Here is a 121,810-nt window from a genome sequence, read left to right on the forward strand (position 1 = left end):
CTTCGGTACATGTTCTAGTTGCTGGCGTAACTGACGTTTTTTTTTTTATAAATTTTGGCACAAAGCATTCAATTTAAAAATAATTACAATGCATTAAAGGGGCAGTGAGGATTTTATGCACTTTGGCGTATTCGTGTTTTTAGTCTCCATCATAATTTTCTATTTGTTTGTTTCTTTTGGCTTTTATACAATTTTGTATGAAAATATTGGACCGTCAGTTTGTCTGTCCATCAGTTCATGATGATGAGTATGACGATGATCATTATCATGACGGCCGCAATCAGAATTGCATTCATTTGGCTGCGAGTCTTTGGTCTATGATGCATTCGATCCTTAAAAGGTGCGCTGTTTGATTTGGATTTGGGCGTTTCGTTCATTATTATTTTTACCTCAATTCTTAGCGATTTTTTATGTCCATTTAATAATTCTTGTTGTTATTGTACATTGTACCGAAAATAGACGCATTCTTCTTATATCATTTCGGATATTTAAGCAAAGATCATTCACATACATTTCTCTTCTGTGTGTCCGAGCACGGGGGTACGGGAAAGGGTATAGCTGCAAGCGCGCGAAAAATGGGAAAATTGACAGGAAGAGTGTTTTTATGATGCCTTCATGCTTACAGACAAGTACAAACCTAATATTGTTTGGCTAGCTTGCTGTCTAATTGTTGGTTTATGTTCAAAGCGGTTAATGTTTTGTGACAAATGCAAAAGGTTTGTATTATATCATTTAGGAACAGGGGCCAAACTAGATTCAACTTTAAGCTCTATGATAAGCGCCCTCATTATGTTTATAGGCAGGACGACACCTCTTTGAGGCAATTTTTCTCGGATATTCTCGCCAGGATTCGATAAGTATGACTTCTATGACGCTGAACGTCTGGGTTCGAATCCTGGCGAGAATATCCGCGCTTATCAATGGAAACAAATGTAATCGAAAAAAGTTTTCAGGATACCAACAAGAAAGTTCTGTAATATCTATTACTGAATAAAAACAATCAAAGATACATGAAAATACAGTTTTAAAAACATTCGGAAAAACCCGCTGATTATTGTGGTTCCTTAGCGATTTATTACAGCTTGGTGGGGCTCTACACGACATTGTTGACAATTGTCCGTGGTACCGCAAATAACAGGTGTAAACAAACAACGAGAGCAACAGAAATATCTGTCGTCGGATATACTCGTAGAGTGGTATCATTGTGGACAATGTATGCATCATCGGACAAATATTTATCCATCGTAGTGGGAAACTCTGCGAGCGATGAGTGTGGGTCGTTAAAAATAGAAAATCATAACCGAAATACCTTATTTTGGATTTAATGCAAAATTAAAAAAAAAAAAAATAGATGCTCGACGGATCGGCGAATGCCCCTCAATCGATGAAGAGACTGAGGTGGAAGGGGTTGGCATTTCGATTTTTGCGATTTGGATTCTCTTCTACGTGTAGAAATTGAAAATGGCTGCCTCTTTTATATTTCTCCACAAGATCATTATGTCAAAATGCAAAGAAATACCGTGAAGATGTGTAACAAGAAATGGTCAAGCGTATATGCGCGATGGTATTGGTTTGCATTGGCCGCTTCAGCTAAAATCCAACAGCAGCAGCTAGAACCAATCGGAACAACCACCTACTTTCAATGTTATTTTTAGATAATTATGTACAAGAAGTGTTGTTGTACTAACGAATACCCCCACCTCCCTCCTCTGGCATTAACAATCCATCCTCATGTTGCTTGTATTGATAAATTAATTGATCGATGAATAAAGAGCTGCAGCAGGGATGAAGACTTCTGTGAGTAATTTAATAATTATTTGATGAATACCCATTTCAGATTGATGAAACCACACACACACCCTGATTCAGACAGACACATACATATATGTACGTTGTAAAAATGCGAATTATTTCTTTCAATTCGAAAAAAAATTACATTGCCATGCATCTGTTGCTAATATTCAATTTATTTGATTTTTTGGTGTTGTTCCTTTTTTAGACTGTCCCTCAGAAAAATTACAATTAGCTTTGGTATGATTTCCTATAGAATTGTGTTTTCTTGCTGTTGATGAGGTTGTTTTAATTTTTTTTTTTTTTTTGCTTTCAAATGATGTTCCACCCAATCCATGTATGGGATGAGATTCCACCGTGGTGATACAGAAGAAATGTTCGGCGAATGTGTAATAATTTGTTTTTATTGGGAGAGAGACACGTTAGGATGTCTAATATGTATTTTCTTTGAATAAATATTGCAAAGATTCCTGCTGCTGCTAAACTTTCTTCTCCCATTTTCCCCGCTCTTGCTCTCGAATGGAGGAAACCCATGCCAACGCACAACAATTGTTCACAAGTGCATCGTTGTGTTTGCCCATCGCAAAGAAGATCACACATGGAGGATAAAACAAACATTGACACTTAAATAGTCGCATTTTAAAGAGATGGAGAGAGCGTCAGAGATCCAGAGAGTGCCAGGACCGCACAAACACCTACGACAGATGATCCCTTGCAAGAGTTCGAGAGAGAGAGAGAAAGAGAGAGCGGCCACCAGTATTGAAATGTTAAAATTTTTAAAAATTTCAAAACTGTGTGTATCGAAAATTTCCCCTTTGACTATGCAACGCCTGCGCGTTTTTCCATGTGTGTGAGTGACCGTCGCCCACTTGAGACTGTATGAGTGGTGTCTTGGCCATGTGTGAGTGATGAAACCCATATGAACCAATTATTCAGATACACAAATTCCAACGTCTGGTATAAATATTAGTACATTTAAATCCAGCGGCCACTCGCAGTTCTACAGCGAAAGTGTTGATTTAGTCTCTTAGTTTTCTTTTGTAAACGGTTAGTATTTGTGAAACACAAAAAAATTTAATTTGAATCGAATCGAATATTTCAAAGTGAATGAAGACGCTGTCATTTAAAGGATTACCCTGCTAAATTGGATATGATCTTACTGTCGGGATTATAACTATAAAAAAATCATACAGTGAAAAAATTAAGAATTTAAATTTTCCTTTAAAGAAAAAAAAATACTAGTTTGAAAAGAGATTTTTACTTTAAAATGTCATTCCAAAGTGAAATAATCTCGAATTAAACTTTGCATTTAACGAGATTGTTATTAAGGATAAACTCAATTATGGAAATTAAGTCGATAATTACCCGATTTCGCCTTAAGATTTTGTTGATGTATGTTCCATGAAATTAAATGAATTCGAATGACGGAATCCCTATTTGGCGAGCACTTCATAAGCACCACTAGATCCCGTTCTGTTCTGGAATATAGAGCCTAAAAATTGAACTTGTAAAATCCAAAGGCATTGTGATGTGCATTAAGGCGTTTTAGTACTCTCAGTGTTTTTGAAATTGCTCATTTGATACATAATTCAAAACTGAACTTTTTTGCAACGGAATAAAATGATGAAGAAAAAATTGTTTTCCAAACAATAATATCGAAAATATCGCTATTATCAACTGCTTAAATTTTTTCCTCTTAATTTCTCTTTCTTTCTAATTTCCAACAAAATTGTGTGCCTTAAAAAAATACAAAATTAACATCTCCGGGACAACTCTTAATGTTACACTTTTTTCACCATAGACGAATATTCAATATGTAAAGGATATGTAATTTTATAAAATAATTTTATCTTACAAGAGAATTGCCCGAACCTATGCCACACATTAAAATGTTTAAAATGAAATACGTACTAGAAGATTATTTTCCTCCGTTTCAATGTTCATTGAGTTACGTCAGTAGTTTTTGTTTTTCCTTAAATTAATTTGCAATTTTTTTGGTGTCAATATTTTTGCAGTAACAACACAAAAAATCCAAAATGTGTGATGATGAGGTTGCTGCTTTGGTCGTTGACAACGGCTCCGGTATGTGCAAGGCTGGCTTCGCTGGTGACGATGCTCCCCGCGCTGTCTTCCCATCCATTGTAGGTCGTCCCCGCCATCAAGGTGTCATGGTCGGTATGGGTCAAAAGGACTCCTATGTCGGCGATGAAGCTCAATCCAAGAGAGGTATCTTGACCCTCAAGTACCCCATTGAACACGGTATCATCACCAACTGGGATGATATGGAAAAGATCTGGCATCACACTTTCTACAATGAATTGCGTGTCGCCCCCGAAGAGCACCCAGTCTTGTTGACTGAAGCCCCCTTGAACCCCAAGGCTAACCGCGAGAAGATGACCCAAATCATGTTCGAAACCTTCAACTCCCCCGCCATGTATGTTGCCATTCAAGCTGTGCTCTCCTTGTACGCTTCCGGTCGTACCACCGGTATCGTTTTGGATTCCGGTGATGGTGTCTCCCACACCGTCCCCATCTATGAAGGTTATGCCTTGCCCCATGCCATCCTCCGTTTGGACTTGGCTGGTCGCGATTTGACCGACTACTTGATGAAGATCTTGACTGAACGTGGCTACTCCTTCACCACTACTGCCGAGCGTGAAATCGTTCGTGACATCAAGGAAAAGTTGTGCTATGTTGCCTTGGACTTCGAACAAGAAATGGCCACCGCTGCTGCCTCCACCTCCTTGGAAAAATCCTATGAACTTCCCGACGGTCAAGTCATCACCATTGGTAATGAACGTTTCCGTTGCCCAGAATCCCTCTTCCAACCCTCTTTCTTGGGTATGGAATCCTGCGGTATCCACGAAACCGTCTACAACTCCATCATGAAGTGCGACGTCGATATCCGCAAGGACTTGTATGCCAATATTGTCATGTCCGGTGGCACCACCATGTACCCCGGTATTGCCGATCGTATGCAAAAGGAAATCACTGCCTTGGCCCCATCCACCATCAAGATCAAGATCATCGCTCCACCAGAACGCAAATACTCCGTCTGGATTGGTGGTTCCATCTTGGCCTCCCTCTCCACCTTCCAACAGATGTGGATCTCCAAGCAAGAATACGACGAATCCGGCCCCGGCATTGTCCACCGCAAGTGCTTCTAAGCGACACGCACCCCTTCAGTTGCATCCAACAACAATAACAACACCACCACCAGCATCATTGGCGTGGATTTCATACAACGATACCCTCCCGGACGGCCCCAGCTCTGATGCTGTTGCTGTTGCTTCTCTGCACCAGCATCAGTACCACAGCCCCTTCAGGGACGACACTTACTACGTACAAGGTCACCACGCTTCAGCAACAAAATCTGCTATTTTCATTTTAACTTTAACGATTCTATTATAATTTCCCCCTTTATCACTATTATTACTATTATCATTTAATTATTATTATTATTTTTAAGTTTAATCAAGAAACATGAATGAATTTATTATTTGTACATGGACCTGAGAAAGAGGAGAACAAAAGATATTGTAAATTTTTTTAGAACTATGCGAGAAAATAAAACATTAATTGAGAGATAAAACACAATACAAACAAAAAAGTTCACAAGATTTAATGAATGACGGAGAGCAATCGCATCTGCCTGCCATCCCATGGTCATATTTCACCCTACGGCCGTGTGCGCATGCGCATTCCACGTACCAAAACTCTCATTGAATTTCGTTAGTAAGACGCCCAAGGGGGGACTCACTCACTCACACATGCCACCATTATTAACGCGAACATTGAAATTCTAAAAATATTGAACTGCCTACTTCCAACCTCAAGCGAGAATGTGGCTTGCAGATGTTCGGCATATGGTGGCTGAACGAACAAAATGTTCAAGTGCTTCCATTATATATATATATATATATATGTATATATAAATCTATGATTTTCCCTCTGCGAGCTCTTAAGACTTTTCTATCTCTGCTGGGGTGCAGCTAGGAAGGCAGATGTATGTGGCGATTGTCTCTCCCCGCATCTAACTAATAGAACTGCTCGCTTGTGTAAGATGATTTCAAAGGTTTCACCTTCCGCTTTCCGTTGAGCTCTTCTATGGGAGGCGAAACAAAACAATAAGTTTCTATGGATACACTCACACATGGACATTGCACCTCTGTATGCGTGTACGCGAGAGGCGCCTTTCTCCACTTTGAAAGTCTAATAATATATAATATCAGTATATTATTGCATATTTCTCGTTGCTCGATGCCGTCGTAGTCGCCCACCCACTCCCCGAACATACATCTACATCTACACACATCTGCCTACTATATGCAAATGGTTTTGGAATCGTCTGTTTGTCTCATGTGGCCATGTATCCATCCCATTAGGCTGTATAAATTGTTCAATAGTGAACTTTGAATAACAACTAAATTAGCGATGTTCTCATTGAAATTGTATCCAAGGCGTTAGCTGACCTCAGCCCAGCTAGAAAATCTTTTCACTCCAATGATAACGGCATTATATTGTACATAACTTTGTTTACCTAACCAACTCGCAGGGGTTTTGGCATCTTAAGGATAGAAGGTGCGGTAAAATTCGTGGGAAATATAAAAAATGTTTCCGCGTTTAAGCACAATCGGACATTAAATACGCCTTTGGCGAGCTGGAGAACTGAAATATGAAGCTGTCTATAAAGGGGCTTCGTCAAGCTATAGTCCTATATAGCCCATCTTCGAACATAAATTGCATATGGACAAAAAATACATCAGTGCCAAAATTCATGTTTTAAATTGTGGCGTACTACAACGGACAGGCAGAAGAACAAACATACTAGATCGCCTTATTTGTTTTCGAGATAACAAAAAATCGGGTGCAAATAAATAATGTGGTACCAGTCAGTGGAAGGACATGACGAAAGTGCATTATTAATGTTGTAATTCTGAATATAAACAATAAGGTGGGTGCATCCGCGAATTGCTACAACAAAACATCGTTTTTGGGAACTTGATATATAAAAATTTGTAAACGGGGCGAAGAAAATTCGATTCGCCCTGACATTTAAAATTTTCGGCAAATTCGCTTCGACCAATAAGAGCAAGAAGAAAAAAGATTATTAATTTTTGAGTGTCAAGCTAGAAAACACATATTTAAAAATGTTCAACATTCCAATTAGAGTCTCAATGAAAGGCCGGGCGAAACCGACTCTTGCACAAATTCTGAGTGCCTATGATGGTCGATATGATAATGATATGGCACCTTTTAATAACCAATGGCTACCCTGTTCTCGCGATGACCGATCCTTTGGACCGGAACGAGCTTGCTCACCAACAGTAGCCTGACGAGAATCGCCACCTCCACATAAAGATGTGGCTACAACAACAATCCACAAAACCACCAAGATGGCAGGTTTAAATAGTTTTCGTAGCCGTAGATACCTACCAAGTGATTGCTAACAAATGGCTCAAATAGGAAAATTGTGATTAGAGCTCAATCACCACAAGAAGGAGTACTCCTTTTTTGCTCTTGGTTATCTGACGGTTTTTAAGGTCATTTGAAAAGGACAGTCAAAGTTTGTTGGTGTGTGGCCGTTCAGAGTGCATAGTATGCTGTCTACAAAAAAAACCTATTTTTATACCCTCCAACATAGGATGGGGGTATACTAATTTCATCATTCTGTTTGCAATACCTCGAAATATGCGTCTGAGACCCCATAAAGTATATATATTCTTGATCGTCATGCAATTTTAAGTCTATCTAGCCATGTCCGTCCGTCTGTCTGTCGAAAGCACGCTAACTTTCGAAGGAGTAAAGCTGGCCGCTTAAAATTTTGCACAAATACTTTTTATTAGTGTAGGTCAGTTGGGATTGTAGAGGGCGCAATTCCCGGCGATTTGACTGAAATGTTCCACGTAGTGTTTTGGTATCACTTCCAACAATTGTGTTAAGATTGATTCAAATCGGTTCGTAATCTGGTATAGCTGTCATATAAACCGATCTTGGATCTTGCCTTCTTGAGCCAATAGAGCGCGCAATTCTCATCCGATTTGGCTGAAATTTTGCATGAGGTGTTTTGTTATGACTTCCAATAACTGTACCAAGTATGGTGCAAATCGGTACATATTCTGCTATAGCATATGGCAGCTATAGCCGGATATATACCGATCTGGAATCTTGACTTCTTGAGCCTCTAGAGGGCGCAATTGTCATCCGATTTGACAGAAATTTTGTACAACGGCTTCTCTCATGACCTTCAACATACATACGTGTCTATTATGGTCTGAATCGATCAATAGCTCCCATATAAACCTATCTCCCGATTTTGCTTCTTGAGCCCCTATAAGGCCTATAAGGCGCAATTCTTATCCGAGTGAACTGAAATATTACACAATGATTTCTACATTGTTCAGCATTCATTTATAGTCCGAATCGGTATTCTTTGTTTGTCTAAAAATAGATACCGCGCATAGAACTCGACAAATGCGATCCATGGTGGAGGTTATATAAGATTCGGCCCGGCCGAACTTAGCACGCCCTTACTTGTCCTGTCTAAATTATCTTCATGCAATAGTCCTTTCGCCATTCTTGACTACTATAGCTTTAAATGGCATATTGGAGGGAGCTTCTCTAGACCTCCTTCATTGTAATGTCTGGCATTGTACTGATGTAAATTTTATCAGTGTTCTTCTGGGCTCTATTCGGGGCGACACAATAGAGCTAACTTTCCTGAGTGAAACTGATAGTGAATGAGGTTGCTCGACGGTGCTATTATATACCCTTAGTTTGAAAACCATAACAGCAGCAAACAAAATTTTTAAAATATTTATTTTGAAGTTTATATTTTTGTACGGCGAATTCAAAAATGAGTTGACATATCAAATTCTCTCAGCTGGGTTGATGCGGCCACCTGGTAAATACGCCTTAAAATATCAGAAAAAATTAAATTTGGAAAAATCTGAATGAAAATCTTTTCTAAAAAGGTTGGTATTAACTTCAGTTTTCATAGTTAAACTCCATATAAAAGAAAAGTGAAACAATTTCATTTGTGGTACAAACTGCACAGAAAAAAATATAGACCTTAATTTGATCGATTAAACATGGTATTGACTTATAAAAATCTTTTCAAACAAGGTGTATACTGCTTTAATTATCATGGATATAGAAATTCCATATTTTTTGTATGACGACAAGTGATTGGTAAACATATTTTTAAGTGTACGAATTAAATTTTTATTTACTAGTATAAATCGGGTATTGACTAAGATTATATTGTGTTCCCCTTCACACATGTGCCATATATGTTATATGTATATTCTTGATCGTCATGAAATTTTAAGACGATCTAGCCATGTCCGCCCGTCTGTCTGTCGAAAGCACGCTAACTTTCGAAGGAGTAAAGCTATTTGCACAAATACTCCTTATTAGTGTAGGTCGGTTGGGATTGTAAATGGGACATATCGGTCCATGTTTTGATATTGCTGCCATATAAACCGATCTTGGGTCTTGACTTCTTGAGCCTTTAGAGTGCGCAATTCTTACCCGTTTGGAATGAAATTTTGCATGACGTGTTTCGTAATGACTCCCAATAACTTTCCCAAGTATGGTTTAAATCGGTCCATAACCTGATATAGCTGCCATATAAACTGATCTTGAATCTGGACTTCTTTACCCACTAGAGGGCGCAATTCCTATCCTATCCTAATTCTTATCTTGACTTCTTGAGCCTCTCTAATTAGGTCTAATTATTATCCGATTAGGCTGAAATTTGGTACAACGACTTCTTCCATGACCTCCAACATACGTGTCAAATATGGGTCTTGAGCGTGATACAGCTCAACCGATCCCCCTATTTTACTTCTTGAGCCCCTAAAAGGCCCAATTCTTATTCGATTTGGCTGAAATTTTATACATATACTTCTACTGTGGTCTCCAACATTTAATTCAATTAGCAAAGCAATTCTTTTCTTTTATCCTTTGTTTATCTAAAAAGAGATAGCGAGAAAGAACTCGACAAACGCGATCCATGGTGGAGGGTATATAAGATTCGGCCCGGCCGAACTTAGAACTCTTTTACTTGTTGGTTATAATTTTAAAGTTTAACAAATTTATTGTGAGAAAGTAGTGGAATGCATAAAAATACCGTATGTAAACAAATGCATAAAAATACCGTATGTAAACAAATGTAAAAACGTTATTTAAGATAAATGACAAATTTCAAATGAACGGTTGAATGGTATATTGAGTAACTAACCACTTTAATCGGATTTTTGAGCTTATCATAAATCCAAATAGCAAAATTGTTAATCAATAATACAAATTCCTTTATAGGTCCGATTTCAGCAAATTTTTTAATTGAGTGTACAAATTCTTTATTTGGACATAGTTGTTAATTTTTCTATGGAGAGCGGCCAAAACACCGTCGATACTATCGTCAATAGTTAGGTTTTCGCATCACCAAGTTAAATTTGCGTGTTAATTTGTGCCTCTTGCTAAAAAAAATATGTGTGAAAAATTTATTGAAAGAGTTATATGGAGAAATGGATCGCTTCCTTCAAAGAGGTATAATGTTTACTTTTAAAGTATTTAGGAAATATTTTGACGGTGTGTTGAATTTAAGGTAAACGTAGGAGCTCCATCAAACTCAGTATGTGGAGCGCTGAAAGGCAGGCATGAGATTGCAGCAGCACGGACTCGGAGAAAAATTTGGCGACCGAGAGGCGAACACCAAAAAAGAAAAGTAAAATCTTACAAATATGGAAATACTTGAAAAGGTCAGTACCGCAATACTGTAGCTTAAAACGAACATCATTTAGTTAAATGTGTCGACAAAAAAAAAACGTTTGGACTAACGACTATGTTATTCTGTAATTCCTCGTTAACAGAAATCGTTATCTATTTTTTCTCTCTGGCAGCTATACCCAAAAAAAAAAAAAAACAAAAAAAAGGAGGAATTGACAAAAATAATAACTAATTCCTCTCATAGCCTGTAATTCTTCTTTTATTTACTCAAAAACTTCACAAATCTAAATAAAAAGTACACAATTATTTAGGAAAATGCAATCAATACGAATTTATTCGAATAAAACTTGCGGACATTTTTTTTTAATTAAGAAACACACGCTACCACGCTTATTGATTGATTGTACACACACACATTCGAAATATTTAAAAAAAAAACCAGGGACAAATACTCTAAAGACATCGTAAATATTTATCTTTATTTATTTCGTAAAAGGAAATTGTCCGTCGGTTAGTTTACGAATTTCTATTCGTTAGTGAAAACTACTGATTTTGACGATGTCGATTATCGTTAAAAGTGGCTACTGAATATGTTTAATATGTTCAGCTAAATTAACAATAATACTAGATTTTTCTGATATATCGGTCACATGTGATTTGTGGACATCGAGAGCCAACCATAGTTTTGTGACTGTCACATGATTTGAAAATAGCGGCATTAGCCACAAGAAAACTATTGAATACAACTAACCACTCGGCTCAAAATGTTGCAGACACTTTGAAAGATATTTTAAACCATTGGAATGTGCTCAACAAAACGGTTTGTATTGTTACAGATAATGCCAGCTCAATGCTGAAAGCGGGCAAAATATTAAAAATTTGAAATCGTCCATGCTTTGCGCACAAGTTGAATCTTGTGGTTCCAGATGGGTTAAAATTCGACAACGACGATTTAGTTAAAGCCTTGGTTACAAAGTACAAGACGATAGGCAGATATTTTAAGCAAAGCACCATAGCAGGCGAAAAATTAAAAACTTGTCAAGAAGATTTCTCTTATATATTGCTACAAGAACCACCACCAACAAGGTGGTGCCATCGTTACAGTTCTGTTATCAACTAGTAAAGCACCGCTACGTTTGAAAGATAAAGAAAAAAATACATAATTTTTCCAACAAGCAACTGAAAACCTTTCTGGTGGAAAATATGTGACTCTTTAGCTGATAATACCCATGTGCAAAGTGGAAAATCTTTTACCACAACTTCAAACCTGTGAGGAAAAAATATGCAAAATTCTTTATAAGAGTCAATCAAAAAACTTCTATCAAAATATGGGCTACGGTCAGTAACTAGGATGGCTACAGTCAGTAATTAGGATGGCTATTAAAAAAGAATGGGTTTCAGTATATTTCAAATGCTGAACAAGCATTAGAAATTTTTGAAAATGAGCTTGTGGATTTGTCAGTCAAAGAAAATTCTGTCAATTTGAATTCGGCAGCGGACATCAATTCTCAGGCCGATATTTGATTTTTTAGATGATAGACGCATTAGCAAATACCCAAATGTGCGATCATATACCATTATTATTAAAAGTCTATATATCGAGGGTTTCTTCAATAAGGAAACAATGTTTTGTGAAAACTTTTCACAATGAACGATCTTAATATTTACCTCATTGTCAAAAATTTGCAAAATTTTCTAAATAAGCCAAAAACATTTGCAAAAAATTTTTGATGATTTCGTATTCTTTGCTGTTGTTGTTGTAGCAGTGTGTTATACGCTGAGACGGCAGCCCTTGCCGATGAAGAACTCCATCCATGTTCAGTTGTACATATCGTGTGGTACAAACGAAACTAACATATGAAAATCACTTTTCAAAATAGCACATGTCAATTGTTTCGATTAGAGCGTGTTCTATTCCTTCTGCCAAGAAATAAAGTAATCAGCTGTTTTTGTTGTCACTCGAATGAAAGTAACCCCAAATTAAATTGTTTTCAAAAATTTTGGATTAACCAGCTTTTTCACAACTTGAACAATTTTTACACATTAAAAAAATTAGCTTTTACTTAAATTTTTAGGTTATGTCATACGAAAATAACATACAGTTGTGATAGCAAAAATGATGAATCATATGGGAATTGACAATTTTGACAAACAATTTCAATTACATGTGAATACAAAAGGTGACATGTCATAAGACATCTACTGTGCCACACATAAGTATTGGCACAACCATCAATTTTTAACTTGACCGCTATTTTTCAATTCGGCAGGAAGGATTTTCTTATTCATGGGAATCAGTCCAGATTTACATATAGCTGTAATATATTTTTATATATATATATCACCCGATTTTCACTCATAGAGCCACTGCAAGCGCATTTATTGATCAATCTTCCCAAAACTTCGTACAACGCTTTCCTCGACGACTTCCACATCATCTATTGTAGATTAAGGTATTGGTCCCATATATCTTCGTTCGATTTTGAGAAATATTGCAATAAAGTGCTCATTTGTAACCGTTTCTCTCGAAATTCGGCAGGAAGGATTTTTCTTATTTCATAGAAATCGGGCCAAATTTAAATATAGCTGTCATTTATGTGTATCGCTTGATCTTCTCTTCTTAACCCACTACAAACGCATTTATTGACCATTCTTGCCAAAATTGTGCACTAAGCTTTCCTCGATGACTACCACAATATCTAAGAAGTTTGGTCAAAATCGATTTAGAATAAGATGTAGCTCATATATATATATATATATATATATATATATATATATATATATATGTATATATATATATATATATATATATATATATATATATATATATATATATATATATATATATATATATATATTTATATATACATACATATATATATATATATATATATATATATATATATATATATATATATATATATATATATATATATATATATATATATATATATACATATATATATATATATATACATATATATATATATATATACATATATATATATATATATCATATCATTTCATCATGAATAGACTTACTAACGAGCAACGCTTGCAAATCATTGAATTTTATTACCAAAATCAGTGTTCGGTTCGAAATGTGTTCAAATTTTGAAAAATTTTGTTCTGCGATGAGGCTCATTTCTGGTTGAATGGCTACGTAAATAAGCAAAATTGCCGCATTTGGAGTGAAGAGCAACCAGAAGCCGTTCAAGAACTGCCCATGCATCCCGAAAAATGCACTGTTTGGTGTGGTTTGTACGCTGGTGGAATCATTGGACCGTATTTTTTCAAAGATGCTGTTGGACGCAACGTTACGGTGAATGAACACATTTCGAACCGAACACTGATTTTGGTAATAAAATTCAATGATTTGCAAGCGTTGCTCGTTAGTAAGTCTATTCATGATGAAATGTCAAAGCATACTGAGCATCTTTCTCTTTGACACCATGTCTGAAATCCCACGTGATCTGTCAAATACTAATGCATGAAAATCCTAACCTCAAAAAAATCACCCTTTATATATATATATATATTTATAAATTACCCAAAATCGTCAGATTTTGGGTAATTTATTGTCCTTTGCAACCGTAGTTATTACATCTTGAACATATTGTCTTTGCTCGAAATTTGATACGGGGATTTTAATAACCCGTAGGAAAACATCCGCGGAGGTACATCCAAATTGGTTTAGAATCAGATAAAGCTCCCACTTTGTATTTACAGGGTAGATGTAGGGTATTATAAAGTCGGCACCGCCCGACTTTTGCCTTACATTACTGATTTTTTCTAATTTTTGCCAGTTGGCAACTCTTTTTGCAAAAATATTGGTTCCTAAAATTGTCTACCGTGTTGCTTTGTTCATTGTAAGTGGTTCCTAAAATTTTCAACCGTCTTGTTTTACCGTTAATTTAAGTTTTTTGTTAAAAGAATAAAATTAAATGCAGAAAATACAAAAAAAATGGGCCCAAATCAAAAAAAAAAACTACTGTATCTGAGCGAAAAATTATAATGCACCTTCACAGCCAAGGAAAATCGTTTGCTGAAATCGGCCAAATGATGGACAGAAGATGTTTCACAATTCGAGTTTTAAACGTCAACACAATTAACAGCTGAAGTTCAAGAGAAGACTGGAAAGAAAGCTCCTTCCATGAGGCACTTATAGAAGAATGGCAAAAAATAGGGGAGGAAACTACGAAAAAATCAGTGCATTCTATGCCAAACTGCTTGGACGCAGTGATCAAGCAAAAGGGCTTACCAATAAAGTATTAAATTAGACTAACATTTTAAGATCTTTAAGATATATATGCAAATCTTTAAGATATATATGCAAAAATCTCTATTTGCAAAATGTATCCTTATGTGCTAATGAGTTACTTTAAAATATTGGTCGATTTGTCTGTGGTTTGGAATAAACGTTTGTCATGCCGAGAAAATGTCACTTACTTAATTTGTAGACAGATTGGCACAAAAATATGGGTTTCAGACCAAAAATATCGAAAGGTGGGGTACATTAGTAAGGGACCCACTCTAAAACTTGGACCGATATGGTCCATGCGATGCGATTATTTCGCATTTTATAGCTTTATCAAAATATAACCATAACTTCAAAAGACAAAGTGGTTTTGTTTTACAATTTATCTTCTCCAATTGTATTTTATATTTGCGTTCCCATCATTATAACACTATTTGGTTGCTTTGGGCTGGTACTATTGGGTTGCCCAATAAGTAATTGTCGTTAATATAGTAGTAATATAGTCGGCGTTGACAAATTTTTTCAACGGCTTGTGACTCTGTAATTGCATTCTTTCTTCTGTCAGTTATCAGCTGTTTCTTTTAGCTTGCTTTAGAAAAAAAGTGCGCGAAATTTTGTTTACATTTGTTTGTTTGGCGTCAATTTTAATATGGGTACCACATGTATTGAAAGAAATTCATTTAACAAACCGAATCAACGCTTGTGATATGCACCTTAAACGCAATGAATTCGATCCGTTTTTAAAACGAATTATAACTGGAGATGAAAAATGGATTGTTTACAACAACGTTAGTCGAAAACGATCATGGTCCAAGCATGGTGAACCAGCTGAAGGGTTTGGTATATTTTGAGCTGCTTCCAAGGAACCAAACGATTAATTCGGATGTTTACTGTCAACAATTGGACAAATTGAATACAGCCATCAAGGAGAAGCGACCAGAATTGGTCAATCGTAAAGGTGTCATATTCCACCAGGACAACGCTAGACCGCACACATCTTTGGTCACTCGCCAAAAACTGAGTGAGCTTGGCTGGGAACTTTTGATGCATCCACCATATAGCCCTGACCTTGCACCATCAGACTACCATTTATTTCGATCTTTGCAGAACACCTTAAATGGTAAAACTTTCGGCAATGATGAGGCTATAAAATCGCACTTGGTTCAGTTTTTTGCAGATAAAGGCCAGAAGTTCTATGAGCGTGGAATACTAAATTTGCCAGGAAGATGGCAAAAGGTTATCCAACAAAACGGCAACAGCGTTCATCGCAATTCTACTACATGTTGCTTTTTTCTTCTTCTGTTCGCACGCTTTTACTGAAATACCATACTAATAATTGTACAAGAAAATTACAGACCTACAATCCGTACGGAAAGAAAACGCGGAGAGACAAGGTAAGACAAAAGGCTAAACCGGAAGCAGGGTCTTAGTTTCCGGGACGCTAACTATTATAGATGTGACCAAGATATACATATAACTTTGCCTCGGCTACAGGTTGGCTAAGCCGATGAAAAATTAAATTGTAAATGTCTTTTGCGTCAAAGAATTTCACCATCAAAGTCATAATCTCTGGACCCAAATGAGCTTATGCTTTAATGAACTATAATTTAAATAAATTCTGGTGAGTGTATAATAACCACTCTCAATTTAATGCCGAGTATAGTTAAGAAGAAGCATTAAATAGCGGTCTGTTTAAATTGTAAAATATTTATTTGTATGTAGCATTCTATATACGTTTATTCATCTTGTTGTTGTATACTATAATATATGGATATGTTGCATTTATTTGCTTATTTATAAAATGTCGTTGTTACTGTTTTGGACGTTTAAAAATGTAGGTATCTTTAGAATTGCCATTGATTACATTGATTGGTTGGTTCAAATAAAATTTTGTTTTGTTTTGATTGTTTTGCTGTATAATAATACTTGAAGAGACGAATCTGTTTTGTTAATAAAAAACAAACAGATTATAAGATTACACATATAAATATATATATATATAAAAAAAACATAACATACTTGTGGTGTAAGAGAGAAAACACACATATTGAAGAAAATATTAACTACTTAGAAAAATTAAAAGTAATTTTATGGAAGGAATCAAAAATACATTCGAAAAGAGGAATGCTGTTCATCATTAAACACAAAAACAAAAACACTACGCATAAAAATAAATGCCCCTCTAGCGATGGATGTGGACGTGGTGTTGGTGTTTTCACAATTTCAACTGTTTAATTTGCTTTCAAGTCTTTCAAGGTTGTCAACTCGATAGGTTTGGAATCATTTCAATTTAAGTACTTAATTATAATGTATTAGTAGCTGCATTTAAGGCACTTACAGTCTAATTTAACTTTTTCAAAGTTAGATTACAATTTTTAATTCATTGTCTTTCGATTTAAACCATTAGAGGTGTTTTGTTTTGTTTTCTGTTTGCCAAAGGGTGGTTACAGTGTGGTCAGCAGATCGCTTCGGATCAATTTTACGAACATAGAATAAATAAGTAGGTTCACATTATGATAGATGCGATAAAATATTGTGTAAACTATGCTGAAAGTACACGTACAACTAAATTCGGATTACAACTGTGTTGTAATAACAGATTTTCTTATAATCGTTGGTTCCTTTCCCTTAGGAGCCGACACGACTTCGGAGGAGACCAGCCAAGGGGAGACCATTGCATCGTTGTGTTGGTTGTGAATGTTGTGCTTTTGCACATAGGGCTAGAAGAGAGATAAGAAAATATATTAAAAGAACTGTTCAACACTACCGTTATTGTATATTACTTTAATCCGCCCATGTATGTTTGTGTGATCATTATGTTACAAAAAACGAAATACAATTTTGTTTATGACCAATTTTTAAATGATTACACAGAGGTGAGTGCAATAAGTAGACGGTTGAAATATGTATATATACTTCAGTACTTATTTAATATTCTTAAATTCGACAAAATAGTCGTGCATGTCCATTTTTACTATACAAATAGAATCTCAAGTAAGCACCATATCGCGAGCATTAATGACTTTGAAAGTGTTCAAATTCCTGCACTAATGTTTCCAAATTCTTCTTGGTTTATCATTTTGGGTTGCAGAGACCGAAAGTCTCAATTTCGATTAATGATTATTTCTTAAATTATGGTCTTATCACCTTGGAACAAACATTACATTCTTTGAAAAATTGCCGAATCAAAGCAACTATGGATTTTATTTAAATGAACGATATGAAACATACTGAATGCAACATATTGTTTATTTTTATTAAATACTAGCCGAAACGGGCCCGCTCCTCTGCGTCTTCTTTAACCCTCTAATGTATTTTAAGGATGGGGACACTTCATCCTGAATGCGGATATCGAATTCGTACCATTGTAGCCTATGACGCTGAACGCGTTTGAATCCTGGCGAGAACATCGGACAAAGCGGTGTTGTGTTTATCCCTTCTTAATGTTGGCAACATTTGCGAGGTGCAATGCCATGCATGGTCATTGCACTGCGGGACGCCGTTCGGACTCGGCTATAAAAAAAGTTCCCTTATTATTGTGTTTAAACTTGAATCGGAAAGCACTCATTGATGTGTGAGAATTTGCCACTTCTCGGTTCTTAGTGGTAATGATCTCATTAGGGGAGGGATGGCACCTCAGACATTTCGACTTAAATATGGATATCAAATTCGTGCTACACTTCCAAATCCTTTTAATTTGAGCCCCATATTGCCATGGCCGGCAAATATGTACCGTTTGGAGGGTGTTTTGGAGTTGGGGCGGCCACCGGCACTTTGCACTGAAATTAGATATCAAATTCGTTCCTTATTCCCAACGGAATAAAGTTCTGTTTAGGGGGTACCCAAAGGGCGTATCCCAAAAGACTTTAAAAGGCGTATCCCAAAAGACTTGGCTACAAAATTGGATATCAAACTCGTTTTCTACTCTCAAATACCTTTCATTTGAGTCCCATGTTAAAAACCCATTTGACGTATCTTTAAGAGGAAAAGCGCCACCTAGACCTGAACGCAAATTTTAATGTCATAATCGTAATCTACTTCTTGATACCTTTCACTGGGTACTTATGTTTTTGAGGGGTGGCGTGACTCCCTATACTTTGATCATTTCTTAACATCGAAAATAAGATTTGAACCAAGTGGAGTCGAGTGGACCAAGTTTTGAAAAACTTCTGTCGGTATTTCGGCCTATGCGATTCTTAGGACATGTTTTAGTGGGGAAGTAGATTCGTACTGCTTTCCATTGGTAAACACTTTTCGTTCTAAGACTCCCCATAGGACTTTGATGAGATTTATACTGGACTAAGTGCGATTTTGGCATAATCTTGCTGAATAATCCTACCAATTTGCGTAAACCACGCCAGCAATACTAGAAACCATCGGGTCCATCAATATAGAAAAATTTTTCATGTATTGCAACAACACCGTTTTCTCCTTCGAGAACCTTTTTCTCCTTCCCACAACTCCTTCTTCTACTATAAACTAAACCCAAAATTACAACATTTTCAAAAGCATTTAAGGACCTACCTATTTTCCTTGCAAATCTTCCGCTAATAAAGAGTTTTTACGAGTCATTTCCTTATTCGGGATTTTCTAAGAAAAGAAAATTGGTAATAATCCATATTTTCCCAATTATTACATTTATTGATCATCAAGAAATCGAAAACAATGTTTCTTTTTGTTTGTATTCATTAAAATTGCAGGTCCAATCTATATTTATTTCGCACCCGCTTTCCATATATTTGAAATATTATAGCAATATTTATTGAAAAACGTAAAAATTTACGATTTTGCCAGCAGAAGAGAGCCGGAAAGTGCGTAAGAGCAAGCAACATTTTGAGAGTGTGGTAAGTAAGGGCTGTAGGTTTTTTACCCCGCAAAAATTTGCAGCATCGAATAGCTGTTTTATGAAAACCAGCTGTTTAATTCAAATAAATAACAAATACTCGCCTGCAAATTTTTACTGTCAATTTTTTACAAGAAAAATACGCTAGCTGACCTTTTTCTAACGACATATGGTATTTTGGCAAAGAAAATATTAATTATTAAAGAAAATTACAGATGCACTTACTTTCACTTACACAACTTTTACATCATCATTATTAACATACAAAAAAAACAAGGAAAAACTAAAAATGACATAAGCTCGATCGGCCCAACAATTAGAAACCCACAGCCATAGATATATTTCTCATCTGGAGATCAGTATATATAAAAGCTATATTAATTATTAATAAAAAGGGTGATTTTTTTTAGCTATTTTCTTTTTGACAACACTGGTTAAAACAGCTCACGCACTGCCGCTGCAAGAGCTACCAATGCATCCAGAAAAAGTCACACTTTGGTGCGATTTATGGGCTGGTGGCATCATTGGACCGTACCTCTTCAAAGATGATGCGAATCGTAATGTGCCATGGCGAGAGTTCACGTTGCGTCTTGCGATTTAACGCCTTTAGACTATTTTTTGTGGAGCTATGATAAAGCTCATGTCTATACAGACAAGTCCGCTTCAATTGACGCACTGGAAGACAACATGCCGGCCGAAATGTTACAAAGAGTATGCCAAAACTTTAAATTATATGGACCGTACTATCGATTTATATAGAGATTGTATGTATTTTTCTGAATTTTGTTATTTTTTTTTGAAAAAACTTCCTATAGCTCTTAAAAAATAACCCTTTATTAGCTATTGGTGGTCACTGCACAGTTCCATAAAGAAAATCTGTCAAATAAACCTAAAAAGGTCATAACAAAGATTTGCTAATGACTGTTTAACTAAACAGTTTAAAATTTTGGATTTTTTTCTTAATCTGCGAGGATTCTTGTGAGCAACTTTGGGCCTTAGTGGTAATAAACTAAAGAGTTGAATAAAAGGTTTAATATAATTTTAAGTTAATAAGTGCTTGCTCCCCAGCCACAATTAAATAAAATATAATATATATTAAAAGAAAGAAAAAGTCCCAATTAGCACTATAACGTAAAAAAATATATCAAACAGAAATAAAAACAATAAATCTTACGCATTTTCAATAGCCGTAAAATGGTCACAAATTGTAAGTCTGAAAACTATGTTGGAATGGAAAAATATTCGAAGTTCCCAGGGTAAGGTATTCAAAAACCTAGCCGAAAAGGATCTTTCAAACACAGCTCTACGAAATAGAGGTATTCTCAACTGCGTATAGTGAAAAGTGAAATTAAGCGCAAAGTGGAAGTGGCATTCCACTCCTGATGGCTTTGTAAAAAAAACTATATAAAACCCTGCAAACCATAAAACTGTTGAAGGATGATCCCAAAAACTTAACAACAAAGTCAGATATATGTTCACGAATCCGAACATTATACACAAATCGAACATTACTGTTTAAAATTCACCTGATCTTCAGTAAATTATATTCAAATGCACCAGAAACAAACTCAAATGCAAATTTTGCCCATGAACATTCCACTAAGGAACAGGGGTAACAAACAAATTCCAGTCCATGCAATACCGGCATTAAAACTGCATGTGCAAGTCTGGCCTTAACCCAGGTTGGTAAATAAATATATGCTGCATACAATTTATGCAAAGTCGCTAAGGTCTTAGAACGAATAGACTCAATATGGGGTCCAAAGCAAAGAGTTTTGTCTAGAATATTGCCGAAACACTTATGTCGCTCTACAAAATCTATCCTAATCTGGCTAAAAAAGGTCTCCAATTCGGGCTCATGAGAACCAAAGAAAATAGCTTTGGCCTTCAGAAGATTGACCGTAAGGAAATTGTTATTCGACCATCGCAAAATATGATGAATATGGCCTATCTACAATATAGTGATAGCGGCAGTTCCACCCCATCCAATTCAGGCCCCCTGAGCGTACCAAGTTGCCACCCACCAAAATAGCTTCATTCTCGTAGACACAAATTTTCGCCCTCTGCTCGACAAAACCCCTGAAAATGGCAATGATAATCAAGGGCCTCAAAACAGAAGGCAAATCCTATCCTTTTGATGTTCTTCTAGTCATAATCTTCTTATTGAAGACCTTTGGTGTACTAATTACTGTGCCTTTCAACATAATGTAAACCCAATTCATTTGAACAGGAGGAATCGTCTTGACCAACCGAGATTCAAGATATGATACACATGTTGTGTAGTCCCTGGTCCCAACTCCATTGCAACTACTCTTGTCTGTCGTGGGAAGTTAACGGCTTTACCAATACGCTAACCTCGTGAAATAGAACTGATTCCCAACCATTTGATTTCCTATTACTTTCGTGGGCAGTTTTCGAGTTGCGTCAGCATATAATTTGTTTTATAGTCATCTTGTAGATGGCAACGAATTAAGCCTTTGGGAGCTGTTGGCTTTGGCGTACATATATATAGATTTGATTTTTCTTTAATTGACATTTAAATAAACATCTTGTTGACTGACTGACTGACTTTTAAATGTATTCTTTGAACAGAAAGGCATTAAACAAAATGGTCTGGAGAGGGACAATATCCTGCAATGGAATTACAATAAGATTTTAAAACCGAAAAAATAAAGCTCAAACACAAAATTTTAATTATCACGGCGAATTGAACTTTTTTCGCCATCTTCCTTATTAAAGAAAGAATAGCCTATTATTCGTTTGTGAATGCCAAAAAGACACATTTTGTCCATTTTCAGTACATACACCTATTTTAAGATTTCTTCATAACAGGCTTCATAACCGGACCCAAAGCCATTTATAAATATAAAAGTATTGGGTTGCCCATTTTTCATATAGTCGGCGTTGACAAATTTTTTCACAGCTTGTTACTGTACTTGCATTCTTTCTTCTGTCAGTTATCAGCTGTTACTTTTAGCTTGCTTTAGAAAAAACGTGTAAAAAAAGTATATTTGATATACTTTCTTTTAAAAAATCCGCAATTACTTTTTGGGCAATCCAATAATTATAGTCACTGGATCGAGGAGCAATATATCGGTATTTGCCGACTGTTGTCCAGAACAGGATACTTAAAGCTTATTAGCTTAGCAAATACACCCACGCACATGCACACATATATTTTTAAAGCGAAATGTTATTCCTTAAATACATACAAGTCCAGGGAATGGGAATGAAACATAAACACACAAACCTTTTTATCTGGAACAGATTCATTTTTTTCAATAGATTGCGGTGCATACTTGAAGTTTTGCTTAGTTAAGGCATCACGTTGTTTCTGCTGGCGTTCCTGTTCGCTCAGAGTGGAAAACAACAATGTGCCCACCGATGGAGTGGTAGGATTAGGTAGTCTCGATGAATCGACTTCGCTCTCGCCGTTTGTTTCCTTATCGGCGTTGTTCACCTCCGAGCTGCCTTTTGCATTGTTATTGATGATATTATTAATGAATATTTCATTTATTAACATCTCTGCCGTGGTCGACGTCAGTGTGGGTGTTGTCGGCTTATTTTGTGTTGGGGCTAAGGAGACGTCTTTCTTTTCACCATTGGCATTGGACGCCGATGTTAAAACAGAGCTGGTCGAGGACGAAGCAGTAGATAGCGATGGAGTTGATGTTGTCCCTAGATTTGCCTTAGTGCCACTACCAGATGAATAGGGACGACTACAGTTTGTTAAAGTGCTAGCGGATGGACCAGTGCTGCAGTTGTTGTGGCTATTACTTGAATTGTTATAAATGTTTGACGACGATGGAAAAGGTGATGTGGTTGTCATAATGGTTAAAGAATTTGGTGGGGATGTGGATACGTGGTGAGTGCTGGCGTTGGTGTTGTAATCTGATATGAATGTGGCATTAGCAAATGGAGATGTTGGGGTAGTGGACGAATTGTTGCCGTTATTATTTGAACTTGTGCTCGTGCCAGTTAAACCAATTAAATTATTACCAGAATTAACAGCAGAGGCAGGCTTCTGTTCCGTTATGCTCAAAGTTAACTTATCGCCCCCCTTTCAAATGGTAGCACAGACACAAACACAGCACACACATGCAGGCAACGATGTTAAAGCATATCGTAATAAAAATAAAACAAAGTAAAAGCAAAAAAAAATTAAAGAAAAGAACAAAACAAAATTTAAAATGCTATAGCGATAAAACAATGATAAACAAAATGCAAATGGCAATTAAGAAAAATAACAGATACGAAATATTGACATTACCCACCAATGGAACATAAAACAGAAAAGCTGCATAGCACAACTTAGTGTGTAAAGGTTTGGACTTCATACATCGATTTATTGTAAGAGTTATTTGTTTTTTATGTCTGTAAAAGAATGCAACGCTTACCACTGAAATGTAGGTGGCATTAAGTGAGTCCGGTCCCTCGCTGTGGCCCGCAATGCTGTTTGTTATGTTGCTGTTGTAACTGATGTTGTTGTTATTGCTATTCACTGCCGACGCTGCAGGCACAAACATTTGGTTTGTAAGCTTGGCATTGGTATTAGCCCCAAGCTCTTCTTCAACTCGTGCTAAAAAGAAATAATCTTTAAATATAGGAAAATGTTCAAAGTAACTGCATCTCTAATACTGTGTCAAACTTTTTGCCACGAAAAATAAGCATTCGTTTTATTCACCCCATGTTATGGGTTCTATTTTTTTACCAAAGTAGGTACGTTCCCATACCCATGTAAACATGTAGATTTGGACAGTTCATTAAATAACAGGAGGAGATTTATCGGATATAAATAAATTATGGAGACCACCGTCGCGCCGAATCGAATCCTTTCGAGAACATCAGAAACATTCTTCAGGAAATTCATTGCGCTCGCGGAAAAAATCAGTGGTTTATAATAGGTTAGAACTATGGGCTTAACCCGGGCGCGTCCACAGGTTGCGGATAGTGGGATGCTTCGTATATGGAGTAGGTGAAATTGCAGTCGCGGACAATCAGCGATATCGAGTGGAGAGTCTCAGTGAGAGGCCGTGCGGCATCGACACTTGCTTAAATGCTGAGTGTCTATGATACTCGATATCACAAGGCGAGTTATTGCGCCCTTAAATAACCAATTGCCACAACTTCCCTGCGGGGCTCGGTCCTATGGACCGGAACGAGCTTGCTGACCTATAGAGCTTAACGAGAATCGCCACCTCCACCTAAAAAAAATGTGGGAGTGTACGGGAATCTTGGCCACATGATACAATTATCCTCTAATGACTCTGAAAATAAGCTCAGAGTCGTGTATGACGGCTCCTTTAAGGACACAGAAGTTCATTTATTAAACAGAAAGATGCATATTGGTTCACCGATACAACGTAATCTTTTTGCAGTCTGCTTAAGATTTCGGTTCCATCGATTTGTTTTTACCGGATATAGTAAAAATATTCCGAAAAATTTGGGTTACAGAAGGACATCGCTATTTCCTGAGGATTCTGCGGCGAGAAGATTCAACGGAGCAGATACGGCATTTTTAACTGTGCACCGTTAAAAACACCGTAGCTATGGTACGGCATGATCACCTTTTTTGGCTGCCCGAATTCTGCATCAGTTTGCTAAAGACTACAAGGATACACATCTGAACGCATCGACTTTCTTATGGAAGATTTCTACGTCGACGACCTACTCACTGGCGCATCATCAGAAGCTACGCTGCCAGAATATCGAGATGAACTAGTGGATTTATTCTCGAAATGCGGTTTGAAGCTAATCAAATGGATCTCCAACTTATTATAAATTACAGAACAAGAAAATCATAGCAACACAGATTTTTTAAAACACTATTTGGATTGTAGAAAGGTTTTTGGAATTCATTGGAACTCGAAAGACTGTATACTCTATAAGGTTTAACTGGAAAGGTCCAATTGGCCATATTTAAAATCCTTTTTCAAGAATTATGGTTTCAGAATTTGGGATGGGTTGATGTCTTGCCTGATCGATTGGCTGAAGTATGGCGCACAAGTATCGAAATGATCTCTTAAATCTTGCCATTTTCGAAATGGTACGATTTATTGTGAACGGAAATGAAATAGAGATACATGGATTCTGCGACGCATCTATTAAGGCGTATGCAGCAGCGATCGTTTCCGTTTCATTGATGATGAAGGTAATATTCACATATCAGTTGTGGCTTCGAAGTCGCGCGTCGCTCCCTTGAAGCAGCTCTCATTGCCCAGACTGGAGTTGTGTGGGGCGCTGCTATTGACACGTTTGATGAAGATGTTTTTTCAAGTACGAATCTTTGCTTGGTGTGATTCCACTGCAGACATTTATCGCTAACAGGACATCGGAGATTTTGGATACGTTAAGGAGGAAGATTTGGCATCATGTTCGCTCGAAGGAAAAAACAACGGACTGCGTGTGGCGGGGAATTATGGCTGAACAGTTGTTGAAATTCGACTTTTGGTTGAAAGTACCCACATGGGTAAGAGAACCTTTAGAACTGCAAGGACATAACCCTAAGATCTGCGTTTCAGATAATGAACAAATTGGACTTGAGCTGAAACCTGAGCAGACAAAGTATTGTTCCCACCTAGTTGAGGTCTTTAATAATATGTTAGATACCAAAGTATACCCGGATATTTTAAAAATAATATAAAGTTATCCCAATCCCAAAAGGAAAGAGTTCCAATGATATATCAAACTTTCGTCCAATATCAGTACAGCCTGTAGTTAATAAAATTTCTGAAAGAATTATGGAACGTCAAATATCTGCTTTTTTGAAATGTTTACATCCTATTTACGTAATAAATGGCAGTTTGTGCAAGTTGAAGGCGAGAGAAGTGAATTGGCTCTAGTGAAACATGGCGTACCTCAAGGTAGTGTCATAGGTCCCTTAATAATCCTAACATATATAAATTACCTTAATAACTTATATATATAACCTGGCACGCTGTTTTTGTACGCTGACGACTTATGCTTGATTTACCCATGTAAATTCAAAGCTTCTGTAAAGTGTTATATAGAACGTGATGTTGCATTAATTTTTGAATGTATGCGTATTAACAGACGTTTCTAAACCGACCAAAATTATGGTACGCTGTTTCTGTACGCTGACGACTTATGCTTAATTAACCCATATAAATTTAAAGCTTCTGTAAAGTGTTATATAGAACGTGATGTTGCATTAATTTTTGAATGTATGCGTATTAACAGACGTTTCTAAACCGACCAAAAACGAAATTAATGCGGTTTCGGCCTCAACGTATTTTTGAATCAGATTTTACCATTCAAATCGACGGTCAGGAGTTGCTACAGGTCAATTCAGTTAAGTATTAGATATTTATTTGCAATCAAACCTTGCTTGGGATGAACATTTTAAACATTTACAATCAAAAAATATCATCTGCAATCGATATATTATATTGTATAAATAAAAATATGCTTTTTACCACAAAACAAAGCTGCTCTTTTATCAGGGTTTGGTTCACAGTCAACTTAATTATTTGTCAATTATATACGCATACAAGCAAACTACACAATTAAGACCTTTGAAGAGACTTCAGAATAAATCTTTGAAGTACATAGCAAATGTACAATTGAGTTATCCGACATATTCGTTATTTTGTAATATTTTTCCAAACGTATTACAGCTTCAAACAAATTTATACGTTTTTAAATGCGTTAGAATTATTGGTCAGCACACAATTACGTTTAGAATAAAACAGAATTCGTTTAATACAAGGAACAATCAGCACTTACGAGTAGCATTATGTTGCACCGAAACAACAAATCAACGTATAAATTCAATAATTTGCCACAGCAAATAAAATCTTGTAACAGTCTTTCCATTTTTAAGAAATTAAAAATAGAGAATATTTTAACAAACCATTTTCTATGATAAATTGCTCCTGGTACATGTTGAATCACTTTCTACATATATTTATATATTTTATTTTCATTATATTAGTTAAGCCAACTTGCCTCTACAATGCCTACCAGCGCTGAGACACTAACTTATTTCTGAAATTAATGTATACAATGAATTAATAAAAAAAAATGCATTAATGAGTCAATGCATTAAGGGTGTGCATGGTCACCGTGCCAACAATAGACAATGTCCAGAAATCCAACAACGTAAAGAAGTGCTAAAATGTAAAAATAAAAACAATTGCTCTTTCAAAGAAGCCATAAAAAATATACCCAAATCGAAAACACCAATGTAATAGCGTAAAAAAGGCTGAAAACCGTGAAACATATGAACAACAAGATACAGCCGGCCGTTAACGGTAGCAATAACTCCCCTCAAAACCCAAACCAAGAAAACACTCAAAATAAAGAAAACAGAGATAATGTTGAAGAAAAATCACACACTTATCCTATGTCTACTACCACAACAAACACAGAAGAGAATAATAACAACAACTTTGAAACAGAAAAACTCCTATCCAAATTTCATATAAAAATTGTTGACTTAAACTCTAAAAGAAACAACAATACAACACAAAGTATCGAAAATACACACATGCATCAACAATTCATCCAACAATTCCATGACACCCGGCTGTACGCCCCGGATTGACCCGATGGAACCCTCATCGACAAGGGCTGCCGCCTCAGTGTACGTGTTCGTCTTTTTTCGCCTTGGGAAAGGCACATCCCGAAGTGCCTTCTCCGCACACTTCTGGTCCGTGCCGAGATTGAAAAGAACCCCGGACCCTGGTTCTGTTCGGTTTGCCAGAACCGCCTCCATCATCGGTCGGTGTCGTTGAGGTGTAACCGGTGCATGGAGTGGGTACATTTCTAATCTTGCTCTGGCCTCACTTCACTACGGGAATATAGTCATACTGGATATGTAGCAAGGTGCTGTGCGAACATAGCCAGCAGTGGGTCACAAGCGTCGTCGTCGCCTTCTGCGTCCAACGGCAGCATCCCAGCCCAAAAATTGCCAGGCAAGCGCCGGGAAATGTATCATTTTTGCAACTAAACTGCAACGGACAACGTGACAAGATCGATGAGATTGAGGATTTTCTGAGTCGGAAAGATATATTGGTCGCATCGATCCAGGAGACAAAGCTGACCAACACCTGCAGCTTGCACAGTTGTCACGAATACAATGTGCTACGTAAGGATCGCTCAAGGAATGGAGGTGGGGGATTGGCCTTCGTGATACACCACTCCGTGCAAAATAGACGCGAGGGGTGCGCCTGCGCCTGGCGCTAGTGACCCTACATGGAATGCATGAGGATAGCAGTCAGGTCTGGTACTGCCGAGATAGAGCTACACAACGTACCGCCGGTTGGTAACTGTGTCCGGATCAATGGTCAAGCTTACAATCCCGACATAAGTGGGTTACTATCTGGCCATAATCGTCTGGTTCTGGGGGACTTTAATGCGCATCACACTTCATGACATTCTCCCCTAGGTAACGATCAGCGTTGCATAGCTTTGGCAGAGAAGATTAAAGGCTCCACGTTTTGCACGTTGAATGAGGATGGATTACGAGGGGGTGCAGCAGCTCTCCAGACATTTCCATTGCATCCCCTGATCTCCTGAGTGCCGTATCCTGACAAGCCGTCATATCATTGGGGTCAGACCACCTCCCCATAATTCTCACCATCGACCGACCACCCAACTTCATAACGTCTGAGCGCCGGACGTTTATCAATCATAAGAAGGCCGATTGGGCTGGCTTCAGAGAGTATACCAATCGTCGCTTCAGTGAACTCCCACCCCCCTCGGATGTGCTAGTTGACGAGAGGAAATTCCGAGACATCATTAACGCAGCAGCCGCTCGCTTTATACCAGCCGGTCGAATACCCCAAGTGCGGCCCACTTTCCCGGCGCAGGCAACGGTACTCGTAGACGAGCGTGACGGGATTCGTTATATGGACCCCACTAACCCTAGAATCAGCGAGCACTTGGAGCAATATAACTTAGGCACTGGTTTAGGAAAGCTATGGTCTACTGTTAAGTCACTCTCGAATCCCAGTAGACAGGGTGACAGGACCTCAGTCGCTTTTGGCGAAATAACCGTGACTGACCCGAAGAGATGCCCCAGGTTGTTCAACCGTCAATTTATTGTGCATCCCGAGAGTGACAGGGCAAGGAGGAAAGCCATTCGCCGTATTCGTGGTCTCCGCGCCGATGAACAGCCATCACAATTTATCGTGGGCGAAGTTACGAATGTCATCCGTGGCGCCAAATCATCCAAGGCGTTGGGTCCCGACGGAATCTCTACATTGATGTTGAAGAATCTGGATTCACCTGAAGTTGAGTATTTTACTACTATCCTCAACCTGTCTTTGAACACTCTAAGAGTTCCCGATGTCTGGAAAATGGGCAGAGTGATCCCGCTACTGAAGACTGGAAAGGACCCGAGTTTTAGGGAGTCGTATAAACCGATCTCCCCTCCTCCCAAGCCTCGTACGAGAATTTCCATTCGCCGAGTATCAACATGGATTTCGAAGACTGGTCCTCAAGTCACCTGCAGCCGGCACTTGGGTTGCAGACAAAGAAACCTTGTTGACCACGTACAAAGCAATTGGCCGGTCTGTGGTAAGTTATGCAGCGCCAGTGTGGTCTCGTCAACTTTGTGACACGTAGTGGAATAATATTCAGATCTGTCAAAATGCCGCCCTCCGAACTGCGTCGGCCTGTCTCCTCAGTTCTTATGTGGACCACCTCCATCAGGAGACAAAGATCCTACCAGTGCGAAGACATAACTACATGCAATACCTTTTGGGCTGCTGTGGCAGAGACCATCCAAATAATTATCTTGTGGATAGATATCCACCGCCCAGAAGCCTTAAGGTAGATCTAAATGATCTAGAGCGTGAGCTTCAGCGCTACAAGAGAGAACCTCTAGATCAAGCGGTCTAAACAACATTCATGGAGATACTGTAGCAGATGCGGTAAATGGCTACCGGTGAATGTCGTCCTTGGGGAACGACTGCCTCCCATTTCACCTGAAGAAATTGACCTCCCCCGTCAAACCAGAGTAGTTCTGGTTCTAACTGCCCAGCCAGATCCACTCTACCCAGACCCAGATCCCTGTGGACGCACTCCATCTTAGTCGCAGAGTTCCTGGGCTTTGACACGCAACATAATCAAGCAGACGAAAGATAGACCACAACAAACTGTACAACAACAATTCATCCAAATATATCCCATTACATCCAGAAGATTCGTTATTGATGACGATCCACGGATGGCAGATAATTGATATTTAAATATAAATGTATCTTCCTACCAAACCTATTTATGCCAAGCTTTGATGTCATCCAGTGGAACATTAAAGGTTTGTTTAATAACTACACAGATCTTCAACTATTAACAAAGCATCATTCACCTTCCTTCATATCTTTGCAAGAAACACACATACCTTTCAACCAACAACTTATTCCACAAGTTCCATACACAAGTTTTTCTCCAACAACCCGTTGAACATTAGTGCTAAGGCGGTATTGCCGTCGAAATTGTACCATAATTTCTATTTACATTGAAGTTTTTGACTGCAATGATGTGATTGCTCTTTATGAATATGTCCACACCCTTGTAATACTATTGTATTGGAGACGTCAATTCATGGAACACATTATGGGGTTTAAGCTAAACAAACCAGCACCAACACATCTATCCACATTCAGTACGCTATCTTATATGGATATTTCGTGCTGTTCACCCAAAATACTAACCAATGTATCTTGTCTCACATTATATGATGACCTTTACAGTTGTGACCACTTTCCAATAATTACTAAACTCACCACCGATGATTTCCAGCAGCCATTTAAATGTATTTCAAAATTCGAATATAGTAAAGCTAACTGAAAAACTTTTAAAACTCAAACTGATTTAGAACGTCGAGACAAACATTTTTAAAGGAATCCAAATAAAATGAATGCTGCTCTTATTAAGACCATACGAAAAGATGCTAATAATTGTATACCACAGTGTAGTAGATTTGAAAACAAAAACGCGAAAATTGCGTGTTTCTATGTAGGAACAGCCCTCTGTCTACAATTTGGTCTAAGGTCAATCGACCTTTTGGAAAAAAACAAAAGTTCTTTCTTAGCAACTATTGAAACCAACTCAGGAACTCTAACAAATCCTACTGACATCGCAAATTATTTCGGTAGAAAATGGTTTAATGATGCTCTTGATGAAAATTTTTCTCTTGAGTTTCAGTCCGCTAAGTCTTCGATTTCCATATTCTACAGTAATGGCGCATCCAACAAATCAGCTTCCTTCATTGAAATGGATATACCTAATCCTGAATTATTTTCAGCTTTAAGAAACGTAAAGGGAAACACGCCTGGTCATGACAGTATTTTATACGTCATAATATAAAATATGTACAGACCAAGTCTTAACAAACTACTAGCTTAATATAACATAATGTTCAACACTGGTCATATCTCTCATTCATGGAAACCGGAAATTATAGACTTAACCTATGTTTTGGATACCTGGTCACGTTGGGCTGCAAGGCAATGTTCTTGTTGGCTCTGCGACACAGAAACCATGTTCATCCCCACTCCTAACTGACTCATTGATTGAAATCGAAGACATTAAAAAATATATAATAGCAGATCACCATCAGAAGTCTCAACAAAGCCGAATGAATTATCACCATCCACATTATAAACAAACCTCTTTATCTAATAAATGTTAAAAAGAAGATAATTCTAGTTTTTTTTCTAATTAAAAATTTAACTAAAAATGTTTTCAATTAAATTTAATTGAAAAAACTGTTTTTAATTAAAAATTCAATAATTTTTTTAATGGAAACTGAACTTTTTTCAATTACGATCGTGATTGAAATTTTTGTCATTTTCAATTAAAAACTTAATTGATTCAATCATTTTTTAATTGAACCTGAACTTTTCACTTCAACTACGATTGAAATTTCTAAATTTTCAATGAAAAAATTAACTGATTCAATATTTTTTATTTAAATCTTAAACATTTTTATACAATTGAAAACTAAATTTTTTTTTCAATGAAACAATAACGACCAAGACCACTAACTTTTTTCTTTTTGTCACTCAATTCGTTCACCTATTCATTGAAAAAGGTGATTTTACAGACGGAAAACAACTCTTTTCATTGAATCGGCGAACAAATCGAGTGAAAAAACGTGGTCTAGGCAGAAATTTTTTTCAATAATATTTTGATTAAATCGGAAAGTTTTCTAGACCCGACAGCACTGTTAAGACTGTCCATTTTTAAAAAAGCCTAGTCGCTCAAATAGGAGATAAAACTCCCCAAACAGTTTTTCGACGACCATTATTTTAAGTTTTTAGACGCATTTCTAAACTTATTAATGGTCAACATATGCATATTAATGACATAACGGCTTCTTTAGCATCGATCTAATTATAACTTATTCTAGATAAATGTTTTTCTGTTGGGTTCACTTCCCCAATGCATGTAATTCATAAAGTTACTGCCTCGTTTTTCATTTTTGGAAATTTCCCTGGAGGTGTTTGTTTCTAAGGATTGATCATGGATCCAAACATAAACTTCGAATTCGTGTTTCCGGAGTTTTACATATGTGAACCATGTTGCATCGAAATCGAGGGTGCGCCCTATACAGCTCGCTTTTCGCAAAAATTTAAATATAAAATTTTAATTTTTTCAATTAAATTTTGTATTGATCCAAATTAAAAATTAATTGGATATTTCGAAAATTGAATCAATTAAAAATTTAATTGAAAATTTGAAAAAATTTAATCATTTGTAATGGGATGAATTAAAAATTAATTGGAAATTTCAAAAATGTTCAATCAAATTTTTAATTGAATATGCACTTATTTTAATTGAAAAATTGTTCAATCACCTTTTTTCAAAAACTGTGATTGATAATATCATTTTTGTGATTGCAGCTATTTCAATTAAAAAATTAATTGGATCAATTAATTTCGTGATTGAAACTGTTTTTTTTTTTTGTGCACGTTTGGGACATACTAGCATCACTCATCAACATCTATTAAACAGAAACGACACAAATACATGCCAAAATTGCAGAAACATAATTTCGTTGCCAGCAACGACTTTTGCAGAAGCTGTGAGTACATCGAAGACGAAGAGACTACAGAACACCTTCTGTGTGTGTGTCCCGCACTAGCAGTCAGAAGAAGTTCCACTTTAGGTTCTCATTTCTTTGAGAACCTATCTGATTTAGCGGATGTGAACATTCGCAAGTTATTGGGCTTTTTAAAGCGATCTGGATGGTTCAACGGTAGGAAATAGAAGGCATCTCCCTTCTTCTGTTCCTGCGGTATCACAATGGACGAAAATGTCTAAGTGATTTTGATGACAGACTGCCACTTAAACCTAACCTATTTCTGTAAAACACCTTCTCGAATCATGCAGCTTTTTATCACCGCAATATAAGATGCTGCTGCGCAATAAAGGAGTGGATATTCAAAAAACCCCTCGCGAAGAAAACATTAACATAGTATTTGAAAATATATCCCAAATTAATGCAATTATATAAGTAAATATACGATTACGGTAAGTCTATTAGCTGAAATATGCGATTACGCTAAGTCTATTAGCTGATGGCCATAGCAGCCAATGCTACGGTTTTTTTGAATACTTTACTATATCATACTATAAACAAGTAAAAGCGTGCTAAGTTCGACCGGGCCGAATTTTGGGAACCCGCCACCATGGACTCTGCTAAAAATTTATACAAAATAAATTTAGTTGAAGAGCATAATTTGATTCTACATACCAAACTTCTGTCAACCAGCAAAAATTAAAGTTTCTAGGAACTGAACAAGGGTGATGACTAGGTACAGTTATTGGAAATCATAACCGAACACTACATGCGAAATTTCAGCCAAATCGAAAAAAAATTGAGGCTTGTAACGGCTCTAGAAGTCAAATCGGGAGATTGGTTTATACGGGAGCTGTATCGATTATAGACCGATTTTGGCCGCACTAAGCACAGTGGTTGGAAGTCATAACAAAACACTACATGCAAAATTTCAGCCAAATCGGAAAAAAATTGGGGATTGTAAGAAGTGAAGAAGTCAAATCGGGAGATCGATTTTTATAGGAGCTACATCAGGTTGTAGACCGATTTGGACAGTACTAGTCACAGTTGTTGAAAGTCATAACAGACCAAAATTTCAAAATTGCAATTCCCACAAAAATTGCGGCTTGTAAGGGGTCAAGAAGACAAATCGAGAGACCGGTTTATACGGGAGCTATATCAGGTTATAGACCGATTTGGACCAACAGACAGAAAACCGCATGCAAACTTTCAGCCAAATCCGACAAAACTTGCAGCTTGTAAGGGCTCAAGAAATCAAATCTGGAGATCGGTTTATATGAGAGCTATATCAGGTAATAAACCGATTCGGACCGTACCTGGCACGATTGTTGGAAGTCTTAACAGAACACTACGTGCAACATTTCAGCCAAAAATTGCGGCTAACAGGGGCTCAAGAAGTCAAATTGGGAGATCGGTTTATATGGGAGCTATATCTAAATTTCAACCGATATGGCCCTTTTGCAATGCCCAACGACCTACATCAATCAAGCGGTTAGCTTTACGCGTTCGACCGCTAACGTGATTTCGACAGACGGACGGACGGACATGGCTAGATCGACTCAGAACGTCGAGACGACCAAGAATATATATACTTTATGGAGTCTAAGACGAATATTTCGAGGTGTTACAAACGGAATGACTAGATTCGTATACCCCCATCTTATGATGGTGAGTACAACAAATGCACGGATTTTGGTCGAAAAAACAAACATTTTTTGTCCTGAGAGACAAGATTTCAATAAAATTATTTAAAAGCTAAATTTTAATGAAATTTTATCCTTTAGAAAAATCTAAAGCATAACATTTTAATGAAATTTATCCCGAAAACAAAAATGCAAAAAAGTTTTTATTAAACAAAATTTTAATGCAATTTTTCTTAAGAAATTTTCAACGAAATCTTTTTAATAAAAATGTTCCTAACACTAAATTCATTTCAGTTCCTTTTTTTAAGACAATATTAAAAAAAAATCAAAGACAAATTTTTTCTTAAATGTTTTAAAAATTAAATTTCAATGAGAATTTTTTCTAAAGATAAAATTTGAATGCAAAATTCCAATTATAAATTAAATTTTTTCTTAAGACAAAAATTTAATGAAGTTTTTACTTAAAACAAAACTCCATTTCATTTTATTCAGATGGTGCAACTTAAAGCCATGACATTGAAATTTTTCCTTAGACAAAATTTTAATGAATTTTATTTTTAAGACAACATTTTTAATAAAACTTGTTAAATTACAATGACATTTTTGTGAAAAATAATTATTGAAAGTGTCTAAAAAGCCTCCTCATCAACAAATATATTTTCTCTAAAAACAATATTTCAATAAAAGTTTCTCTAAGAAATATTTTCCTGAAATTGTGACTGTTTTATTTTTTAATTTTGATGTTTCTTAATTTAAGCACGGGGTCTTTCTGCTTTTCTATTTAACTTATTAATCAATAGTTTGCATTTTAAGTGGAATGGATTTTCAAGGTATAATATATCCAAATGAGAAAAAAACGCGATTATCGTATAGATAGATAATGTGAACAAAGACCACTAGCTTGAATCAAAAAACAGCAAAACTTAGTGCAACAAACAGTGTAATAGACTACAGATATTATTTTTTATCCCAAAAAAATTTAAATTGCTCGACTACGCAGACCTGATTATGACAAGGCGAGTTATTGGCGCCTTTAAATAACCAACGGTCATCACGTTCCCGGATCGAGCTTGCTCACCTTGACACGCTTGACGGAGACCACTACCTCCACATTCAAATGTTTCTGTGGCCACATTTGAATGTGGAGGTAGCAACAACCATTTGGATTGGCTTCGATTGGAATACTAGTACAGTATATATTTTACTCACCTTTTAAAATGTTACATTTGATATGCCCCGGCGGCAGGGCTCCGGCTCCCACGTTAGCTAGCTTTACTTGATTGTTCGGTTTCTCCGAATTGGATAGACGCTTCAAGGTCTCCGTATTATGGTCCATGTCGTATGTTTTGTTAATCGTAACCCTGAAAGGACAAATGAGGTACAATTTGCGGTAAATTGTTGTTCGCAAAATGTGGCAATATCAACATTAATAAGGTAATGTCAATTCCATTACTCTACCTGATACTGTTAGCATCGTTAATAGCTTCGGTAGCTAACACTGATGGGGATGGGTCTTTAACTATAGATTTTAGCAATGAATCTAGCTCCTTGTCTTTATCCGACAAGCCACTCTTAATGCTGCACAGATACAAAACAAAAGAACAACAAACAAAATGAAAAATGAGCACAAAAACACACAAACAAAATAGTACATTAGTGTACAAAATAGTGTACAACATGTGATAAAAATAAGAAAAAATAAAATAGTTACAACAAATGCTATTTTAATACGTTGTTTGAATGTAATTTGATTTGTATTTATCTTCGAGATTGGTCTCGCTGCTGTTGCTGAGTTTTCAACATACCTAAGGCCAGAATGTATTGATGCTTTTCCAAACGAACCATTGTGTGAAATACTTGAACGGAATGGATTTGTTTCCTCGAAGTTTTTGATGTTATTTGGGGAGTATGGAGCGATGTTATTAGTACCAGCACTTTCGGAATCCAATCTACAAAAAGAAGTTTCAATAAAAATATTAAATGAAATGAAAAGTAAGAAATGATAAAGTCGAGGTTTGATCAAAATAAAGATCTCACTAATAATACTGAATCGTATAGAACAAACATCTTATAAAAAATTTAGTTAAGCTCGGGCTATCCCTGCAAAATAATAGGAAATTTATTCTAAAAAAAAACAGCATTATATGTACCGCCAAAGCAGTAACATATGCTACCGTGTCTGCATGAATGTTGTCTAAGTCCGCTTAATATTCCGCTTAATCTAGAGGTTCTCTCTTGAAGCGCTGAACCTCACGCTGGACCTGTAGATCTACCTTCTGGGCGGTGGATACCTACCCACAAGATGATGATTTGAATTGTCTCTGCGATAACGGCCCAGAAGGTATTGCTTTGACAGCATGTAGTTAGGATATTTGTCTCATGATGGAGGTGGTCAGCGGGAGAACTGAGAGACCAAGGGTTCTTTGTTGTTGTTGTAACCCCATTTGTATGTTGAGGTGGCAATCCTTGTCATGCTCCTGTAGATGAGCAAGCTCGTTCCGGTCCAAATGGTTGCGATTGGTTATTTAAAGGCGCCAATAACCCGCCTTGTCATATCGGGCATCATAAGCATTCAGTATTTGTGCAAGAGCCGGTGCCAGCCGGCCTCTCACTGAGACTCCTTGCTCGATGTGTACAATACACCATAGAAAAGCGTTTCTAGACAATAGAGGCTTGCATATTCTTGTAACCATAAAAAAATATCTTTATTTTATCTCACATATAAACACAATAATATACATTTTTTATTTGTAAAATTAACTGTTAGCTGATGGCCACAGAAGCCGATGCTATTGGGTTGCCCAAAAAGTAATTGCGGATTTTTCATATAGTCGGCGTTGACAAATTTTTTCACAGCTTGTGACTCTGTAATTGCATTCTTTCTTCTGTCAGTTATCAGCTTTTACTTTTAGCTTACTTTAAAAAAAAGTGTAAAAAAAGTATATTTGGTTAAAGTTTTATTAAAAATTATATTTACTTTCTTTTAAAAAATCCGCAATTACTTTTTGGGCAACCCAATATTTTTTGCCAAATCGAGCATCATAGGCACTCAGTATTTGTGCAAGAGCCGGTGCCGCCTGGCCTCTCACTGAGACTCTCCGCTCGATATCGGTGACTGTCCGCGACTGCCGTTGCAGCTAATCCGTATGGAGCATTCCACATTCAAAACCTGTGGACGCGCCCAGTAGGTCGCAGCTAATCTCTTGTAACAGCAATGAACACCACACAGATTGTACCTCAATGTTTCAGACTGTGTGGTGCTCACAGACATCCCGTGCCGGGGAGGGAAGGGTTCTTTGTCAGCGCCCCAAGTGCTGCCAGCAAGTGACATGAGGACATTGTCCTACTTTTGACTTTATCGCAAATTGTTGTAGCAATTTTGTAGCAAATTGTTGTGACACCAAGTATTTTGGCACACTTGATGGCCGGAATTTTCACTCCGTTGACCAGCTTCCTACGCACCTCATGCGTGTATGTAGTGAACAATGTGGCTGAAGACTTGGTGGCAGGTATTTTCAGATTTCTCGCAGAGAAAGAGGCAAGCATGTTGGCGGGCCTGATGCTGTGATCGTACAATCGGGGTAGCATGGAGGTGGTAGCATGGAGGTGGTAGCATGGAGGTGGTAGCATGGAGGTGGTAGCATGGAGGTGGTAGCATGGAGGTGGTAACATGGAGTGTGTGCATGTAAATAGTGCCGGAGATATCACCCCGCCTTGGCGAACTCCGTTCCACTCTACGGTGTTTCGATTTCTGACCGAATGCTGACAGTGTCGAATGCCTTCGACAGATTGGCTACTGGTGAGTGTAGGGGGATCATTCTGTACTACTTTCCCTTACACGGGTCCTTACCAGGCTTCCAGTTGTAAGGTACTCGACTCCAGGTGAATCCAGATTTTTCAGCATCATTGTAGAGATTCCGTTGGGGCCCAACGCCTTGGATGACTTGGCACCACGAGTGACATTCGTAACTTCGCCCACGGTAAATTGTGCTGGCTGTTCTTCGGCTCGGGGACAACGGGTACGACGAACGACCCACCTCCTGCATCTCGGGATGCACAATAAATGGACGGTTGAATAACCTGGATCAGTCACAGAAGTAACTGAGGTCCTGTCGTCCCGTCTACCGGGGTTCGAGAGTGACTTAACCGTAGACACAGCTTGCCTAAACCTGTACCTAAGTTACATTGCTCCAAGTGCTCCATCCAATTATTCCGCTTGTGTTCGTTGACTACCCTGTAAAATACTAGATTCAGCTCACTGATTCTGGGGTTAGTGGGGTCTGTGCAGCAAATCACATCACGCCCGTCTGCGATTACCACTGCCTGCGCCGGAAAATTGGGCCGCACTTGGGGTATTCGACCGGCTGGTATAAAGCAAGCGGCTACTGCGTTAATGATGTCTTGGAATTTCCTCACGGCAACTAGCACATTCGAGGGGGTGTCAGTTCACTGAAGCGGCGATTGGTGTACTCTCAGAAGCCGATTCAATCGGTCTTAATTTGATTGATAAACGCTTAGAGGTTATGAAGTTTTGTGTTTAATCGATTATGAGAATTATGGGGATGTGGTCTGAATGCCGGCTTGCCAGGTTACGTCACTCAGGAGATCAGGGGATGCATTGGAAATGTCTGGCGAGCTGCTGCACCTCCTCGTACTCCTAGTGTGGATATCGTCATTCCCCGTGCAAAACGTGGAGCCTTGAATCTGCTCTGCCAAAGCTATACCCAGCTGGTGGTTACCTAGGGGAGAATGCCATGAAACGTGATGCGCATTTAAGTCTCCTAGAATTAGGCGATTATGGCCAGAATGTAGCCCACTTATGTCGAGCTTTTAAGCTTGGTCATTAACTGGGTCACAACTACCAACCGGCGGTATGTACACATTGTATAGCTCTATCTCGGCAGAGGTCACTAGCGCCAGGCGCAGACGAGATGGTTCTTACTGCACGGTATGGTGTACCACGAAGGCAAATCCCCCACCTCCATTCCTTAAGCGATCCTTACGTAGCACATTGCATCCCTAACAAGTGTGCAAGCTGCAAATGTTGGCCAGTTTTGTCTCCTGGATCGTTGCAACCAATATATTCTTCCGACTCATAACATCCACCATCTAGTCGATTTTGCCTCTCAGACCATTGCAATTCAATTGCAAAACAGATACACTTCCCGGCATTGGTCTGGCAATATTAGGGCTGGAGTGCTGATGTTGCGCACGGGAGAGGTCGGGGGTCACAAGCGTCGCCATCGCCGTCGTCGCGTTCTGCGTCCTCGTCCTCTTCCTCGGACTTTGTGACCCCACTGCTGTCTATGTTCGCACCTTGCAACATATTTAGTGCGACTATACTCTCGTAGTGACGTAAGACAAGAACAATGTCGGAAATGCACCCATCCATGCACCGGTTACACTTTTCCGACACCGACCTATGATGGAGATGCTTCTGGCAAAGCGAACAGAACCAGTGTCCGGGGTTCTTTTCATTCCCGGCGCGGACCAGAAGCGTACGGAGAAGGCACTCCGGGATGTACCTCTCCCATTACGGAAAAGGGCGAACACGTACACTGAGGCGGCGGCCCTTGCCGATGAAGGATTTCATAGGGTCAATGTGATACGCACAAACGTGGGATTGATTATGCTAAGTTTAATCGCTACCGTGGAATATAAATCGGGACGAGTTATGAATGAATTCCTTTTTTAGTATCAAAGCGACTTACACTTGACTAAGTGCTGCCACTGCCACCTAACTTAACGTAGGTGTCTTTAAAGCAAATTATGGATGGCAACCTTAGTTCAATTGCGTTGATAGTTGACAAATTTGCATTACGGATGGCAACTTTCAACTGGTGTTACCAATGTCAGTTGCTAAAAATGGGATTTTTCGGCAACCACTTTTTTGTAGTTGCTCTGTTGTTTTATTAGTAAATAGGCAGTGAATTAAAAGGAAATTGAATTTTTTTTTTGTGTTAAAATTGTTCATTCGTTTGTTTAACGTAAATTTGGTGTTTGTAGGCTTTACCATGGTTAAAATACTCAAAAATCAATAGTTGTTGATGTTAGAAAAAACAGAGGCAAACTTAAATGCAGCCCGAGTAGTGCAGTGCAAAAAAAAAAACATCCCCGCGTACTTCCAAAGAATAGTTGAAAGTGTGAAAAGATTTTAAGCAAAGAAAAAATTTAACTGGCGGGTAATAAAAGAATAACAAAAAAGGAATCACTGACTGTCGGCCACCGCCAGGAGTGTCTACGTATTCCCATTACACAGACGGCAGGCAGATTTATTGCAAATTAACCTGGATATAAATTTAATAGGCGCGACCTTGAAAAAATATTGGGTTTGGAGCAGCTAAGAAAAAAGTTGAGAAAAGCAGCAAACGGCGAAATAAACTGATTTTTTGCACGTTAGTAAATAAAAAGATAGTTCAACAGTGCTTTAAATTCAAAATAATACGTTTTTTTCATGGTATTTCTCAATTTCTAGCATTTTTTGTGGTGGTTAAATTTTTTGTTTCACATTTTCTTGCTGCGGGACTACCAAAACACTATTACCGGCATCAAGTGTCAAAAGTTGTAATACATAATACAAATTTTGTCAGACAACCACTCAACTGAACGTCGGTTGGTGTCCATAATAGACGCATTAATTTGGGTACAAGTTTATTACAGGCATCGTTTTTAACCTAGACACGAAGCCTATTCAAATTGGAAGAAATCGGTTCAGATTTGGATATAGCTCCCCTATATCATCGTCCGATTTGGACTAATTGTGCAACAATGTCGAAAATAGACACGAAGGTTTCTCTTATGACTTTTCTCATCAGTAGTGAATTTAATAGGTTTAGAGTTAGATATAGCTCCCATGTATACGTGTCGCCTGTTTTTCACTTCTAGAACCTTTGCAAGCGCATTTATCAACCGATCTTTCCAAATTTTTGCACAACCATTTCCTTTATGACTGCTGAAATAGGTGCGGAATTTGGTCTTAATTCTGCTTACAGACAATATTTTAATAAATAAAAATTCCAAGAACTATATTTCAATAAATTTTTTTAAGGAAATTTTTTCTAAAGCTTCAAATTGGAATGAAATTTTTTTTCTAAAGCCTAACATTTTAACGGAATTTTTCCAAACAAAAATTTAATGATATTTTTTCGAAACACAAAATTTCGATGAATTTCTTTTTTAATTTTAGTGTAATTCGAGGACATGTTTTAAGAAAACATTTCATGTCTATGCGTTTAAGATCATCTATTTTTGGCTGGTATTTACCAGAGGGGTAACTATCAAACCAATGGTTGGTTTTTAAAGCAAAATATTTTCAAAAATTTGGTAGAAAGTTTAACCGGAGTGCAGTTTCTTGGATTCCATCCCTTCATTAACGAGATTCTTCGATGAATTACCAGTCAATCATCAAAAATAGACAAAACTAATCTTAATGAAAAATCACTATTGCTCATAACTTCGAAGAAAGCTATCAGTAATAATTTTGAAAATATTTCGACTTCCATACAGCTCCACTATTTGCGGAGAGACTACATAAGGTTTGTTGTTGTTGATCATGCAAGCTAACATCGTCGTACGCCAGGTTTCACCTTTGCTTTTTATTGATCGGTTTTTTCATAGTTCATTTTGTCAGCTATTTTTGTCTGGCATAGGTTTCTTAAATTTTCTAAAGACAAAATTTCAATAAGATTTTTTTTCTAAAAACTAAAAATTTAATGGCATATGTTAAAGACAAAATTTTAAGGAAATTTTTTTCTTAAAAATCTCTGCCCAGTTAATATTGTTGTTGTAGCCACATTTGTATGTGATCCTCGCCAAGCTCCATAGGTGAGCAAGCTCGTTCCGGTTATGGCCATTGTCGAGATAATTTTCTCGACTCCGGATAAAATTTTTCGCCTCCGACTCCGCACCCCTGGTTGAAACTCTGAACTCCAATTTGCGTGGTGTTCGTCTTCAGCAAGAAAACCTCATTCATTCCTCGCTCCGTAGGTTCTCTCGTATACGGAGAACTTAAAATTGTAGTCGCGGGCAATCAGCGTTATAGAGCAGAGAGTGGCAGAGTATCAATAGGCTCTTGCTTAAATACTGAGTGTCTATGATATTCGATATGACAAGGCGACTTATTGGCGCCTTTAAATAACCAATGGCGTGGCTACAACAACAACATAAGCTGGGGAGAGAGAGAGGGGAGTTATGAATTAATTGCATTTTTTTGTAGTTTAAAATCGACATATCCTTGGTTGAGTGTTGTTTGATCTATACGCCACTTTCGGTTATTTGAGATGGATACTTTAAAAGGAGTTTCGTCTACCCTTGCAGGGTTTCGTCATACGGGTTTCCTGTTATAGTTTCTACTACAAATTGTTTCTATACCGACGTTGCATTTTTCGTCCTAGCTCCCAATATATTATTTAAATTTCATTCTGTAAACCGATTTAAAATCATTGGGGATATTAAATAAACACATTAAATATAAAAAATAAATAGAATTCACGGACCAGGATGTAGAAAAAATTTTGGGTTGTGCGACAGGCCTATATTAAAATCACAACATTTGTTTCAGTTTTGGAGTGCATCCACAGCCAAAAACTAAATTTTTTCCAAATCTTTGGAAGCAAGCATTATGCTGCGAGTTGCCACTTGTGACTTATAATTACAATGCAATAAATTAAAAATATACAATACAAAATACACTGCACAACAGTGGCACATCAAACAAAAAAGGTAAGGAAATAACAAATAAAACGATGTCGCAATAACTTACTTAACGGTCAATCCAGCTGCTTTGCCAAATGAACCTATTTTGCTGTATGCCGGATCGTCAGCACTCGAAATCGATCGAATCGAATTTCGACCTAACGACGCATTGGCATTATTTTGTGAGCCAGAATGGATGGAACTACCACATATGGCATCATCGAACGCTGTTGTATTGTGAATTACTGTTTGTATGGATGGCGAAGGGGTAATGCTGCTGATGGTGGGCTGGTTATCCACGGTCGTAGTAGATAGTATAGAATCTACCGTTGTACTTAAGATCTCTGGAGTAAGCGGTAGCGGTGGCAGCGACGAAGTAGGAGCTGCAGCTGCAGCTGCAGCGGCCGCGGCTCTGGCATTAACAGAAGCTAAAGCTGAAGCAGCGTTTTCCTGTGACGCCTTTTGTCGCTCGCGCATTAAATGTGATTGGCGACTGGCAAATCTTTGTGATGGTCTGCGTTCAAATTGAACTGTTCGACGAGCTCGACTCTGATTGGTAGCTTGAAATTCTGTCCGACCCGAATATCGGAATCGCGAACCCATGCGGAAGAAGTTTTGTCGAGCAGATGGCCCTTTTACAGGTGCCCTCAAGCGGAAGAACGTGTGATGTTCCACTGCACATTTCCACAAATGTTTACATGCTTTCTCGTTGTACAGACGGAAGACAAAGGTGTGCTCTTGCTCTCGACCCTCATCATCGTCCTCGATGACTATAAGCGTAAGCTTTTTCTTTTTAAAGTCAAGTTTACTTATTTTCGGCCAAAAGAATAAACCTATTTTTTGGTCACGCTCGAATACCAATATACCGGTTGGAGTTAAACCCAAATGATATTCGCATCCATCTTTTCCCTAAAATAAAAAAAGGAAAACAATTAAAATCTGCAAATTGTCAGTGTTCATCAGAAGGGAGCAGCCTTTAACTCACCAACACTGTGTGCATATCAACTCCATACATATCCAACCATTTGGCCTTATTCAAAAATGCCATTTCGGCCTGAGCAGGAGTGAGACCGCGGCACATTTTGTACTCTTCCAAAATGTTAATTTCCAGTTCTTCTGTTTGGTCTGGAACAAATCGAAATTCTGATACCGTTGCTGCTGTATGCACCTGTTCATCGTAATCTCCCAGCTCAGCTACAACATAAAATAACATATTAGCTTATGCTCCTCATGTAAGTCTCAGTACAATTTACATTGCAATGCCAAGGCGCACAGTTCAGTTGCCTTATCGTCGGGACACTCCAGCCGTCCATCCAGCAGGTCATTTTTAAGCTGAAGAAAAAACAGGTAGCGTGTTAGTTCTTCGCGCAGAGTATTCGGTTCGGACGAATAAAATTTCACTTTCAAGCGAAATGTGTATGGCGGTCCAACTAAAACGAAAAATTAACGATCAAAACATTAGCCATTTTCCTATGCAGCCCTGTGTAAGTCTCACTTTTCACTTGTTTCTTTATGGGCTTTGTTGGATCCAGCCAATGCTTAACATGGTTTGCATCCATAAATTGCAAACCAAAATAGTCTTTTTCTATAATATCCAAATTGTAGAAAACTTGTTCGTACAGAAAGTTGCCCATTGCCTTTTTCTGAAAAAGAAATGATATCATTAGAACATCCCAAAACTTTGCTTTGATATGGGATAATGTGGGTGTTACACAAAATATCAATTAAAAACGTTTGTACTACCGACAGTTTAATAAGTTATAATTTATGATGAAACAGAAGGAAAATTAAAATATTTTTAGTTCATGACTTTAATGTGATGAAAAATACATTGTAATTTAGTAAAGGCTTGTTTTTGGCACGGCATATAAGTGGAGATGGGTTTCTACACCTTCTGATATCTTGGGTATAAAAAAAATTTACAAACAATTGTTGATGATTTCGTATTCTTTGTATATAAACATGACCTTCTGACCTAGCCGCTATATAGACCGATCTCCAGACTTAAAGTCGATGAAATTTGGCACAGTGTGTTCTGGTAGACCTCTACCCATTTCTGCCAAATGTGGTACCGATCGGCCCATACTTGGATATAGCAACCATATATACCGATCTCCCGATATTGTGTAATGAGCCTATAAATAAAAGGAGCATTTTCCTCCTATTTCGATGAAATTTGGCACAGCGAGTTCCGCTATTTAATTCTCAAAAAAAAAAAACAAAAAAACAACATAGAACATGGCCAATAGTTTTCGGTTGGGTGATGAAAGTATCCACATCAAGTTTTGTGCAATTTTTGCAGATTTCTTTTGTTTACAATATAAAGCCTATAAGGCCCAATAATATATTACATTGATGATACAACCTGAGTCCCCAAACGCGATAACTTTGAGTATCACACAGGCTGGAACTTTGAGCTCTCTTGGAATCATGTAGTCTTTGAATTATTTGTTTGTTTAATCACTTTGCTTCTAATTTTTTCTTTCTTAATAAAAACCTACCTACTCAATTTAGGGGCCCAGAATATCTGTTATATATTTTTATGTCAATTTTTGTTTTCTGTGTAAAATGATGATACAAGAAGCTCTTTAACTTGTACTGTATGGTCTAACGACTTGGCTGATTAATGAGCAATTACAATTGAAAATTGAAAATAAAGAGATAAGGCTTTCAAATCATTATTAATAATCAATTAAACTTAAGTTAAAAAATTAAAATACTGGCAAATCATATTAGTTTGAAATTCTCTCATTGTTCGCTTAATGTAAAGACGCGGGGTTTTGGCAAAATATCGTACCGCGTGCTTCATAACATTCCACATAACGTACTGCAAATCATGCTACACTTATACAATAATATTTTCACTTCCAACATAATTCCCCAACAATGGGAAATTTCGACCGTTATCCCGATTACAAGCCAAACTAGTATAAAACCACAGTTGAAGCATGCCGGCCAATTTCACTAATTCCTTGCGCATCGAAACTGCTAGAGGAAATCATTGTACCCCGATTATATTGGTTTCTTTTTAAAAATAAACTTCTGAGTAACCACCAAGTGGCCTTTGAACCTAAAGAAGGCACAATAGACGCACTGATATATATCGGTCAATTAGCTGCAACTACCGTATCCCATAGAGGCCATTTATCTAATCTATCAATTGATTTTGAAAAAGCTTTTGATCGCATTGGATTTCACACAATCTTTTCCTAACTTTTCGAGTGAAACTTGATAAAAAACAATTTACATTTTGTACATGCCTTCCTTACCAAGAGGAAAATAGGATAAGAGTCAACAATAGCACTCCATCTATAAAACCTCTGTTCTACGTAATGCCACAGTGTCTCCGCTGTCGGTGATTCGCTTCCAAATTGCGACTGAGATACTTAATAGAATTATAAATTTTTTAAGTATATTATTTACGTATCTCATTTTTTTTTAAGTATCTCATTTTGCCATACAAGTCACAATCAATTCCTTAAGATTAATATTAGATTAAAAATTGTTCCTGTTTATCTATATATAACATATTTGAAGCAATCATTACAGCCACGTATTAATATTATATTGGGTTGCCCAAAAAGTAATTGCGGATTTTTTAAAAGAAAGTAAATGCATTTTTAATAAAACTTAGAATGAACTTTAATCAAATAAAGTTTTTTTTTACACATTTTTTCGAAAGCAAGCAAAAAGTAACAGCTGATAACTGACAGAAGAAAGAATGCAAGTTAATGCCTTCCTTTTATTCAGCTTCTAGAAGAGCATTGGGCGTTTTCAAATCTAGGTCAATTAAAAACCTATTAGATGAATCTTGTATAACTTCTTTGAAGATTGCAGATTGCAGAAACCTATGGCGAATTAACTACCCACATTATGTTTCCCGCCGAAAAATATCTCATTAAACTGATAGATTCTATTCAAATTCTTTCAATGCTCAGACGCCCTTCTTCTGTACTTAACAATTAGACTTGCTGTCAAACTTGGTCTAGATGAGGAAATCGCAAACTTTAAACTCAAAAGTTTTTATCAAAGATTTAATGAATCTACAAAAAAAAACCCGCCCAATTAAAAGTTAGTCGGCTTATTTAACAGAACATCGTTTGTTTTTAATAAAACAAAAAGGAAATTGATTTTTTCGGATGGATTTAAAACGTGTTCTACTTGCTCATTTCCAGTAATTATGGAAGAACCTAAAACAGATTTCATTGCAACTCTTGCTGAAAATACCTCTTTATCCGCAGCTATATATTGAGCCCCCAACAAGTACAAAAATATTAGAGGAAAATACATACGATTCAAAATCAACAAATAATTTCTTAAAATCGCACACGCGAATTTGGGTGGTAAAAAAAATGATTCAAAAAGCGCGCGAGATTTTTGCAATTGTAAACATTTTAATACTTCCTTCTTCTACCTTCATTTTAAATCATCATCTGCTCTTATACAAATTGTGTAACCTTTACATAATATAGTAACAACTTTAAAACAACAATAATTAAATGGAAGGTGTTGAAAAGATTTCACAATCCAATGGGCAAATTAAATAAAGTTTTCTTTTTTAATTTAAATTTATTGATTGAAAATGTGTGAAAAGTACATAGTTTATCAATAAATTGGAAATAAATAATACTAAACGATTGACTAATATCCGGTAAATCATGCAAAATGTCCTGTTTTTTCTTTTTATTTTAATTTTTTTGCAAAACAAAATAAAGCCCCAAAAATTAGGTTTGAAGCTATGTTTCATTTCCGAATTCGGGATTTTGTTTCATATGAAATAAAGCCATAAATGTTGATATGAAATAAATTCCCAAAAAATAAGGTCGCAATTATCGTTGTTTTTGTTTCATGTATAGAAGTTTGGGGCCTTATTTCATTTTCTGTTTGTGGCTTTTTTGCATTGAGGCCTTATTTCACACCACCTCTCCCATAAACAAAGTTTCCATTGGACCACATAAGTCGGAATTAAAAAGTTCTAAAATAACTTGCTCTCGGTTTCCTAATGCTTGAAATGGCTTACGAGAATGTTTTCCTTTTATGCGTTCAAACTTGCTTATCGAAAGTAAATTAATAGCAAAACAGATTAATACGGGTCTCTAAGTTTTGTGGATTTTGAAGAATGTCTTTGATTCTACAAAAGTGTGTTGTTGCGCCGGAATCAAAACATCTGTAATTTCCTCTCATTTCTTTAATTTCTGATGCAATAGCAAAAAAGAAAGTATTTAAATTTCTTGGAATGCGAGTAATCAAAGGCAAGGCCAAAGGAGCAATGGAATTAGAAATATATGTTTATTGATCGCTTGTGGATATGTGTCCTAAAACAGAGAGAAAAATGAGAAAGCCATGCAAAATCCTAGTATTCCATTCGGTTGTCTGCAGTATATTGCACAGACCACACATTTTTGGCATTTTCTCTATAACCTAGTATTCCAACAATAAAATAAAAAGCAGAATATTAAAATCGATACACTGAAGGATCCCAACTATAAAATTGTAAAAGGATCATTGAGAAACTGCTCAGTAAGTAAAATAAGTAGGTTAGGTTGAAATGAGTGTGCGGATATTAATTATTTCGTGCTGCTTACAAGCCTCCAATTGTTTTCCATACCATGTCTGGTATTGTGTACCAACTAAGTGCCGCTGATTGTTGGCCGCGAAATTCCGGCAATGACATAGGAAATGCTTCAACATATATCATCCTCGGCACGGGATAGCTGCGAGCACCACACAGGCTGGAACATTGAGGTTTGATCTGTGCCGTGTTCATTGCTGTCACGTGAAGCTTAGCTGCGAGGTAGCGGATAGTAGAATACTGAGTGCCTATGATGCTCAATATGACAAGGCGAGTTAATGACGCTTTAAATAACCAATGGCCACCCTGTTCCCCCGGCGATCGGTCCTTTGGACCGGAACGAAATTGCTCACCTACAAGAGCTTGACGAGGATCGCCACCTGCACTTGAAAATGTAGCTACAAAAACAACATCATCTTCCCGACATGCCCTACACATGCTATCACTTACCGCACCGATTTTGCATAAGTGAGCTCGTGTCCTATGTATCATGTTATGATACCGAAACTTTACTGAAAATTAAAACTAGTATTAAAATACTTTTTCCTTTTAAGAAACTTGCTTGGTTGAACAAGATTCGTTATAATAACTTAACTGTATACTGTGTATTGACATACCTTTAATAGGTTTTAAAAATACCATGTACTGAGAAAAGAGAAAAATTTTAATATATTAGGAAGAAGAAATTTACCAAAAAACATTGCTGATACTTGTCTCATATCAATGAGTGCAGTCCTATTTAAGTTTATGCTCAATAATAATGGGACCTCCTTTTGTTTACCGAGTCCGAACGGCGTGCCGATAGCGACACCACTTGGTAGAGAAGTTTTAACATGGCAGAATACTTCACAAATGTAGCCAGCATTTGTAAGATGGTTATCTCCTGAAAAATTTGTTGAGATTCACGACGGGATTTGAACTAGAGCTGGCAAACTATCGATAATCGCAGCATTCGATATTTTCGATATTTTTAATAATAAATATCGATACTATCATTTATTTCCCCTCACCTTTATTTCAAACGAAAATGAGAAGCAAAAATCAGGAGACCGATTTATATAGAAGCAATATCAATCCACAGACCAAATGAAACCAAGGTTAATAAAGTCAGTTGGAAGTCATGAGAGAAATCATTGTACAAAATGTTAGTCTAATCGGATGAAAATTGCGCTCTCTATAGGCGCAATGTATCTTAAAGGATACATTCGGTGTCGGATTGCCTATTTTTGCTTAGTTTTACAAAAAAAATTTAGCTTTTACGATAGAATCCATCGCAAAAATATCAATCGATATTCAGTTAAAAAATTAAATATCGACAGTGCCATCGATGTTTTGCCAGCTCTAATTTGAACCCAGGTGTTTGGCGCCATAGGCGGACATGCTAACCTCTGCACCACGGTGGCCTCCTCCCAAATATGTATATGTTGCTCGAATTAATTAAATTCATAATTTTCTATCGGCTTGAACGATATTTGGTGTGGAATGCTTTATTCATTTTATTCAGCTAATGTAACTTGAAGCTACGCTGTGGCCATTTTAAACAAATCACAATGAACTACTCCTTTTTAATTACCCATCCAGAGCTCTAATAAATTTCATCAAAATCGGTTTAGATTTGCATATAGCTCCGATATAATATGTTAAGTAATGATTTTTTTTTTTGTTATTAGTTTTTGTGAGTTGTTATGATCTCCTTGTACTCTTGAACATAATTCTTAAATGGGTCGAATGGCTTCGATTACATGTTTGAAGAAATAAAACTAAATCTAATTGCTCACCTATAGGAGCTTTATGGGGATCGCTACCTCCATATCCAAAAATGAGGCTACAACAACAACAACAACAACAACAATGCAACCATATGATTTAGTTATTTTTTCTAATAGGTAAACTTTATTTTTGTGGATCTGTTAAACACCATAATCCATTTAAAAAATCTCGCTGGGGGAAAAAATTGCAATCCAAGTAGGCAGTCAAATACTTTAACATCACACATTTGTCTAACTATTGAAGTTTTTGCTGTACTATTCTTTAAATAGAAGCGCTTAAATTATTTGTCTATGTAAATTTTGCCCATGAACATTCCACTAAGGAACAGGGGCAAACTTCTCACATATCAATGAGTGCATCCGATTCAAGTTTAAGCTCAATGATAAGTGGCCTCCTTTTAACAGCCGAGTCCGAACGGCGAGCAGTGCGACACCTATTTATAGAGAAGTTTTACATGGCATTGTACCTCACAAATGTCGCCAGCATTAGGAGGGGAAACAACCGGTGAAAAATTTTTTCTGATGGTCACGCCAGGATTCGAACCCAGGCGTTCAGCGCCATAGGTGGACATGCTAACCTCTGCGCTACGGTGGCCTCCGTAGTCAAATACTTTAACATCACACATTTGTCTAACTATTGAAGCTTTTGCTGTACTATTATTTAAATAGAAGCGCTTAAATTATTTGTCTATAGCTGCACAAATATTCTGCGAGGAATCCCAAAAAGATTTTAAGGCTAAGGGAAAAAAAAGCCAGCAGATTTTTTAGTAGTATATTTGTTATAGTTTGTTCACTGATTGTAATGCGATGTTAGGTCCAGCATTATTTTTGACTTTGTATAACATTGTACGAAATAAATGAAATGAAAAAATAATGAAACTATGTAGCTGATTCTGTACTAAATCCACGCCCATTGTACCTATATTTAGTTGTAGAGGGTTATCAAATACATTTTTATGTGCAACCGTAGGTAGGTTCATTTCATATTGAATGCTCACTTACCGACAACTCAATAGATAGATCTGTATTATCCAGAAGTATTACTCGGCAATCGATCTTATTCTTATTGACCGGTATTCTTTGTGGTTTGATATCTCCTCCTCCGGCTCCATAGGGACTTCTGCCGTCAATACGATCGTTTGGATTGCCAGAACTTGTCTCTACGTAATTATTGCGAGTTTTACGACGACTTAGGAATCGCAACATATTGAATGATACTAACTAACAAAAGACGATAACAAGCAGCCACTAAGAGACAGTATGACAGTATACAAAAACCAATTGTTAATTGCGTGCGAACGGCAATGAGACGAAAAGACAATAAACAAAATTAAACGTCAAAGGTGAAGCTGCTAATGATGTTGGTGATGATAACTCGTGTCTCGGCAGCAGGTACAACATTTACGCAAACCTTTTCCTGGCATATATTTCATCCCAATAGCAAAAAGTAATGATGTGACCAGCAGACGTAGCAAGAATACCAGGATGGACGAGTACAGCGTTCGGCTATTCCACTACCGTCGATTCGCTAGAGCATGTACATAAATATATATGTAAATACGTACGTAAACTTGAAATTATTTTTCTGCAGCCGCAGTTTTAATCTTGATCCTGTTTTTGCTGTCGCTGTGGTAGCGCAATAGAAAATTGGCTTACGATTTTTTTTCTTCTGGTTGTGGCTAACAAACACATAAAAAACAACTACCAACCATTCAACAAGCAACGACTCCCCCAGATTACTTCAATAATATGACACCAACAACAACTACTAACACACTGGCACATGAAAACGCGTTTCTGGGAGACGGACGGAATTTTCTCATAATTAACGCCAGCACTATTCTTTCACATGCTTTTTCTGCGTAGCTTCGTTCGAATTTCTTAAAATTTTTATTGACTCCGATTCCGTTTTTGATTTAGGTATGCCGTAACGAGGATGTACATTTAAAAATATATAAATTTTTAAAAAAAAAAACTAAACGAAATAAAAAATGTTCGCGATGGGGAACAGTGAATGAAGGTTTTAGTCGGCGGCGGCGGCTTGGCTAAAATCTTGATCGGCGGCTCGTATGCTGAGCCGATTAAAAAAATCAAATCGCGGCTGCACCGATACAAAAATGTAAATCGCCCGCTGCATACAATTTTAATTCATTGCAGATTTATTGTTCAATTTTTTATATTCCAATAAATAGAAATATATCAACAAAAACATGTAATAATGCATTAAGTTCGGCCGGGACCTGGGCGGATTTTAGTTTACATTCTCTTTGTTGTTATCTTCTTTCTCGCATATTCTCTGCTCATGTGCGCACACGTATACACACACGCGCACAAATTTCTTTGTGTGTGTTGGCAAAAGGTCGATCAGCTTGATTACAAGGAAGGTGCAGGACGCACTTATAAGGTGAACAATTGTGTACAATTTTTTTATATAGGTTTTGATTTTACAGTAAATATGAATGTCAAAGGCTTGATCACACAGCTGTGATTTTTTTTCTAAAATCTTAAAAAGAATTTCTATTTGATCAGATAATCCACACATAAGCAACCAAACAGTGTTATAATGATGAACATACAAATATAAAACACATTTGAAGAAGAAAATTTGTAGAACAAAGTTTTATTTCTAGAACCACTTTGACATTTTAATTTATGACATTTACCACTCTAGGTAGTTTCGCTGGGGGTATGTTTTTGTTGTTGTGCTAATGACGCTACCTCTTAATTGTATCATGAGCTTAATAAAACAATTAAAGGTGGTGGTACAACAACCACAAATCATATGGTACAATCCGCCTTTTGTAGGTCCAAGGCCTTAAATTATGGCGAAATAATTAAAGGTGGTCTCATTTGACGATTTTTTTTGATCAATTTTCATGATTTTTTTAAAGACCTGACAGAAAAACCCATATATCAGATGACCCACAAGGCTCTGTTCTTTCCCCTTCCCTTTTTCTTATTTTCATTGACGATCTATTGGGTCAGACTTCGAATCCAGTCTACTCGTTTGCCGACCAGTCTACTCATATTCATTCGACCATAGGCCCAGTCCTCAAGAAATTGTGGACAGAAGGCGTATTATGGATGAGACACTCTCCCAGGATTTGTTGGCCATTTCCGAGTGGAATAGAATGAACAGAGTAGATTTTAACGCACAGAAGACGCAGTGCTGTTTCTTGTCTCACAAGCGATTCACTGACCCATTACAATCGTCGATATCTATCGACTGCATAGATGGGGCATGATGATACAATATGAAGTCCGTTGGTAAATTTTATCTTAAGCTCTTTAGACCTAAGTTCCGTAAATAAAAGTTCCTTTTTATTTCATTTGCCCCAACGTTTCGTCAATTTTTGTTGACATCTTCAGGGGGTACGTCTATTTAATTAAAACCTTACATTTATTTCAAATCTTTATGAAAATATTGGGTTGCCCAAAAAGTAATTGCGGATTTTTTAAAAGAAAGTAAATGCATTTTTAATAAAACTTAGAATGAACTTTAATCAAATATACTTATTTTACACTTTTTTCTAAAGCAAGCTAAAAGTAACAGCTGATAACTGACAGAAGAAAGAATGCAATTACAAAGTCACAAGCTGTGAAAAAAATGTCAACGCCGACTATATGAAAAATCCGCAATTACTTTTTGGGCAACCCAATATAATTAGGTAACAATCAATTAGACTATATTCACATGAATTTTTTCGTCAAAAGCACATTCTTCAACAACACGACATTAATTTTATTGAAGACAACTTAAATTTTAATATCACAGATCTTTATATTACTACACGGTAACTTATACTAATATAGTTCGTGTCCTCTTTCAAGTTCATCGTCCTATCTATTTTTTGTTGCATTCTTAAGCTTTCTAAAGTGTATCTCTTTCTCTCTTTGTTTTCTTTATCTAATATTTTGACATATCCTAAGTTTGCCCTATGTCCAATTTTCAAATATGTTGCGCCTAAGCTGTTTTCTGTTTTTTTTTTTCAATGTCAGCACTGTGTTGTCCCATTCTTGTTTGAAGCGTTCATTTTGTTGTTCCTACATATACTAAGTCACAGCTTTGTTCGTCAGTTCCCTTACATTATATTTCGTAAACAACATTATTTTGTTGTTGTTTGTCGATTGGAGTTTTGATGTTGGAGAATTTTTGTTGCTTGTTTGATTCGCTCTGTATGCATATTTTATGTTGTTTGTTTTGGTCATTAAAGCTCTTAAGCTTTTATCTGTTAATCCAGGGATGTGTTTGAAGCTACAATAGGTCTGCTCGCGTACTTTTCCAGTAAAAATTTGCAGGAGAGTAAGAGCTATTTTACTCTCTTTATATAGATCAACCTTCTACAATCAGTAACCAAGACGCATGAGGGACTACTCCTCCCGCTCCTCCCGTTGGACAATTTCCATACGCCGAGCATCAGCATGCATTTCGAAAGCTGCAACTGCTTTATTTGCCATTACCGTATACAAAAGTACACTTGTTGTGCTTTTAGATATTGTGGCTAGATAAATTGCTACGACCACTGATGTGAGGCTAAGGGAGTTTTGTATTTGGTCATGTGGCGGCTACGTACACTTTGTTATCATTGAAGATATCTGTATCCGTTCACAATTGGCAGACTATTTGCACTAGTTTTTCTAATCCCACTGTGTGTCACACATTCCCATGGCAGCATCTTCCCTCCTTCATAAATTCAAAGAAAAGATGTTGAAATCGATAATTGCTCTGTTCTTGGAGTCTAGAAGACTACAATGTTTTAATTTGTCAAGATTTTCCAAATAATTCCGTAAATTTTGCACTCACTTTCTAATGTAGAACAACCGCCATGAATCTTCATTAAAAGTCAATGAAAATGGAACAAAATTAATAATTACAATAAACAATAATTATATTTTTTACTTTTCTCTCCTTTTGATCCATATGGCTGCCTTTTGTAAAACATCTGACCTATACCAAACGTCTGTCCAAAGCTGCAAATTTCTGCTGGGAAAAAAAAATCCCATTAGAAATTTGCAGGTTCTCTCTTTTTTATAACTGTCAACATTTGCTCTTTCTTGCACTCTCTTCTTCTGTCAAATAAAGTACGCGAACGACTTCCAGTAAAAATTTGTGCAAATTTGCCCAAAGTTTTGAGTTCCCGAACGCAGCTAATATCGTTTGGTTTCTTCATTCGTTATAGGGTTGCCATAAGTTGATTATATGTGATTTTGGTTGTGTGCTGTGGGAATGATTCTACCAGATGCCATAATCCTTCTGGCACCAATCAAATTGTATTGAGGTGTTATTTCTCCATATTTTTTCTATATGGTTGTCCTTTTCTATTTCAAATGTAAATTGTATTTTCTGGTTGTATTAAATGTCATGTATCTTATCTATGTCTCCTTTTTAATTATCATTAGCGTGTCATCAACATATTTGAATATGAATTTTATTGTGGTGTTGTTGTTATTTAAATCAAGTATAGCATTGTCAAGAAGGTCGTCTAAAACTATATCTGCTATTGTAGGGAAAAGAGGGTTTCCTATTGGTATTCCAAACATATTTGTGTGTGTTTTATAATGTCACATTTATTTATTATTTTTTTGATGGCCAAGTTTACCGGTATATTTGTAAAAAGGGAAATAACGTCAAAGGAAACAACAGTTCCATCGTGTTCAATCTTGAGTCTTTGTTTCAATTCTATGGAGTTTTTAAAGTTGTAATCTGTTGGTATTATATTTTGTAGAATTTTTCCGATGTATTTAGATAATTTATAGCATGGTACATTTGTGGATGATACTATGGGTTTGAGGGGCATGTTTGGTTTATGAAATTTGGCCGTACAGTCTCGACGCTGTCGCTGCTGAACTATGTGGTGATTTCCTCTCCTATTGATTGATTATATTAGCTTTATGAAGTTGTATGATTAAGTGTAGTGTAATTTTTGTAATTTTGTGGTTGGATCTAATCTTAGTTTCTTATAAGTATCTTTATCATTCAGTAGTTCTTTTATTTTCTCCTTGTAGTCCTTTTTATACTTAGCCACTGTCTTTTTCCCCTTGTCTGCTTGTATTACTTATTATCGTTGTGTTTCTTTAGAAATATTTGGGCCTTTCTGTGTATAGTCAAAATGAATTTCTCTTTTGGACTGTTTGTCAGGTGCCTTTTGGTTGGTAACCCTGTTTCCTACTTTTGTTCTACATATCTTTTTGTCATTCTCTTCTGACATTTGTATGCATTCTTCGAAGTCGGTTAGAATGTGTAATGGAGAGAAGTTCTTTTTGTCAACCGGTATTGCAAACTTCGTGCCAAGTGACAGTACCTAAATATTTTCAATTGGGATTTGCATGTGCGTTGCGTTTTCGAACCATTCGTCATTTATTATTATGCCATACCGGTTAAATGTATTTCCTTCATATTATTTAACTTCGCCTGTTGTGTCCCACTGATCTTCTTTGATATCTCTATTGATATTGTTTTTTGTTTCTTAATGAATGACGTGAAGTCAGAAGTCGAAAGTATATTCATAGTACCAGTTTTCAAATTAAATATCTTGTTTTACGTTGATTTAATATCCGCATTCGCCTGTGATATCTCCAGATTCAAGATTTTATTGTGGAATTGTTTCTCTATTGCACCTAACTTTTCTTTGATGTTGTTGCATGTGAAGAGTTGAGCTACCTTAGTTGTCATGCCGCTTGTGTATTGTGGTATGTATGATTCCGTAATCTCGAAATGTCAAAAGAAATTTCAGCCTTTCCGTCTGTTGTGATAGTGTCCGCATTTCATTGCAATAGTCTTTCATCGTTCTGTAAGTTATAATAGTAATACCCTCAATATAGACAAATTTCTAGGATTTCAAACCAAAATTCTAGAAAATGGTTCAATTTTTCTGTATCAACGGCAATTAATTGAAAAGTTTCTAGATAAATTTGGTAGGATGAACTGTAATAGTGTTTCAACGCCATTGGAAACTGGTTTGTCAAATAGTTTATTCAAAGAGAATGTTTCTGATGAATTTGATTGGATCCTTACTATACTTATCAATAATTAGCCGCCCCAGATATTGCTTATGCAGTTGGATACTTAAGCAGATGTATGCAAAACCCTTCTACAATACATATTAATGCTGCTACTAAGGTATCTTAAAAGCACAACGAATTTTGGGCTACTTTATTCAAAGAGCAATTAACGGGAACTTAAAATTTATTTGGACTCCGATTTCGCAGGTGATATTAACAATCGCAATTCAACATAAGGTGTAGTTGCACAACTTAGAAATTGTAAGGTTTCCTGGGTATCACAACAGCAGAATATTGTCGCATTGTCAACAACAGAGGCTGTGAAACACATATAGTGGACAAAGAGATTCATGGCAGAAATATCAAGTAAAATGAAAGAAAACTGTTTTCTTCTAGATAACCAGAGTGCAATAAAGTAAGCGCACTAAATATATTGATGTATCATTTCATACGCGAAAAATATAGCAATGGTGAATTCAATCTCCAATTGTAACATCTAAGAATCAACTTGCTGACATCTTAACAAAATCTTTTCCAAAGCCATCTTTTGAAACATTGAAGATATTTCTTAAATATTGCATTATGCCCATTATTTATTATTTTGTTATATAATTGATGTAATGTAACATTTATTGAGAATGTTAGAAGAAATGTTACATATTAATTTGTAGGTGTAGTTTACCTACCGAATGGCAATTTCGATTCTTTGGAACATGAAATATTCGGCCTTCTTGTTCGATACAAGTATATTGTGATAATGGGTGATTTCAACATAAATCTTTTTGATCCCTCCATCGCTGCTACCATAAGGCAGTCCTGCAACAGAATGGAAGTGTCTGTTTCCTATAACAGCTGTCCGACTCATGTTGATGTTTTCCATCAATCTACATCGTTGATTGATAACTTGTTGCTGTCACAACTACAATATTTGTGCCGTAACGACCAAGTTATTTGCCCCATATATATTAAAGCATGCCTTTGTAAATATCTCTCTCAACATCTCCGTGGGGAGAAATGATGAATTTTATGAGTTTTTTGATTACAACAGATTCAGTGAACCAGAGTTGCTTGAAAAGGTGGTTTCAGCTGGGCTTGAACGAATGTTTTCGACTACTAATGTTAATGATCAACTTGGGTTATTAGAGTGCGGCTTAGATAGGACTCATTCAGTTTTTAAGAAGAAGATATTTGTGAAACAATACGATTCGGAAAATTGGATCAAGTGTCCTGAGATAAGGTTCCAGCAGTCAATGGCGGATTTGGCATATAAAGATTTTCTTCGAGATAGAATGACGGCTTTTCTTTTACCAGCATTACTCCCGATAAATTTTTTTGATGGTTTTATGTAAGTTAAATCTAATGTCGCTGGGTATGACGGGTTCCCGATGAAGTCTTTTAAGATAATTTTCCCATTTATATCCGATTTTCTTCTTCTTTGGTTTCTTCTTCACTGGTAATGTATCAGAATATAGACCTATAACATTATTGCCGGTGCTTTCGAAGGTAGTGGAACATGTTTCGAAGAAACAGCTTGTAACCTACTTTGACCGCAGTTCGCTTTTACATAATTGCCAATGCGGATTCAGGAAGGGTAGAGGGACGTCCATGTTGCTTTTAGGTCTTATCGACCAAATTCGGAATTGCGTGGCAGGTCACAATATCTGTATTTTGCTCTACTTGGGTCTAGAGAAGGCCTTTGATCGGGTGGATTACTTCGTCCTGATTAAAAGGCTGTCCACAGTTTACGGTCTTGGTAAAAGCGCTTGTAAATTTTTATTTTCCTATTTGGTTGATAGCAAGCAATTTATTCAGATAGGTGATATAGCTTCATCTACGCCGCCGTTTAAAGTGGAGTTCCTCAGGGATCTGTACTCGGTCCCCTCCTATTTATTTTGTTTTTGATCGACTTATTTAAATCCATAGAGTATTGGTGTCCCCATATGCACATGCGGTGTTCAGTTAGTGTTTGTAGGTAACCTTCGCTCCTCGAACGGTATTCAATCGAAGAATGATTTGGCCTTGCCATGCTTGGCTTCATGGATGTCTGCGTATCGTCTGTCTGTGAATGCGGCAAAGACTAAGGCTCTTTTCTTCGGAACGAATGATATTCCAGGCGTGAGGCTGGTATATAATTGGGATGAAATAGGACTTGTCCATAATATTCAGTGCTTTGGAATACTTTTGGATGATAAATTGTCATTGAATTTGCACATTGATAATGTTGTCGCCAAGATAAATCTTGGCTTGCGCTAGCTTTATAGCACAGGCTTGGAAACGAATGCCACATCTCCTGTACTGCCTTGAGGTACCACTACAAGGTACATGTGGAAGGTTAAACTTGCTTTAAGTAGAGTAGTACGCTACATTTTTTCCTGCAGGTTATTCGATCATATTTCCCCGTTTGTTAAGAGTTTTCTTGGTTGTTCCTTCAGTGATTTTGTTAAATGTAGAAATCTAATTATGTTCTACAAAATCTTTAAATCCCGTGATCCAATATTTCTGGTAAATATGTTTTCATTTTCTAACTCTACTCGAGTTAATCAAATACTCATACCAAGAGTTCTACCCATATGGATGGGATGTTTTCTATAAGAGTAGCACGTCAATTTAATTTACTTCCTAACTCCTTGCGTGTTTTCAATTACGCCAATGATACATATCGAAAAAAACTGCTTCGACTCTTTGATGATTTTTTTTTCATGTTTTCCTTTCGTTTTTTCTTTTTGGTTCTGATTATGGTTTGAGAAAAAAAAATAATAATAATAATAAAATAAAATAACTCCTTGTTGAATATTAGAAATTTACACAATCGTTGTTGACAATTGATAGATTTTATAGAAATTTACCACTGCAAATTATCTTATATTTAGCTTAAGTTACCTATTTTTATATCATATAATTAATTTAAGAAGTTTTATGTTTGAGAGTAGTGCTTATTGTAATTTTATTAAATGGGCCCTTATGGGGCTTTAAAATTTTTAATGCGTGCGCATAGTATGTAACACTAGCTATCCTTGAGTGACTTAAAATTCTTTTTCTAAAAGAAAATTACGCATTGATGCCACAAAAACGATGCGCAAAGTTATGCATTTTGAACTTTGACGATTGAACTCGGGCGTCATTGTGTGTTGCCATACGTAAAATAGTGTTTTTTAGGCGTTAAAGTTAAAAACTCTGTAACTTTTGCGCATCGCTTGCATTTTTATTGCGCACGCATAGTATGTAATTCCACTTTTAATATTGTGGCGTCAGTGGCTAAAAATGGTCGATAATTTCCGTACTTTTTGAATTTTTTATGTTTGTGCCACCCTGTATTACTGCCATCGTCTTAGTTATCGTTGCTGGTAATCGTTGGTAACTTTACGCAGATAATATACATCAAAAATATACAGCATATAATATACATCAATTTTCCATTTTACTTTACTGATAAATAGGTAGGAATTTATATTTAGTACAAAGATGCTATGATGCTATTTCCACATCGCAAATCATATTAATTTAAACACTCTTTTTTTTCTCGCCAGGTTAAATTTGTTCATATTTTTAACGAAAAGCAGAAATAATAAAAATAACACTTTAAGATTCGAGGAAGATATGGATTTGGTGGATCACAACCCTTATGGAAATGGGTTACAATACGTGGGTTTTAATCAAGATCAAGGTATGCTTTCCTGTGATATTTTGAGAAGGATTTAAAAAATATATAAAACACCTTGCAGGATGTTTCGCATGTGCCACTGACTCTGGCTTCAGGGTATTCAATAGCGACCCGCTTAAAGAAAAGGAACGCCAATATTATCCGGAAGGTGGTTTAAGTTATGTCGAAATGTTGTTTCGATGCAATTATTTAGCAGTTGTTGGTGGTGGTATCCGCCCATTGTATCCACCCAACAAACTTATAATTTGGGATGACTTAAAGAAGGCTCCAGCAATCTCTTTGGATTTTAATCAACCAGTTAAGTCGGTACGATTGAGGCGTGATCGGATAGTTGTCGTATTGGCAGGATTTATAAAGGTATTCACCTTTACACAACAGCCACGTCAGTTACATGTTTTTGAGACGAACTCGAATCCTCACGGCCTTTGTGTTTTATGCCCACATAGCAATAAAAGTTTATTAGCATTTCCCGCTAGACGAACAGGACATGTACAGGTATTTATAAATACAAACTTGTACATCTATTTTTTCTATTTTCTGCTGCTATATTTATCCAACAGATAGTTGACTTGGGAAACACCGAACGAGCCCCTTTGGAAATTGTGGCTCATGAAGCCAACATTTGCTGTATTGCTTTCAATATTCAAGGCACTCGCTTAGCAACCGCCAGTGAGAAAGGAACACTAATTCGCATTTTCGATACGGAGACTGGTAAAAAGATAAACGAACTTAGACGAGGTAGCAACCAGGCAACTATTTACTGCATTAATTTTAACCACGCATCAACTATGCTGGTGGTGTCATCTGATCACGGAACCATACACGTATTTAATTTGGACGATAGTAAACCCAAGGAGTCCTCTTTGCCTATAGTACCCAAGTACTTCTCCAGTCAATGGAGTTTCGTTAAATTCTCAATACCAAAAGAACCCCCGTGTATTTGCGCCTTTGGTTCGGATTCTAATTCAGTCATTGGTAAGATTTGCAATGCGACGGAAAGTCTGAAGAGACCTAATTAGTTTCCTTTTTACTTTAAGCTATTTGTGCTGATGGTCATTACTACAAATTCCTTTTCAATAGCAAAGGCGAGTGCAGTCGTGACATTTGCACACAATTTTTAGAATTACAGGATGATGATTAAGTGCTTCTACATAAAATCAAAATCAAAAAGTTTTTGGAGCCAACAATTTGTTATTGCGGTTAAACCCGATATATTTATACTTTCGTTAGTTCAAACGCTGCAATATTTTGTTTTTGCCTTAGTTTGAGCTTAGCCGACATGAACATTCATTATTTGCCTTCCATCATTCGATCTATTCTTCTATTGTTTGTGATGTTGTTTAAGTCTTATTTGACGTTTCCTCAGAACTTTTAATTTCATTATAAGGATTTAAAAAATTCGAGCTGATAACAATTTTATGTTTAAGAAATGCATGAAAATTTGTGAAAATGAAAAATTGATCATCAACGTTATAAATTTGCTTTATATCAAAAAACTATAATATAACAAAAATATACACATAATTATCTTAATTAGAAACTAAAGTCTACTTATTTATTCGTTCAATATGTAAGGGGTTGGGTTCGGCAATTAGACTCAGCAATTTTATTCTAGTGTGATATCACAGGGACAGGATTGGGATGATGCCTACAAGCACCACCTACCATTGAAGCAGTCCGTTCGCTTTACGAGTATTTGGCCTAATCGGCTTTGTATTGCAACGAATGAAAGAACAAATAGCAATAAAAAGCGTGATAAGTTCGGCCGGGCCGAATCTTGGAAACCCATAACCATGAATTCTGCTAAAAATGTATACGAAATAAATTGAGTTGAAAGGCATAAATTTATTCTACATACCAAACTTCTGTCAAACCAGCAAAAATTAAAGCTTCTAGGAACCGAACAACGATGATCAAGAGATCGGTTTATATGGGAGCTATATCAGGTTATAGATCAATTTGAACCGTACTTGGCACAGTTATTGGAAGTAATAACAGAACAATTTGTGCAAATTTGCGTGATTACTTTTTTGAACCCCTTCACAAATAACAGTGATAAAATAACAATTTATTAAAATTTTAACATATGTAATGAGAGAATGTCCTACAGAATGAAAGCAGCAAGCTTTTCTTTGCCTTAAAATCTATTATCAACAGAAAGTAATCGGCGAAAAACAGAACGAAAAGCAAATGTAGTACCAGCTTTTACTTATGAAACATTTTTCATAAAAGAACTATGTTATTTTTGTTTGTTTCTCTTTCGACACGAGCTCCAGTGACTTGTCATGACGGACACAAAGACTGAGGCGTCTGTTCTTACATCTAAATTCACAAAACTTATTGCAGCTTTAAAGTAGGTTTATTTGAGAGATTTCCTTTATATCACTGTCAAATAAACCATGTAGATACAGTTCCAATATTTCTTTTAGCTGCCTCCAAGATTTTTTCGGTTGAACATCTTTGCTTTCATAACATAAATATCTTCTTTGTTCTACCGCTGCAACTGTTGCTATCTTGATGTTCCTCTATTTGGTTCTGCTATTAATGAGCCCATGTTAAGATGCTATGAACTGATGCTTATGACCTGCCCAATCTGAGCCACTGTTAACTACTTTTATATGTTCTTGGTCTATAGGTTTTTGGCCGATAGTAGAAAAGGGGGCAATATCGCAGCCATCTTGGCCAGTTGTTTCCAGAATTGTGATCGATTGCTTCTACCCACCAAGTGCCTAGCCTGGGGACAATTTTTCATTTTTTGCAATCCTTTAAAGGATTGTTCCACATCGTTTGTATGTAATTCCCTTTTGGATGGGAACATCCTTCGGAGCTTGCTATCCGTTGATTGATGACGAACTACTGTTTTGTAGATTTTTCTGGATTTATAATCCTGAGCATTCTAAAAGCCTCTGGACAATTTTTATTTGGAAGGCTACCGTTTGTTTGCTGAAATTATTGGCTGGCCTTACGTTTGCTGGTGGATTTTTCAGGAGAGCTGGTTCAAGTACGCATTGTATGCTCCCATTATATTGTTTTTTGTGACAGAATTCTAATGGTAACTAGACTGTGCACGAGAACGTCTTTTTTAGGTATTCTTACAGCGTTTCTCTTCCTCTATAGTTTTGGCACAAGGAGCAAAAACTATAGAGGAAGTTTACTGCCCTCACTCAACCTTTTTACTTGCTGCTGCCATCAGTGTGTTTTTGCGCGGCAGTCAAGGCGTTTTGTTTCTCAAAGCGATAGTCCTAGATTCTGTTGCGAAACCTTTACATTATTTTTTTTTCTGCTCAGGAGTGTTACGTGCATTAGGATTTATTACATTTCCTAAATTTCGGATAAAAAAGAGGGAAAAAAAGAAATTATACCTAATCATAGACATGAAGCTCTATTAGATTTTCTGCCGCCTTGCCGACTTATTATCTGATTTAGAATGGTGTAAAAAAAGACTCCAGACTTTAACAATAAGTGAACATTCGGAAGTGAAACACGCGAATATACTTTAATTGCTTCAATCAATCATCAGAACTGTCTACAGGTCATAGAATCAACGTTATTGTCATTACCCCAAACTGATATATGTTACTTAAGTAAGAAAGTATCAGTTTGCAGGCTCGCTATCCTATAGCTATCCGAAAGAATCCGATGTTTTCCTTGTAGGAACGACTTTAGCTTTATACCACTCCTTCGGAAATGTGGAAGTCATTATTATCGTATTTACAAAGTGAAGAAAACTGGCAGATATATAGGGAAATAACATCTTGAAGAATTTCAATGGATAGCCATCGTGACCCGCAGCATATGACTTCACATTTGAGAAGGCGGTAAAGAGGTCATCAATTGAAACACATCTATATGAGACCCCAAATCAGAGGCCTCAAAAAATCTCCCGATTCGTCGATGCATTCAATAAATTCATACCCTGGGTAGTAGGTGATTCCGTACGAAAGTTATCCGAGTGGATCAAACTATTATTCCTTATGAAACGCATAGCACGGTGCGTCTTACGTTCCATTCTTCTTTTGACAGTCTTCGCTCGGTTGAGCACCTTGCGGAATATCCTTCAGTTCTCCGGACTTCTTGTTGTTGTTGTAGCAGTTTATTGTGTACTATCTTTCGTCTGCTTGATTCTGTTGAGTGTCAAGACCCAGGAACTCCGCGACTAAGATGGTGTGCGTCCACAGGGATCTGGGTCTGAGTCGAGTGGGTCTGGCCGGGCAGTTAAACAGGTGACGTGTATCGTGCGGTCCCTGGTTACAGTCGGGACATACATCTTGCACGTCGGCATCAATCCTAGCTCTATGAGAATTGAGGCGGCTGCATCTGCCGGAACGTAATTGAGCCAGAATCACTCTGGTTTGCCGGGGGAGGTCGATTTCTTCGGGTGCAATGGGTGGCGGTCGTTCTCCAAGGACTACATTCACATTAACGCGTCTGCTACCGTGTCTGCATGAATGTTGTTCAGACCCGCTTGATATGCCGCTTGATCTAGAGGTTCTCTCTTGTAGCGCTGGACCTCACGCTCTAGATCATGTAGATCTACCTTAAGGCTTCTGGGCGGTGGGTATCTATCCACAAGATGATGATTTGGATGATTTCTGCGATAACAGCCCAAAAGGTATTGCTTAGACAGCATGTAGTTATGTCTTCGCACTGGTAGGATCTTTGTCTCCTGGTGGAGGTGGTCCACATGAGAACTAAGGAGGCAGCCCGTCGCAGTTCGGAGGGCGGCATTCTGACAGATCTGAATATTATTCCACTGCGTGTCACAAAGCTGACGTGACCACACTGGCGCTGCATAACTTACCACAGACCGGCCAATTGCTTTGTACGTGGTCAACAAGGTTTCTTTGTCTGCACCCCAAGTGCTGCCAGCGAGTGACTTGAGGACCTTGTTTCTACTTTTGACTTTATTGCAGATTGCTGTGGCATGTGGGGAGAAAGTGTAGGAGCTGTCAAATGTGACGCCAAGTATTTTGGGACACTTGATGGTCGGAATCAATTCTCCATCGACCATCACAGTCAGCTCAGAATTCACCTCACGCGTATTTGTAGTGAATAGTGTGGCTGAAGATTTGGTGGCGGATATCTTCAGATTTCTTGCAGCGAAATATGAGGCAAGCTCGTTGAGGTAGACGTTCAACCTATCGCAGATGTCATCAATGGGTGGGGGGCCTGATGCCAAGATCGTACAGTCGTCCGCATATGATACGATCTCTATGCCGTCTGGAGGAGGTGGGATGGAGGATAGGTAGAGGTTAAACAGAGCCGGAGATATCACCCCGCCTTGGGGAACTCCCTGTTTCACTCTACGGTGTTTTGACTTCTTATCCCTAAATTCCACAAATGACTGGCGGCCACACAGATAATTCGCGACCCAACGTTTAAGGCCTGGCTGGAGGGACGTGTTGGCGATGTCCTCAAATAATTTGGCATGGCTGACCGTGTCGAATGCCTTCGATAGGTCCAATGCCATGAGGACCGTCCTATCACATGGCCTGGGTTGATTGAAGCCACGGCAAATGTGTGTGGTGATGGCATGCACGGACTTCTTTCACGGATATATGTTCTATGAAGCGAATAAAACAGAGATTGGTGATAACGAATCTCCCGAGAGTTTTGCCAATCGTGACGGCTAGTCTTAGAGGCCATTGCAACTTTTCTGGGAAAAGCAGAATGGATGTTATTTATCCCTTTTATAAGGACCTCATGATGTACACCACCATCTGATAAAGTTTTAAATATTAACAAGTAATAGCGTGTTACGTTCGGTCGGGCCGGATCTCCACTCTCCACCAGGTATAGCATTAGTTGAGTTCTTTTCCCGGTAACTCTTATTAGGCAAACAAGGGATAAAAGAAAGGAATTGGTTTGCTTTTGCATATATACCAAGTTATGGTCCGAATTTTTTTTAATTTATGTGGGTCATTTTGTGCGACAAATTTAATGAGACAAATCAGAGTCCATTGTGATACCACAGTAGCGACAATACGAGCCAGCTACCAGGGAGCCAATAAGGCCATCGTCTTTATAAAAGTTACAAAATACTCTAAAAAGCATCAAAAAAATAAAAATAATGATGCATGTGTTAATGTCACCATACTCTCTCTTTGATATTTTACTAATATATGTTACACCTACAGACCTCTTTTTTTGGGGAGCCTCTAGTGAAATTCGATTGGGAACATTTCTTTCATTGAGTGAAGATTTTGGGACACTGTGCAATGAATTCAAAAACATACGAAATTTAAAATACTTGTTTTTATGCATACATATATTATTGGCGGTACTTATGTGAATTATATTGTATTTACAGATTTCACTTCTTTGGAGATATTGTAGGGGATTCTAGTTAAATTCGAACATATGCTAAAATAACACTTAACGGTGTAAGCAAAACAATTTTGGAATGAAATTCGCAAATTTATATTTTAATTTTCTTTTATCTACGTGTGTAGTCTATTTTAAAACATGCAGTGAAATTTGATGGAGAATATTTCAGCCTTTGAGACCATTTCTCAAAAATTAAGTTTCATGTTACTTTCAAGCGCAAATTTGAAAATATAAAGGCAGAAATTCAATAAAAAAAAATTGGTTTTTGCCGAAATTGTTAACGAGTTTTCACGATATGTATCATATATATTGATTTTTGTTGTTCAGTGACTGATAGTCAAATTTGGTAAGAAACATTTTTGTCTTTGACATCATCCTCCTAAAACTAATTTTTTATTGGCGTCTGGCACCAATTTTGAAAAAGTGTTACTTTAACTCTAAAATGTAATTTATAATTTTACTGATTGCTGGCGTAAAGTTTTGGGTTTAGAGGTAAATAGAGACTTTATGGCGAACATTTTTGTAAAATATTTTGATCAGCCACAAGTTCATTTAAAATGAGTTTTAATGCTTTTGCAAAAAAGGGACCATAAAGACCTTATTAGTGAGTCGATTAAGGGTTCAAATGTTCCATCAAAATATATAGTAAAATAAATACTATACACCTAAAATGAAAAGGCTACGAATAATTGTAAACCCAATATTTAGAAAAAAACGTCCTGAACGGGGAATTCCCCCTCAACCCCCTTTTTGGTTACTTTTCGATGTAACCATTTAAAACGCCGATATACGTGTCTCCCCTTTCTGCCTCCTATCTCATAATCTATGCGATTTTTCCTGTTATTTTGGTCCACAGTGGCATTAAAGAAATCTTAATAGGATTATAGATCCCCGTAAAAGTGACGTTGAAAACGTCTGTAGTGATAGCAGCTTCGGAGAACATTTCGTTTCGAGTATTGGAGGGGCAAGGAAGAAGCCAGTTTCTAATGCCGTATTTGTTCAAAGATATATTAAACTAGTAACAATACATAAAATCTGTTTAAACCTTTCCCTTGGACGCCTACTTATGACTTTACCTAGGACGCTTGGTGGACGGTTTGTCGGTCAACTTGTTCATATTCCTTCTAACTCTTTTTCTTTTCTAGTTTTATTTTGCAAAAACAAGGACCTTGAGACTGAAATGTATTTTTTTTTTTTTGCTTTAAAGTTACTGAAATTAACGATAGTCATCGATATATTTTTTTTAAATATCAAATGTTGCGAATATCGGTAATTTGCCAGCTCTACCAGACAGCCAAAACGATTGCAAAATGTTATTATCGAAATTCATTATTCGACCACTTCGAATAATCGATTACATGGCAATCGACTAGCAGGTCCATATTGTGTATTGACGTTGACGACGTGTTTACGTGTTTTAATTTCGTACATTGCTTTAACAAATTCTTGGTTCTTAAAAAAAATGTTCAACTTAAATATACAAACGCATATGGTAATCAATCTTTAGACGGTTTATGGAATTGCTAAAATGCTTTCAATTATTTTTATATTCTTACTTAGGATTTTGTTGGCCAACACAAAGCGGAGATGTATTCTCGCTGCATCATCACTTTGTTTGGAGTGGTGGGTCTGATTTGGGGAGCAATAATTCAACAATTTTCCCAAACTGTTTATACCCTGGGAGCTGGTTTTGTTTTGGCTTCGTTAGTACGTCTGAGCTATATAATCATTAACCAAATAATTATTTCTTTCTCATAAAAAACAGCTAACAATTCCTCCCTGGCCTATGTTCCGAAAGAATCCTTTGCAATGGCAAAAGCCAAGACCAGAACCCAGCCAGGCTTCTTCAAGTGGAACTGTATCAGATGAAGGCAAGCAAAAGAAGAAGAAATAAACGCATGAGGGAAACACAATCAAGATTCAATTAATGACTGACTCCAATTGTTAATAAACTCTTATTAAGTGCATCTAATGTTTTGAGAATTCGTTCTATCCCTTTTCTAAAAATTACTAGTATCTATGCATATCGTATTGAAGGCCACCATGCCACAGAAGTAACCATGTCCCCCTTTGATTTGGCCAGCTCCCATTCTCCTTGATTGGGAATATTTGCATGAAGCCATATAAAATTGAAATAAATAAATATGTAAACGGTTATAGAAAAATTAGGTACAATAGTAAAACTGCCTGCAAGTTCGTCTTAAAGTAATTTATTTTTATTAAATAAGCTATAAAAAGTTTTGCATTGTACAATGGATGGCATACATTATTTTCGTATTAACGTTTAATACATCTTTTATACTCTGGCCGCTTTGGTCCGTCTTGTTTGAACGATATTAACAGTTGCTATAGCAATCCATCCTACGACTGCTACCCAAGCAAATATTAATGTCAAGTGGAAGCAAATTGAACTATTAATACGTCCATAACGACGTCGTTCAAAGTTGTCATGCTGCAGCAGATAATCCATGAAATCAAATATTGCCGAGCATGAGAGTCGACCTTTAATAACTGGGACTATGTTACCCGAACCTTGGATATCTTTTAATAGAGCTTCCCTATATTGTTTGCAAGTCACATCAAAACCATTTGTGTATATGGAAGCGTACACCAAAGTGTAAAGGGCCATTATGCAGGCTATAACTGATGTGGGCATCCAATAATAAGGTGATACGTCGTTATCTGTTATTTCGGATTCGGTCGTTACGACAATCATGTCGCCGGATCTGTAAATAGAACAAGTTTGGAAGTATATTTCAGTAACATCGTAAAACCAGAAAGAATATAATGGACTGTTCTTAAAGCAGAGTACTATGAGCTTTTCGAATAGTTGTGATAATACTAAGTGGCAAAAAAAGATTATGAAACTTAAGACTCTCCTAATTATCACGCTCTAACAAAGCAATTTAACTCAGTAAAAATCGTCCCATATGTTTTAGGCAACAAGCCATATTTTCAAGACTGGAGCAGACTTGGCAGAATGGAACTATCAAGTGGTGGGAGACACCTCGGAACTTGGTGTCTGACATTTTAGAATGAGCGCATAAGATCGAGGCGCTTGGAACGCTATTTTACGTTCGGCTAGTGGAAGAAATGTTCTATCATAGCCAATCAAAAATACTATAATTCACAACCTCAGCATATACTTCTCTTGATGGAAGCACAAAATATATCCTTCGAGCTAATTGAATTATTTGCATTGCTCGTATACGAACTATTTCATTATTAAATAATAAAGTTTAAAAACCCAGAACCAAGCAACCACATGTGGGCAGCTAAAGAACGATTTAATGTTGGCTCTATAAGTTTGTCCGAAATGATGATTCATGCATATTGACCTGTGACCACAGTTTAAAATTTGCTACAGTTTCAGTTATTTAAACACAAATTTCAATTAGTATTGCTGCTATACAATCTAATTTATGCATACAAGCAGAAAAAAAATTTACTCATTCATTCCATTGTTAGTAATTGAAATATGTACGTATACGGTATTACAATACTTATTAGGAAAATGGCGTTTAGTTTAAAAGAACGATTTCATTATGCACTTCAATGCGTTAATGCTTGTTTATGAACAGGATTTCTGTTTTATACTTATGTCTGTCAATCACTAACAAGTAGTATTGCAATTGCAATTTTCTTCTTATTTTTAACCCAACGTAAGTCCTGCAACACGGCGTTCGGGCTCAGCTATAAAAATAGAAGGTCCTCGCTGTTCGTTTGTGGAAAGAGTCAAGTTGCAGCAATACTTTGTGTTATAACAAAAAAAAAATGGTATAATTAAAAGTTTTGCTTACACATTTCTTTAAAAATTGCAGGAAAACTACTTATCTCATATTAACGTAATTTAAGATTTAATTTTTGGCTCTACGTTAAGTATGGGTCACTAAGATAGTGGTAGTTGTTGTTGTAGACACATTTGCATATGGAGGTGGCGTTCCTCGTCAAGCTCTTATAGGCTCGTTCCGGTCTATACGACCGATCGCAGCGGGAAAATGATGGCCATTGATTATTTAAAGGCGTCAATATCTTGCCTTTCCGCGACTGCAGTTGCAACTACTTCATATGGATCATTCCACTATCCGCAGCCTATGAACGCCTCGGTAGCTCCCAGCTAAGCTTCTCGTGGTAACGAAGAACGCCACACAGATTGGAGCTCAAAGTTCCAGCCTGTGTGATGCTTATAGTTATCCCGTGCCGGGATGGTAGTACTTACATATCGCTTATGTACTTCAAGAGTAGCATAACTAAAAACAAAAACACTTTGCAGGAAACATTTTAAGAAGTCAACTGGCTTTTACGTTCATAGAAAACTAATACAAATATTAAAAAAAATGTTTGTAAGATATCAAGATGGAAATTTATAAATAATACATATGTATGAACAAATAATTAGCTTGAAAAATAATTTTTTTGATTTTTGTCACTCTTTAAGTACGTAAGCTATATAGCTACAGTTTACCTCACTGGCAATCTAACAGCCAATTACGTATACGATTTCAGATCAATGTGTCATTTGACTGTAAGGTATATAAAACGCTTTTGTCCCTGTTCTTTAACGGAATGTCGAAATCGGCAAATTTGCCTTATAAAAAGCGTATACTGACCTTTGCCGAATCGTTGTTGTTCCAGATTTTCTCTTTCCTGTGCCCAGACACACCCGATACACATGATAAATGCCCAAACTAACGCAAAATAGCAATGGCAATATCAGACCATAAGTGGCGTAATGGCAATATGCAATATGGCCACCATCGAAGGAGCGGAAGGTGTTGCGGCCGTATAAGTAACATCCACAGTTAGTTTCTGGACAGCCATTTAGGGCGTAACGCCAATGCGACCACCCAATTCCTGAGGTTACGCAGCAAATTACCGATGAGGCGATCACAATGGGATACAAATAAGCCAACGACCGTTCGGCTGCATAGGTCATGATGATAATTGTTGGAGTACAGTTGATTTTTAGATTGCGATGCACTTTTTTAAGGATATTTTTTTCGATTGGTTCGATTTGCTTGTTCGAAGTTGCAAGTTGTCTACTTATGAGTTGTTGTTTGGTCGAGTCATTTTGAGATACAAACACGATCTAGTTTTTGAAGAAGCAACAAGTTGTTCCACACACAAGCCAAACACACCGTAAGCCTTCTATGGAATGATGTGTGTGTGTGTGTGTGTGTGGTACGTTTGGAGTGGCAATCTCTTAGGTCTGTTCACGCATTTACAAACTGAAAGTGTAACTAGCGCACACTGATTATATTAGAACAACACTGTGCCAAAGAGCAATTACTGGCCCCTCACTGATAACTCTGAAAATGGCATACTGAATAACTCGAAAGTTTTCCAACCGCTTTTGTATCCTTTTACATAATTAGAAAGCTTGTTTCAATAGCTTTCAAACGTAAAAATTCTGATTGAAAATATTTTTAGTTTATGAGTTATAAGCTAAAAACTATTTTTTTAACCTAAATTTTCTGAAGACGGGGCCTAATCTTTAAAAATGACCTAATAAGCAAATATCTTTCCCTATGCGACATTAAATCCCTTTTCTAGAGCTTGAATTCGATATATAAATTATAAGCTTTTCTAGTTCCAAACTGAATTTATACAAACTTTTTCCAAAATAAGATTTTTATTTAAAATATTTTAGCTTTTGCTTTTTTTTACAGTTGGATATATGAAGGAGGAGAAAATCTTGAGCCTGGCAGAAGGCCGGCAAATTTATCCTACTTTGGATTGAAAGAGAAGTACATTTAAAATAATCTTGGCTATTTCTTATTGTTGGGCGAGGCCGATTAAATTGTCCCGCTTTGTAACGCAAATAGAGCTTCATTCAAAATTCTTTTGGCTATTTCCTTCAAACTACATCTGAATTGTAACTCAAATGACACCTTAGAGCAATGGCTATTGTAGTATGAAGCAATTTCCCACATTTTATATAGAAAAATTTGCAAAAAATTTTACTATTTTCATCATAACTCGCTAAGAATTTCAAATTTTTAAATAATTTGGAAAAGCTGCAAAATAAAAGCATTTAAGTTTTGAATTTTAAAGACCTATACTTCACGAATTAGGTCCCTCCCAAAAAAAAAAAAAATTTACAATTTCATTCAGCACATCGAACTCTATCACCTTTAAAAAAAATGCTCTATTAGCGAGGGGCCCGTAAACTTCCCCTGCGGCCCAAGTTCCCAGCACAACAGTGGTACTTGCAGACGAGCGTGATGGGATTCGTTACACGGAGCCCACTAACCCCAGAATTAGGGAGCTGAATCTGGAAATAAACAGGTTAGACAACGAACATAAGCGGAATTTATGGCTGGAACATTTGGAGCAATGTAACTTAGGTAGCGGTGTAGGCAAGCTTTGGTGTACTGTTAAGTCAGTCTCGAGCCCGTGTAGAAGGGATAACAGGACCTCAGTCACTTTTGACGACGTAATTGTGGCTGATCCGAAGAGATGCGGTTGTTCAACCGTCAACTTATTGTGCATCCCGAGAGTGAAAGGGCTAGAAGGAGAGTCATTTATCATACCCGTGGTCTCTAATGTAATTCGTAGCGCCAAGTCATCTAAGGGATTGGGCCCAGACGGAATCTCCACATTGATGCTGAAGAATCTGGATCTAACTGGAGTCGAATATCTTACAACTGTCCTCAACCTATCTTTGAACAGTCTTATAGTACCCGATGTCTTGAAGATGGGCAGAGTGTTCTCGCTACTAAATCCTGGAAAGGACAGACGTACATACCGATCTCCCTTCTCTCACTAGTAGCCAAGACACTAAAGGGACTACTCCATCCGAGCTTCGTACGAGAATTTCCATTCGCCGAACATTAACATGGATTTCAAAAACTGCATTGCACAACAACCGCTTTGCATGCCATCACCGTACATTTGCCGTGGTTTCAAGCAGCCCAGGCCATGCGATGGACGTTCCCGTGGAACTGGACCTATCGAAAGCATTCGACACGGTCATTCATGCCAATCTATTTGAGGACATCGCCGATACGCCAATATCGCTCTCCATCCAGGCTTGAAGCGCTGGGTCGCGAATTATTTGTGTGGTGTCCAGTTATTTGTGGAATTTAGGAATAGGAAGACGAAATACCATAGACTGAAACAAGGACTTCTCCAGGGTGATATCTACCATGACATAATTACCAGGTAGTGTACCATAAATAGCTGAGTACATTTTTTTCGCGAAGTGCACTATCTTTCAACGTGTTTTGGTTGTGTGTGTATTATCGTTAAGAACCATAACACACAAACAACGAAAAATGGCGCGAACTTGTAACATACACTAACTCAGAGTTGCACTAATCACTGACTTCGCCAGATAGTGCACTCAATATCTTGTTGTTGGACTGTCACTACCTGTAAATGAAAATATCTTGATATCTACGGCACTGTTTAACCTTTACATATCCTCCATTCCACCCCCTCCAGACGGCATAGAGCGGACGATTGTACGGTCGTGGCATCAGGCTCCTACCTTGAAAACTTATTGACCACGTACAAAGCAATACGCCGGTTTGTGGTAAGTTATATAGTGTCAGTGTGGTCTCTACAGCTATGTGACACGCAGTGGAATAATATTCATATCTGTCAGAATGCCGCTATTCGAACTTGGACAGGCTGTTTCCTAAGTTGTCATGTGGTCTCCTGATGAGACCACGAACATACACGTGCGAAGACATAACTACATGCTGTCTACGCAATACGATACCTTCTGGGCTGTGATCATCCAAATCATCACCTTGTGGATAGTTATCTCCCGCTCAGAAGTTTTAAGTTGGATCTACACTATCTAAAGCGAGAGGTTCATAAGAGGTTCACAAGAGAGAAACTGTAAAAGATGCAGTGAATAGCTATCGGGTGAATATGGTCCTAAGAGAATGACCCCCCAATGTACTCGAAGAAATTGACCGTTCCTGGCAAAACAGAGTAGTTCTGGCTCAATCGCGATCAGGTAGATACAGCCGCCTCAACTCTGCCCAACCAGATCCAATTGTCTCTGACTCAGATCCCTCAGGAATCACCCCACCTAAGTCGCAAAGTTCCTGGATCTGGATATTCAAAAGAATCAAGCAGACGAAAGATAGAACACAACACACTGCTACAACAAAAAGAATATTTATCATAAAGTTTTTAACCAGTTAAGCCAAAGTTTGAAATTAAATTTCATAAAGTATTTTTTTCGAACCATTTTGGCATTGGTCGCATTTCCATTTAATTTCGTGTGTAGAGTAAATAATTTTACCCACGCACTCATATCCAAAATATGTGTCTACCTCTGCTTTAAACAAAGCGGAACATGCCTATTGTATTATTTTATCTGTGTATAAGTTCGTGAGAATGTTTGGTACCTGTTACAGAGACAAGAAATGTATAATTTATCTATGTCTGTTAGTCACCAACAGTGTTGCCAGTACTTGGGATTTCTCCCCAAATTAGAAAATGAAATTTTCTATTTTACCTTTAATTTTTTTTATAATAATTTTTGATAAACATTAAGATAACAGTAATCGGTACTATTTACACCAAGTTGTACTTTTTGGAGTACAATATAGTGCAAATCACGATTAACCGATTATTATTATTTGTAATCGCATGATACCGATAACTATCTGCGACAACTTAGCTAGAACATATGACTTGCAGGATAGGATAAAAATAAAACCCAGCAACAAAATTCCAAATTGTTTTCCATACCACGCCCTTAAGTTGATTCATGACAGGTATTGTGGCCCCACATAAGTGAAGGTGTCTGTTAGTCGCGAATGTCGGGCAATGATATAGAAAATGCTCCAACGTCTCATCATCTTTCCCGCATGTGCAACTTTATTGACGTCAGTCCTCTGGCCCCTTACTCCGCTGTTGCTCGGCACCCAAACAATGCGGATCGTGCCATCCTCAGAGAAGACTTTAATCTCTTTCTTACAGTTCACCACTGTGCCTGACCTTACCGTGGTTGTTATTGCCCTGAAGGCCAGTTTGCTCTCCGTAAAAATGTTCACACTTGACGTCCTCGCGTTAACACCGCACCACCTTACGCATTCCGTGACCAAATCACCGCATGCAAGATCGTATTGTGTTCAGGCAGTCAAAAAGAGATCTCAATCCCTGTGTTGTCAATGTAGACCCCCAGGCCCATTCTGTCCTCTAGCTTTGGACCATCTATGTAGCATGAACTTCAAGATGGCAATTCTAGGGTTCCGTCTATCAAAGACTGTGCCGCAGGCAGCATTGCCTCGCGCTTAACCTTAAGTGTCGTTTCACACCCAACGCACATATTGGGTTTCTCGATGGCCCTTCACGAACCTGCACAATGGTTTACATTTGTCAAATTCTTTGCAAGAGAGGAATACCAAATCGGAGTATATGTTTATATGACTGCTATACCAAACTAGGCATTAGACGATTGGGTTGGCCTGGCTATATCAAAGGTGGTGCCTTTGCCTTGCTTCGTACTTAAGCCTAGTACTGACTTCATTTGCAGCGAAAACGCCTATTAAATTATTGCGAAATCCGTTGTCTCTATTCTTTGCCAGAACATTAAGCGGATTTAAAAAGGTGGTCGCACGCGAACAGCTGTTAGCAGCAAAGAGCGTAAGATAATATAAGAGAGGGTTTCTGCTTTGTCTTCCCCGTACCGTAAAATAACTCGCGTTAAAGACACAACATTTTTAGTGTATTCCAATTGGATTCACATTGAGGGCTGCAACATTTTCGGGTTATTCTGTTTTGATTCGAGCATTCGTTCGAACATTTTTTCGTATTTTGCTTTGTTTCTTTGCAACCGAAAGTTGCAATAAAGGAAAAACGAAATATCGTAAGCAATTCAAATATGTTGTGTCTTTAAATTTTGTCACTCGTCATTACGTATTGCCCTCTAACGCCAGCTCTTATCTTTCTTACGCTCTTTGGGCAAAACGACGATCAGCTTGATGGCAAGATGGAGGATTGCACCATATGATTTGTGTTTGTTCTACAAATGAGATCACCTTTAATTGTTTCGGCATCGCAAGAACACATACATAAGTGAAACAACAACAAAGACAACATCATTTAAACCAAAGAGCGTAAGAAAGATAAGAGCTGGCGTTAGAGGGCAATACGTAATGACGAGTGACAAAATTTAAAGACTCAACATATTTGAATTGCTTACGATATTTCGTTTTTCCTTTATTGCAACTTTCGGTTGCAAAGAAACAAAGCAAAATACGAAAAAATGTTCGAACGAATGCTCGAATCAAAACAGAATAACCCGAAAATGTTGCAGCCCTCAATGTGAATCCAATTGGAATACACTAAAAATGTTGTGTCTTTAACGCGAGTTATTTTACGGTACGGGGAAGACAAAGCAGAAACCCTCTCTTATATTATCTTACGCTCTTTGATTTAAACATGAGTTGATTGGTGAACATTTCGAGAGTGTTTAATTACATTGGCAATTGATTGAAGCGGAATTTGTCACAATTACAATGTACACAGCTATTGTCCACTAAAAAAGTTAACGCTTTTATTTAGTTGTTGTATGAAGCTGAAAAATTTGGCATGTCAATCAGCTGTCCTACAAATTAACAAAAGGGAGCTAAAGAAAAGTGTACATGTAAAAGAAAGGAAATATGGAACTATAAGAAGGAAAGAAATGGATAAGTTCCAATGAACTAGTTCTATCCAGAACTACCCAACTCTAATTGAATGTACAAGTAAAACGCTATAAAAACTGACCCTACATCGCTGTTAATTTTTTACAACTTCATTGTGTTTTTTACAACTTCATTGGGTTGTTCAAAAAGTAATTGCGAATTTTTCATATAGTCTGCGTTGACAAATTTTGTCAACGGCTTGTGACTCTGTAATTGCATTCTTTCTTCTGTCAGTTATCAGCTGTTACTTTTAGCTTGCTTTAGAAAAAAGTGCGGGAAAATTTTGTTTACATTTGTTTGTTTGGCGTCAATTTTAATATGGAGCCACAAAGGAGCATTTTCGTCATATTTTACTTTATTATTTCCGTAAAGGAAAAACGCGGAGGAGGTTGCTAAAAAGTTACGAGATGTGTATGGTGATAAAGCCTTAAAAGGAAGACAGTGTCAAAATTGGTTTCGCAAATTCCGTTCTGGAGATTTTTCACGTAAAGATGAGCCACGTTCAGGTCGGCCAAATGAAGTTGATGATGACCAAATCAAAGCATTAATCGAATTGGATAGTCATGTAACTGAGCGTGAGATAGGAGAGAAGTTAAATATACCAAAATCAACCGTTCATTATCACATAAAAAGTCTTGGACTGGTGAAAAAGCTTGATATTTGGGTACCACATGTATTGAAAGAAATTCATTTAAAAAACCGAATCAACGCTTGTGATATGCACCTTAAACGCAATGAATTCGATCCGTTTTTAAAACGAATCATAACTGGAGATGAAAAATGGATTGTTTACAACAAAGTTAGTCGCAAACGATCATGGTCCGAGCATGGTGAACCAGCTCAAACCACTTCAAAGGCTGATATCCACCAAAAGAAGGTTATGCTGTCTGTTTGGTGGGATTGGAAGGGTGTGGTATATTTTGAGCTGCTTCCAAGGAACCAAACGATTAATTCGGATGTTTACTGTCAACAATTGGACAAATTGAATACAGCCATCAAGGAGAAGCGACCAGAATTGGTCAATCGTAAAGGTGTCATATTCCACCAGGACAACGCTAGACCGCACACATCTTTGGTCACTCGCCAAAAACTGAGTGAGCTTGGCTGGGAACTTTTGATGCATCCACCATATAGCCCTGACCTTGCGCCATCAGACTACCATTTATTTCGATGTTTGCAGAACTCCTTAAATGGTAAAACTTTCGGCAATGATGAGGCTATAAAATCGCACTTGGTTCAGTTTTTTTGCAGATAAAGGCCAGAAGTTCTATGAGCGTGGAATACTAAATTTGCCAGGAAGATGGCAAAAGGTTATCGAACAAAATGGCAATTATATATTTGATTAAAGTTCATTCTAAGTTTTATTAAAAATGCATTTACTTTCTTTTAAAAAAATCCGCAATTACCTTTTGGGCAACCCAATATTTTTATAAAAAGCCATTCAACATTTTTTGGGGGTATTCACTTTCAATTGACGACAAGGAACGAAAAATATTGGCAACCATGGTCACCGCATTTTATGCATAGATAAATTATATATAGATAAAATTATATGTAGCATTCAACACTATTCATAGAAAGAGAGTATGACGAAAGCAGTGCATTGCACTGTATGTCTTTTGTTTATCTCTCCTAACACTCTCAAAGACAGCGAATAGTGTGAATCATTTTAGTGTTGATTGAATAAAGCCTTATAGCTTTCAAAGGAAATATTATTAAATACTTCGTTCATTTCTGTTGTACCCACCACCATAGACTGGGGAAAGGTAATGGGAAGAGAATGTTAAAATAATTTACGACCCAAGTGCCTGGGGAGCCGCTCTGCACCCAAATGAACCCCAAACGAACATATAAGCCAATGTGAGACTTAAATAAAAGAGATTTGGGAGCGAGTCTGTACTTCTTTGTTCAATATAGACTCAAGAGACTAAACTTTGTAATTTTCACAGATTGTGTAGGTTGATCTGCAAGGAGTAAGAGATTATATAATTTTTGATGTAGGAAAGGACCGGACCCTCCCCTTTACCCCCACAGCAATACCCAAAAATAAAAGTGGGCCGATCGAGACATTTTGGCACTCAAATAAAAGGTATTTGGGAGTAGAGTGCGAATTATTGGACGATCATGAAAATATGGAACTAAAGTGAAAGTATTCAAGAGTAGATTATGAATACAGTCTGAAAGGAGCAATAGGCTATATAATTTGTTGATATCGAAAGCGAACCCTCCACCTTATCACAAAAGGACCGCCCAAAAATAAAATTGGACTTATCGGGACAATATGGGACTCAAATGAAAGATATTTTAGAGTAGAGTACGAATTTGAAATTAAAAATTTGATACAAGTATTTAGGCAATCACCACGCTAAACACCCATATTGCCCGACAATGGCAATATGGGACTCAAATAAAATTTATTAGTGAGACAAATACGAATATGGTATTAAAACTTGTGTCAAATTATCCGGGTGCCGCCATTCCCCAAAAACCTATTAAAAACAGGGATACAGACCAGTCAGACAATATGGGAGTCAAATAAAAGGTATTTGAAAGTAGAGCACGAAACTGACATCTATTTTCAGGATCAAGTGTCTGGGTGGCCGCCCACCCCCAAAACACCCATAAGCCGGGCATATTTATCGATTTTGGCAGTATGGGGCTCAAAAGAAAGGTATTTGGGAATACAAAACGGATTTGGCTTCCAATTCTGGTGCCAAGAGTCTGGGAATCCACCCCACCCCCATATTGCCATGTTCGGTAAGCATGTCCTGTTAGGGAGTGTGGCGGACATCCAGGCATTTCGTTTCAGAAGCGAATTCCAATTTCGTGTTCTACTTCAAAATACCTTTCTTTTGAACCCCAGATTACCATGGTCAAAAAATGTCCTGTTCGGGGGTGTCTTTTGGGGTTGGGCGGCTTTTAAGGGAGGGTCGTTCCCCTTATATAGCCTATTGCTCCTTCCAGAGCAACTAGGCAGGTGTAGGTTTGTATGTTAGGTTTGCATTTCACTTAATATATAGATAACTGAATCCGCACATTATCATGATTGATCAGTTAAACCTATTTGGGGTGGTTTCAGGGGTTAGAGCGCAACCCAGATACTTGGACGCAAATTTTAGTTTCTTGTTCGTAATCTACTCTCAAATGCCTTTTATTTGACCCCATATAGTCATTATCAACTAATATTACGATTTGGGGAGTACTGTCGTGCCCAAACACATCGGCTTGAAAATATTAAAAAAATTGTGAAACACTTCGTGCTTCATTTCCAGATGTCATATGGCCAATTCCACGAAAATTGGACACCTTAATTTTGGTACTAACTTCAATTGGCTATGACAGAACATTTCTTCCACTAGCCGAACGTCCCTCGATCTTCTGCGCTCATTTACGAGTAGTCATTCATCTTTTGTTTTTCATGTAATTATAAGTATTATTATTGATCTTTCATATAAGCTGTCTCAATTTAGTAGTTTTTCATCCATTATTAAATATGTATACTTATGGAAATATTTTATAAAATGCTAAACTAAATGTATCTTAGGACCTTGTTTCTACTTTTGACTTTATCGCTGTGGCATGTGGGGAGAATGCGTAAGAGCTGTCAAATGTGACGCCAAGCATTTTGGACACTTGATGGTCGGAATAATTTCTCCATCGACCATCACAGTCAGCTCAGTATTCACCTCACTCGTATTTGTAGTGAACAATTTGGCTGAAGATTTGGTGGCGGATATCTTCAGATTTCTTGCAGCGAAATATGAGGTAAACGTTCAACCTATCGCAGATGTCATCAATGGGTGGGGGGCCTGATGCCATGATCGTACAATCGTCCGCGTATGATGTGATCTCTATGCCGTCTGGAGGGGGTGGAATGGAGGATAGGTAGAGTGGCACTCTCATTTCACTCTTCGGTGCTTCGACTTCTTATCCGTAAATTCCACAAATGACTGGCGACTACACAAATAATTCGCGACCCATCGTTTCAGGCCTGGCGATGTCCTCAAATAATTTGGCATGGCTGGCCGTGTTGAATGCCTTCGATAATTTCAGTGCCACGAGGACCGTCCTATCACATGGCCTGGGCTGATTGAAGCCTCGGCAAATGTGTGCGGTGATGGCATGCAAAGCTGTTGTTGTGCTGTGCAGTCTTCGAAATCTATGTTGATGCTCGGCGAATGGAAATTCTCCTACGAGGCTCGGGAGGAGTAATGCCTCAAGCGTCTTTGCCACTGGTGAGAGAAGGTAGATCGGTCCGTACGACTCCCCCAAACTCGGGTCTTTTCCAGGCATCAGTAGCAGGATCACTCTGCCCATTTTCCAGACATCGGGAACTATAAGAGTGTTCAAAGGTGTATCCAGATTGTTTTAAGCCTGTAATCTTTTTTACAGGCTATTGTTGCAAAAAAAAAAAAAAAATAAAAAAGCGACTATTTAAAGTTTTAATGTACAAAAGCTCCGATATGAACTTCACTTTATTCGACTGCTTCTTTTCTACGAATGGTTTAAAAATTCAATGTATGCAAAAATGATCTCAAAAGTAACAGAATGCATTTACCATAAAAAAGGTTTATGTACAAAAAGATTTGTTTTAAACATACATACAATAGAATTGACCAGCCTATGTTTTCTTCAACATCAATGTAGAGATTCCGTCGGGGTCCAACGCCTTAGATGATTTGGCGCCACGGATGACATTCGTAACTTCGCCCACGGTAAATTGTGATGGCTGTTCATCGGCTCGAGACCACGAATACGGCGAATGGCTCTCCTCCTTGCCTTGTCTCTCTCGAGATGCACAATAAATTGACGGTTGAACAACCTGGCGCATCTCTTCGGATCAGTCACGGTTATTTCGCCAAAAGTGACTGAGGTCTTGTCATCCCGTCTACCGGGATTCGAGAGTGACTTAACAGAAGACCACAGTTTGCCTACACCGGTGCCTAAGTTACATTGCTCCAAGAGTTCCAGCCACAAATTCCGCTCATGTTCGTTGACTACCCTGTTTATTTCCAGATTCAGCTCGCTGATTAACCCCAGAATCCAGCGGGGTCCATGCCACGAATCCCATCACGCTCGTCTGCGAGTACCACTGCCTGCGCCGGGAAATTGGGCCGCACTTGGGGTATTCGACCGGCTGGTATAAAGCGAGCGGCTGCTGCGTTAATGATGTCTCGGAATTTCCTCGCGGCCACTAGCACATCAGAGGGGGTGGCAGTTCACTGAAGCGGCAATTGGTATACTCTCTGAAGCCAGCCCAATCTGCCATCTAATGATTGATAAACGTCCGGCGCTCAGAGGTTATGAAGCCGATTGGTCGGTCGATGGTGAGAATTATGGGGAGGTGGTCTGACCCCAAATAGATGACGGCTTGCCAGGATACGTGACTCAGGAGGTCAGGGGATGCAATGGAGATGTCTGGCGAGCTGCTGCACCTCCTCTTAATCCTAGTGGGGACATCCCCATTCACCGTGCAAAACGTGGAGCCTTCAATCTGTTCTGCCAAAGCTATGCCACTGGTCGTTACCAGACGATTATGGCCAGATAGCAACCCACCGGCGGCATGTACACGTTGTATAGCTCTATCTCGGCAGTACCGGACCTGACTGCTATCCCAATGCACTCCATGTAGGGGTCACTAGCGCCATGCGCTGGCGAGATAGGTCTATATTGCATCTTGAGCGATCCTTACGTAGCACATTCTAACCGTGACAACTGTGCAAGCTGCAAGTGTTGGTCAGCTTTGTCTCCTGGATCGCTGCGACCAATATGCTCTTGCGATTCATGAAGTCCACAATCTCATCGATCTTGCCACGGAGTCCTTTGCAGTTTAACTACAAAAACGATACACTTCCCGTCACTGACCTGGCAATATTTGGGCTGGGATGCTGCCGTTGCGTAAATTGCCGCACAGGAGAGGTCGGGGGGCCACATAGTCTGACTTGTCTGGCTTGTAACCCACTGCTGGCTATGTTTTCACAGCACCTTGCGACATAACCTGTATGACTATACTCCGAAAATGTACCCACTCCATGCACCGGTTACACCCCACCGACACCGACCGATGATGGAGGCGGTTCTGGCAAACCGAATAGAACCAGGGTCCGGGGTTCTTTTCAATCCCGACGCGGACCAGAAGCATGAGGAGAAGGCACTCCGGGATGTGCCTCTCCCATGACGAAAAAAAGACAAACACGTACACTGAGGCGGCAGTCCTTGCCGATGAGGATTACAACGGGTCAATCCGGTGCGTATAACCGTCTGTCTTGTGATTGTTTCCATCGTTCTTCCCGGTTTGCGTGTACCACAGTGTTTGCCTTCGATAGACTTCTTTGCTAGAGCTTCTTCATCCATTCTGACAACATGATCTAGCCAACGCAGCCGTTGTATTTTGATCCGTGCAACTATGCTATCGTCGTCGTACAGCTCGTGGTTCATATGCCGCCTATATTCTCCATTAACACATTAATACGTATAATCTTTCTCTCAAATACTCCAAGCACTGCCTCATCTGCTTTCACTAGTGCCCATGCCACTTAACCATATAACAACACGAGTAGTATCAGTGTCTTGTATAGTGTAATCTTCGTCTGTCGAGAGCTGGCCTTGTTTCTAAACTGCTTACTAAGTCTGAAGTATTTTCTGTTTGCCAGTATTATTCTTCGCTTAATATCAAAACTGGTGCCATTCGTTTCGGTTACGGCGGTGCCGATATAGATAAAGTTGCTGACTATCTCAAAGTTGTGGTTCCCAACTTTCTCTGTTTTCTTTATCTGCTCGGTTGTACAAGGCGTTTTGGGAGTTGAAACCATCTATTTCGTCTTATCTCCATTTACTGCCAGACACATTTTCACTGACTCTCTTTCGATTCTTTCAAAGGCTGCAGTTGCTACTTCCGGTGACCGACCTATGATGTCGATGTCGTCGGCATATGCGAGTGGCATGTTTTCTCTTGTGATTATTCTGCCATATATATTCACATCTGCATCTCGTATAATCTTCTGCAGCAAGATATTAAAGAGATCACACGATAGGCTGTATCCTTGTCTGAAACCTCCTTTGATATTAAAGGGTTCTGAGAAATTCTTTCCTATTCTTACTGAGGAACGCGTATCAGCAAGTGTCATTCTGCTGAGTCTGGTTAATTTTGCAGGGATACCGAACTCAGACATGGCTTGAATTGCCTTTGAACGTAAAGGGGTATCGAAGACGGCTTTGTAGTCAACAAAAATATGGTAGGTGTTGATCTCATTATCTCATTGACTTTGGGTTTTAATCTTTCACACAGTACGCTCGAGAGTATCTTGTATACGATGTGGAGGAGACTTATTCCTCTGTAGTTGGCACGTCTTTCCGTCTTGTCTCCTTTCTTGTGTGCGAGACATAGTACGCTGAGGTTCCAATCATCGGGTATGCGTTCTTCTAGCCAGATTGCGCGGATAAGCAGATGCAAACGCCTTATCAGCGCGTCGCCTCCGGTTTTAAATAGTTCAGCGGGTAACCCGTCAACTCCTTCTGCCTTGTTGTTCTTCAGTCGGGTCACTGCAACTTGGACCTCATTCTGACCAGGAGGTAAACATTCTATACCATCATCATTGATTGGTTCTGCGGTATCCTCAGCGTGCTATCTGTGGCAGTTACCAGATTTCTTTCTTTGTCTCTGCAGGAGGATGTGCCTGCACCAAAGCCATCGGTTTGATGTTTAATTCTTTCCTAGAATTTCCGGACTTCATTCTGACTCCTGTACATCTCAATTCGCTCACATCCACGTCTTTCCATTTCCTTTTTCTTTCTGCAAAATAGATGTAAGAGTTGCTCTATATGCCGCATTCTTGGGTTCAGTAGCATCTTGACACTCTTGGTCGTACCATGGGAGGGCTTCCGGTACCCAAGTATGGATTTCGCAGCATTTTCCATGGAGTGGACAATGGTTTGCCACTGCGCCATTATATTATCGGAACAAGAAGTGATTTCATCAGGCAGTTGGGTCAGTCGAGTGGAGTATGCCGCTGCCATCTGTTGTGTTTGCAGCTTTTCAATCTCGAGCTTCCGTGCAGTGTCAGATCGTACTTTCCTCGCCATGTTCAAACAGGTGCGAACCTCTGCTGCAACAAGGTAAGGATTGCACATGTATGTATACCTCGTTGTGGCGAGCCGCTTGCTCCAAGATTCCGATGCTCCAAGATATCGATGATAAAATACAAATTTTATTAAAATTTTACCATATGTATGTTATGAAAGAATGAAATTTTTTTTGCTTAAAGTTTTTAATCTAAAAAAGTAATCGGCGAAAATGTCACGGAATGTGAACGTAGTACCGGCCGAACATCCACTTAATAATAAGTCGGATTGACATGATTGTTTCCCAAAAGTGGTAGAACCCTTTCAATGTCCTGACATTGAGTTTTTGTTACAAGTCAGTGCAGGTATGTAACGCCCGTAACAAAAAAAGAAAACACAAAAAGTTTTCTTTAAAACAACTACTTCCAATTTCTTTTTTAAAAATTTCGGGAGATAAGAAGGTGTCATAAAGGTCTCCAATTATGGTGTCTTTTTGAATAACTTTATACTAACTATTAAAAACGTGTCTCGTAGTATGTAGCGCCTGTTACATTTAGCAAAATATGAGCATGAAGTACAAAATAATTGCAGCAATTTATTCCGAAGATGATATAAAACTCTGAAAAATGCATTCTGGACTAATTTAATATTTAAAAGGTATAAATATCTTAAAATAAATTAATTAAAGCCAAATAAAGTAAACAAAAACGGTTTAAATGCCTTCTATAGAACTTCGATCTTGAGAAAGATCATCATAACTTCCATATCTAACTGAAAAATTGCAAACTTTGCCCATGAACATTTCACTAATGCAGTCCGATTCAAGTTTAAGCTCAATGATAAGGGGCCTCCTTTTTATAGCCGAGTCCGAACGGCGTGCCGCTGTGAAACACCTCTTTTGGAGAGAAGTTTCCAGCATTAGGAGGGGAAAACCACCGCTGAAATTTTTTTCTGATGATCTCGCCAGGATTTGAACGTAGGCGTTCAGCGTCATAGGAGAACATGCTAACCTCTGCGCTACGGTGGCCTCCTATCTAACTGTTATCGTACCTAAACCATATTTGCCAAGCAATTGTAAAGGCCGCGACAATTCAATCCTACAAATTAGTAAAAAAGTTCACATTTTATGAGTTGAAGACCCATATTTGGAAGATTGGGCCATATGGCAGCTATATCCAAATATGGTCCATTTAACCAATATTCTGTCCGGATACCGAGGGGTCTTTTACAAACAATTGCACCAAATTTAGTCGTGAATCGGATGAAAAATACGTGGCTCGGCCTTATCCTTACGAGTTGAAGCGGGGCCTTCGCCAAAAGCATCTGCTGACCAGTCATCTGTCGGCTAGTGGAACCTGGCGCAACCCCTCCACCAGTCGAGGTCTCAGTAGCAGAGAACATGTTTCGGCTTGATACCACCACCGCAGCAGTCTTTGAAATCCATTTTTAACCATACTCCGGTGCTCTAGATCTGTCGCTAGACTCGAAACAGGCACAGATCATCAACCACCTAATGGATAACGTTATCGTAGCGTGGCTTAAAAAATGTCAAGACTACTGAAGAGCGAGACATTGAAGGTAGAGTAAAACCAACAAGTTGCTGTTGAGTAGATAATTTTGAAAAACAACCACCATTCAGTGCTGGGAGTATTTTTATCTCGAATTCATCGCCGCCACAATAACTTATTAGAAATTACTCGCTATATGTGAAAGCGTCTCGCAATCGTTTGCAAACCCTTTTATCATATAAAAAAAAACTAGGCGTGTGCCTGTGTGTTTACCCTTGCTTTTACTAAATCAACCACGTTTCCTTCGTACAAATTTCGTATTACGAAAGCAGACGACAAGAAAAATTACTTTATCTGAAGCAATATGTTCCCGTGCACTCACTGAAATCCGAAACATTCTTTCTTTTTGCTGAAGGGCTAATTTTATGCATTCAATCATCTCATAAACTTGTTTTAGTTTCTGTGTTACTCAGTTCCCAAGTGTCTCATACAATGTTGGTTTTAAAAACGAAGAGTTTAGTTCTTGAAATACTCCATGATTGTTAGTGTGCCTTGCAAAGAGAAAAGTGTGCAAGACCATTCTTTTCTTTCTTTTTGATGGATCTTCCGGCATAGCAGGGAATTGGCGGGGCCACATGGCGAATCCCGGTGAAACATAAAATACATTTAGTTTCGGCCTTGTATCACTTCTCCACAAAGCTATTGCTGTATTGCGCGTACGTACTCTCCGTGCCAGGGACGTAGCTAGGATTTTATTTGAGGGAGCCATATAAGAACTACGAAACCATAAGTACGCATACACACTTTCGAAAATAGGAAAAACAGGGGAGTTACTCGGGCCCTATAGATCCCAGCAGCTACGTTCTGCCCCGTACCAACGCAATAAAACCTATATTCCGCTCATTAAAATTAGGATGCCGTCCACTGTTCATGGGAAAAATTGCAGTTTTGAACATTGCTTCATACTTTTGCCTCGCTGCACCGAAGAGTATGCATTTCAAAAAATTATCCGTGACTTTAGGGATCATACGTCCTCGCGAATACACATTTGTTTCAATTATTTAAGTAAACATTTTTATCTTCTTTTAAATACATTATTTAGAAGTATCCAATCTGACACATTTGTAATGATTTACAGGTTATTCCTGAGCCTATTTTACCACAAATTTCTCAATTTGCATTAAAACACCTTACATTGAATCGCATTTTGTAATGGGTGAGCAACAGTCAATGGGTAAGTCAGCCCGTATTCAGTTGGCCTCAAATTTGTACTCTACTCCCAAAGAGCATTTCTCTCAGTCCTATATAGTCGCTTTTCGACCTACATACATGTCCATTTGGTTTTTTTTTTTTTTTGATGTGGCGGAACATGGAATATCTTTCATCTAATACACATAGTGTCTTAATCGCGTCAGGTCCCAGTTACTTTGACCGACATTTTTCGATCAGATCAGGTTACTATGTATAAGGGTGCTAAACCTTAAAAAGGACAGCCTTTACTTCCCAAATCAGGTGGATGCTCGTCCCTTTCGGCATTGGATGCCTTGAATGCCTTGGCACAACTGTTGTTGCGTCTTTAATAAACATAAGTTTCTTAATCGTGTCTATGTCAGTTTGCTGGGTTTTTGTGGTGGGGTTACTTGGCCCGACGTTTTTCGATCAGGGTGAATGGTGGATGATAAAATATAAATATAGGATAAAATATAGACGAAATGGAAAAGAAATTCAACTGCAAATTTCCAAGTTTTGCTAATGAACATTCTACTAAGGAACATGGAAAAACTTGTCACACATCAATGAGTGCAGTTCGATTTAAGATTAAGCTCAATGATAAGGAGCCTCATTTTTACAACATTTTTACGAACGGTGTGCCGCAGTTCGACACCTCTTTGGAGAGAAGTTTTTACATAGCATAGTACCTCACAAATGTTGCCAGCATTAGGAGGGGAAACCACCGCTGAAAATATTCTTCCGATAGTCTCCCCAGGGGTTCAGCGTCATAGGCGGACATGCTAACCTCTGCGCTAAGATGTGCTTAATATATTTGGAAATAAAGACGATAATAAAAGAGTCCTTTGAGTTTGTGTTATGGCCACACTTTTTTAAGTTTTCATTCCGCTATTAGTCATCACGGGAATATCAAGTTGATTTTATTTTCAGCAGGACAAAAATAGCTCTTCCTCTGAACAACAAATTCTTTGCTGGTAGACATTTTCACCATGACAACCCCCTAACAAGGAAAACATTTTTGTTTAAAATATATTTTTTCTTGTTTTCATACAGTCGAGCTAAGACTTTCAAAAGCAAATTGCAGCAATGGAGAAGTCACACCAACTAAGTGAATTAGGTTTTATAGATTATCAAAAACCACTGAACAATCAACGGGATATGAGAACTTCGACATATTTGGCTACCCGATATATGAACGATGCTGTGTTAGAAAATACAATCCATCCAAGATTTGAAGAATCTCGGCCATATGGGGAAGATCCAACGCTAAACAAAATAAGTGAATACATGGAGAATTACGAATGGAAGGTAAGAAACGTTCCTAAATAATTCAAATAAAAACTATACTATGCAAGTGTGTTTGCTTTTCTTTGCCAGTATGGAGATCCTTATGAAGTAAGCAGCCCATCTTTGGATACAATTAACCACATTAAACCCTTTTACGAATGCCAAATGAAATTTTTAAATCGTCCCATGATGCCTGCCGCAAGTGTATCCCATTCAGATTATCTTTGGCATCCGGAACCAGAAAGAGAACCCATCATTTCGCTGCACTTACCTACACCAGTTGCTGCTAGCGCAGTCGCCATTGATCGTGCCAAGCCAGGTTATGCTAAATATTTGGATTCAGCAGCAACGACTTCTCGTTTGGACTATTGCCATCGAACGCCTGAGGATGTTATGAGTGGCATAGCTGCTAACGACAATATTACATTCTGGAATTGGAAAAAATTGGGCAATCAAAATAAAAAGGTCTACCCCGAACAAGATTCGCAGCAGTGTGATGAGCTGCCTTCGAACGATTGCGTCAAAAGGCGTTCCGAATTCCCGAGTCAGGTCAATGCAGTGCCAAACTCTGGAATGACCACAGAAGTTCGAGACAATTACGTTAATCCCTACAAAATAGATTTAGAATACGACAGTACATTGATCCGCAATAATGTTGTATATTCAGCTGTAGAACCCTTCCCCAGTAAATCGGAATATACCATTTTAGGATCCGGACACAGCACACATCAATTTCTGTAAATCGTTTTATGTATTCGGTCTTGATATTAGATTTTGTAGACTCTAAGCAGGACTGAACAATAAATAAAACATGACAATTTATTTTGAATTTGTTATAACAATACATTTTATATTAATGAATGCTTGTATGCTCTATATAGTAGTAATATTCGTATTAGGGGTTTCACTTGCCTGGTTATACGTTACACATACACATACAAACTATTTAAAATTTCAAAACAAGGTAAGAACAGTTGCATTGTTATCTATTTACAATACTATTATGTTAAACATATCATAACAAGACGCAAAAATAATTAAAAAAAAAAAAAGAAAAAACAGCTTGCTGGCTTTAAATTAAGTACAATTGCAATACATATCAACTTTTGTCCAATATGCACGGAACAAATTCTCATATCATTCCACGTAGACATTCCCTCTCACACCTTGAAAGAACTTGTCATTGGCATGCGAACAAAGTGTTGACATTTCAAAAAATTGTCATCATAAGAATTCGAAGAATAGAAGAACAAGTTTTGCAACACAAGAAATTAATGTTGGGACTTTGTTGACGTGATAATAACAAATTTCTTTGAACAGTGACAAACAGAACCGATATTTGTAAGAATACAAATTAAATTCAAATCAACGATACCTTTCTCGCTGCACTGGCCAATGATAAGTCATGGATATCATGGTCGTTCCAGCCAAACACAGATTGAACAGTGCCACACTGTGAGCCTGTGAGAATGATCGACAAATGTTGTTACATGCCACAAACTTTAATTTGCCGAAAAGAGTTAGTTGCCATTTTATGAATATTTAGCTCCAATGGATGTTGATAAGACCAACTTAGAGCACTTTTTACTTTTAAAGCGACAGGCCATATCCATAGTTGGAATTCGGGAACTCCGTCGGTAGGCTTACAATCTTTAGGACTCTGAGTCAAAAAACAATTGTTTCAGCTATTTTTAATATGTAAGTTATTCGCAAAAAATTTTTTTCATGGGCTTAAAATTTCTTTTAAGTATGTATAACACACTTTTCGCTTTATAAACTGATTTTAAAATTGCATATTCACAAACACGCAATAACAGGCAAATAACTATTGAAAGTTTCTAGAATTTGGTAATTTTAGTTATTTGACAGTGAGAAAAAAAGAAATTATTTTTCTTTCAAATTATTGGTGCTAGTTTTAAGATTTTTGTAAAAGCGTGCAGATTTTAGCCCGTCTTATGCCACTATGGACATATATCTTAGCCAGTCATCGGCTTGCTGTTCGCTCTACATTATGAAAAATCAATCTAAACAAGGAATTAACTAATCGTAGTCTTATTTATGCCTTCAATGTGTTCCACTATACGCCGCCCAATTCTCTTAACTTGGACTGCCTTGAAAGGCTTCATATTTACAAATGATAGCAGTTCTCTGAGTCTTACAGTTAAGACGTCTATCCTTTCACTCCCCTTAACTCCGCTATAGCCAGGTACCAAATTGGATTTTGCGGATTTTGTCATGTTCAGGAAAGGCGAGAACTCCAAAGCAGTGCGTGACTTCACCATCTTGGTTGTTCTTTCCCTATTGAACAACTTACTGTCCTTAAAAATGTTCACCCGCGACGTTCTTGCGTTGACACTGCACCATCTTATTATTAAGTTATTGTACGATTTTTTTTTTCAAATAATACAACACGCTCTCTGAACCTGTGTAATCTTCCTGCTCGAGAGGTGTCGACATTATTTTAATTTGTTTGCATCACGAGACAAAGTGAGAGCAACTCTACCGTTGATTTTAAATTACACTTATGCTGTCACACAACCACATCATGCTCCATACAAATATGCCCCCAAAAAAGCGGTTTGGAGATTAAGGGCAAATTTAGTTGAAATGGCGTCCAAGTAGATCTAAAAATGAAATATAGACGCGATATATATTTCTTAAATTTTTGTCGAGTTCGGCGGAAATTTTGAACGTATAGTACACTCATGATATTTAATATTCACGCTTAGATAGGTCCATTAATAGAAAAAGATTATGGTGGTGAAATATCATATTTCGGCATGGGCGAACTTAGCGTGATTTTATTTGTTTCGCTTTCATTCGTACACGTTTATGTTCACAGAACTGAAAAATGAAGTGAAAAAAATTGGCTATTATGTGTTTACGAAAATGAAAATTTTTCCTATTTTCGGTTTATCGAGCTATTTTATTATTTTGCGAACAAGGCTGTTATAGTATGGACAGCCATCTGGAAAATTCAATGGGAAATGTTTCTGAAACTGGCAAAATAATCTTTCAACTATTCTTAATGATCCGTATGCCTTTGAAGTTTGAAAAAACAAACATTTACGACCGTATTCACAAAACTTTATGAAACCTTAAGATAGGTTTATCTGGCAGTTCTATGAAGGAAATCTGTCAAATACGCCTATTTCAAATCTACATTAAGTTTTTTGAGTACCGGTGTTAACATTTACAACATTTATCTTTCAAAGTTTCATTGTAATAAATTCTATGCTGTGATACATGTACACACTTTTTATAACCAAGCTCATAATAAATTGCGCTAAAAATGGGTCGTTGTCAATGTGGTAACGTGGTTGGAAAAGCTTATACAGCCTTTTCAAAGTATAGATGAAAAGTTGGGGGAGAAATAAAAATTTTATATAGTTTTATGAGCCATCTAAAGAAGCTATTAAAAAAAAGCGGGAATCCCACTACTTAGCGTTTTTCCTTCCAATTGGAAGTCATCCCTATTTCATTTTGCTGCACACTGTGATGTGTGTAAAAACCGGGATTAAAGTCGCTGTTGTTGTTGCTTTTCTACAATTTCTTTTTTGGGCATTTTCGACCAGACCTGAATTCAATACATTCTCGTACGATGACTAAAATTCGAAGATGTTTTCTTCCAACAACAATCGATGCAGCTGTTATGCTAAACTACACACATTTACATACAACTTGGGGAGACTAAAAAATATAATAAAATGGTTCTATATTAAAATATCATCACTGTAACTTGTAGCACATGCATTGGAACGGTAAGTAGAGTTTTTTGACATGGCCGTCGTCGTAGTCATAATTTTTTGAATACGTTGGGAGGAATGTTGAATGGTCGAGTTTACCAGATTTTGCTGTTGGTGGCCATTGCAATTGTGATTCTGGCTTTTGAGCAAACGTCATTTTTTTGTATTTATGGAAGGTTTTGGCAGAGAGTTGATAAATGAGGTGTGTGTCGGTATGGCCGGTGCAACGAAACCCAAATCGGGTATCAACGCTATGCTAGGCGCCACTTTGGCCGATCCCACTTGAAATTGAGTTTTTGCAGCAGCTGCAAGCCGTTCTGGCGTAGGTACTGGTGCTGTCGAAAAATTCTGCATAACGTGTATCTGCTGCTGATTGGTGGCGGCTGGGAATTGATGATTGTACTGGTGAAAGTTGTTGTTATTATTGTTTAGAAAATTCTTGGACGATTGCTGTTGACTTGCAGCTGATGGGTGCATATTCAAGTGGCCTTTGTGATACAAACTCAATGGGTTGTTGTAAAAATTGGCATTTTGCCAAGCACCGCTATTAAATTGGGGGACTCTCTGCGTTGGTGCCGCCGCCTGCTGGGATTCCTTCGGGGGCGCGCTGGATACAAAATCTGACCATTCATCGTCGTTATTCGAGTTGCAATTTGGAACTTTGGAGGAGTTTATGGGAGATTTTTGTTTGAAAGGAGAATTCGCTCCGCTTTTTGCGGCTGCATTGTTGTTAACCGAAATAGGCCTATTGTTATTTGCCAAAGACGTAACCACTGGAACCGACACGAAATCGGACCAGTCATCATCATCGTTACCACTTTCCAATTCTTTGTTGGCAACGGCGGCGCTTATTGTGGGAGCGGCTTGGTGGGTAGGAGTAGATTTTTGTGATGAATTGTTTGTATTGGACTTGGTGCTTTTAGAGGGTTCGGGAAAAAGTTCTTCAATACGTGCCAATTCCTCCGGATTTATTGAGGCTGCGGCTTCACCCCATTCAATTTTTGGCCGGTTGGATTCCATTGATATGGCTTGAGGTATTAAAATTGCTGGACTCAAAATCATGCCGTATGTTGAAATGCTAACTTTTGAACTCTCCGAAGTACTGACGTTTGCAGGAGGACTCAGGTCTGTTGGCGTAGGTAAGGGTTTGGTGGAAATAGTGGTTGGCACTGATTGAAAGTCTGAAAATTCGTCATTCGATTCTTCATCGTCAACCACTTCGTTGTCGATATTTTTCTTTGGTTGCTGGATTGTTGAAATGGGTGCATTTTCCGCCTCTATCTTTTGTGGTGATCGTGTAAGTGAGTCGATGGTAAAGGGAGAGTTATACTCAATATCCCGGTATTCTTTTTTAACCACCGTTTCATCTATTATAACACCCATGGCCGCCCTTTCATAATCAAAATCGATATTGGTCGATTTGGCAGGTGATGCTGTCGAAGTTGATGGTGTTGATATTGAATTTTCAACAGTTTTCGGAGGTGTGTATATATGCGTTTCTTTGAATGATCCCGAAAATGTAGTTGAGGCCACAACAATTTCAAGTGAATCCTTGGCTTTACCATTTGCTTGGTTAATTTCTAATGTTCTAAAATTACATTCCACATCTAGACCTGTTGAAGAAGGTAAGGAAAATGTGTCCACGGACTGCATTTCACTAATTGGCGGAGTTGTTGAGAGTTTATTGTCGTCGTTGTCCACTGCATTCTCAAACATCGTCAATGGATCGGGTGGCTCATCAGCTGTGTAAGGAATAGGGGACACCACCTCGGTTTTAGACGTAATGGGAATCTCAGCTGTTATTGTAGCATTTTTGTCATTGGAAGCTAGATAAAAATATTTTGTTAGAAATCGCAAGACAATTTAATTTATTTTTCTTAAAATAAATATACCATCAGTGATCTGCTCCCCCGTCGAGATGTGCCAATCTAATTCGACATCATCCTTTTTGTTTATAGCTAAATTATTGACATTAGGTTTGTTACAATCGCTAGAAGGTACAGGAACTGGCTCTAGAGGTGGAGAAAAGCAGTCGGATCCACTATTGGATACTATAGGTTTCATAGGTTTTAAAGGATTAAAACTTAAGTTTGCGGCAAATCTTGGTAATGCGGGGTTCCAGTTTTCCCCATATAGCTGATTGAAAAGAGCGATAAAGCTTAAGCAAATTTCTATAACAAAAAATGTTGGAAAGCAAACTTACAATATTTCTAGAGTCAATGCCCAATGATTTTATGAAAGAGTGCCGAGTTTCCGAGCTCAACCATTGGTATTCTAGAGCTTTTGCTGCATCTATCGGTGTGAAAGGTATGTCCTGGATTTTTTGTGTTTTGAATTTTGCATCAATCTCCTTAGAGAGAGGATTGGGCTCGTGCACGGATGTGAACATCATCTGTACAATGTTGGAAATGCGCTCATTGAGGTTCTTAGACACTGACAAAGGTAATGGAGCGTGGGCGATAGTGCTCGAGGACTGACTAGTGGTTATTGTGGAAACCGTTTCGTTTGTTGGTTGAGCCGTATTAAAATCACCAAAATCGTCATCGTCGTAATCACTGAATGCATCTACAACATCCACTTTCGTTAAATCTTCCGGATTAGGTAGTTCACATGTCCGGTTATTGAAATGTTCATTTGTCAGTTCTTCTGTGGCGGGAATTTGGATCTCTTGAAAATCTGCAAAATCATTTTCAGATTCTTCGCATATTAAATCAGTGTTTGGACTATTTGACATTTGACTCTCACTTTCAAAATTTAAATTTTTTGGAATGCTAACGTTAGGTACGCTGCCGAGTGTCATTTCGTGGGAAGCAAATTCATCGAAATCTTCATCATCATTTGAACCAGTCGTTTCATCGACTGATGGTGTATCCATGGCCGATTCAAGAACACCCACTTTGTCACTCTTTATAACATCTTTTGAAGTTTGCGTAAAAACTTCAATTTCATCCGTATTGCTTGCTAATTCTCCACTGCATATCCCATCGCGAGGATCGTTAGCAGCTTCTATTGTTTTCGGTACAGAGGATTGTACGCTCGTGTTAAAATCTTGATAATCAGCAAAGTCTCCAAAGTCATCATCTGTGTTATAGGTTACTGCTTCGTTTGATGGTGGTAAAGTATTGATGTCCTGCAAAGACGATTTCCGGGACAAATCGGTAACATGTTGATTTCCCACAATGGTACTTAAGTTTTCATGGTTTTCTTTTTCTGATCGAATGTCATAAATTTTAAAATAATCATTGCTATTGGTTGCATAAATTTCAGTAAAATTTTTCGGAATTTTTGGCGAATATAGTTCATTTTCGCTCAAATCATCTTCGACATCCTCAATTGATATTTTGTTTGCCAAATAACTGCTTTCATTATTAGCATCTAAATTAAGAAGGACTCCAGAAATATGCTTGGCTCTTGCGTCAGTTTCTCCTAGTACGCCATCTCCATCAGTTTTATTGTCTGAGCATGAAACGTCCTTATGGGTTTCTGCAGTTGTATCAAAAGAATCTTTTTCAATTTTTGCTCTAGCAGATTCTTTGGCTTGATGATTAATACTATAGTTATATGTCTCTACTATAGGAGTGTCTTTATCCTCTTTTTTAATTTTTGCACCCGTTGGTGGCAATATTTCTAAATGGTTTATATAAATTTCATCAGAAACCAATCCAATTTGTGGTAGATCTGGTGATGGTCGCGGCGAAGGCAGTGACTCTAAACGATACAACGACACGTTTTAGAAAGTTCTAAATACAAAATATATACATTCAACTTACCGTCACTTTTAGCGTCTTCAACTGAGAAATCACAGAACTCTTCATCTTCGATTCCTCCCATTGTAGGCGGTAAAACATCGACATAGTCATCTTCATCGATATCATCTATGGGTGGAGGAGTACTACATAAAAGTGGAGGGACGTTGACCATTTTTGGAAAATCAAATTTTTATTGAAGACCTCGGGAGATTGTTTTAACTGAACAAAGGCTAACCACGTCCTGGTCTCGTATATATTGTTGGTAGCCTAAAATTGGACACAGATACATTAGTATACATATCTCGTCGCGGGATAACTATGAGCATCAAACAGGCTGCAACTTTGAGCTTCAATCTATGTGTGTTCTTCGTTATCACGAGAAGCTTAGCTGGGAGAAACTGGCGCGTCTACAGGTTGCGGATAGACAGGAATGTCCGTATGTAGTTGCTGCAACTGCAGTCGCGGACCATCAGAGCTATAGAGTGGAGAGTCGAAGATTGCCACTTCACATGCGAATGTGGCTACAAAAACAATAACAGTTTACATATACATATCAAAATGCGTCAGCAACATAAAAATGTCATGAATTCGTTTGCTCGGCTATTAGAGATCCATTATAATTTGCTCACGGAAACAACATATTCCTGAGTCGAATGACCTCTACTGTCCATATTGCAGAAAAAAAAACTAGTCGTAACCAAAACCAAGCATGGTGTGAGGTAGAGTTTATCATTGAGTCATATCTTCGCATATTAGTGCACCTTTTGCAATACGTCACTTTACTTTCTCAAGACAGCCATCTGATCTTGATTAGATGTGACCCAGAAGAAACAAAACAACTTCCCACAACAGCCCAAATATACACAACCATGTTAATACAGGGGATCTAACGCCATCTCTAGCTTAGTGAGGCCAATTGCAAATTTTATTTGGTTTGTTTTTCAAGCACCCACAACTCACAGACACACCTGAGTTTTTATTTTCCAATTTTTTTTTTCTTTTTTTTAAAGTATCTCTTTATTAGGGATCCCAAACAGAGAACGAAGCCGAGGGATTTCGTTGGCAGCGGCGGCATGACCAAAATCTTGATCGGCGGCTGCGGCTTGATGGCAGAGCCGTTCGAAAATTCAAATCGGCGGCTGCATACAATTATAATTTTTTGCAGATTTATCCATGACATAATTACCAGGTAATGTACCATAAACAGCTGAGTACAATTTTTTCTCGCGAGACGCAATATCTGTCAACAAATTTTGGTTGTGTGCATGCGTATTATAGTTAAGAACCATACACACAAACAACGAAAAATGGAGCGAACTAATAACATACTCAGAGTTGCACTAATCACTGATTTTGACAGATAGTAAACTCAATATTTTGTATTTGAGCAACTGCCACTATCTGTAAATGAATATATCTTGGATTTATCTTTCAATTGTACATATTCCAAAAAAATTAAAGAAGATTCAAATGCACAGCAAAAGTCATGGTGGCGAAACAATTAAAGGTGGGATCACAAATCATATAGTGCAATCCTCCATCTTGTTATCAAGCTGATCGACGTTTTGCCAACATAACAAAGAAATTTGTGTGCATGTAAATATATGAGCAGAGAATATGCGAGAAAGAAAATAACAACAAAGAGAATGCAAAATAAAATCTCATATCTTAATACCGTCAAACTTGGCCATCTGTTAAAAGTTTTCTTTGGCACCAATAGGAATATACCATTGCACAATTAAGAGGTTGTGCCATTAGCACAACAACAAAAATCTTCCCCCAACGAAACTACCTTGAGTGGCAAATGCCGTTTTTTTAAACGGTGGTTTTAGAAAAAATCACAGCTGTGTTATCAAGCCTTTCGAAACGATCAAACAATCACAACGAAAAATAAAAAATTTTAGTCAGCTGTTCGCATGACCTCATCTTATAAGTGCGTCCTGATCCTGGGAATATACTAACAAAAATATGTTAGTTCGTACTAATTTATTGTTATTTATTTAAAACACGATGAATGAAAATTGAAGAACGTTTATTACAAGCTTTTTGTGATCAAATTTCCACTCAATGTGGAACTTAGTACCACAAAGAAAAATGTTTTCACAGATTTGTTCACTATTTTTTTATATGGAGTTTCACCGTAAAAATTGAACTTAAAATCAACCTTTAAGGTTTGGATTCTATTCTGCTTTGAGCGGAATTTGACAGTTATGTTTTTTTTTTTTTTTTTATTTTCATACCAAAAGATGTTTTTTATGGTTTTATTATTTGTTTTTTGCAAATAAATAAAAAAACGAACCATTGAAACCAATAAAACAAAAATGAGGCAGCGAATAATGTCAATCGTTGCTACTACTTTTTCACGTATTTTTCTCCAGCTTTTCGCTGACTTTTTTATATGGGGTTTCTGTTCAGCTCTTCAAGAGGAATGCTGTCAAACTCCACTAAAAAAAATGTCGGGGAAACGTTGGCTAAAAATAGGCAGAAAAGTAGTACTCTGCTTTTAGTGAAACTTGAAACTATTGCCGGCATAATTTTTATTTGTTTTATTGGTTTCAGTGGTTCTTTTTTCTTTATTTATTTGAGAAAAGCTACATAAAATAGAGAAAACAATAAGTGCAGATAAAGAAATGTGTTTTCATATTGAAACAAAAACACTTAACTGCTGTCAAATTTCACTCGCGAAACAATTAAAAATTTTAGCGGCTATTCCGAAAGCAGAATAGAATACCAACTCTTATATAAAAAAACCGTTTGTGTTTGTTTGTTGGTTTATTTCGTATAGGCTCAAAAATGGAAGAACCGATTTTCTTGAAATTTTCACGATGTATAATGGGTCCATGGTTAAAATAGGACACATCGTTTTTCGATATCTGAAGGGTGGGCGTAGCCTCCCCCTAGCTGTTATTTTCAAAAACGTCAGATCTCGGAGATAGATAGTGGGATTAAAGCGAAATTTTGTTTGTATAGTTACCTAAAAACAAAAATTTGGTATCCGAACATATTTACCGACCACGAAAACATGTGGCCTTAATGAAAGGTCTTTGGGAGTAGAGCACGAATCTGATATCAACTTTTGGAACCAAGTGTTTAGGAGCAACCCCACCCCCACAAATATGACATTTTGCTGGCAATATTGGGGTATTTTAGAGTAGAGCACGAATCCAAGTCCTCTAAAAACCTCTAAACACCCTCCTCCCATTTCCACTTGCTAGATCTTTTTTGGTGGCCAATTAATATTTTGTTTATATAAATCGGGATAGCTTATTTATAATCATCTTCATCTCTAGGAATAAGTTAGTTGTAATTAGTTACCCAACTCAATCAAACGGCAGTAGCCAGAATAAATAAAAATTCAAAACTAGTGCTAATAAGAAAACAAAAATTTTTTTTTCTAAAATCTTAAAAAGAAATCATAAAACACATATGAAGAGGATAAATTGTAAAACAAATTTTATTTCTAAAACCAATTTGACATTTCAATTTACGGCATTTTTCACTCAATGTACAATAGTTTCGTTGAGGTAGTTTTTTGATGTTATGCTAATGACACTACCTCTTAATATGACCATGTGCATAGTATGTAACTCCACCCTTGTTTTCATGCAAAAAGAAATAAAAAACACTCACGTTATTAGCTTTGGTGACCATAAACATATGTTTATACACACATATGTGGTAAATTATTAATTTTGTTTATTTGTTTGTACTACAGAGTTTAATGCATTATTTATTGAAGAAGTATGGACATCTAACATCTTCCTAGGGCGCAAGTTGTTGATGTAACTTGCGCCCTAGGAAGATGTTAAAGTACCTTGAATATTATAAAAAAGCAATAAAATATGATAAAAATATGTTTGATTAAATTTAAAATATTTTGTATTTTAATTAAAATTAAATTTTTTTATCTTAATTTACCTTTACAAACTAATTTAAATTTTATTTGCAGAGCAAATCTAAGGGAGCCCACAGTACTGCCAAACGTACCTCAGTGACACCGACATCGTATTCAACTCACTTCCACTTTCAGTCGTAATCGTTTTATCATCAACAGCAACTGCCAAAGCATTTTAATGGACATCATCATCACAATTCATGATACAGGTGGTGGCCGTAAGTGCTATGCTCTTCTCCATCCCCGTGCTTATAACTGTCGCAAGAAGAAGTATGGACACAACTTGCGCCCTAAGAAGAAATTGAAGTACATAGACTATTATTATAAAAATATGTTTGGTTAAATTAACAAAACAATAAAGCTTTTTTGGCCTGTGATAGCCGAGCAGCAACTTCAGCGGAGTCCTATGCAGAAAATATTAAAATAAAAATGTGGATAGTATTAATTTAAAACCCCACTTACCTTTTCTTATGTGTACGATACTCCTCTCTCCATGCTTCGGATTTCTCGACTTCAGCTATGGCTTTTGTGGCAATAGCAAAGCTCCGCTACAAATGTTGAACTACAGCAAGAGGCATCTTAATATTGAAACCATTAAAAATCATGTTTTTTAAATACAAACCATTTCAGCTATTGCCTTTCATTATTGCTCAGCAAATTTTTTTATTTTGTAATAATTAATGAATGTGTAAGGTTTATTTGACTGTGACCAATGCTGTCAGGTGTATTTTTACGAAAAAATCGGTTTTAATCGCCAATAGTTTCCAAGACGGCATCTCTGTGAAAAACGGATTTATGAAATTTTTTCACTTAAAAGAACATAGTACCACCCTTAACACAGTGAATGCGAGAATTAGTGCTGAACTACCGTTTGTTCCATATATTTTGAATTTATGTTATTTAGTTAGATTTTTCGTTTGTGTTTATAAAATTTTAACACACGGTAATAGGTTCATCTGATGAATAGTAGTTTGCTTCTCCTAGTGTGATAAATGCAATTATTACCATCTAATAAATTGGAAAAAACATCCAATTGCACTATAAGAAGTGAGGTTTAGTATTTATATAATGCTGGAAAAAAATTCACTTATTCTTTGATCGCTATGCATATTTTAATTCTAAAACATTGATAACCACGACTGCACGTTAAAAAGGAAACATCAAAAAGGCAAACAAGCACGAAAAACGCTTTGGAACTCTTTTCTCGTCCTCAATCAGCTTTGCTCTCTGCTGTGCCGCCAACTATTGGGTTGCCTAAAAAATAATTGCGGATTTTTTTAAAGAAAGTAAATGCATTTTTAAAAAAACTTAGAATGAACTTTAATCCAATATATAATTGCCATTTTGTTCGATAAAATTTCGCGCACTTTTTTTCTAAAGCAAGCTAAAAGTAACAGCTGATAACTGATAGAAGAAAGAATGCAATTACAGAGTCACAAGCCGTTGAAAAAATTTGTCAACGCCGACTATATTACTATTGGGTTGCCCAAAAAGTAATTGCGGATTTTTCATATAGTCGGCGTTGACAAATTTTTTCACAGCTTGTGACTCTGTAATTGCATTCTTTCTTCTGTCAGTTATCAGCTGCTACTTTTAGCTTGCTTTAGAAAAAAAGTGTAAAAGAAGTATATTTGATTAAAGTTCATTCTAAGCTTTATTAAAAATGCATTTACTTTCTTTTAAAAAATCCGCAATTACTTTTCGGGCAACCCAATACTATATTACCGACAATTACTTTTTGGACAACCCAATAGTTACACAAAATCAGAGTTGCACTAATCACTGATTTTGACAGATAGTGTACTCAATATTTTGTAGTCGGGCAACTGCCATTACCTGTATATGAATATATCTTGGTTTGTATTGTGTGAGTTAAGCTGAGTATTATGTTCAGCTTTTCAAGCGGAATGCTGTTAAATTTCGTATAAAAAAAAGTCGGCGAAACGTTGGCTAAAAATAGGCGGAAAAGTACAGGGTGGCTGATGAAAGCCGCTACCAAAAAAAAATGTAATAACTTTTTTTCTATTTAATAATAATAATTTAATAATTAATTTAATTAATTAATTAATTAATTTAATTAATAATAATTTAATAATTAATTTAATAATTTAATTTAACATGAATAAAAGAAAAATGTATTCCATACACCGAAAAAAAAATGTAGCAATATTCATCATTGTAGCAATATTCATCAGCCACCCTGTAGTACTCCGTTTATAGTGAGGAAATGGCAAAAACTATTTTAGTGGCAACACTTGAAACTATTGCCGGCATCATTTTTCTTGCTTTATTGGTTTCAAAGTTTCGTTTTTCTTTATTTAAGGCCGGTACTATATTCGCTTTTCGCTTTGAAACTCCATATAAAAAAATAAACGGAAAATTTTGCCGAAATGGGTTCTTTTCGTTATAACTTGTTTTTTCATCTAGGGAAATTTGCATTTCGGGACGCCCATTGAGAGCACAACCACAGTCGCTGTGCGTGGAAAAAATAAAGTGTTTGTGGATGCATAAATAAGAAAGTATTTTTTTAATATAAGTAAATATACTCGAAAGAAAAATAAATATTTCTTTCACAACATGCAACTCAGTCAATCTGTACGAAATAATAAGGGTTGAGAGCACAACCACAGTCGCTGTGCGTGGAAAAAATAAAGTGTTTGTGGATGCATAAATAAGAAAGTATTTTTTTAATATAAGTAAATATACACGAAAGAAAAATAAATATTTCTTTCACAACATGCAACTCAGCCAATCTGTACGAAATAATAAGGGTTGTGAAAGAGTGTGTTGCACTTTTGGTATTGCAATTACAACAACAATATTTGGATAAAAGTGGAAGATGCTGACTAAGGCTTTTGGAAAGTTATTTAACTAATACATACGAAAATACTACAAAATCTAATTATTTTTACAAACAAATTCTGCATTTTTTTCTCTTTTTAAATTGATTTGTGTTTCATTATATATTAATTACGAATGGGTGGGTTTTGGTTGAAATTACAAAAACACATGAATTTCCGTACGACCCATACACTCACATTTGATGCCATATTAAAAAACCCAAAAAAAAATCAACTTGTCATACCACCGAAAGGACGATTTTCGGAAAATTTCCGTAAAAAAGAACGTAGTACCGGCCTTTATTTGGGGAAAAATATATAAAATAGAGAAAACAATAAGTGCATATAAAGAAACGTGTTTTGGCATGGAAATAAAAACAATTGCTTGCTGTCAAATTCCGCTCGCGGAAAAATTAAAAATTTCAGCGGATATTCCGAAAGCAGAATAGAATACAAACCCTAACAGGGTGAATAATAGACATTGGTGATTTTTTTCTTGTAACTACGCATGGCGAAACAATTAAAGGTAGTCATTTGTACAACAACGATTTGTGGTTGTTGTCAAATGAGACCACCTTTAATTGTATCGCCATGATCAGCAACCGAAAATTTCGGTGGAGGGCATACTCAGTTTTAATACGATTTGCGGTTGGCAACATTTCTAACAAATCGTCTAACATATCTCTCTATGTTAACAATTAAATTGATAAGGTAAGGCTACTGTCACGTTACGTTACGTTAACCTCATTAGTTATTAGCTATTGGGTAATTTGCGACTTGTGTCTTATTAAAATCGGTCAGAAAACTTAGTTTTATAATTATGAGACATGCTCAATTTATAGCCCGTACCGTACTGGTTCAAAATAATAATGTAGAGGAAGCTTGTCGGCTATTGAATCGTATTTTGGGCAAAGAGGAGATTTTCGATCAGTTCCGCCGCACTCGCTACTACGAAAAACCTTATCAGGTATATTTTCCCTACTCCTATTTCTGGTTTCACAATGAAATTTTGATTTGCATTGACTTTCCCCGCTTATATCATTTTGAGAATTCCTGTTAGGACTCGTTGATGCTAAAGTCTACAACTAACTAAACTTTTAACAAAAATAACTCGAGTAATATCTAAAATGTTATTTTTCATTCGCAGGTCCGGCGCCGTGTTAATTTCGAGAAATGTAAAGCTATATACAATGAAGACATGAATCGTAAAATCCAGCTGGTCTTGCGTAAAAATCGCGAAGACCCATTTCCTGGATGCAGCTAGCCGCACATTACAACTGTAGTCAAATAAAAAGTACATAAGCCAGTTTCTCATTTTTCTTTACTACAAAGCTCTCGAGGTTTCTAGCGCCCAAAGGGTAGCAAGGTTTTATGGATAGGCTATTGCCTGTCTACATACTCTGGTGTGTTCTAGGTTTCATTGTGCATTCCACCTAGTGAAACAAATTGTTATCACGGAATAAAATCTCGAAATTTCAACATAAGATTTCTTAAATAAATCCGAGTATTTTTACTACAAGGATCCAATTAATTTGACTTTTTGCTTTCGTGATAATAAACACTTGTTTTAATCGAAACGTGCACGTATTACCCAGAACACACTCGACTGCTGTGCATGAAACGTTATAGTCGACCATCAACGAACAAACGCTATCTTGATTTCGTGGTTTGATCGACAAAAGGATGAAGGACATATCGCCATCTTTAGCGCAAAGTAAAGAAATCCAAAAAACAAACCTAACAGGAAATGAGTCTCAAAAAACGGTTAAAATTACTTTTTCTAATGTAGGTTTGGGGATATGCCCTCGAAAACTGAAACTATAATAAACTATAAGGGAAACCACGCTTATGCGAAATTTAATAGGAAGAAAGAAGCATTCGCTTTTAATGTTGAATGTATTTTAATTCGCGTAATTGGGGTTATACCCTATTCCGTCGGGCTTTGGAACAGTTGGATATATAGTGTTCGATACAAACCCTTTGTAACTAGCTTGGCAGTGTGCCTTTTTTTCACTAAACAAGTATTATTTGGCTTTTCTTCTTAATTCTTAAGTAAGTATTTATTCATTTCACAAGGTATGTATGTACATATGTATTATAGGTTTCTTGTTGTTGTAGCAGTTTGTTGTATTCTATCTTTCGACTGTTTGATTCTGTTGAGTGTCAAGACCCAGGAACTCTGCGACTAAGATGGGTTGCGTCCACAGGGATCTGGGTCTGGCCGGGTAGTTAAACAGGTGACGTGTATCGTGCGGTCCCTGGTTACAATCGGGACATACATCTTGCACGTCAGCATCAATCCTAGCTCTGTGGGAATTGAGGCGGCTGCATCTGCCGGAACGTAATTGAGCCAGAACCACTCTGGTTTGCCGGGGGAGGTCGATGTCTTCGGGTGCAATGGGTGGCGGTCGTTCTCCAAGGACTACATTCACCCGGTAGCCAATTAACGCGTCTGCTACCGTGTCTGCATGAATGTTGTTCAGACCCGCTTGATATGCCGCTTGATCTAGAGGTTCTCTCTTGTAGCGCTGGACCTCACGCTCTAGATCGTGTAGATCAACCTTAAGGCTTCTGGGCGGTGGGTATCTATCCACAAGATGATGATTTGGATGATTTCTGCGATAACAGCCCAAAAGGTATTGCTTAGACAGCATGTAGTTATGTCTTCGCACTGGTAGGATCTGTGTCTCCTGATGGAGGTGGTCCACATGAGAACTAAGGAGACAGGCCGTCGCAGTTCGGAGGGCGGCATTCTGACAGATCTGAATATTATTCCACTGCGTGTCACAAAGTTGACGTCACCACACTGGCGCTGCATAACTTACCACAGACCGGCCAATTGCTTTGTACGTGGTCAACAAGGTTTCTTTGTCTGCACCCCAAGTGCTGCCAGCGAGTGACTTGAGGACCTTGTTTATACTTTTGACTTTATTGCAGATTGCTGTGGCATGTGGAGAGAAAGTGTAGGAGCTGTCAAATGTGACGCCAAGTATTTTGGGACACTTGATGGTCGGAATCATTTCTCCATCGACCATCACAGTCAGCTCAGAATTCACCTCAGGCGTATTTGTAGTGAACAGTGTGGCTGAAGATTTGGTGGCGGATATCTTCAGATTTCTTGCAGCGAAATATGAGCAAGCTCGTTGAGGTAGACGTTTAGCCTATCGCAGATGTCATCAATGGGTGGGGGGCCTGATGCCATGATCGTACAGTCGTCCGCATATGATACGATCTCTATGCCGTCTGGAGGAGGTGGGATGGAGGATAGGTAGAGGTTAAACAGAGCCGGAGATATCACCCCACCTTGGGGAGCTCCCTGTTTCACTCTACGGTGTTTTGACTTCTTATCCCTAAATTCCACAAATGACTGGCGGCCACACAGATAATTCGCGACCCAACGTTTTAGGCCTGGCTGGAGGGACGTGTTGGCGTTGTCCTCAAATAATTTGGCATGGCTGACCGTGTCGAATGCCTTCGATAGGTCCAGTGCCACGAGGACCGTCCTATCACATGGCCTGGGTTGATTGAAGCCACGGCAAATGTGTGTGGTGATGGCATGCAAAGCTGTTGTTGTGCTGTGCAGTCTCCGAAATCCGTGTTGATGCTCGGCGAATGGAAATTCTCCTACGAGGCTCGGGAGGAGTAATGCCTCAAGCGTCTTAGCCACTGGTGAGAGAAGGGAGATCGGTCTGTACGACTCCCCCAAACTCGGGTCTTTACCAGGCTTCAGTAGCGGGATCACTTTCTTTGTCTGCACCCCAAGTGCTGCCACCTTTGTTTCTACTGTTGACTTTATCGCAAATTGCTGTGGCATGTGTGGAGAATGTGTAAATGTACGCTAAGTATTTTGGAACACTTGATGGTCGGAATCATTTATCCATCGACCATCACAGTCAGCTCAGTATTCACCTCACGCGTATTTGTATTGAACAATAGGGCTAAAGTTTTGGTCGCAGATACATTCAGATTTCTTGCAGCGAAATATGAGGCAAGTTTGTTGAGGTAGATGTTAAACCTATGGCAGATGTCCACAATGGGTGGGGGCCTGATGCCATGATCGTACAATCGTCCACATATGATACGATCTCTATGCCGTCTGGAGGGGGTGAAATGGGGGATAGGTAGAGGTTAAACCGTGCCGGAGATATCTCCCCAACTTGGGGAATTCGCTGTTTCACTCTACGGTGCTTCGTCTTCTTATCCCTAAATTCCACCAATGACTGGCCACCACAAAGATAATTCACGACCCAGCGTTTCAGGCCTGGCTGGAGGTACATGTTGGCAATGTCCTCAAATAGTTTGGCATGTAGAATGCCTTCGATAGGTCCAGTGGCCTAGGGTTATTGAAGCCACGGCAAATGTGTGCGGTGATGGCATGCAAAGCTGTTATTGTGGTATGCAGTCTTCGAGATCCATGTTGATTCGGCGAATGGAAATTCTCCTACGAGGCTCGGGAGAAGTAATAACCCAAGCGTCTTTGCTACTGGTGAGAAAAGGGAGATCGGTCTGTACGACTCCCCTAAACTCCGGTCCTTTCCAGGCTTCAATAGCGTGATCACTCTGCCCATTTTCCAGACATTGGGAACTATAAGAGTGTTCAAAGACAGGTTGAGGACAGCAGGGAGGTACTCAACTCCAGGTAAATCCAGTTTCTTCAACATCAATGTAGAGATTCCGTCGGGGCCTAACGCCCTGGATGATTTGGCGCCACGGATGACATTCGTAACTTCGCCCACGATAAATTGTGATGGCTGTCCATCGGCATGGAGACCACGAATACGGCGCATGGCTCTCCTTCTTGCCCTGTCATTCTCGGAATGCACAATAAATTGACGGTTGAATAATCTGGCGCATCTCTTCGGACCAGTCACGCTTATTTCGCCAAAAGTGACTGAGGTCCTGTCATCCCGTCTACCGGGGTTCGAGAGTGACTTAACAGTAGACCACAGCTTGCCTAAACCGGTGCCTAAGTTATTGTACATTGCTCCAAATGTTCCAACCACAAATTAGTCGGCACCGTCACAACAAGACTCGGCACTTTAGCAAGTGTAAACTAAATATGGCAAAAAAAATCATGTTCCGTACTTCATTTGGTCCACAGAGTGGCTGTTCAAATGAATGAATGAGTGGCGTCGGATTGGAATGTGGCTAATTACATTCCAATCTGACGAACTTTTTTATTAAGGCCACTTTTGAGAGCAAGGTATGGATGCGCTGCAGAAATATATTGTACGTGCTGCTTCCAATTCGTTTCTTTAATGACTCAAAACAGAAGATAATGGAACATGTGGTCATATCACGCAAAAGTGAATGGAATCAAAAATATTTCCATATTCTTTCGTACTTTGAATCAATAAAATATTTTTCACACAAAATGTGGTCGTTTGTCAGCTACCCGGCAAATCTAAATAACATGCATTGGTTATTAATAACATAAATGTTTTATTAAGATTATTTATGTACGCTTTATTCGGCTACGACATTGGATCACTTTTATCTATTATTTCTCTGCGAATACGCACAAAGTCATAGCCCTTTTCAGAATCAGAGGACGACAAGCACAACAAAAGCAGTGTATCCATGACTTTTTTTTATTTATAAATTCACGTTTGTGTCCAAAAATTGTTTGTGTTGCTTTGCTTTCCCACAAACATATGTTCAATCAACTCTGATGCAAAACATAATCGGTAGTCATTTGAAAATTTTGGATACGACAGGTTTCGAGTGCGGTAATGCATCCATTCGATACGTGGCGAAATCTCATTTGATACAAAAGCGTACTCGATCACATATGCAGTAATTCGGTCCCAGGGCTTTGACGTCGCGCTGGACAAATGAAGGACTTGCGGTTTAGCACTTATTGTGCAACTGCCCCGAAATTGGGGGTTATTTGCAGGATTATGGCTAAACGAATAAGGCGTTCTATTTCTAAATTATCATCAGGTACATAGTCCTTGCGCGATTCTTGACTTCTACAGCTTTAAATGGCATATTTGTCATACATGTCAGCTCCTTCTTCATTCTAATGTCTGACGTAAATTTTATTTATGTTCTTTTGCGGATTTTAAATATTTTGGGGGCGACACAATGGACCTGAGTTCCCTGAGTGAAGCTTACAGCAATTAAGGTTGTTAGACGCGTGCCTAAGTTTCAGAGCCATAAAAGGAGGAAACACAAAAATCAATTTAAAAAATTTTTATTTTGAATTTTATATTTTTGTAAGACGAATTCAAAAACTAAATGACATATCAAGTTTTATCAGCTGGGTTGATGAGGCCACTTTATAAATTCGCCTTGAGTTCACCTTTAGTTAAGCATAGGGTAAGTGCAATAAGTTTTTTCTCTATGTTCAACTGATGTATATGTATGTTTGTGTGTGGTACACTTTTTATACCCACCACTATACTAATCTAGTCATTCCGTTTGTAACACCTCGAATTATTCGTCGAAGGCCCCATGAATTATATATATTCTTGATCGTCTTGACGTTCTCAGTCGATCTAGCCATGCCCGTCCGCCTGTCGAAATAACGATAGAGGTCGAACGCGTAAAGCTAGCCACTTGCACAGATACTTAATATCGATGTACATAGATCATTGGGGATTGCAAATGAGCCATATCGGTTCAGATTTAGATCTAGCTCCCATATAAACCAATCTTCCGACTTGACTTCTTGAGCCCCTGGAAGCTGCAATTGTTTTCCATTTTGGCTGAAATTGCATGTAGTGTTGTGTTATAACTTCCATCAATTGTGTTAAGTACCGTCCAAATCGGTCCATAATCTGATATAGCTTCCACATAAAGCGATCTCCCGATTTGACTTCTTGAGCCCCTGGAAGCTGCAATTGTTTTCCAATTTATCGCATGTAGTGTTGTGTTATGGCTTCCAATAACTGTGCCAAGTACGGTGCAAATCGGTCTATAACCTGATATAGCTCCCATATAAAACGATCTCCTGATTTGACTCCTTGAGTCCTTACTAACCGCAATTTTTGTCCGATTAGGCTGATATAGCTCCCATGTAAACCGGTCTCTTGATCATCTTTGTTTGGTTCCCAGAAGCTTTAATTTTTAATGGTTTGACAGATGTTTGGTATGTAGAATAAAATTATAAAATTAAAATTTTTAGCAGAATCCATGGCGGTGGGTTCCCAAGATTCAGCCCGGCCGAACTTAGCACGCTCTTGTTTTCTTTTAACTTTAGCACTGCCGGGGGGTCCATCGTTCTCAAAGCACCGAACTACATATAATAACAATAAAATCAACAGCTTTGACTGCCATCAGCCTCTTGGAAGATTAGTTGATCCCGCTAACAACAACAAAACCAATTGCTGAATGGTAGTCATATGTGTGTGCGGGTTTTTACCTATTTACCTCCTCTTTCGTATGTGCCTATGCAATTGTAGTCTTTTTGGCGGTGGATGACTGGATGGTAAATAACCATCGCACAGTGGCGGACAAAGACGCCAGTATAAATAAATTAAACATATTCATAATGAACATATAGGGTTTTTCCATTTTGAGATCTTATATATAAAAATCAATTTGTTTTTGTTTGTCAGTTTGTTTGTATGTTTGTGTGTTCCTTATAGACATTGAAACGGCTGAACCGATTTTCTTGAAATTTTCACAGATGGTGCATAATGATCCCGTGGTGAAAATAGGGTACTAAATTTTTTTGATGTCTGAAGGGGGTCCTCCTCCCTCCCAGACCCTCCCTCTTACGCTAATTTTCAGAAACGCCAGATCTCGGAGATGGGTGGTGCGATTTAAGCGAAATTTTGTGTGCTCTCATATATTGGGTTGCCCAAAAAGTAATTGCGGATTTTTAAAATAAAGTAAATGTATTTTTAATAAAACTTAGAATGAACTTTAATCAAATATACTTTTTTTACACTTTTTTTCTAAAGCAAGCTAAAAGTAACAGCTGATAACTGACAGAAGAAAGAATGCAATTACAGAGTCACAAGCTGTGAAAAAATTTGTCAGAAAAATCCGCAATTACTTTTTGGGCAACCCAATAGTACCCTAAAACTAAAAATTTGGTATCCAAATTTCGGATGGGGTACCTAGGGGGGCCGCCCTACCAAACATATACATAGACCAATCACGACAATATGCGACTCAAATGAAAGGTAATTAAGATTAGCAAACTTATCTGATATCCAATTGTCGGACCAAGTGTTAGGGAACCACCCCTAAATCGAACATATTTACCGATCATGGCAATATGGGACTCAAATGAAAGGTATTAGCAAGTAGTAGATATGAATCTAATATACAAATGTGGGACCACGTTTCTGGGGGTCCACCCCTTCCCCAAAACACCCCCAAACAGTACTTATTTAGTGCTTAAATAAAAGGTATTTTAGTGTAGAATTCGAATCTGATATCCAAATATGGGTCCAAGTGTTTAGGGGGCCGCCTCTCCCCAAAAACATCCCCCAAAGGGGACAAATTTACGACCATAGCAATATGGGGCTCAAATTCAAGGTCTTTGGGAGTAAAACACGAATCTAATATCAATATTCGGGAAAAGTGTCTATGGGGCCACCCCACCCCTACAACGCCACACAAATAGGAAGTATTTGCTGACTATTGCAATATGAGGCTCAAATAAGAGGGTTTTTAGAGTAGAACACGAATCCGATATATATTTTCAAGGCCAACTCACTGAGTGGCCGATTTCTGGGGGTCTTCCCCTTTCCCAAAATACCCCACAAACAGCAATTTTTTACTGACCATCGCAATATGGGGCTCCAATAAAGGTAGGAGTAGAATACGAATTTGATATCCAAATGTAGCACCATGTACTTAGGGCATCACCCATGGGAATATGTGGCTCAAATGAAAGGTATTTGAGATTAGAAAACGAATTTGATAACCTATTTTGGGGCCATGTGTTTGGGGGACGTCCCATCGTGTAAACTCCCCTAAGCCAATGGCAATATGGGGTTTTAATAAAAGGTATTTGAAAGAAAAGCACGATGCTGATATTTTTTCAGGGCCAAGTGTCTGGGGGATCACTTCACCCCCGAAAACACCCCTAAATCAGATATCATGAGAATATTGGACTGAAATAAATTATTTTAGGAATGGAGTACACCTTACATCCAAACTGAAATTTGTAGACCAATAAAGATCATATGGGATTCATATAAAGGCACTTATATTGTTAAACTGTTAGTCAAGCTATATACTATTTGCGTACCATGGTATTTCACTAAAAGCTCTTTGTCGAAATTAAATATTCCAAGGAAAATTTTGTTCCATATAAAGTAAAAGAAGGCGCAGCGGAGCGGGCCCGGGACAGCTAGTTTCATAATAAAGAATAAGGCATGCCGTCAAAAATGAAAAAAAACATTAGCCAAGCATGGTCGTGGCCACCACAGAACCATAACCGTCGACGCTGGGTTTTTGGGCTACACCTTTTCTTTCACGAAGCCCAAAAAAAAAAAAAGGATTGGGAGAGTGTTACATCACAAGATCTGGGTGGCTAATAGTGAACACCTCCTGCAGAGATAACACGGCCCGGAAACGTTTCCCCTTAAAGTGTAATGGTTTCGTTGCTTGTTTGGCATGTAGCGCCGTCTTGTTGAAAGTTCAGATCAATATCATCCAACTCCGACCATAAAATATCATTAATCATCTCTCGAAAGCGCAATCCATTCACTGTAACTGTTTATCCAATCTCGTTTTCGAAAAAGTAAGGTCCAATGACTGCGTCGGACCATAAACCGTACCAAACAGCCACATGTTCAGGATGGAGAGGCTTCTCAACAATAAAAGGAATTCATATCGTGGGATCAGTTCAAAAAGTAGTAGCAGTGTGTTGTACACCGAGGCGGCAGCCCTTGCCAATGTAGGTACAACCGGCTGTCATGGGGTTGATTCACACACCAAACTTCAGCCCATTTGGGTTAAAACTGAGACGTCTATCATCGAAGTCGAGGACTCGCCGGAAGGGGTATGGGTACTTTTATCCTCTTTCCCCGGCATCATTATCACTGCCTAATCAGGAAAAAATATTGGCGTTCCATTCAGTAGACCTTCTTCTGATCGGGTGAACTAAAATAAATTGGCAAAAGAAAAAACATGTAAAGCCATTGTCTTGCTGTCGGTTCGTAGGTGCCATGATCCGATTACCCTCGCCAACCAGTGTTCCTAAGCATACCCTGGTCCGAATCGGACCATAACTTGATATAGCTCCAATAGCACAGCAATTCTTTTCTTTTATCCTTTGTTTGCCTGAAAGAAGATACCGGGAAAATAACTCGACAAATCCGATCCATGGTGAAGGGTATATAAGACTCGGCCCGGCGAACTTAGCACCTTTTTACTTGTTGAATGTAATTTAGTTTTAATTAACTTATATTAATTAAACAAATTATGGAAAACAAGGTTAGGATGGGAACAGGGTACATCAGCGTAAACAAAATGTAATTTTAATGGGTAATAGCGTGACATAATTACCAGGTAGTGTACCGTAAACAGATGAGTAAAATTATTTTCTCGAGATGCACTATCTGTCAACGAGTTTTGTTTGTGTGTGTATTTTAGTTAAGAACCATGCAAATGCAAATTTGCAAATTTTGCCCATGAACATTTCACTAGGAAACAGGGGTAAACTTCTCACATATCAATGAGTGCAGTCCGATTCAAGTTTAAGCTCAATGATAAGGGACCTCCTTTTTATAGCCGAGTCCGAACGGCGTGCCGCAGTGCGACACCTCTTTGGAGAGAAGTTTTACATGGCATAGTACCTCACAAATGTTGCCAGCATAAGAAGGGGAAAACCACCGCTGAACATTTTTTCTAATGGTCTCGCCTGGATTCGAACCCAGGCGTTCAGCGTCATAGGCGGACATGCTAACCTCTGCGCTACGGTGGCCTCCATACACAAACAACGAAAAATGGTGCAAACAAATAATATACACAAGATCAGAGCTGCACTAATCACTGAATTTGACAGATAGTGTTATTGGGCAACTGCCACCACCTGTAAATGAATATATCTTTGGTAATATCGATTCATGACGTGCTACGCTAAGTTACCAAAAGAAAAGAACAAACAAAACTAAGCTCCAGCTGTTAATACCACGTAAAGGGATCCACCAGATGGGGAGAGTAGGTGTTCGCAGAGGAGGTGCGGATGGTGCGATCTCGGTACACCCACTTATAGAGACCACACGGCAAAAATGGAACCAAACCACTTTTCGGCCTTATGATAAATTATCTGTATAATATTGGAAAATTATATCATATGTATAGCATTTCCACTTTACACCTTTCACGACCTTTGACACCTGCACAGATTAAAATAATCACTTTGGACAATATAAAATCTTGAAACAGCTTCACTTCAACTCAAAGGTCCTATATAGACTATACGTTCTTGCTTGTTTCTTCACTTTGGCTGCTGTCACCAACTCTACGTTCTATTTGCAAATAACAACCGCAATTTTGCATATATCGATTTGGTATGACTTCCAACAATTTTGCAAATGTTGTTTTGGTATGACTTCCAACAAGTTTGAAAAAGTCATTCAAAGAACATTACACATGCGATGCCTGGTGGAGGGTATATAAGATTTGGCGCGGCCGAATTTAGCACGCTTGTACTTGGTTTTTTTTATTTGTTTATTTATTCAGTAATCAATATACTAATAACTAAATTAATTATTTTACATTATTATACCCTCAGCCATATGGTGGTGGTATACTAATTTCGCCATTTCGTTTGTAACATCTCGTAATATTCGTCTCGGTATATATGTTCTTAACCGTCATGACATTTTGAGTCGTTCTAGCCATGTTCTTCCATCTGTCTGTCGAAAACAACTTTTAAAGGAGTAAACCTAGGCGCTTGCAATTTGCACAAGTACTTCTAATTATTGCGTTTTATTATGACTTTCTATAACCATGCTAAGTACGGTTCAAATCGACTGATGACCTGGTCTGGGGTCTTGACTTCTTTAGCCTTTACAGCGCTCGAGGTGTTTTGTAATAACTTCCAATAACTGTGTCAATCAGTTCATATCCTAATATAGCTGCCATACAGGCCGAGAGTTTTTTTTTGGTTAATGTAGGATATAAAGTTGTAAAAAAGTCATCACCCTAATGTGTATACCCTGAAAGCAATTATAGATGAGTAGACAAAAAATCCATCGCTACGAAAACACCTTCATTGGAAAAGAGGCAGCTAGTAAGAAAAAGTGTTGAACTTGGTCAGTGTTGTTTGCATTTCATAGAGGTATTTTGAAGACCACCGTATCACAGAGGTTGGCATGTCCACCTATAACGATGAACGCCAGGTTTGGAATCCTGGCGAGAACATAAGAAAAAATCTTCGCCGGTGGTTATCCTGTCCTAATTCTGGTGACATTTTTAAGGTACAGTACTATATGGTATGGCTGCCATGTAAAAACTTCTCCAACAACAAGAGGTGTCGCACTACGGCACGCCGTTCGGACTTGACTATAAAAAGGAGGCCCCTTTCATTGAGCCTAAACTGGAACTCTCACTGATGTGTGAGAAGTTTGCCCCTGTTCCTTAACGGAATGTTCGCGGGCATATTTGCATTTGCAGAGGTACTGCTGCAATTTCTTCGAGGTAAATACAAACTACCAATTTACGACATACAACCCATCGACCCATACCTAAAGATTTCTAATGATAACCCCCTTACCAAGGAGTCCAAACGCGTCAAATCTATGGCTTCTGAGCAGAATTCTTCCCATACATTGGGCCTCCGCAAAGACGTAATCAATACTAAAAATAGAGGTAAAAATTTCCGGTATTCCAAAAATATTGGCCGGTCGCAGAAAATTGTCGTAAATCCACTACCACTAAATCAAGAAAGGCACAACGCTGGCAAATTCATTATAAGAATTCCCGACCCCCATAAAAGACCTCGAGTGCGGTGTATAAATTAGTTCTCAACATAAACAATATCAGTAGGCTGGCTTATTAGGTGGCCAACACTGTGTACGCGTTAAAGTTTTTCCACAACTATTCTAAAATCAGAACAGAACATTCTACAACGTGCATGTAAAATGTACTGCAAATTAACATAATCAAGTTGGAATTTGAAAGGAGGCACAAGAAGCAAAAATAAAAAAATGTAAATGTGGTTGTGTCCAAATATCTTCTAGGCCATATGTTTTTATGACATTGACGAACTTTGTTTAATCAGTAATTTACATTTAAAGAACCATATGTTCCAATCAAGCACAACAACTCTCATCCTTAGGGTTGCATGAATGAATTTCCTCCCGTTCATCGCACCAAAACCGACGACAAAAAAACTAAAAATAGAAAAAGCCACAAATGGTGAAAGGATGAGCATAGGATGGCTCGTCAGGATAAACGTCCATGGTTTGCCGTACACACAAGCAGACTCCATTGGAGGAAACGCTTTAGCGTTGTTAACCTGTTAAAAAGCTAAAGGGAAGGAAAATTCATTCATTTCTCTCTGCAAAGACGCAAGAGAGAATAAAAACCCTTATCACAATTAAGCTAATGACCCATGAGCTTTTAACAGGAAGAACAGTGAGCTCAGAACAATTTAATTATAATTGCAAATAGTTCTTTTTGCAACGTGTCTCGTGCCTAACAGTTTCTGGTTCTAAAAAACCACTCGGGACCTAAGCGATATAGAAGAAAATCGACCAAAAATTATAATTTTTGAAATGATTTTTTTAATATTTTTCACTCCATTTTTATTTATATAGTAAATGAAAAGAAAATTGAGTCTAAAACCATTAAAACCGTTTACACTACGATTGAGGTAATTTGGAGTTCGAGTTAATGGCTGGTACTATGTTCGGTTTTCAAAGATGGAAACCATCATTTTCGCGATTACTTTTTCGAAACACTACACAAATATCAATGATAAAATAACAATTTCATTGAAATTTTCCGATAAGTAATGAGGGAACGTTCTATTGAATGAATTCAACAAGTTTTTTTGCTTTGATTATCTGATTATTACCTAATAAAAGAAATCGGCAAAAGATATGACGAAGAGCGAACGAAGTACTACCCATGACGTAACTACCTGGTAGTGTAGCGTAAACAGCTGAGTGCAATTTTTTCTCGCGAAGTGCACTTTCTGTGAGGAATGTCACACAAACAACGAAAAATGGCGCGAACTAGTAACATTCTCAAAATCAGAGTTTCACTAATCACTGATTTTGACAGATAGTGCACTCAATATTTTGTTTTTGGGCAACTGCCACCACCTGTAAATGCATATACCTTGGTACTACCCTTAAAATTAAAGGTAGCAATCTTGACATAATTACTGGGTAGTGTACCGTAAACAGCTGAGTACCATTTTTTTCTCGCGAAGTGTCAACGAGTTTTGGTTGTATGTGTGTATTATAAGGTCAGTTCGCGTACTTTTCCAGTAAAAATTTGTAGGGGAGTAAGAGCCATTTTACTCTCTTTAAAAAATTTGCAAGCACAAGTACGCGAACGATTTGCAGTGAAAATGTGCACAAAAACAGCTAATTTTTGTTTTGGTTGGTTTTTGCTTTCTTGCTTGGAAAACAATTTTTTTAAATAAAAAATGCTGGCGATTTTTGTGAGGTATTTTCCTTAGATAAATGTCAATTTATTGACCCGAGAGTGAAAAGGCTAGAAGGATAGCCATTTGTATATCCGTGATCTCCGTGCCGCTGGACAGCCATAACACATTACTGTGTAATCCCGTCTTTTAGTGTACAACACACTGCTACATCAACAACAACAACCGTGCACGAAGCTACGAATGTCATCCGTGACGGCAAGTAGCGCAAAGCGCTGGTTCCAGTCAGAATCTCTACACTGATGCTGAAGAATCTGGATCTGCCTGGAGTCGATTACCTTACAACTGTCCTCATCCTAACTGAACACTATTATAGTACCCGATGTTTGGAAGATGGGCAGTCTGATCTCCCGATCTCCCTTCTCTCATCAGTATCCAAGACGCATGAGTGACTACTCCTCCCGCTCCTCTCGTTGAACAATTTCTATTCGCCGAGCATCTGCATGCATTTCGGAGGCTGCATAGGACTTTAACTGTTTCACATGCCATCACCGTATGCAAAAGTACACTTGTTGTGCTGACAAAGCTTTCTATTTGGTCATGTGACGGCTACGGACACTTAGTTATCATGTTAACTGCCCAGCTAGACCCACTCAATCCCATGGCAGCATCTTCCCTCCTTAACAAATTCAAAGGAACGGTGTTGGTTTCATCGTAGCTCTCCGATGAGGATGATTCCATCAAAACATTTGAGAAACCGATAATTGCTCTTTTCTTGGTGTCTGGAAGAATACAATGTTTCAATTTATCAAGATTTTCGAAATAATTCCGCATTTTTCGTTGATTTCGTTGTTGTTTATTTAGCTCTTTAAAATTTGCCAGTAAACATTTGCAGGAGAGTAAGAACCATTTTACAATTTTTAAAAAAATTGCTAGCAGAAGTACGTGAACGACTTCCAGTGAAAATTTGCAGAACAACAGCTGATTTTTGTTTTGGTTGGTTTTTTATTTGTTTGCTTAGGGAAAGAATTCTGGCGATAATTGTGAGGTATTTTTCTTAGATAAACGTGAATTTATTGATCCGAGAGTGACAAAGCTAGAAGGTGTGGAATGGTTCTTAACTAAAATACACACACACAACCAAAACTCGTTGACAGATAGTGCACCTCGCGAGAAAAAATTGTACTCATCTGTTTACATTACACTACCTGGTAGTTATGTCATGATCATTGTCATGTTAACATCTCCGTATCCATATCTCCATATTGCAACGTTCGAATTCGCAATATAACTGCTAGCACTAATGGAAAATATTTTTGAAAAATATTCATTACTGGCTTTTTATTGTATTATTATGAGGCGCGCACATCTTGTTTACTTTTGGTTTTCGACAAACGTCAAAATTTGTCAGTGTTAGAAAAAATGGTCGATTGGTACAGCAAAATGAAAATTTTTTATCATCAGTGTAAAAAACAACCTTTACGTCATTTTTACATCTCACCATACGAGAGTGCTTTCATTAGACACACGCTCTTACCTTCAAATATAGAACAACCGACTGCAGGTAAAATTACAACTTCATTTGACGAGTTTTCTGTACCTGAACACACACTGGGTGCTGCCTTGAATCTTCATTACATGTTAATAAAAATGAAACAAACTTAATAATTACCATTAAACAATTTCTTTATTTTTTACTTACCTCTGCCTTTTTGATCCATTTTGATGTTAGCTTTTGTATTCCCATGTAACAGCTACTTTTCAATAAACAGCTGGCCTTTACAAAACATCTGTTCAAAATTGTAAATTTCTGCTGGCAAAAAAAGTCCCAGTAGAAACTTGCAGGTTCTCTATTTTCGAACTGTCAACATTTGCTCTCTCTCGCGCTCTCTTCTGCTGCAAAAAAAAGTCCGGCTGTTAACAGCTGTTCGCATGAGTCCACCTTTTTAAATCCGCTTTGAGTCCC

The 121,810-nt window shown here is 37.8% G+C and overlaps 8 protein-coding genes and 2 long non-coding RNA genes across 19 annotated transcripts; 6 read left to right on the forward strand and 4 right to left on the reverse strand.

Moving 5' to 3' along the window:
- Positions 1-2,730: 2,730 nt before the first annotated feature.
- LOC106083798 (actin-87E) lies at positions 2,731-4,990 on the forward strand. The gene is made up of 2 exons (XM_013247048.2): positions 2,731-2,838; positions 3,807-4,990. The coding sequence occupies exon 2, from the start codon at positions 3,828-3,830 to the stop codon at positions 4,956-4,958; it is 1,131 nt and encodes a 376-aa protein (XP_013102502.1). The 5' UTR covers positions 2,731-2,838; positions 3,807-3,827; the 3' UTR covers positions 4,959-4,990.
- A 5,071-nt stretch (positions 4,991-10,061) lies between these two features.
- LOC131994936 (uncharacterized) lies at positions 10,062-20,563 on the forward strand. The gene is made up of 3 exons (XR_009396977.1): positions 10,062-10,344; positions 10,403-10,556; positions 20,036-20,563. It is a non-coding gene; the product is annotated as an uncharacterized LOC131994936 (long non-coding RNA).
- On the reverse strand, positions 16,474-53,387 carry LOC106083804 (band 4.1-like protein 5). 7 transcript variants are annotated; one of them, XM_059362166.1, is made up of 12 exons: positions 53,066-53,387; positions 52,359-52,604; positions 45,511-45,658; positions 45,269-45,445; positions 45,001-45,209; positions 44,083-44,924; positions 37,127-37,270; positions 36,780-36,899; positions 36,531-36,682; positions 24,023-24,204; positions 23,625-23,685; positions 16,474-17,502 (listed from the first exon to the last, which is right to left on the reverse strand). In XM_059362166.1, the coding sequence occupies exons 2-12, from the start codon at positions 52,560-52,562 to the stop codon at positions 17,411-17,413; spliced, it is 2,331 nt and encodes a 776-aa protein (XP_059218149.1). In that variant the 5' UTR covers positions 52,563-52,604; positions 53,066-53,387; the 3' UTR covers positions 16,474-17,410. The 7 variants fall into 7 exon arrangements, with proteins under 7 accessions (XP_059218149.1, XP_059218148.1, XP_059218145.1 ...); XM_059362165.1 differs by having other exon boundaries at positions 52,359-52,884; XM_059362162.1 differs by having other exon boundaries at positions 52,922-53,387.
- Positions 53,388-61,701: 8,314 nt separating this feature from the next.
- Positions 61,702-63,497, forward strand: LOC106083782 (WD repeat domain phosphoinositide-interacting protein 3). Its single transcript, XM_013247034.2, has 5 exons — positions 61,702-61,795; positions 61,886-62,022; positions 62,081-62,514; positions 62,580-62,994; positions 63,057-63,497. The coding sequence occupies exons 2-5, from the start codon at positions 61,956-61,958 to the stop codon at positions 63,158-63,160; spliced, it is 1,020 nt and encodes a 339-aa protein (XP_013102488.1). The 5' UTR covers positions 61,702-61,795; positions 61,886-61,955; the 3' UTR covers positions 63,161-63,497.
- On the reverse strand, positions 63,486-65,545 carry LOC131995231 (uncharacterized). The gene is made up of 2 exons (XR_009397299.1): positions 63,878-65,545; positions 63,486-63,822 (listed from the first exon to the last, which is right to left on the reverse strand). It is a non-coding gene; the product is annotated as an uncharacterized LOC131995231 (long non-coding RNA).
- A 4,177-nt stretch (positions 65,546-69,722) lies between these two features.
- Positions 69,723-70,318, forward strand: LOC106083781 (signal peptidase complex subunit 1). The gene is made up of 3 exons (XM_013247033.2): positions 69,723-69,838; positions 69,907-70,053; positions 70,112-70,318. Exons 1-3 carry the CDS (start codon positions 69,809-69,811, stop codon positions 70,238-70,240), a joined length of 306 nt encoding a protein of 101 aa, XP_013102487.2. The 5' UTR covers positions 69,723-69,808; the 3' UTR covers positions 70,241-70,318.
- A 222-nt stretch (positions 70,319-70,540) lies between these two features.
- LOC106083780 (uncharacterized) lies at positions 70,541-73,508 on the reverse strand. The gene is made up of 2 exons (XM_013247032.2): positions 72,957-73,508; positions 70,541-71,072 (listed from the first exon to the last, which is right to left on the reverse strand). The coding sequence occupies exons 1-2, from the start codon at positions 73,280-73,282 to the stop codon at positions 70,643-70,645; spliced, it is 756 nt and encodes a 251-aa protein (XP_013102486.1). The 5' UTR covers positions 73,283-73,508; the 3' UTR covers positions 70,541-70,642.
- Positions 73,509-90,800: 17,292 nt separating this feature from the next.
- Positions 90,801-91,906, forward strand: LOC106083806 (uncharacterized). The gene is made up of 2 exons (XM_013247057.2): positions 90,801-91,105; positions 91,175-91,906. The coding sequence occupies exons 1-2, from the start codon at positions 90,884-90,886 to the stop codon at positions 91,823-91,825; spliced, it is 873 nt and encodes a 290-aa protein (XP_013102511.1). The 5' UTR covers positions 90,801-90,883; the 3' UTR covers positions 91,826-91,906.
- LOC106083805 (uncharacterized) lies at positions 91,879-99,785 on the reverse strand. Of its 4 annotated transcripts, XM_013247056.2 has the most exons (6): positions 99,548-99,654; positions 98,601-98,846; positions 97,576-98,538; positions 97,034-97,506; positions 96,723-96,966; positions 91,879-96,656 (listed from the first exon to the last, which is right to left on the reverse strand). In XM_013247056.2, exons 2-6 carry the CDS (start codon positions 98,749-98,751, stop codon positions 94,984-94,986), a joined length of 3,504 nt encoding a protein of 1,167 aa, XP_013102510.2. In that variant the 5' UTR covers positions 98,752-98,846; positions 99,548-99,654; the 3' UTR covers positions 91,879-94,983. The 4 variants fall into 4 exon arrangements, with proteins under 4 accessions (XP_013102510.2, XP_059217965.1, XP_013102507.2 ...); XM_059361982.1 differs by lacking the exon at positions 99,548-99,654 and adding an exon at positions 99,766-99,785 and having other exon boundaries at positions 97,034-98,538; XM_013247053.2 differs by having other exon boundaries at positions 97,034-98,538.
- A 6,293-nt stretch (positions 99,786-106,078) lies between these two features.
- Positions 106,079-106,621, forward strand: LOC106083788 (small ribosomal subunit protein bS21m). Its single transcript, XM_013247041.2, has 2 exons — positions 106,079-106,281; positions 106,462-106,621. Exons 1-2 carry the CDS (start codon positions 106,135-106,137, stop codon positions 106,576-106,578), a joined length of 264 nt encoding a protein of 87 aa, XP_013102495.1. The 5' UTR covers positions 106,079-106,134; the 3' UTR covers positions 106,579-106,621.
- The last annotated feature ends 15,189 nt before the right edge of the window (positions 106,622-121,810 follow it).

The sequence above is a fragment of the Stomoxys calcitrans genome, chromosome 2 (genome assembly GCF_963082655.1).
Source record: "Stomoxys calcitrans chromosome 2, idStoCalc2.1, whole genome shotgun sequence".
NCBI classification, from domain to species: domain Eukaryota; kingdom Metazoa; phylum Arthropoda; class Insecta; order Diptera; family Muscidae; genus Stomoxys; species Stomoxys calcitrans.

Coding starts and splice junctions, on each gene's coding strand:
- LOC106083798 (XM_013247048.2), top strand. CDS start 3,828: ATGTGTGATGATGAGGTTGCTGCTTTGGTCGTTGACAACGGCTCCGGT.
- LOC106083804 (XM_059362166.1), bottom strand. CDS start 52,562: ATGTTGCGATTCCTAAGTCGTCGTAAAACTCGCAATAATTACGTAGAG. Junction 45,659..52,358: donor ATCTATCTATTGAGTTGTCG/GTAAGTGAGCAT, acceptor TTTCTTTTTCAG/AAAAAGGCAATGGGCAACTT. Junction 23,686..24,022: donor ATGCCACCTACATTTCAGTG/GTAAGCGTTGCA, acceptor ACCATTTGAAAG/GGGGGCGATAAGTTAACTTT.
- LOC106083782 (XM_013247034.2), top strand. CDS start 61,956: ATGGATTTGGTGGATCACAACCCTTATGGAAATGGGTTACAATACGTG. Junction 62,023..62,080: donor GGGTTTTAATCAAGATCAAG/GTATGCTTTCCT, acceptor AACACCTTGCAG/GATGTTTCGCATGTGCCACT. Junction 62,515..62,579: donor GACGAACAGGACATGTACAG/GTATTTATAAAT, acceptor TTTATCCAACAG/ATAGTTGACTTGGGAAACAC.
- LOC106083781 (XM_013247033.2), top strand. CDS start 69,809: ATGTTCAACTTAAATATACAAACGCATATG. Junction 69,839..69,906: donor TAAATATACAAACGCATATG/GTAATCAATCTT, acceptor ATTCTTACTTAG/GATTTTGTTGGCCAACACAA. Junction 70,054..70,111: donor GTTTTGTTTTGGCTTCGTTA/GTACGTCTGAGC, acceptor CATAAAAAACAG/CTAACAATTCCTCCCTGGCC.
- LOC106083780 (XM_013247032.2), bottom strand. CDS start 73,282: ATGACCTATGCAGCCGAACGGTCGTTGGCTTATTTGTATCCCATTGTG. Junction 71,073..72,956: donor ACAACAACGATTCGGCAAAG/GTCAGTATACGC, acceptor TTCTATTTACAG/ATCCGGCGACATGATTGTCG.
- LOC106083806 (XM_013247057.2), top strand. CDS start 90,884: ATGGAGAAGTCACACCAACTAAGTGAATTAGGTTTTATAGATTATCAA. Junction 91,106..91,174: donor TGGAGAATTACGAATGGAAG/GTAAGAAACGTT, acceptor TTTCTTTGCCAG/TATGGAGATCCTTATGAAGT.
- LOC106083805 (XM_059361982.1), bottom strand. CDS start 98,751: ATGGTCAACGTCCCTCCACTTTTATGTAGTACTCCTCCACCCATAGAT. Junction 98,539..98,600: donor TGAAGACGCTAAAAGTGACG/GTAAGTTGAATG, acceptor TGTATCGTTTAG/AGTCACTGCCTTCGCCGCGA. Junction 96,657..96,722: donor GGGGGAGCAGATCACTGATG/GTATATTTATTT, acceptor ATTTTTATCTAG/CTTCCAATGACAAAAATGCT.
- LOC106083788 (XM_013247041.2), top strand. CDS start 106,135: ATGAGACATGCTCAATTTATAGCCCGTACCGTACTGGTTCAAAATAAT. Junction 106,282..106,461: donor ACTACGAAAAACCTTATCAG/GTATATTTTCCC, acceptor TTTCATTCGCAG/GTCCGGCGCCGTGTTAATTT.